At 38.7% G+C, this 144,179-nt stretch overlaps 1 protein-coding gene and 1 long non-coding RNA gene across 2 annotated transcripts; one reads left to right on the top strand and one right to left on the bottom strand.

Annotated features, from left to right (window-relative positions):
- Positions 1-48,251: 48,251 nt before the first annotated feature.
- On the bottom strand, positions 48,252-117,341 carry foxo3 (forkhead box O3). Its single transcript, NM_001102949.1, is given in 3 exon segments — positions 48,252-49,064; positions 55,141-56,567; positions 116,367-117,341. Coding segments are annotated over 2 exon segments (1,962 nt in total). The 5' UTR covers positions 116,931-117,341; the 3' UTR covers positions 48,252-49,064; positions 55,141-55,169.
- Positions 117,342-130,485: 13,144 nt separating this feature from the next.
- LOC101734212 lies at positions 130,486-134,043 on the top strand. Its single transcript, XR_001170830.3, has 2 exons — positions 130,486-130,604; positions 131,771-134,043. It is a non-coding gene; the product is annotated as an uncharacterized LOC101734212 (long non-coding RNA).
- The last annotated feature ends 10,136 nt before the right edge of the window (positions 134,044-144,179 follow it).

The following is a 144,179-nucleotide window of genomic DNA, read 5'->3' on the forward strand; positions in this document are numbered from 1 at the left end:
TTCCAGCGAGTCTGAGCGAAGTACAGATTCGGAGCAATCCAATAGAGAGGTCAGGTTCAGGCAAAGGTCACTTGAGGCAGGCAGCAAGGTTCAAGGTCAGGAACAGGCAATGGTACGGCAACAGGAAAGCAGAGCAGACAATTAGAGACCCAGGAACACAATAGGAATATTGAGCTATACTCGGGCATTGAACCTGGGTCTCCGGCGTCTTTTTATGTTTGAATTTGGCGCCATAGCACGTGACGTCATTGCGCCGGCGTCCTTGCGCCCACGTGGAGCCCTGGGCGCCGCCATTTTGGATTCATTTTGGACCACCAGGCCGAGGCTTCTGAGGAAATTGACCATGGAACGCCTTCACAAGACGAGGAGCATGTACATCAGAATCTTTCTCCCAGGAGCATTCCTCAGGGCCGAAGCCCTTCCATTGGTCGAGGTATTGGAGTGATCCCCTGGAGAGTCTAGAATCTAGAATTTTCTCAACTTCGTACTCTTGCTGACCATCCACGAGGACAGCAGAAGGAGGGGACTGAGCAGAGGAGAAGTGATTGATCACTACTGGCTTCAACAAAGAAACGTGGAAAATGTCAGGAATCCACATCTCAGGGGGAAGTTGTAGCCGGACAGCCACGGGATTGATCACCTCAGAGATGGAGAAGGGACCCATGAATTTGGGACCCAGTTTCGGAGATGGTACCTTCAAGCGGATGTTCTTGGAAGAAAGCCAGACTTATCACCAACCTTGTACGGAGGGGAAGGCTTTCTCCGACGATCAGCGATGGTCTTGTGCACCAGGGAACTCTTCTCTAAATTAGACTTGGTGGCAGCCCAGATAACAGACATGTGAGCTGCCAGGTCATCTGCAGCGGGAACTTCGGAGAGGAGAAAATCTTGAGGGAAGGCCAAAGGATGTTGACCATACACCGACAAGAAAGGAGATCTTCCAGTGGAGGAGTGACTGGCATTGTTGTGAGCGAATTCCGCCCACGGGAGTAAATCCGACCAGTCGTCTTGGCAGAGGGAAACATGGTTTCGCAGGAATTGTTCAAGAGCTTGGTTTACACGCTCTGCTGCCCCATTGGTCTGAGGGTGATAGGCAGAGGAAAACTGAAGAGATACTCCCAGAGACTTGCACAAGAAGCGCCAAAATCTGGAAACAAACTGGGACCCTCTATCGGAGACAATTTCCACAGGAAAACCATGTAAACGAAAGATATGCTGTACGAAGAGATGAGCCAGTTCTACAGCCGAGGGGAGTTTCCTCAAGGGTATGAAGTGTGCCATCTTGCTGAAGCGGTCTATCACTACCCAAATGACAGTGTTTCCACAGGAGGGCGGCAACTCCACAATAAAGTCCATACCCAAATGAGTCCATGGGCGAGAGGGTATTGGCAATGGATGTAGAAGACCGCAGGGTCGAGAGTGGCTGGCTTTAGTGGTGGCACATACTGTACAAGCTGCGACAAAGTCTCTGACATCCTTGCGGATGGTCGGCCACCAAACTAGGCGTCGAAGAAGCTCAAGAGTTTTCTCAGAACCCGGGTGGCCGGCTTGTTTGGAGCTATGAGTCTGCTGGAGAATGGGAAGACGTAACTCAGGAGGTACAAATGCCATTCCTATGGGAGTATCTGGAGGAGCGGCAGACTGGCAAAGCAAAATTTGTTCGGCGAATTGGGGCAATACAGTGGCAATGATCCTGGAAGGGTAAATGATAGGCTTTTGCTCTATAGGCAGACGATCCTCTGGGGAGAAACTTCGAGACAGGGCGTCTGCCTTCCGGTTCTTGGTCCCAGGACGATACGTCAGAACAAAATTGAAACGGGAGAAGAAAAGAGACCATCTCGCCTGACGGGGATTTTGTCTCTTGAGAGACTGTAGAAATTCTAAGTTCTTATGATCAGTGTAGATCGTGACCGGATGAGATGCTCCCTCTAAGAGGTGTCGCCATTCTTCGAGGGTGAGTTTGACAGCCAGGAGTTCACGATTCCCAATGTCGTAATTCTGCTCAGCGGAGGAAAACTTCTTGGAGAAGTATGCACATGGATGGAGCTTACCATCTGCAGAATGTCTCTGGGAAAGGATAGCACCTGCCCCTACATCAGAGGCGTCGACTTCAATAAAGGGTAGGTGAGGCTCTGGGTGCCGAAGAACAGAGGCAGAAATGAAGGCATCCTTCAGGGACTGGAAGGCTTCAAGGGCCACAGGAGGCCAACAATTGGGTCTCCCTCCTTTGCGGATGAGGGAAAGGATAGGAGAAATGTGGGAAGAAAAGCCTTTAATGAATTGGCGGTAATAGTTCGCAAATCCTATAAACCTCTGGATTGCCTTGTTACTCTGGGGAAGTGGCCACTTCTGGATAGCAGATACCTTGGCAGGATCCATTTCGAAGCCCCTAGATGAGATAATGTAGCCCAGAAAGGAGATCTTTGGTACTTCGAAGGTGCACTTCTCCAACTTGGCGAAAAGAGAATTTTCTCTAAGACGAGAAAGAGCCTCTTTGACTTGGGAGCGATGGGTTTCCAAATCTTGAGAGAAGATAAGGATGTCATCCAGATACACGACAACAGACTTCCCCAGGAGATCCCGAAAAACGTCATTAACGAACTCCTGAAAGACGGCTGGAGCGTTGCAGAGGCCGAAGGGCATCACGAGGTACTCGTAATGCCCATCACGGGTATTGAAAGCCGTCTTCCACTCATCGCCCTCTCGGATCCTGATGAGATTGTAAGCCCCGCGGAGATCCAACTTAGAGAAAATCTTGGCCCCTTTAAGTTGGTCGAAAAGTTCTGAAATAAGGGGTAAAGGGTATCTGTTTTTAACAGTTATTTTATTGAGACCCCGATAGTCAATACAGGGACGGAGTCCACCGTCCTTCTTTTCGACAAAGAAGAAGCCAGCTCCTGCTGGGGAGGTAGAAGGACGGATAAAGCCACGCTGGAGGTTCTCGGAGATATACTCCTTCATGGCGGCCGTCTCTGTAGGGGATAAGTGATAGGTCCGCCCACGGGGTGGCATGGTTCCAGGAAGGAGATCAATAGGGCAGTCATACCGCTGATGCGGGGGAAGAAATTCTGCTGACTTTTTGCAAAAAACATCAGAGAAGTCCCTGTAGATGGAGGGCAAGGCTGAAAGACTCGTAGAAGAGACTGTAACCCGCTGGAGTGGCTGAGGGATTAAACAATGTCTTTGGCAGTACTGACTCCAACGGGAGATTTGACCAGATGACCAGTCAATGGAGGGGTTATGGAGTCGTAACCATGGCAAACCCAGCACAACAGGAGAGGAAGGACATGGGATGATCAGGAATGACATCTTTTCCAGATGTAGTGCTCCAATCTGGACAGATAGTTCACCGGTGGTTAAAGTGATGGTGTCCGTGGAGAGGGGTCTGTCATCAATGGCAAAGACCCGAATAGGAGAAGTCACTGGAAAGAGAGGAATGCCAACCTTTTTAGCGAATGCCAAGTCCATAAAGTTTCCTGCAGCTCCGGAATCAAGGAAGGCTGAGACTGGAATTGCCTGGGAGGACAACCGGATCTGTACAGGAACATGAAATTGGTGAGATTGTTCCGCAGACTTAGGAACAATACTACCAGCAAAAGAAACAGCAGTCTTACTTGAAGTAGGAGTATTCCCCAGCTTGACAGGGCAGGAAACAGCTAAGTGGGATTGTCCGCCGCAGTATAGACATAGGCCAGAAAGGCGCCTTCGAAGCTTCTCTTGTGCAGTCAGTCGAGCCTTCCCAAGTTGCATGGGTTCCTCCGGAGGGGAAGTGGTAAACTGTGGAGAAGATGGGGGTATCATAGGGTTCTGGAAGCGCGGTGCCAGGACTGGATGATACTTTTTATTCCGCTCTTTATCAGCCTGATGTTCTTTAAGGCGGGTGTCCACCCTAATAGCGAGAGCAATCAAATCTTCAAGGGAGTCAGGTAGATCTCTGGATACCAGGTCATCCTTCAGACGGGATGATACGCCTTGGTAGAAGACTGCCTTATAAGCCTCCTCATTCCAGGATGTCTCCGCCATGAGGGTTCTAAAGTCTATGGCATACTCACTGGCGCCAAGATTGCCCTGACGGATTTGCAGCAGGCGTGAAGAGGCAGTAGCGACCCGACCAGGAGCATCAAAGATGGTTCTGAACATCTGTAGAAATTCCTTCACATCAAATGTCAGGGGTGACTGACTCTCCCAAAGAGAAGTTGCCCATTCCAGCGGTTTGCCCTCCAGACGAGACATAACGTAACCCACCTTCGCTCGCTCACAGGAGAATTGGGAAGGCTGGAACTCAAACTGAATCTGGCATTGAGTCACGAATCCCATGCAGGCCTGAGGATTGCCACTGAAGGGAGGAGGAGGAGGAATTCGCGGCTCACAAGCTGGCGACATCGCTGGCGGAGGAACCACCACTGCAGGAGGAATTTCCACGACAGCGGGAGTAGAGGGCAAACGAGACAAAATGGAATCAAGTACTTGCCCAATTCTGACTTGCTGGGATTCATACGCCTCCATACGGGACGCCAGCCCGTGAAGGGCTCTTCCGACGTCCGGTACAGCTTCCTCAGGATCCATGGCCCGAGTATAATGTCGAGGGGGGCCTTCGGCACCCCCAGGGAGGGTGTAGTCAGGATCAAGGAGGAAGGCCTCTTCCAGCGAGTCCGAGCGAAGTACAGATTCGGAGCAATCCAATAGAGAGGTCAGGTTCAGGCAAAGGTCACTTGAGGCAGGCAGCAAGGTTCAAGGTCAGGAACAGGCAATGGTACGGCAACAGGAAAGCAGAGCAGACAATTAGAGACCCAGGAACACAATAGGAATATTGAGCTATACTCGGGCATTGAACCTGGGTCTCTGGCGTCTTTTTATGTTTGAATTTGGCGCCATAGCGCGTGACGTCATCGCGCCGGCGTCCTTGCGCCCACGTGGAGCCCTGGGCGCCGCCATTTTGGATTTGCCGCTCCGGGAAGAAGGACGCCGCCGCACACTAGGAGCAGGTAGGGAGCGACGGTTCGTGACACCAATGAAGAGATGGCATTGCTGGTTCCCATATAAACTCAGCTCTAGCTGTCTGCTTCAATGTTTTCTCCCAACCTCCTCTCCTGAGCTCAGCTCAAACAAAGCAGAACTTTTATCAAAGACAGTTGTGCCTGTGTGAGCATGTATTCTTGATGAAATGTTTGCTGAATAAGGGTCTGTGTGTGTGTATACTTTTTGCAGATTATGTATCTAATTACCTGATTATGTATCAGAGGAAAAATGAGCTTAGCAAACTTCTAATTTGGAAACAATGGCTATATAATATCTGTATTTGAAATCATATACTTTTCTAATGATCTTTTAAGGCTGTTAATGGGGCTGATAAAACTGGTGGATACACTAGATGGCCATCCATTAACACAAACAGGCTGCTTGCGGAGCATTTTCATCAGGAAATGGTATGAAGAAAAATCAGTGAAATGGTAAATTAAATTTGCCTAATTTTATTTTCATCCTCTTTTTGATGACCTATGAATATCAGAGCAGTTCCCTGGTCTTTAAATTACACCATTTACACTTTAATTGGAATGTGCTACAGGCCATACCATTTGCACCGGTTCAGACGTATGTCATTCCATATTAATGAGGTTCAGTGACCTTTGTGTGACCTCACAACCCATGTCGCATATTGTATCTGTCTTTTTTGTGCCTTATCTGTGTATAATTGTCTTAGCTAGCCTGTAATTTCCGACTAATGAAACTCGTTATTTTTATTGGAATCTTTTTTTTCCCTCGTGAGAATAAGAACATCCCAAAGGATGTTCTCATTCTGACTAGGGAAAAAGAAAAGATTACAATGAAAATAACAAGTTTCCTTAGTTGGAAATTATAGGCTAGCTAAGCAGGGTAATGTAGTAAAAGGCGCAAGGTTTGCCCTGGTCAGGATATAGTATTCCACAGCAACCAATCACATAAATGATTTCAAACAACTGACCTGTAAAAGCTACCAGCAATTATGGGTATTATAACAATCCAAGCTGAAATAACCTATAGCAAGCAACAAGGGCATACGGTGCATATATCTGCTTCTCTCAGCCATGCGTTTTTCAGGCTGACCTCTGCTCCATGCACGGTGGTTACAGTTAGTGATGAGCGAATCTGTCCCGTTTCGCTTCGCCGAAAAATTCGCGAATCTTTCAAAAGATTCGCGAAACGGCGAAAAATTCGCGAAACAGCGGAAATGTCACGCGTCAAAAAAAAATTGTCGCCCATGGCTATTATTTCGTCGCACGCTATTATTTCGACGCCCCCCCGGCTATTGTTGCGTCTCACGGTTATTATTTTGTCGCCTGCGGCTAATGTTTCATCGCACGGCTATTATTTCGTCGCCCGCGGCTATTGTTTCGTCACATGGCTATTATTTAGATGCCCGTGGCTAATGTTTTGTCGCACAGGTATTATTTCGTCGCCCACGGCTATTGTTTCGTCGCACGGCTATTATTTCGTTGCCCGCGGCTATTGTTTTGTCGCACGGCTATTATTTCGTCGCCCGCAGCTATTATTTAGTCGCACGGCTATTATTTCGTCACCCGCGGCTATTGTTTCGTCGCCCACGGCTATTATTTCGTCGCGCGGCTATTATTGCGACAATTTTTGTACGCACGCCGAATTTTTCCGCAGGGAATTTTTTCATCCGTTTCGCGAAACTATCCGCCAATGCCGAAACACGGAGATTCGCCGAGAATCCATGCCTGGCGAAACATTTCGCCCATCACTAGTTACAGTAGCTTCCAATGCAGGCACGCATGGACAAGCGGATCCTCTTCTCTCAGCTTGAAGGGAAAATGCAGGGCTGAGAGAAGCAGATATACGCACCATGTGCCCTTGCCCTAAGAAATTAACTTTTAATTTGTTTATCAGTTTAAATAATCCAGAAAATACCTCATTGATTTTAAATTGTTTACCACATTGGTGGGTGATACATTGGCTCAGTGGTTACTAATGGTGCCCTGCAGATTGGGGCTAGTATTTGAATTGATACCTGGGTGCTATCTGGCAGGAGTTTGTATGCTCCCCTCCTGTATTTGCGATGATTTCCTCCAGGTGCTCCATACAGCTTCTTATAAAATTGTAAGAATGTGTAATTGTGATAAGGACTTATAGATTTTAAGCAGCACTGGTCTCATGTGAACCATGTTCAGTGCTAAGAATGTGTCTATTTTTTTTGCCTGTTACAGATTTACGGCAAAATATATGCTTTTCCCCCTATTTGTAATAAAAGGCACGTGTGCAACTGATAGCAACCAGTAAGATGTTTAATTTTAAACTGTTGACCAGTAAATGCTACCTGCTGATTGCTTACTATAGGTTACTGCACCTGGGCAAACTTAGTGCCTTTTATTACATCACCCCATTTGTGTTTTTGTGAATCTGTGCTAGAATTTTGCCATGCGTTTTGTTTCTCTTGTTTCTAAAATAAAGGCCTTTGCATCTCCATATGTAAACCATATTATTGTTTCTCTGTAATGGATTTTACCAGGCATAATACATGGCTGCTATTCACATCAAATCTATCAATATTATAATAATATCGTATTGCTCCTACCTGCTTTAACTAATAATATGCTGGGCATGAATAGACTGTGTGATACTGAATGTATTGTTATGTTAGTGAGTGATAATAGTTTTGTTCAAGCACATTCTGCAACATTTTGTTATTTAGTTGCATTTGAAAATTACTCTGTGGAAGTATTTCCCCTGTTTGGTCTGCCTGTTTTCCTTAAGTGGAAATTCTAAACTTAGTTTAATCAGGGAATTCAATCAATGACAAACTGTTTATTCTTATTGCAATTCACAACACAAAGAGGTTTTCCAATGATATTCCTCTCTGGGTGAGAGCACCATCTCGGCTTGCTTTCCACATGTAGGACCTCTGTGTTTTCTGATTGTATCCACTTCACATACTTGTATTTGTTCCATGGCAATGACATACTAGACATAAATTTACCCTTTGTGTCACTGTCCATTTAAAAAAAATAAAACAGCCACCAAAGAATCCTGTCCTGTTGGAATGTATTTTTTACTGTTATTTCTCATGAGTTCTTTTCTTTGCTTGGTCTTTGACAATCCAACTGATGAATTGGGAAATCACAAAGACCCCTGTACAAGGCTTACTCAAGTAGATTTGGGGGCAAAAAGAAATTGATGCAAATCCTCAGTGCACACACATTAAAGAGAAATTAAAATATAACAGATGGTGCACCAGAACAAGGAGGAACCTCTGGACTCCTCAGAAATTCCATTACTGCATCTCCGCCTAGAGAACAGCTCTTATATCAGTGCTACCATTTAAAAAGACCATACCAAATTATTGAGCAATATCAAAACAGCAAAGGAACAAGAGATGGGTAAGATAAAGCAAGACCTTTTGGCAGTTTCAACCATTCTTTTCACCTTGGTGCAACTCAGGCAGGTCTTTCCGCTGTATGGAGCAAAACGCAGATAGGATTTACAAACAAGCACATCAACACTGTAAACATTATAAACACTATGGAGACTCCTAGGAGATGCCCAAAATAACCTTCATAGAATGTGACACAAACTGAACTCACACAAACAAATCAGCTCCTGGAACAAATGATGAATACCCCAATATCAATAGATTAGTTCCATAGAGTGCCAGGCAGTAGATCCAATTGAAAGTGTGATGTGCACTGCAGCTTCCAGTTTTACCACAATATAACCAGTTCTCACTACTCAAAGATTGCAATATAACCTGCAAGTGGCATTTTCATATGCCCTCCCATCCCACAAAAATAAGAAAAATATTGCTGTTAGAGGGCAGCCATCCCAGTGCATTGTGTCTGAGTCTGAGCTTTCAGAAGAAGCCAGCACTACACAATAGAACTGCTTTCCGATAAGCTATTGTTTCTCCTTCCCAATATACTTTCAAAAAGATCCAAGTTGTATTGGGTCCTATTGAAGCCCAAGGTAAACAATTTTTGATTTATTTGATCTTTCTAATGCTGAAATCTTCTCTAGTCTTCTTCAAACCTGCTTTTTGGAAGTTAAAGGGGGCCTGGGGTGTCAAAAATCATGGTCTCTTATTGTATTTAATGTAATTGGGGCTGAAGTTACCTGTATTTACTGTATTTTGGGTGCCACTGCCCTCTGTGTCTCAAAGTATTCAATGTATTTTGGGTGTCACTACTTCTGCCCCTCACTGTATAATGTATTTAGGAACTGAAGTTATCTTTTATAGAAGTCAATGTACCATTATTTACAAGTGCATACTGTGTGTGTATATCTTTTTACTGTACAAGGTAATTGAAGCACACCGTGCATTTAGCTGGCAGAGAAAAAATTCAGGACAGTACCAGCAGTGCTATTAGCCCAGGGAGGCACATCAGTTCGTGCAGCTGAATCCTTCAGCAGAGGTGTCAGGGAGCTGCTATCTGGTTACCTGTCCATTGTTCTGCTAATCGGCTGCTGAGGGGGAAAGGGAAGGGGGATGATAACACTCCAACTGCGGCACTGTGGCAAATGAAGAGCATGGCTTATATAAAATTTCAAAATTAAATATACAAAAAAAAAATGTATTTGCGCTTTTAAAAAATGGATTTTGATGCAGGATTCTGCTGAAGCTCTATTAACTGATGTAATTAAAAAAACATCTTTTCTCACAACAGTATTCCTTTGAGAAATCTATGGATGCTCCTTCATTTTCTGAAAACCAGGAGTTGTCACAACTAGATTTACACAAATGGAGCAGATTTGTCTACACAGAGGAAGCTCTCCAACCTGTAAGTCCTGGGATACTGGAGGCATCCAAACCTTCCAGACATTTCCCCAGCAGAGTAGTTTATCCAAACTCTGAGGACCCAGACTTGATGTTGAGCCTTTGGGTTTCCTGTTTTACTTTTCTTAGTTTGCATCACCGTTATGGCTTCTACTTTTTGTGGTGTGTTTTGATACCTAATGAGTTTGATAGAGCAAGAGAGGAAAATGTTCAAACTTATGTCATTCTTAATGAATGAGGTCCTCCTGTAACACAAATAATCAATAATCCAGCCTTACCCGTGGATAAAAAGACCAGCTACTTTAACTGGTTTAATGAAGGTAAATCAAAATATATAATTTCCTTGACAATGGTACTATTATTCCCAAACTCAAGTTCCAACAGGCTAAACACAATTAAAGCATTTGAAAAATATGCAAATAGTGCATTATTACCACTTGGAAGCTCCTGCACTGTAGGGCATTTGCTTACCTATTTTGAGCCTTTGTGTTCTGCCCACACACCCCAGACATATCATATCCCAGCTATACAAACTATTACAATTACCCACTGTACAGTCTTCCATTTTTTATATAAGAGCATATTATATAAAAGTTGGCTTGGAGAAGGAACAGGTTAGCAACCTGATGGCATGGCTTCTCAGAAATTGTTTGTATAGCCAAATACAGAAATGAACTACAGGGGTATGACAAGATGGTATTACAAACATTCTTAACTCAAACTTTCATTAAAAAATACTACTGACAGATTCAGGAGGTGTGAGACAAAGACAGGAACAATGTTACACATCATCTGGAATTGCATTTTGATTAGCCCTTTTTGGGAAATAAATTCAATCACTTTTTTTTCTTATTAAATGGAGAAACCCACTTGCTTACCACAGCAAAACTTCTGATTTCTCTAAAATGGAAATCACAGCACCCTCCCACACTTAATGAATGGTTTTGTAAACTGAATGAAATATGCAGATTTAAAGAATTATCTACCAGAACACCTGAGCTGCATGCTAAATACTAGAATCGGAGAATTGTAAATCTATGGCATAGGATCCTAAGGACTAGATGGTCAAATGCACTACATATTTCTTTCCCCCTTCTCTTCTTAAGCGCTTTTCTTGGTAAATGGTTTTTAGGTTAAATCCTGAATGATACCTATTTATTGCACACTTACAGATGCTGATCTTGACCCTCTATACTTTGTGCCTTATTTATTAAAATTTGAGTTCGCAGGGAAAAAGCGAGCAGGAAAAACGCAAGTGACTTTTCTTTTTTCCTCAAGTAGTTCCTTATTTAAGAAAAAAATGTGACAAAATATACTCGTGCGCAAGTAAGACACAACACAAAACAACCACAATTAAGAATCACATTGTTCCATTGATTTTCAATGACGCTGAAAAACTTGAATGTTTTAATAACTAGGACACTAATTAAATAAATATAGTTAATAGAGAATATTCCCACTGACTTCTGTACAACCTTGCCAACTTTTACTTTCTTTTAGTTTACTTCTAGTTTTCTGGTGACTTATTGCAGTTTTATTCTTTAATAAATCCCAACCATTTGAGAGTTAAAAAAAAAAATTGCAGGTTTTTTTTTTTTTTGCATCCCTGTTTTTCTCTAATCAATATAAACGCCAGCTTGATTTTTAATAAATCAGCCCCTTTATGTTATTGATATATTGCTAATAAAAATAAAATTAGAAATTTAGAGCTTTATCACTTGCCAGAGTAAAATAAAGTTTTAGTCAGTCAGTCCTGTCTCCGATTAAGCAGCATTGAGCTTAAAGTGCAACATAACTACAACATTTGCTGTATTTAATGGCATAGATGTATAGTATCTCTCTGTACTGAAACTTTTCTCCCTGCTATAGAGAATGTAATGTATATTCCCATACGTATGGCTTTCCCTAGTCATACATTGCATTAGCTTGGATTGTAACATAGGCCAAAACTGCATGCTGAGCTAAATTTGGAAGACAAAAGTTAAATAGACATATATTATTTCTATCACTTCTATAGGATAAATAAATTGATATATGCACCATTTAAACGTTACACTTTCAACCATCCAAGTAATTTGTCTTGTGGGTTATGGGGGGAAACATTTCTTAAACGGTGGTAAAATATAATATTCAGGCTTGTGCTAAACAAAACCATGAAACTTACATGAGCATACATTCCTTGCCTAGCATGAGACCTTCACAAACACTTTCATCATCCTACCTGCCACACAAAACAATGACCAATCCAAAATAAACTCCTAAAAAAATAAACTTATCCATGTGTAAAGACCAAGGAATAAGCAGGAAAATAAGGTCACAAAGTCTAGTGTTGACAAATACTATGATTATAGAGCTGTTGCTTCTCCATCTAAGGTCAAATTGCTCATTAATTCTATTGTACTTCATTGCAGTTCAGCTACACATAGGGGACATCATGGCACCCAGAAAATGGTAAGAGATTTGTTAGAAATAGTGCCATTGGTAAGTGACATACATGCCCCAGATACACATATTTCCAAACCAGCTCATTCTGAATAAAACACATAAATCTTCATCTTGCACATTTGGCAGGCATTATCCGAGATTATCAGAGGCAGAATTGTCTCATTTATTTTATGGATTAGATTTTATTAGATTAAGAGATGAAAGCCAGGCTCTTACCATTTGTTGCTAAGTGGCAAGCCTCCAGAATTACAAAAAAGAGAGACCTTCAATATTCCAATTTAATTTATTCTGCAAGAGGATTGCTGCCTAGCAACAGTGGCCCATCCCTTGTTCTAGATTACTGGCTGGTCAGATTAGATTAATACAGAAACATATTTTTAAATGTTCCTTAAGATTTAAAACTAGCCATGGAGATGATACAATTAATGTTTGATCTGGACAGAACAAAAACACAAAGATATATGCATATATACTAATAATATAATATATATAATTAATGTATGTGACAGTTTATTCAGCAAAAGAATCAAATACTGTATGAGGCACAGTTTTTTCTATATAGAAACATAATGTTGTTGAGTATATCTTCTATATATTTTATGTTTTTGTCCCTAGTCTGCTAGATTTTTTTTAAAGGGGAACTCCAGCTTCCAAACTGCAATTTGCCCAACACAGCAGAGAAACCCCTAAAATACCTATCAATATAATCTGTTCCTTCAAAAAGTATAAATAAATATCATTTTTATATGCCGAAATTCAGCTGCAAAAAAAAAATACACTGCATCAATTGAAATTGTGGTAGGGTAGTTGGGACTAAAACATTGATGTTACAAGTTGTAACAACTTCTCCACAGTTTACACAGACATCCAGCTGCAAAACAGTTCTTTACTTTCTGCATCATTTGAAATCCTGGCAGTGGAAGAGCCCAGAAAACATTAATGTAACAAGATGTAACAACTTCTCCACAGCTTACAGACAGCATGCAGGAACTACATAACCCACAGTGCATTGCACTGCAATGTTCCTTTCTTTCTTGACATCTCATGTGCAGGGAATTGTGGGATTTGGAGGATGCAGGCTTCAAAGTAGTCAGCCAGATCAGCAGGAAAACAGGTGGCTATGTGTAGGTAAATGTTCCAAACCATATTATTACATTAAAAATCATGAAAAGGTTGCATATTTTTATGCATATTTTATGGATGCATATTGTTTGTTGTATACGTTGTTGAAATTATGTTTACTTTTCAAAAAGCTTAAGTTGTGTTTGGGTGGAATTCCCCTTTAATGGGGCAATTTATTTTTCAATGTGCAGCTTGCCATTCTATAGTATGAATAGTGAGCTGTTGAGTAATTATAATGTGAGTAAGTAGAATGGCTTCACACAACTTAATATCCAAAATGACAAACATGTCCAAAGTACACAACATTGGTGCTATTCACATTTTTACTCACATTCTACTCAAAATTCCAGAATAATTGTTGCCTACCTAAATGTGTTATATACCAAAAAAAAAAATAATATTAGCAATATTTAGTAAATTGTGAGCAAATTGGTACAAGTTACTTCTACAAGCTGAATGAGCAAGCTGAATTGTTGCTGCAAAAAGGTGTTTTAATTAATTGTGTCTCCTTTTTTTTTTTGTTGAAAAAAGCGAGGGACCACAACATTTAAATGAACCATTTATCACAGTTTGAGGGACACTCTTCACTATAACATAACAATTCTAAGGGCGATGGGGAAGTCAGGGGTTGATTTGGACAGGTACAGAAAGTGGAGAGTGACTTATGTAGCTTTCTTTCTAATCAACGGTTTATATCATGTAATTTTGAGGTGAACTACCCCTTTAAGTATATTCTGCTTTTTTAGCAATATGCCTGGTTTTTTGAAGCAGATTAAATTCTGACTCTGGTGTATGTTATACATCTGAGCAATCTCAATATACTTCTTTTTGATGCCTGCAAATAGGTGGTGCCAGGCCTTTATTTAAAGTCTTAAAACAAATACCTTAATCCTACAGGTAATAAAGATTTTGGCAGCACCTGTTGTAGAAATCCAATCTATGTTGGATCAGTTATGGAGGACAGCTAATATTTGCTTATATCAGCAGGATGCTTATAGTCCTTTTGTTGTGTTAAGACTGGCCTTAAAGTCACCACCTGTTCTAACACCTGCACTGCTTTTTTTTTGTTGTTTTCCCCTTTAATTTAAAAATTAGTGGGATGCAGTTCCTGTGTACTGAACTTATCTACAACATTTACTCAAATTTACTTAAATTCTGTTTATACCCGTTTGATCCCACAAAGAGCCATTTCTGAATAAATCAGTTAGTTATTTTGAGAATTTACTTAGCCTTTAAAATTGTATTTGGTTGTACTTGAAGCACTGTACACCTTTGGAGATTGCAGACTGTAGCAGCACCTGCTTACACTTTGACCAAAAATATAGCAAAACAATTATCTCTGGTAGTCATTTAAAAAAACCTAGATACTATATTAACTTTTAATTTTTTTATTAATAATTATTAATTCAATTATTACTTTTAAATGCTATGGGCTACTACTTTTTACCCATCAGGAATAGTGTGCACATGTTTTATCTTAAAAGTCCTAAAGATTGGAATACAGTTCCCTTTAAAGCTGTAGTGCACCTTTAAAGAAGAACTACAGCTTAAAGGACATGTGAACCCTACATTTTTTTTTCATGTATATAAGTTGGGCACATCTTCCCCACTCAAACCATATCATTTGTACTGTATATATCCTTTCCATTCACCAGCACTGTCACATTTTTTTTTTAAAAAACAGGTCAGGTTAACAGGTACATAACAGTTGGCAGTGCACATGAAGATATTACATGACTTTGCATTTTTACAGTAAAAAACTTTTGACTCCAAAGATGATGTACCTTATGATGGGGGTTATTGTATGGGTAGTTATTGTGTTGGTAAAGGGGTAAATCAAAAATGAAGCAGGCAGGCACTCCGAATTTTTTCAAAAAGTAGAAAGAAGCAGCCAAAAAATAAATAATTCACATTAAAAAAGGAACAGGAAGCCTTACGCGTTACGTCGAGCCTATGATTAAATACCCCTTGGTACGAAACGCGTAAGGCTTCCTGTTTTTACATATGGATCAAATAAAATTTATACTTTTTTAATGTAAATTATTTATTTTTTGGCTGCTTCTTTCTAATTTTTGAAAAAATCCGGAGTGCCTGCCTGCTTCAATTTTGATTTTCCCATGATGGCTCCCTATGCTGAAAGGTCTGGGGCATGAGCACCCGGACCCACCTTTACTATGGGTAAGAGTTATCTGTATACATAACAACTAGTGATCATCCCCTTATTATTGTGTTTGGTAAAGGGGTAGAAAAGCTTAGGCATTAGGATGGGCACTGTATGGCACGATCTAGCCATCTACCCCAGATATTGGTAAACACAATGAGTTTGCTTTTCCTTCACAGGGAATGCTTTTCTTGGTGGCAAATGCCATTTACAGCCTTGAGCCATGCTTCAAAGGTAGGCGCTGTTTGCACTTTCCAATTAAGAGTGATAAGCCTGCGGGCCTGAAAGAGTACCTTGGCTGAAAATAACTTGGTGTCTGAGTTTAGCTCTAGGCCAGAGGTGATACCTAATAGGCATGGTTTATGGGCGGTATGATGCATATGTCAGTTACTGAACCAATTTTGTCCAGGAATTTTAGCCCAGTAGTTTTTCAGCAAGGGGCATGACCAGAGGACATACAGTAAAGTGCCCATGTCTGATTGGCATCTACTGCATAGGGGGGAAATATTTGGGTATATTTTATGTAGTTTCTCCGGGGTAACAAATACCATCTTTCACCCGGCGGCCATTCTCCCCCTGACATATCACATTATAATTTGATATTTCATACCAGACCAAGGCAAACATAGCCCTTTAACAGTGAAGATTTAAATATGCCCCAGTAACTCCCTATCTTCTTTCCGCTAATTCCCACCACATGCCATGTGCTGCTGTCAGTTACCTAAGCTTAGGAACCAATATACTGTATATATAGAATCTAAATGTCATAAAATAAGGTTAATTGGTAATTAATTCAGATTCTCATTACATGATAGTTCAGAAACCAGTACTATTTGCATCAGAATGTAATAATCAGCCCTGTAGCATCAGCCTTTATAATATGTAAAATTAATTTTCTGCTTGATATTTTGCGACAATCCCTCAGTCTTAGCTTCTCAACAGCTGCTCAGAGCACACTGACACTGCTAACAAAAATCTAGATGGTGACTCCCTGTGCACAACTTTGAAGGCCTGAATCATTACTGTTATAGAGATTCTGAAATTTTAAGATGGTGCAGTAAGTTCAATATATAATATATTAAGCATGATTTAGACAGTGATATTCTTGGACAATTTGCCATTGGTCTTCAATACTTGTGTCTTTTAAAATGATTTAGCTTTTTGTTCAGCAGAACAATAATAATTCAGAAATTATACAAAAATGAAGACCAATTTCAAATTTGCTTAGAAAGGGCATTCTATAATATAATATAAAAAAACCACCCCTTTAAAAAAGTGGACCAATACTTATGTTCACTAAAAAATGTGCAGAGAGATATTATTGACCCTATAAATAAACATAAATAAACAAATTAAAAGCAAAGGACCAAGGACAGACCCATGCGGTACTCCACTAACAACACTGGTTCAATTAGAAAATTATGAATTTACCACTACTCTTTGTAATCTATCCTTCAGTCAGTTCTCTATCCAATTACAAATATTATGTTTCAGGTCATTATTCCTCTATTCTATCATTAACATTCTGTGTGGTACTGTATTAAATGCATTAGCAAAGTTCAAGTTGATGACATCCACTGCCATCCCAGCGTCAAGGTTCCTGCTCACCTTCTCAAAAAAGGCAATTAAATTAGTCTGGCAAGATCTGTTAATCATAAAACCATGCTGGCACAAACCAATAGTATTGTGACTTGCAATGTATTCAAGTATCCCCTCCCGTATTACCCCTTCCAAAAGCTTTCCTACTACTGATGTCAGACTAACATGCCTATAGTTTTCAGGCTGAAACCGGGATCCCTTTTTCAATAACTTGTAGTTTGTAAGCTCTTTCTTGTAGATTGTAAGCTCTTTTGGGCAGGGCCCTCTTCACCTCTTGTATCGGTTACTGATTGCTTTATATGTTACTCTGTATGTCCAATGTATGTAACCCACTTATTGTACAGCGCTGCGGAATATGTTGGCGCTTTATAAATAAATGTTAATGTAATGTAAATAACAGAACCACATTAGCAATTCGCCAGTTTCTTAGCATCATGCCAGACCTCAATGAATCCTAAACAATTAAGTGAAGAAGTTTGGCAATCATAGATTTAATACTATCCGGTCCTGGACCGTTGTTTAGCTTTACATGTTCAAGTCTCTTTTGAATTTCCTTCTGAGTGACCCATGCATCAGTAGTTATATTACTAGAATTGGGTCTATTAAAAGGGAAGCCTTGATTAGCTGTCTCCTCAGTTGTATAGACAGATGAAAAATAAGAGTTCTAAATTTCTGCTGTTTCCCTCTTTTCATCTACCAACTGACCCCCCCTGTGATAATAAGGTTCCCACCCTTTCTTACTTCATTTTTGAATAATTAGTCTTTAAATTCTTGTTTTTCACATTATGCAGCTCATAATACTGTCTGGTTCTCAGGGTGGCTGACCCATGTCACGTAACCAGAATACAGTTTGACTGTGAGGCTTCAGTTTTATTGCTGTTCTTATTTCCTGTTGCTTATTTTACTCTTTAATTACTCTACTATTCATGCTCCATTTTCAATTAAAAACTGTGATAATTAACCCCTAGCAATCAGATAACAGTTGTAATTCCAAGTCTGAGAGATGTAGAAAATTGTAAATAATACTAAGAAAATTAAAACATGAGCCCAGTTTGTCTTTGAAGTCTGATATCTATTCAATACTAATACTACTTGCACAAAACCAATTTAATATGTGATAAAGAAAAAGCTCCACTGTATATAGCCTGATTTATTAAAACAAAAGGAGTAGTTGGTGTTTGATGCCAGGCAGCTCCCTTCAGTGCAGGCTTGCTCTATACAAATGTTGCCAATCCAATTTTAGTTTTAAACAGTTGATCACTACTCTGACCTTTTTTATATTGGATTACAATCTCTGTAATACAAGATGGCATGGCTTACTGGCATGTAACACATAATTCTCATTGGTATAATTACCAAAAAATGTCAAACTAATACACCACTTGCAAATTAATTTCACAGCCATTGATCACCCCACAAAACTAAGCTCCATGTAGGATGCTGCCACTTTGGTTCAATATTGAAAAGTTATGCACTTTGGTAAAAAATATACCAAATATAAATGTTCAATTAATGAGCTATAAAGAGTTCAATGATACAAAAATAAACTAGTAAAAGAAATGTTAGAATTAAATTATGAGGAAAGACTATTAGGGGCTGATTTACTAACCCACGAATCCGACCCGAATTGGAAAAGTTCCGACTTGAAAACGAACATTTTGCGATTACTGTGCGATTTTTTCGTATGTTTTGCGATTTTTTCGGATTCTGTACGAATTTTTCGTTACCAATACGATTTTTGCGTAAAAACGCGAGTTTTTCGTATCCATTACGAAAGTTGCGTAAAAAGTTGCGCATTTTTCGTAGCGTTAAAACTTATGCGAAAAGTTGCGCATTTTTCGCGTAAGTTTTAACGCTACGCAAAATGCGCAACTTTTTACGCAACTTTCGTAATGGATAGGAAAACTCGCGTTTTTACGCAAAAATCGTATTGGTAACGAAAAATTCGTAAAGAATCCGAAAAAACATACGAAAAAATCGCAAAGTACCGATCATTACGAAAAAAACGCAATCGGACTCCATTCGACCCGTTCGTGGGTAAGTAAATCAGCCCCTAAGTTTCTTATAGTTATGTGTGTGTATATATATATATATATTGTATTTATATTATATAATAATATATATGTATAATATACACAGTTATATATATATTTTATATATATGTTTGTGCATCTGAAAGGATGTATGCACCAGAGTGACTAATGTTTTGACAATGCTATCAGGATACAAAACATTGTGGTGATGAGGATTTCAACAGGTATTTAACATTAATTTTCATGTACAATTTATGTGTCATCAGGAAACAGGAAATGCTACCTTAATACCAAATACTTAAAAATCGGTGGACCAATATAGAAATCACTGTACGGTAGGGATTGGATAGGTGATCCTGACAAATGCACCTCTGTACTGAATAACCTCTGCTTCCTTGTAAGTATCCAAAAATATGCCATTGTACTAAGTCCAAAGTGTGAAGTGTGAAGTAGATTTCACACCAAACAATGTAGGTCTCTATAAAAAATATATTGCATAAAGCAGCTCATATGTAAAGCCCTGCTTCAGCTAAATTAACAATTTTAATAAAATATACTTTTTTAGTAATACCTGTATGTGCTATTGGGTAATAAATACAAAATTGCCATTTTAAGGGCTAAGCATCCTCCCCCGGGATTCAGGGTGCACAAATATAAACCAAGGGCACACATACATCACACACACATCAGCCAATTATTGGACAAAGTTCTGCCTTTTACTTCCACACTTCTGGCATTGGGAGGAAATGTAGAGGATTGTGGGAACAATTTCATAAGATGTGGATAGACAGCATAGACAAAAATGTGCCTTTATAAAAGCAATTAGAAGCCTGATAATGCTGGAACACCAATATCATTAAAAATTATTAGATTCAATATTCCATTCGAAATACAAAAGAAAACTCAACAGAGCTTTACAGGCTCATTTGGTTCATTTGGTTTTGTGGTTTTCATGTTACTGGAGATTTTTAGCTATCATCGTATTACAACCCATCATTCGATAACATAAAAAAATCTTCAGAAACATTTCAAGTTCCAATGTTTTTCTTAAGATAGGACATTCAGATCAGTTCATCACATAGAGGAGATGCTATGACTCCTTAGTTGAAGTATATTTCCCTCTGCTGCCTTTTTTATATTGAAGGGACTTTGTTACCCAAGCAACCAAGTACAGAGTCCATGGTGTTCTGAACTTTTAACTTTGTTTTCTGTACAATTTTGTAAAATTAGCATTATTCTCTGTAGATGAAGTGTACAGGTGTCAAGGCTTTTTCCAAAGATTTATTCCAGATGGACCAATTTTAATGATATATTTGTAATCACAGAATAAAGCAATGTATTTTGAATAAAGCAGTGTATTTTGAAGGGGAACTCCGGCTTCTGAACCAAAATTTGTTAAAGAGCCCCACACAACACAGAAATCCCCTCACTGTAATCTGTTCCTTCAAAAAGTATGATTATTTTTTTACAGTATATGCCGAAATCCAGCTGCAAAGCAGTTCTTCTCTTTCTGCATCATCTGAAATCCTGGCAAGGGAGGAGGGACTTAAACACTGATGCTACGAACTGTAACAACTTCTTCACATTTTACAGGCAGCATGCAGGAACTCACAATGCATTGCACTTGACATCACGTGTGCTGGGAATTGTGGGATTGGGGGGTAGTCAGCCAGATCAGTAGGGGAACAAGGGACGAGGCTAAGGTAACTGTTCCAAACCATTTTATTACATTACCAATCATGAAAAGGCTGCATATTTTTTAATTGATTTATATAGCAAAGTTGCTTGAAATTATGTTTACTTTTCAAAAATTTAATTTGTGTTTGGGTGGAGTTTCCCTTTAAACTTTGATTAAGTGAGTGAGAGATACAGGATCTGTTATTAGGAATAACTGTGACTTGGGGGTTTTCAGATCATTATACTAATGGAAAAAAAATATTAAACACAGTTCAACGTGAAATACAAATAGAATTGTTGTTATTAATGTGGAGTTATGCTGGGAAGTCACTTGGGGGTGCCAAAATGTTAGAAACCCCCAAGTGACTTTAATCATTTACCTTTTACCCTGCCCGGGGTAGCTGCAAGCGCTTCCGTCTTCCTGTTTTGTGCGCTTGCGCGCGCATGTGCAGTAGAGTGAAAAGCCGAACTTTAACAACAAAGTCGGCTTCTCACTGCAATGCGCATGCGTCGGCACAGGAAGCGCTCACTACAGGTACCCCGGGCTGGTGCTGTTTTCTCCTAACAGGGGCACCAGCCCGGGGTACGAGGTAAGCGATTTAAGTCACTTGGGGGTGCCTAACATTTTAGCACCCCCATGTGACTTAGCCTTTCCTTCTCATTTAATAAAAATATTCAGTATTGGACTAGCCCACCAGGACCAGGAAAACCAGGTGTCAGTGGCCACACATAGCAGATTTCAGCTGCCGATTCTGGTCCTTAGCTTATCTGCCCATATCTGGCCTAAAATTGGTCAGCTCTCAATCAGGCAGGTTTGATTTTCCATTGGATCGGGGATTGGCTCATGGATGAGGTCCCCAATCTGACAGCACCTATGCCCGCCATTCTAATCCAGACGTTTAGCCCTAGGGCCAAAGGATTGAATTAGCCCCATATTGCGCACATTTAGGTGGGTACATCGGGAGAAGATCCGCTGACTTGGCCTGTTTCTGTATGGGAAGAAAGAGGCTTAATAGATGGAGGATAGAGTATAGTATGTAGAGAAAAGAGACTGGGATAATGAAGGGGTGGAGAGTGGTGTGTAGGAATAATAGGTTAGAGCGTGGGATCATGGTCCAAGGTTTTCTGGTGGTCCCTAATAACAGCATTTCTCATTTTATTTGCAGATTCAGAACTGTTGTAAAGCAATGTTGTTCTGTCTTTGTCTTATTATTCAAGTACTGCAAAATGATTGGTATCTTGGTCCAGATGATTAGTAACTCAGCATAAAGAATACTTTGGTTAAAAAAAATCTGAGCTTCAATCACTCAAACAGTCAACCAGTGTCTTGCCTTAACAAAGAATGTCTAAAGTTTCTTGTGGCATGCCAGCTGTTCCCGATCTATAGCTACTGGCATTTCTCTGCTAGTTAAGCACAAATGGCACAAGGGGTGTTGTAGTTACACAAAAGTTGGCACCTGTTGCCTCTCCCTATCCTAAATATCCCATAATCAAGCACCTGTTTTTCTATGGGTGATTTGAAAATATGTACAGTGACGTATTTATGGTTTATCACAATCATGTATATGAGGGGAAGTGAAATAAACATTTGCTGTTGCAAATTAGACTCCAAGGAAACATATCCCCTGAATCTGTGTCTCAGCAGGTTTGCTGTGTTTATAAATATCCAGATGTTCTTACAGATGGGAGGCATCCAGAAGATGATGTCAGGGCATGATATTGTTGTATGCCTGACTTTCCCTTTAGAATAGTGCTTAGAATTTACTGGGATGGATCTCAAGTGCCATTTCACATGTATTTCTTAAATGTTATGTTAAAAATGCTTGGTGACATTTATTGGCTGTAGGTATTGGTTTATATGTGAGTGTGGTTGTTGCAGGAAACATTAGTATAGGGAACATGGCTGCATATACCTATTTCAGTTGTGGGCAACATGTAAGCAAGATTTTAGGGGCTTTTATGTGGCTCCTAGCTTCTCAGAAGGGCCATTTACTGCAGAAAACTAGTCTTTAAGCTGATACACTTATTCCAGTATCCACATGAAGTTTAAAACAAATACTCCATTTATTTCTAGCTAATCATGTGCTCCTTTGTTGAGACCTTCAAAGGTCTAACCTGAAGGACCCCCAACCAAAATTAACCTGCATCCTCAACCAATGTTTTTAATTGCTTGGACTTAATACCCCAACAGCTTTATCCCCTAACCGACTGCCCGACCTGCTTCCTGTCATAGAATCTGCAGTGATGTTTGACCCTTCAAATCAAATTCCTATACACATGCATGGTATTACATATCAGTTGCATGTGGTATTGTATATTATTTTATGTTATGTGCAAACATTTCTGAACACTCTAAAATTTGTGGAGGCAGTCATGGTTCCCTGGAGGGTCCCCCAGCATGGGGGGCTGCAGCTGAGCCAAGAGAGGTTGAATGGGGCCTAATGCCCATCACTAATCTATCCCTCGTTATAATTCATCAATTTAATTGGAAACATAGGGGTTCTGTTTACGAATGTGTGACAATTACCATGACAATTTCTCTCAACACATCGACACAAATGACTAAAGTGCAATGAGAAAAAAACATATGGAGATGTATGGTGAAAGCTACAAAGTTCCAAATAACTATTCTTCCGTAGATGCAGACTTTTCTGGCAACCTTTTTAACAAATTTTAGCATTTGTCAAATTTCTTGCAGCTGTGATCTTTCTCGACTCTATTTTGCAGCAGGAAAATTCTCAGGCATTTTCCAAAAGAAACATGTTTCACTAGGAGACATTTCTTAGATTTGTCTCAAGACTGGTTTAGTTACGAGGCACATGAATACAGTTGCTTCAACACAAAACTGGTGAATTTTCCTTAATGTTTTATTCCTTAATGTGGAATTTTTGCATAATATTCTTCTCTGCTACTAGGTGGAACATTGGGAAACAGGCAGATAATAGATGTAGCAAACTGTGGGGTCTGTGTCCTCTATTGTTACGCCAGTGGTCATATATGTTTGAATTTCAGGAATTTTAGTTTAGAATTGAGGAAAAAAGATTTGTGTAAACCTGTCATTCCATTAGGATACTCTCCTAATGGAATGGAAGATTCCTTGCTTCTCAGACAGGTAGGACCTAGCTGTGGGTATCCCTTTTGTAAGTAAAAGGTGAACTTCCGTGCTGACAAACAGGTAGGGAAACACAGAAGTAGCAATCCTGTCTGAGAACTTTACTGACTTAGGTGCAAAAAGTCTCTTTTGTTTGGTTAGTAGGGCAAGAAGTGCTAGGTGAAGCTGTATTTTCTTTTTAGCAACTCAAAGGCCAATGCCTTGGCCATCAGTATACAGTAAACTTTACCCCAGCCCTCTGACAGACATTTGTGACTTAAAGGGGTTGTTCACCTTTGGGTTAACATTTAGTATAATGCATAGAGTGATATTCTGAAACAATTTGAAATTGGTCTTCATTTTTTATTATTTGTAGCTTAATTATTTCAATTTTTGTTCAGCAACTTTCCAGCTATCTGGTTGTTAGGATCCAAATTACCTTAGCAACCAGCGAATGGTTTGAATGAGTAACTGATATATTCTTAGGAGATATATAATAGGAGAGGAGCTGAACAGAAAAATAAAAAGTAGCAATAACAGTAAAACTCTAGCCTCACAGAGCAATAGTTTTTGGCTGTTGTGACCCCCATTGAAAGCTACAAAGAGTTTGAAGAAGGACGCAAATCATTCAAAAACCATAAGAAATAAATAAAGAAAACATTGCTAAGAATTGGTCATTCTGTAAAATACTAAAAGTTAAATTAAAGGTGAACCACCCCTTTAAACTAGCAGTGGAGCTGAGGTGGAGTCGGGGGACCTCTTTCTTCCAGACTGTACTGCACGTGTGCCAGTTGGCAATGGTGGGGGCCTAGACCCAAATACAGCTCTGGCACTTAGGCCCTTAATGCATGGTGGAGAGGGACAAGACCTTTAAATGATGTACTGCTCGACAGTTTTAAATTTTAAAAAAGTTTTAGATTTCTTAAAAATGAAACTTGCTACCAGCCAACAATTTTTTAGAAACATTTTTGTTGAATTTTTTGGCTCACTTTAGTAAACAGGCCCCATAGACTTAGGCAAGAGAATGCTTTATTGCGGGATAGTAAGCACGTGTATGAAATAGACTGTGTCTATTTCCTAAGTAGTTAATTACACTGTGTAGAATAATTGTAAATAGCTTGTTAATAAATAAAAGGGAAACCAATCATTGCTAGTGTCAGCTCAAACAGTTTTGCATATGTTCCACTGTGTTGATATTTTAAATATAATAAAAACTCTTCAGCTGTTTTTTGCTCACAATTTCTTCTTCTCTACCAAGATGTTTTACATGTGAGTTCATGGTTTTTCAGTGAGGTCTTACTTGTAAGTGTTGTAATAGTAATCGCTCTTCTGAATGGCATAGTTATTGTGGGTATAGAAAGGTGGGTAGGGAATAACTAAAGTTCCCTTACAGGTGAAGAAATTACAGTGTGCAGAAAATACAAATCCCTCTTGGATTAATTCTTACACATACAAATTATAAGAGAACACTGTAAAATAAAAGCTGGTAGATACATTGAATGTTGTGGCTTGTTAAATAAAGCTTTCACACCATTTTATTGCCATTTATTTCTGACAACTGCCATTACAATTTTGTGATGTGCATAAGAGAAGACTCTACAATAGCAATAAAACAAGTTAAAACGAAATAATACCCAAGAGAACCAACATAATTTTAGGTCTCTCTCTCTCTCTTTGCTATCAGGCCTGCAGCGCAGAAAGAGAAATAAATGCCTACCAACAATGGACAGTGATATTCTTTGTGTTGTTCTCTTCCAGAAACACACAAATGAATATTTAAAAATCCAATCTGTGGCTGACACAATAATAAGGGATAGGGTACTTGAATACATTGCAGTTCACAATACTATTAGTTTGTGCCAGCATGGTTTTATGTGTAACAGATCTTGCCAGACTAATTTAGTCACATTTTATGAGGAGGTGAGCAGGAACCTCGATGCTGGAATGGCAGTTGATGTCATCTACTTGGACTTTGCTAAAGCGTTTGATACAGTACCTCACAGAAGGTTAATGATCAAATTGAGGAATATTGGCCTAGAACATAATATTTGTAATTGGATAGAGAACTGGCTGAAGGATAGAGTACAAAGAGTGGTGGTAAATGGAACATTTTCTAATTGGACCAGTGTGGTTAGTGGAGTACCGCAGGGGTCAGTCCTTGGTCCTTTGCTTTTTAACTTGTTTAATAATGACCTGGAGGGGGGCATAGAGAGTACTGTTTCTATTTTTGCTGATGACACTAAATTGTGCAATATTAAGAGCCCCTCCCTTCCCTTCCCTACGTTGTTGCCAAGAAGCATGTTATACAGTGCCTATATTTACACTTACCCATGCAGTATCATCAATAATATCTTAGTGTTCCAGTAACCACATTACTGGGCTATTTCTTACTGTGATTTTGACATAGTGCAAACAGTAACACACAAATAAATTTGTATTTTAAGAAAATGAAAAACAAGTATATGATAGAGGAGAATCTGACTCATATGATCTTCACATGTAAAGCAGATTGCTTGAGACATATTCAAATGCTGATAATTACAATTGGCACAATCGTTCATGCATGCATAACATTATTGGAGGCAATATTGTTTTCATATAATGGTAGAGATGGAGGCAGGGCAGACTTTCTAACATTAAAGGTACAAATCTCTGTCACATTACAATAACTTGCTTTTTATATAATTGTTTATAATATATATTAAATAGTATCCTATTTTAATGTGTTTAGAAGTCATTGATGAGTTTCACAGCCATGGAAAATTAAGAAGCTGAAGCAACCTCATGAAATGGAGCATTGTGCAGAACAGGCGCAGAATACACTTTCATGCACTTTAAATGATCCAAGGGACCGATATTGGCAGCTATAGTCGGCCCGTGTATGGGGACCTTTACATATATGTATCCAACTTGTACCATTGGTAACATTACTAGTGTCCTGCAAAAGTCCAGCCAGGATACTGCCTGCATGGAATTAGTGGGGGTCATTTATAAAGATTGGGCATATTTGCACCTGGGTAACCTATAGCAACCAATGATTGATTAGCCCATTTCATCCAGCTGCAGGGTGAACAATGAAATCAAATATCTGATTGATTGCCATGGGTTACTGCCCAGTTGCAAATTTGTCCAGTCTGTTCTCCCAGTATGTTCTCCCTGTGTCTCCCATGCAGACACTGGGATAACCTACAAATCACTTGCAGAGAGTGCCCTTGCTGGACCCAAATACCCTTGCAGCAGTCATATACACAGCTCCACTGTATTGCCCATGTTTACTAAACATCCACTACAGTTTAGCCGCCAGTTCCATTTTGTGTTTTATCAAAACATACCTGAGATATGTTACATACCATTTTATAGATGTATATGTATTCTCTGAAGTCTTTTTTAGATCAATTTCCCCAACGCTCAATTAAGCAAGAAGTCAGTTTGTGGCTTTTTAAGAAATATAAGCAAAAATTTGATAAACACGGCTACAAAAGCCACAGTGGCATTTTATTCATAAATTTCTGCTTGACCTTATCAATGGTAAAACACAAAGCTAAACAAGCTGACTGTATATATTACTCCAAAATTAAAAGGATGAGTTAAATTCTACATATATGTGTGTACAGATATACATCATAGTCATACACCACATAATAGAACAGTATAGTTACATAGTTGTGTTGAAAAAAACCAAGTCCATCAAGTTTAGCGACCCCCAGTGATATTACCTTTCCTTCTACTTTAATCTCTTCAAGATAGCAGAAAATCTTTATTTACACTGTTTTTTCTCCCATATTCAGTCATTTTAATAAGATGCCTTTATGTAACAGGAATTTAAAATGCATTGATCAAATTTACAAACGAGAAAGGGTTTAAACTGCAAGCTAAACACATTTATGGCATTTAATGAATAAAATGCCAGATAGCCGACTTCAGAATAAAGAAAGTAACCTTTATAAAGGTTACTTAGTTTTACATAAATTGTAAACATTTACAAACCTGATATCTGTCAAATGGCTTAGTACATGCCCGGCAAGCACAATGGTCAGTTTTAGTAGCTGGAATATGGTGAAGACCAATACGGCTTATGCAATGTATCTCTAAAACAGATGTAAATTAGCAGCTAAAAGCACTAAAGGGACAAGTTAATGATTAATTCAAGGATTGGTTAAAATGAAATGGTCATATCTGGCTGTTAACAGAAAAACATGAAGAATTTGCTGTATTCCCATGCTTATATCTAACACTGCTAACCACCTAATTTTTGTCTCCTTCTACTAAACAGATGGCAAAATACACTCTATATGAGGCCTCCATATAACCAAAATATCAAAATGAAATTACTGGGAAGCAATTATAGTTTATCCAGGCTGCCTGTGATTACTGGGCTACAATTTAATACCAAAAATAAAATCTGCAGAACAAACATTCAGTCGTACTGACAGCAGAATACCACGTCTAGGGATGTAGAGTCACACTTATCTGTCACATATCTTTTCTATTGCTCTTAGGACATATCTTGCAAATGAGACCAAACTGGTTTTCAGAAAGTCTAAAAATAAATAAAAAATGTCTGCCAGGGCAAATATGGGGCTGTAATTGCTAAAATATATTCCTTTTCATGGCCTGTCTGTTCCAGAGTTGTTTCATCTAAAAGAGAGAGAGAGAGAGAGAGAGAGAGAGAGAGAGGAGAGAGAGAGGAGAGAGAGAGGAGAGAGAGAGAGAGAGAGGAGAGAGAGAGAGAGAGACCCTGTATATCCACCGTTTTCTGGGTGCAGAGGTAGAGAACTGTTTTTATAGAGCCTTTTTTAAATATTTGAATTTGTAGAAATTGTTATGTGACCTTACAGCAACAATGGGATGGATAATATGAAAAGAGGAATGCTAAATCAAGAAACACTGCTGTCCTGTATGTCTTTTGAGAAGTCAGGCATATAAGTTACACTCAAAATGTGTGCATAACAACATGGTGGCAGGATGTGGAATATGCTTCAAAAGCATAGAAAACTTGTTTAAAATGTAATGTGCATTGGATATGGGGTTGAAAGCACTCAGCCTTTTGCAAAGCTAGCTGTCTCTTTCATCGCGCCAAGATGCTTCCACACTACATTGTTAGCCTTCAACCACTCAGCATTTGCATGTATTACATTTGGAACACAATAAATATCATTTTTCCTATGGAGCAGGAGCAGGAGCAGTCAGAACAGGCAACACAAAAGAAAAAAAAATATCACCTTATAGAAAAGATTCTCTCATTTTAAAAACAGCAGAAACAGAACGGTGCTTAGGAAAAGGGTCACATGGATAATGTTTTTGTTGCTGTTTTCTTCCCAACTGGAAACACAAATTTAAAAAATTCTTAACACAATGAAAATGTTAAATATATTATATAAATTCTTATGCCAAACAGTGGTACAATAAGTAACTGAAAATAATAATGTATAGTTAGAAAACTAGATGATTATTTTGTTCAGTTTTTGCTGGCTCTATACTTTTCAAATCCTTACAAAAAAGAGATTTGCAAAATGGCATCCATTTTGAAACTGCTCCCAGAGGTATTTTTGGCAATCACAGCTTTTGTAAATACTAAGACTGGTCACATCTATTTATTTATTTTGGCGTATCTCTCCCCCAATGAAAGTGTCCCACCAGGCACTCCAAATCCTTTAAAATGTCTTAGACGTTTTCCTAGCTATGTATGTGAGATGTGAACTAAGGCAAGGCACCCATTTAGTGAGGGGTGAATGGCCTGTTGCACAACTAACTGTTTCTTGGCATAAGTTACAACTCCTTATTGTGCCGAGTATATTGCCACTAATTCATCTACTAGTGTCCAAAGCCCCATAGTGTGCAGATGTGGCAGAGCTAGTTTTTCTGCTGGGAGAGACAATAGGGCTCATTTACTACCATAAACTCAGCATGCACAGTGTAATTTAAGAAGCAATTTGCCATGTTTTTTATAGACAGAAAAACAATGTTTCTGCCCCTAACAATTTTACATTCCAGTATGATTGCATCCACAAACTTTATGAAATGCATTAAAGTCAGTTGGCTTTTTGTGCCTGAAAAACTCAGCTAAAAAGCATTAATGTCAATGCATGTTGTTTTGGCTGCATTTTTCCCACACGAAATGCATTGTAATCATCTGTTCTTTTTTTGCGAAAAATTCGCCAATGGCAAAACATGAAATTTTTCATGCCTGCCAAGTCCAAGCCTGCCGAAAAATGTCGCTCATCAGTACTTCTAGGCTATATCTTTTCTCATAGAACAGGAGAGGGTGGGATGATCCAACTGGAGCACTGTGGTCTGGATGTGGTCCTCAAAGAAATCTTTATAGCTCTGTTTGTATGACACAATAATTATATAATAATCTGGTCCCCAAACGTGAAATATCAGATCACTGACTCACAGCCTAGGGAATATTGAACAGTCACAGGGGGACAAGTTAGTTTATCACATTCCTCTAGAAACATATGCTCTTAGAATACATATGTGATTAAACATAGTTTGAATACCTTTCTTTGTGTGCTTTTCCATATGAGGCAAATTAACCATGGAATGCATTTCAACTGTGAATATTCAATTGGTCACAAATATGCATCAAGAAGGGCAGGTTTACCCCTTCTGAGGCCCCAGTTGACATTTCTCCTTAATATTGGCCATCACAGAATGAGAATAGGCTTCAGCAGTTAACAGATGTGAGTCAGACCTTGCTGTAGTTAATAATAAAGGCATGTGTCTGCAGCATCTGTGCAGGGATTCCTCCTCTATCAGTCAGTGTATGTATGTAATCTGTATATTTTATATGTATACTGTATACTTTATAGAATATATTGGAACTTTATAAATCATGTAATCATGTTGTAAAATGGTGATGAGAAAAACTGAATAATATGCTTTGTTTAAAATATAAAAACTTATATTATTACGTATGAAGATTTTATTCTATGGACACCTGTATAACCAGTCGACAATCAATGCTTTTGTTGAAAAATATGCTTATGTATAACCTACAGTAATCATATCCTTGTGCACTTCTCTTCGTCCAAAACCAAAAGTTTAAAGTTTGTGAATTCTGTAATAACTGCTATGTTTCCTATGTTTTTTCCCTTACATATAATGCTGTCTGCAAAATGGGTAGGGTAATACATTTTGCCAGTATTCTCCCAGTATTTAATGTTGGCTTGGAAACCTTTTAACCTTGTGTCAGCTTAGCTGGAGCTGGTGGGAATGTATTAAATAAAAGATGCATGAAGGTATGCAGCATATTTGGAGCGCATCTCTTTTTGAGTCTATATTTTTGTTGTTACACATTACAGTTAATATAGAGATTATACAAACAACTTGTGTTTTGGCCAGTCTGAAGAGGGGATGAGAAAATGCACATAAAAATGTACTTCAAGTGCGCAGGCAAAGTCATCATTCAGCCTAACAGGCTAAATGACCAAAATACCAGGAAGTGAAGAGGAACTGTGGCTATTCATCACTTCTTTATCTGCTGATGCACATCACACATAGTTCAGAACTGTACCATTATATCACTATCATTGTATCAGCTTGTGTATGGCTGGCTTAATACAGTGTGCATGGTCATAGAAACGGATTATAAACCAACACAGACAGGGTTTTGCTTGTCCCTACCACCAAGCAAGATAACCTTCCAGTTTAGGCTCTGAAATGTAGTCCTCATATAGTCTGATTTTGGATGTGGAATATGTAGTGTATGTGTGTGGCTTCCCAGGTGTTTTTGGATAAGCACTCCACAAAAAAAAGTAGAGAAACATTAAAAATAAATGACATGTAAAGTTAAAAAACCTATATTCATGTCAATATACACTATATTAATATGCTTGGTCTGTGTTGCCTTTAAATGATATAGATGTTTTAATGTAATTTATTTTTTTTTAAAGAAAATTGTTGAGGAGAAGTGAATGGGGGTTCTCTGGGGGCCAAATCCTTACAAGTATCCCTTGGCATCATCTAAGTGCCGTAAAAGTTAGCGTGTGGCTTTTATACAGACATATAAAATTTAGGACAGATGGAGGGTACTCTCCATAATTAAAGTAGTCCATATAAAGAAAAAGATATTAGATCATAGCTGCTAAAATCAAACTGAGTCCCCCACTAGGGACCAATCAAACTGCAATATAACAATCTTGCACACTTTAAATTAATGAAAACCAAAGGTGGCAATGCAAAAACATGTCTTTATATGATTCTTCAAAATTGTACATTATATATATATATATATATATATATATATATATATATATATATATATAAAGAGAACATACACAAAAAAAAAATATATATGCACGAGTAATACACAGATACATATGACCTCACATAAGGTTACCACATCACTTGAAAATTCAGGGGCACTTCTAATAAATGCATGTGGCAGGGATGCCCTGATTGCATTTAAATTCAATAGCAATCCGTTCAGCCCCTCTAGCTGTATATGTTAAATGTGTCCCTGAATATCCAACTAATTTGCTAACCTTAACCTAGCATACAGGGCCAGAACTAGGGGTAGGCAGAAGCAGAACCTGCTTAGGCAACAGTGGGGCCTCTAAGCATGTACCTCTCCTGGTACCTCACCCGCCACCATTATGTGTCTCTGCACTCTCCTTCCCGTCCCCCGCAGTGTCACTGCGCATTTGCATGGGTTGAGGGGGAAACAGGTGATCAACCCTGGCTGGCATACAATATCAGAAAAGCAGACTGTGGCCAGAGAATTCCCCTTGAAAAAGGCTATGTGCCAAAATGTTGGGGTACTTCTTTGGCCAGATTATCTTCTTTCTGAAATGTTGGGTTTTACGCTGGGCAGTATGTCTGTGTACAACTTATGCATTTTTTTGTTATGTATGCTATATTTATGTAATGTACATTTTATGAAAAATCATATAAATATATATTTGATATTCCTTAATTTTAAAGGAGTACTAAAAGTAGGCCAGAAATGTACATTGAATTTTGGGGTTCTGTACCAGCCCAAAACAACCAAGACCCTTTAGCAGGGAAGATCTGTAACTTTGAGGATGCCCCAGTATCTCCCCATACTCCTTTCTGCTGATTTGCTGCAAATGCTCTGTGCTGCTGTCAGTTACTGAGCTCAGGGACCATGAATAAACAACTCATTCCAACGAATGTCATTTATCAAAAAACAACGTGCAGAAAAATAGTAAAAAGTGCAACTTTTTTGACTTGTCGCATGATAACCGTGACATTTTAGAACTGCTAAACAAAAAACAGCATCAAAATTCTGGGTTAGTAAATGCCCCCTAAATGTCACAATATAATATTAATTATTTCAGATTCAGGTATCATGGCAGCTCTGAAACCAGTGCAATAAGTATCAGAATGCAATCAGCCCTGTAGCATCAGCTTATGTTAAAGGCCAACCTCATTATCTGCTTGATAGTTTGTGACAATCCTTAAGATAAGATTCTCAACAGCTGCCCAGAGTCCACTGAGCATGTGAGTGTCACTGACACTAACAAAATTTAGTTTAGTTTGTAGGCCTGGAATGTTGCTACTATGTATGTATGTACTATGTATGTATGTATGCTGAAACATCTGAGGCTACAGTATATATGGCATTTCTACCCATGTTTATTTTTAGGGATTAGTTCTCTTTTAAAGTGTGCACGCTCATTATACTTCAGTTTTAGAGACATATGCACATATTCATATCCACTAAACCACAAAGTATGATCAAGCAGAAAAAGGAGAAAGACTGTAGGGACTAATTCCTGTTACTCAGATGAAGGTACTGCTCTCAGATCACTGTGAAAACAGTTTGCATTAACCACTATAATCCCCCCATGTGAAATGACACCAAAACATTCTAATAACTTAACAGCACTTCATTTGTATCTTTGTGGAAAACCTGAGTTCAATTTAGTGAAATAGTGAAGCTTTGGAATTTGAGTCCAATTTTTTTGCTAAAGTTCTTGTACTCTTCGCCCTACCCGCAGGCCTCCAGCTTGTCAGACACAGCTAATATGATGTAAGGATTTTCAGTTCCACATCTGCGGCTCTTTACGCTAAGCTGTTCCTGGAAAAGGAAACAAAAAGAAGTTAATAGGGATGCAGTGCTGCACACATTTGTTGCTGGCTTTTTTTAAACATAGGGTCACAAAATGACCCTATATATAATCTCAATTAACTTATTTAAAGATGCTGTAATTGTGTTTCTTAACTGAGTGCCAGCAAATTCCATACTGCTCTGTCAGGTGCAATAACATTAGTAATAAGCACTGGGAAAATCATATCCAGAAGAATGTATAATTAGGTAGCGGCATAAAAAGTATTACTGTCTGAATGAAAGCAGTTTCAGTTTAATACATGTGAAGTAAAGCATTAAACTGGCCATACACCTAAAGATGCATTTGTCTGGTGACCCTTTCCTTGTTATGCTTACCTTGAGGTGGTCAAAATTGGAAATAAAACCCACAGCCAAGTGCAGGAAGAAAAAAATAAATACGCCCAAGCTTTTGTATATGCAATAACCTGCTATTTCCACTTATGGAATGGAGAATGTGCTTTGTTTTACTTATGCCTGATGTTACAGATAGTGGCTTTTTTGTTATCCATGATCTGCTGATACATAGTTTAGTAAGGGCAGTGACACATGGAGAGAGTAGTCGCGCCGCAACAAATCTCTGTTGTCACTGGCGACTAATCTCCCCGCAATGCCATCTCACCGGCTAGAATATAAATCGCCGGTGGGATGGCATACGCGGCACCATGATTTGCCAAAGTTGCCTTGAGAGGAAACTTCGGCGACTTTGGCAAATCGTGGCGCCGCGTATGCCATCCCACCGGCGATTTATATTCAAGCCGGCGGGATGGCATTGCGGGGAGATTAGTCGCCCGCGACAACAGAGATTTGTCGTGTTGCGACTAGTTTCGCCGTGTGTCACGGTCCTAAAGCTGCTTGTTAATGATGGACTCATTAACTCTTGTGCCAATTTCCAAACCTGAAAAGCTCATCTCATGATCAAGAGATAATTAAAACAAGCCTAGCATAGTTTTCCTCCATAATGAAAATGTTTCTTTAAAGAGCAGTACTGCCAAAGGAACATGGCAGCCATAGTCTATAATGGGCAGTCAGAAAGTTACCTTGACCATGTGAATAATAAAGTGGTTTGGGACAGAGACTGGCAGATTGATGATACAGCACTGTGAAATATATTGGTGCTTTATACATATGTGTTAACAATAATAATATTAATGATGTTTAGATCATGTTGTTCTTGACTATAACTAGTCACTCAGGCTTCCAAAATATAAGGTCTGTTTTCTTCATTCCAGAAATCAAGCACATACAGTATGTGTGGAACATCTCCTTTGGGACAATGAATTTAATCAGAGGCAGCCAATATGAGATGTATATTGACTTTAAAGTGTTAGGCATGGGGACCAGGTATAAAGTTTGCCATGAGCGAAGATATGTATCGGATAGATAACAAAAGCTAAGTATATACAGTAACTGTATAGATGCGGGAAAGAAAAAGATGGGAATAGCAATACTGGAGTATTGGTTTGATCTTTTAACATAGACATCAAAAAGAGCACAATATAAAGTTTCAGCTGCAGGTGTATCTGAACAACAAGAGCATGTGAACCTACTATGTCCCCATCCTTGGATGAACGTTGGAAATACTTTGAAAACACACAGAAATGTATGATTTCTGCAGATAATCTAGCACTTTAGAAGGTAGTCTCCCCTTTTACAAAAGGCACACAGGCTGTGCTATTTGCTCTGTGCCCAACTCTGTCCTAGTTATAGCCACATCTTGTTAACAGTATGAGTATGTAATGTACTCTATGCTTTCACACATATACAGTATTAGGCTCTGTTATGGTACAGGTATATTGCTCTTGAAAACAACATGGATGATATTTTCTGAATAATGGTATAATTACAATTGGATAAGGAATTCATTACATGCTTGACAAATAACCTTTATGTATTATCCATAGGTTTAACCCCACACCCCCCAAAAAAATGTTTATCGATCAACAGGGTTCTTGGCCTGTAGATTTGTGGCAGAGTCCACCCTATGCTTGAATCAGCACCCTTCTATGTCTGCACGAGGTGAGTATGTGTAAAACTCAATGAGTATGAATTCCCGCTGAAATCCACTCTGTGTGCCTGCAGGCGGACTGACCCCCATGAAGCTTTTCTATGCTTGAGTTGCTCCCCAACTCTTTTTACATTAAATGTGGTTCAAGGGTAAAAAAAAAATGTTGGGGATCCCCTGTACCCGTGTCTAGTTGCATGGGAAATAAATTTCATACAATAAATGAATTAAGAGATCTATTATGCTTTATTTACATGCATCACCATCTGTTTTACAAACTAGATTACAATTTAAAAAGGAATAACACAGGGCAATACCTACTAACACCACATGGAGTAAAGCACTGCTTTTCTATTGCCATTAAAATGGAACAGGATTCCAAATGAGGGGTGATTGGTAATGTGTTTGTGGGGGGGGCAGATGCTTTTGTGGTAAGTAGAATCAAATCCTTCAGACTAAATGTACCCTGCAACAGTTCATAAGACTAAATGTAATCTGCATATACACAAGTGACTTTACAATTCCTTTTTATCAACCATATGTACATGAAATAGCTCTGACAATATGCCAGTTACTGTACACAAGATCTGTACCATTTATTTTCTGACATTGTTCATACATGAGAAAACAAGGCAGTGGGTACAAAGTACATTATTATGGATAGAAAAATGCCCTTGCTCTGCAATACCTGGATAAACTCTTTCTTGCCTTCAGCTAGTAAATACACTGTACCTCCATTCTGCACCAATGGGGTTTGCAGATAATTTAGCCCTTCAGGTTTGCTTTCCATGTGTAATACATTTACTGCGGCAGTGACCAATAGAAATTGTTTATCGGCATCGCCTTCATTGGAGAAAAACACGAAGACTAACATGTAAAGCACACAAAATGCTTTGCTGGAAGTGCATGTAATGGAGCTGACACTGAACACCTGCCACTTTATTCTTCTGGTAAGATAACACTATTTGGTCTGTGACTTTATAGACAAAACAGAATATACAAGAAAAACAATATTGCATTGCTGAAATGCCCTCTGCTGAAAACATACTTATTTTACACCAACGCACTGTGCTTCTTGAGTGCACATTCAGTTCAGAACATGTCATTGGCATGACAATGTGTTTTTTTTTTTTTTGGAAATATATGCTATTTATAAGAGGAATTTAACATGATTGGAACATGTAACATCAGTTAAAGAGAGACGGGTTACATCATTAAATGACGTGCATTAAGCCACTAATGGCCAACTTGTATAATTGCAATAAGTAAAACATAGTAGAAGCCAGAACATATTATAATGGATCCAGCACAAATACAATGGTTTACATTGCATTGTAATTGGATTTCAAGACAATCTTTGATGTTCGGAGACAGATTGGGAGTTTGACAGATTTTGTCTCATCATATTTCATAGTGGATTTGCAGGCAACACTTTCCAACATAGCTGTTGTTGAACTAAAACCACTAGAAGAAGAAGCCTTAGGCTGCTAGTCCTTCAGGTTTCAAATTTCAATATATAATATTTGGTTCTGTGTAATTAGTTTGACTCTGCATAATATATCATTAAAAATACAGAGACGAGCTTCACAATAATCATTTGATTATATATGTATAAAGTCCTTTTAATATATAATCAAACACTTGGAAATTTGTTAGGGGTTAATATTAATCGACTAACTAAACCTTCATAGATTTATCATTCAAAACAATAAACACTTTTTTTTCAGATGCAATGGAATTTTGCCACATGGGCAGTTAGAGAACCTCCTAATTTCCCAAAATGACAGCAGATATAGAAATAAAGCAGAGACATTTAAACAGTAATTTCTCCCCTTTAAAGTCATGTTCTGGTCTTGTGGCCTTTAGCACATAATAAAGGTAACTGGCCCAAACCAATGCAAATAGGATAAAACAAGATTGTAGGATACAATCAAGCTGCCACTAGGCTTGAGTTATTCTTCATGCAGGTCTTTCTGGCTGTAATTTCCCTGGGGACTGGGACAACAATATGCAATGCATCATCTCACTAAAGATGCCATTTTAATATTTAAATTAACCTCTGGCCCACAGACAAAGTTGGAAAACCACACATCCCATAAGGCAGTAGTGTCCTGTGCTCCCCTGTAGTGCCATTCTCCTGTCTTCCTTATGGGGCTGCACTAACACAGGTGCATGTAAGCGCCATAAGCAAGTGCAACGCAACATGCCACCTCAGTGGAGTGCAGGAAGAAATGCACATCAGTACAAGCCCACAAAAGAAAAAATTAAATGGCAAAAATACTCTAAGGTTGAGTAGCAGCTACTTTGTTAAGGCTACTAAACTCCGTAGACAATACTAAGAATTGCCCCTGCTAAAACACAGAGAGACAATTATCAGTAAATGATCAGCATTGTCTATTTTAGTAACCATGACAAGTAGCTGTTACTAGTAGCTATTTGTGTCTTCACCCAAAGAGCAGATTAGATTTCATTTTCTTTTGACATTCCCTTTAAATCCACATGTGGCCTTGCTAATTCATTTAAAAGCAGTCTGCGGACTATCCTGTTTCAGTGAAGCCACACTTTTGCATTCAAATAATTTCCCAATTAGCAAGGGCGAATGAGGCTTTAATCAGAGGGTGAAGTAAAACACTTAGGGGCTGATTTACTTACCCACGAACGGGTCGAATGGAGTCCGATTGCGTTTTTTTCGTAATGATCGGTACTTTGCGATTTTTTCGTATGTTTTTTCGGATTCTTTACGAATTTTTCGTTACCAATACGATTTTTGCGTAAAAACGCGAGTTTTTCGTATCCATTACGAAAGTTGCGTAAAAAGTTGCGCATTTTTCGTAGCGTTAAAACTTACGCGAAAAGTTGCGCATTTTTCGCGTAAGTTTTAACGCTACGAAAAATGCGCAACTTTTTACGCAACTTTCGTAATGGATACGAAAAACTCGCGTTTTTACGCAAAAATCGTATTGGTAACGAAAAATTCGTACAGAATCCGAAAAAATCGCAAAACATACGAAAAAATCGCAAAGTAATCGCAAAATGTTCGTTTTCAAGTCGGAACTTTTCCAATTCGGGTCGGATTCGTGGGTTAGTAAATCAGCCCCTTAGAGGCCCATTCATCAACATTCTCATTTTCGTGGTTTTAGAGTTTTTTTTGAAACCACAACTATATTCCAAAATGAAAGAGCCCAAACGGAAAAAAACGCAAAAACCACAAATTCTTTATGTTTTTCAACTAACGGTGCATCCAAAAAATCAAAAAAACCTCAAATACCACAAAGCAAAGAAAGTTTTTTCAGTTGTAATCAAGGACAGCTGCTACTTCTACATGACCGAGACAGCTTTTGGACCTCGTACTTTTACTTTTTTTGATGCATAATAAATAGCGCACAAAATGTTTGATATTTAGCGCAGGTATGGTAACTTATCTAGAATGCTTGGGACCTGGAGTTTTCTGGATAATTTGGTCTTTCCATAATTTGGATCGCCACACCTTAACTCTTCTAAAAATAATTTACATTAGGTAAATCCAATACGATTGCTTTGCCTCCAATAAGGATTAATTATATCTTAGTTGGGATCAAGTACAATGTACTGTTCTATTATTACAGAGAAAAAAAAAACATTTTTAAAAATGTAAATTGATTATAATGAAGTCTTTGGGACATGGCCTTCCTGTAATGCAGAACTTTCTGGTTAACAGGTTTCCGAATAACAGATCCAATACCTGTACAAACATTTAAAGGGTTCTTTCACAAATATTATTTCATTTATTAAGTTTTTTGTTTTTTTTTTAGTGCTGGGACAGATTTTTTGGGGGTTAATAAATAGCCCACTGAGCACCATTCAAATGGATCCCGTTCTCCCCAAAAATGAACAAGCAGCCATAACTACAAGAATTTTTCTAATGCAAACTGGAACAGAGCTGTTTCAGCTTTAAAAGGGAGGCCTGCAACCCAATATGCTGGAATCCTGCTTCTATCTGATCACTGTTCAGCATTGTTTACTAGGATAGTGTTCTCCTACATGGCACTGATGTAAATAATCAAAGCTTGTGTGACTGCAATTACATAGAAACACTGACCTTCACTGCTGTTTTCTCACTCCTCTGAAAAGTATCCCAAGGGAGGAAAAATGATGTCAAATTGAAAGGCTGGATTTCTGGGAGGATAAAGAAAATGTCTGCTCTAATACAGTTAATGGGAAAGCCAAAAGCTGCTTTTAGTTTGCATTCAACCCATCCTTTCAAGGGGAAGAAAAATGTTAAATATTATACATCGGCTGCACTTTCTGGAAAGTGGTATTAAAAGCACACCTGACATATTTGTTTTCTCAGATTAAAAACATCAACACAGCACTGGAATAATCTAATAGCAGTTAACTACGGTTTCCATTCTAATACATACAGTATATACACACATATAAGAAAGTGCTGAAAGAAAATATGTATTTTCATGTGCTCTGCATGCCTTCCTAAATGCATAAGAAAACGCCCATGGCAGCCTAACAGGGATGTTAGATTGCCACTGCTAGTGGTAAAAGCGTTTGCAAGCGCAATTAGGGGTCGTACTCACAATTTTTTAATGTGTTTACAAAGCACACTGACTGAAAAATAAACAGATATATTGAATTTGTGTTTTTTTTAAACGCAGCTATGTGCGTTTTTGTCAGTTTCAAAGGTAACCGTAGAATCTAAGTGGGAGATTTACTAATCCACGAACGCTCCGAATGCGTCCGAACACGTTTTTTCATAATGAGTGTATTTTCCGCAACTTTTTCGACACTTGCACGAGATCAGTTTTGCCGCTGTTTACAATCGTTCAGTACGAAAATTTCGGGACTTTCAGATTGCCAATATGTTATTATCGTGACTAATACGATTTTTTTGGAAACATTTTCGTGATATTTGCGATCTTCAGAGATTTTCGTTTCCAATCTGAATTTTTCCCATTTGGGATTCGAACTCATGTTTTGATAAATCTGCCCCTAAGTGTAAGATGCAACTTTATACTCTTGTGAGTACATCCAGGCAGAATGTAATGGAGTCAATTAGCGAATGCATTTAGGTGCACTCAAACGTGCATCAAACACATTAAAAAACTCATACACACGTACACGTACAAGCCCTTATATAGAAGGAGCAGATGTAGGGGAGTGGATGTCATACTAAAACCAATGAACGGAACTTTATATAAATACCTCTACGGCCTCCTTACAATGACAGGAATCTGTGAACTTGGAATGCCTTCCCTACTGCCGCATTAAACTCTTTCCATGCCACTCACTCTTGATATTATAGTGGGTTCCCGGTAAGCAGTGAGGCACAGATCAAAATGAAACCCAGAAACACAGAATCAGGGGAATTGGCACATTCATGTCAACCACATAGATTCTTGTAGGCCCATAAAGAATTAAAACAAACAATAAAGGTCCATGCTTTAATACTTCCAGGACACGTATGTGTATTTATACTTGGAACTGATATGCTGGTAACTCATGCAAGCATTACATAGGTCTGGGATCTATTAGCAGAAATCTGCTATCCAACAAGATATATGACAACGCTGTTTCCCATAGTTCCTTACTTAAACAAACAGTTCTTACTTTTTGAATGATTTGCTTTTCTTTTTTAGTACAGAACCACACACTTGATTAAATCAGTATAAATCCATCGGATGTCAAAACAATCCTGCTGATTTGAGCAAGTGTCTTAAGGGAACAGTAACAGCAAAAAATAAAAGTGTATAAAAGTAACTAAAATATAATGTGCTGCTGCCCTGCACTGGTAAAAGTTGTGCGTTTACTTCAGAAAGTCTACTATAATTTATATAAATAAGCTGCTATGTAGCCATGGAGGCAGCCATTCAAAGGAGAAAAGGCACATAGCAGATAACAGATAAAACACCATTGTATTCTACAGAACTTATCTGCAACCTGTGCCTGAACCAGCTTGAATGGCTGCCCCCATGGCTACACAGCAGCTTATTATATAAATTATAGTAGTGTTACTGTAGCAAACACACCAGTTTTACCAGTGCAGGGCAACAGTGCATTACATTTTTATAACTTTAAAGCTCTTTCATTTTTTGGTGTTACTGTTCCTTTAAAGCGGCCATACACGGGCCGATTCGGCAGCTTATCGTCCCATGTAGGGGCAGGAACAAGGGGCATGCCCGACCGATATCTGGCCTGAAATTGGCCAGATATCAATCGGACAGGTTTAAAGGTTACGTTGGATTGGGGGCCGCATTGGCTCGTTGATGCGGTCCCCGAACCGATTGCCCCAGGGCCAAACGATCGAATTAGCCTACATTTTTCCCCGATATCGCCCAACCGTAGGTGGGGATATCGAGAGCGGATCTTTACGTGTATGGGCACCTTTAGTAACATAATCCAGAAAACCCCAGATCCCAAGCATTAGGGACAATGTATCCTTTACCAGTTATATATGCAGTGTGAAATTGCTTCACATGTCAGGTAAGACATGTATGATACATGTATGTAGCTGTGGGTATGGCCAGACAAACATGCACACACACACACTGGGCAGGATTCCAAAACAAATAAACTTAGTAAGTAGTTTTACACCTAGCGGTAGGTGTTTTACTTCGGGTATATAAATGGCAGGCCAAAGAACTATATCATATAGTTGCATTTTTAATACATTGTATAATTAAATGCATGTTGACAAAGCAGAAAAGGGTTTCTCTAATGGGTAACTTAAATTTCACTTAAGGCAATTTAATCTGTATATCACTGCAGTTTTAATGTTTCAAACACAAATGAGCAGGTCATTTTGTTTTATGCTCTAATAGCTCATTACTTCCTCAGCAGCAAATGAAGAGTCTTAGTTTGATGATTTTTCTCACACTGGTTTCTCTGAAAGAATGGAAAGGTGTGTTCATATGCTCCAACACTCTCCTTTAAATAGGTATGGCTGAAAGCCATGGGACTCATAGGTTGGCCGCCCCCCGCCCAGGTCAGGTCGCAGACCAAACTTAAAGCAGGAGGCCACTCCATCATGTATGAACCCCTCAAGTGAAGTCACTACATCAACACCACCTATTTGTACCATCATAGAAGGGGGCCAACGGACAACTAAAAAGTTTTTTTTCTTTAATTCTTTTTGAGTCACAATATTTTGCCAACTCTTTATCTCCAATCTCCCACAGTAACAGGTCTCTGTAATTTGCGCCTGCCACTGAAAACTCACCCAAATATTCATTATCGAACACAGTCTGTGAGATAAAATAGCCCTGAAGTTTTCCCTACAGACTGACACCACAAACATAAGTGTGGGAAGACTGGAGCTGGCATTAAGACTATGGAGTGCAGTATCAAGTATATTTTGGTATGTGTGCAGAATGGGAACTCTATAAAGCATGTGTGATCTAGTGATGTGCAGGTTGACCCACAACCCGCGGGCTTACTCTTAGCTAAAAACTTGTCCAACCATGGCGGATTGGAATTGGGACAGACTAGGGAAGTACATTTTTTTTCCTCTGCATGGAAGTTACTGGTCTTTGGACCTAAGAAGCGTACAGAGCAGAAAGACGTGAGTATGGGTTGGGAGCAGGTTGTGCATTGGCAACACTGTGCAGGTTAGGGTAGGGCATGGGCTAAGGTTTTGCAGGTTGACATTTCCCTGACCCACACATCACTTGTGTGATCCATTTACTAACCCAAAGTGTGCAGTTTGTTTAAAATTCTCATGGTTATGCAAGGACCTCAACATATGCAGAGTGATGGTTAGCAAGTTCAGTAGTTAATTACTGTATCGGCCAACCCTCTAAATGTGAGTGACCAACAACCTGCAGATATTCAGTGAGAATTTGGTTCCTATGAAAGCAGGCTCCAAGCATTACCCAACAACCTTGGGAACGGTCCCTTGATGACATCTGGAGAGCTGCATGTTGGTGACTCACAGTTTGTGTATCTTACAATGTCAGCAATGGGTAACTAAATATAGAGGTTTTCCTTGGCTAATAAGCACAGCGCCTTTCACAAATGCTTTTCCAAATTAAAATATCTAACCAATATGTGCACATAAATGTACATTTTATATAGCAGGAATTCTAGCACCACTTGTCCCCTAAAGATATGCTTGTGAGAGTATGCAGTATTTGCAAGCGGCATACTGATCCTCTCCATCATTTTGTTTTTTACCCATGAGCTGTTTCTTTAACATGAATGATGTTTGTGGCAAGCCTGCTGTCACCTATCTGTGTTGTAGACATGCAGTCTTTAGCATCACTTAACTAGATCAGTGATCATGAGCACTCGCCTCAAGGGCAACCAAAGGGCAGCGTTTGCAAAATCTCTGTAATTAACATATTAAATAACTAGCTTGATCTACCAGAACAGATACTTCCATAGGTAGGGTTTGTTTCAAAATGAAGGCAGTTCCTCATAAAGACATTACAGCTGTCAATTAAAACAAACAAGAAAAAGATCTAGGTATTACGTAATCTTTCGATGGCCCCAAACAGTTGTGATTGCTGTCTTTCCTGTGTAACACTGAGACCTGGACGATTACGTTATCCACGGAAAAGCAGGTCTCGAAGGACCATACAATTATATGTACATATGACTAATACTAAGAAATGGAAGGAAACCTTGCTTCAATAAAGTAGGACAGCTATGTTTTTAAAGGTAATGATGGAAGACTAATGGAGGAATGAAGTAAAAGGGCGTTCATGGAAAAATATGTACAAAGCAAACAATTTTTTTCCTATGCAACTGCTGACTTAAAAAAATTATGGCGTTTTCAATGGATGTAAAAATGTGTAATTATAACTCGCAATTTCTGAGTAATAGGACTAATACACATTATTACATTGCAATTTAAAAATCTGATATTTGTTTATTTCTATCTTTTTTTCCCATTTACATTTTTTTTTGTGAAAACTGACCTAAGATTTTTCACCCTGTGGTCCAGTGTTTATTCACTTCCCTCATAGTCCGTGGTGCTTTTACATAGATTATAAATCATTCATATCAGTCCCTGCCCCACTGCAGTTAAGGGTGAAGATGCACAGAGCTACTAGTAGCAGCTACTTGTCACGTGTACCAAAATAGACAATGCTGATTATTTACTGATAACTGTCTCTACGTGTATTTTAGCAGAGGCAATTCTCAGTATTGTCTATGGCAGGGTGTTTTCTGGAGTTTAGTAGCCTTGAAAAAGTAGCTGCTACTAGTAGCCCGGTGTGTCTTCACCCTTACAGTCTGAGGTCACTTTGACATTCCACATACTAGGGCTTGTACGTTTCTGGGGTGTAGGAGGAAACCCATGCAGGCACAGGGAGAACTCCTTGCAGATATTGCCCTGGCTAAACTCAAATCTAGGACCTCAGTACTGTGCTGCCATATTCTCAGTACTTCCCAAGGTTCCCCTAGGTTTTACTGTTGTGTTCATGTGAGAATGAGAATGAGAATCTTGGGAAATATAACTAAGATGGTGGATCGAACTGATGCTAAAGTTAGCAATTAATTACAAATGAATGAAAACCGCAGTGATTTCAGTTTAACTGGTGAATGCCCCATAACCACAAATAAAAATAGCTGGCACGAAGGGATAAAGCATGTACAGCTTACTTAAACAAGCCTGTGAGTGTACATATTTTCTTGGCTGCTTTATCAATTGCAGGAAGGAATAAGGCTATCTCCTATTAACTCCCTGACCTCACAGAGACAATCGGCTGGTAACAATATTGACCGGGCACCACCTTCAAGTTTTACAGCCCAGAGCTAAGTCAAAACATCTGTCCTTGTTAAATTACAGAGTAAAAAGAACCATGCGGCTTCGGAAAAGCATAAACATGGGGGAAAAAAATTTTATTCAGTAAACACAAGGCTGACATTATTCTGAGACTCCCAGTGGATTAACAGTAAATTGTGAGTCAAACTTACTGTAACACTCATGAATATGAAGATGAAATAGCAGATATTTGCTTTGGCACCAGACAAAGAGATACTGGTTATGTCATGTGGCTGTTTCTTATGTGAAGGGAGTTATATACATGCCTGCTTTAACCAAACTTACCTGTGCCATGTTTTTCCTGCTCCATTAGCCCACACTGAAATATAAAACTGTTACTTAGAGCAAATAAATCAACACACTCTTTTAAATAAGTGCATGTTAAATTTTAATTAAAAGGGCAGTAAATTCCATTATAGAAAGATTGCTGGTCTGCTGTAAATAGAGTTAGACAGATTTTTTTTGGGTAGCACTTTTTACCCCTTTGATGCCTTATCATTTGCATTAGGGGTCACAAAGTGAACACTAAAATGACAATTAAGCACAACATTCTCCCTGCGATGGATGGGGTTCCAAGCCACTGTTTAACACCAAATATTCATAGTAGATTGTAGAGGTCAGCACAGAAATCACATTCAGCAAAGACTCTCAAACCCTCTCTAAGGCCTTTCCTAGCACATGTTGTGCAGATGTAAACCCTAGAGAATGGATGGCAGATCCCAATAAATTCACCTAATGCTACTTATTGACCCACCAGCACAACTGTGTAGATTTACACAAAATATGTAACACTAATTAGACCAGAAAAGAGGGTTGAGAACCTTGGACTTTGAAGGCTCTTACAAAGTTCTAGGTTTTCTCTTACTTAAATCAGAGTAGCATCACTTCTGCTGTTACTTTCCTCTTAGAATGTTACTGTACCAACTGCTGAACACTCGTGGCCAGTAACATACCGAAAACCAGCAAGGCCTAGGAATTTCTTAATAAACATATAATCTAAATTTAGGGACCTTAAAGTGGTAAATGGGATAAAGTGTTGATAATTAGTCTTCTACAACAGCGCAAATGACTTGCTTGTTATCACTCTGAAGGGTTAAATTAGATCACACATCTAATAAAATCACTGGTGCATGGTTATACATGTCCAGCATGCTCTTTACAGAAACAAATCACTCACGTGTTGTGGTTTAAGCTCAACAATTTATGTTCCATGGTAAAGAAACAAAATGGGGTATGTGGGTGATGACAGATATCTAAGCAGTCCCTGCAGATGCTCATGGTATGAACATGGCTATTCCTACTTATACACACCCCAAGGAAACACAGAACAAGAGATGGAGGAAGGAATAAGTATTAGTAAAAGCACAATCTATGGTGTAAACGTTTCCATAGGAACGCATGCGCTTAGACTTTATGATGAAATGCGTGTTTGCTTTTTGTTTTCCTAACACCCATGCATAATGATTCATTTCTGTACATAACAAAATATATTTATATATTTATATTTAAATGCCATATGTTATGGGGGAAAATCTTCATATATTCTTTACAGAGATAGGCAACATTGGGGTCTCCATCTGTTGCATAAACTGCAAGTGGGAGAATTAGTCTTGCCAGGTAAGCTGGTAGGGGCTGCTGGCAGTTGTAGTCCTGTAACAGCTGGAGCACCAAACTTTCCTTGTCCCTGATTTCTGAGAAGCACTGTATGAATGCATTAGTAAATTAAAAGCTTTTGTACTTCATATTAATAATAATAATCATGTACCATTGGTTTTGTTCACAACCCCCCTGTTAACCCTCAAAAACAAAAAAGAAAAAAACAAAAGAACATGCAGATGGGTACATAAGTAGGGCCATTTTTAGCACCAATGAACCTTCTAAAATGAAAAAAAGCAACACAAGATTCACCTTCATGTTAAAGTCTGCAAGTATAGGGTGTCTATGAGTTGAAATGAAAGGAATTACTTGCACATGGGTAGTTAAGCCACTAACATACTCAATAGAGTACAGGGCAGCAATTACTCTGGGTCTGAGCTGGCATACCTGTGAATTCCTATGCTTTGCAATAGACTACAGAATTTAACAACCTATTTTGAGCCTTTGGGCAAAGATCTCTCTTCCGGGTACCCTGATATTCCACCCAATTCCCACCTTGCCCTGCCAATAACTGAACCATGTATATTAACCTCTGGCCACCCATAATGGTGTAAGTTCATCATCAGGCTCTACCTATCCTCCTAACCAAAACAATATCCCCAGGTGGCATTAGGCAGGCTTTTCCCTTGTAAGGCAGATAGATCCATACTGAATGTTCTATGGAAGACCCATGTAAAACCAAACTGAAAACAACTCAGTACAGTACTTTTCTTTTATGTCAGTAAATCATATAAAATAGCTAATAGATTGCACTGCAGATTTGTGTTCCTAAATCCTTACCAGACATATCTGGTATTGAATTTGGTGATGAAAATCATGGAAAAAATAACTTGAACAAGAGCTGCATGAGAATTAGAATATGGATTGTTTTTTTTTTTAGACTACTCTCAGGAAATATTAGTAAAATACAGCAGTGTACACAGATTTGGGTGACCAGAAGTAGTACCATGTCAGCAAAATATTTATCCCTGAAGTGTCTTTTTTTTTTCCAAAGCAATACAAACTGGTTTCAAACGGAAATTATAGTGTAACAGAAAGTCTTTTGTGGCCAGTTGTGTCTTCCAGCATGATGAAAAGATGGATGTGGCAGAAATCGGTCAGGTAAATTTGTTAGCTTATGTGAATGGTTGAGGCCTAGGAGAATATTTCTGTTACAGAAAGCTAGAAATAAGAGAAATATGTATTACATAAAATGAAATAGCATTCCCCAAGGGGATTACAAAAACATAAGCCCCCTCAACCTCTTAAAGAATAAAACCTAACACAATGTTTATTATTAACCACTCTAGAGCAGGTGGGTTATGCAATGCAAGGCAGGCCCTAGAAGCTGCAAACAGGTCGACAAACACCACTGCATTACAGGCTACAGAGTGTTCACAAAAGGAGAATACAGTACACAGTCTCCACAGCGGGTACTTTATCATCCCATGTAGACAATTTTGCATACGTGAAAATGAAGAAAACTGAGGAGGGGAGAAAAAAAAAAAAAAGAAAAGAAAAATCCTGGAAGGACCTTTGTGGAGGGTGTTAGAGGATTCTGCTAACAGTCTTTGTTTCAGGTAAGGAAAATGATGCAGGTTTCACAAAAAAGCTCATAAGCTGTAAACAGTATCACTGTCCTCTTGCTCTGCAGTTTTGGCAAAGGGTTTTGTTTGTAGGGGTTCTTGTCAGTTCCCAAGCCTAGAAAAAAACATAGAAAGCTTATGTTAATAGGGATTGGGTATTTGTTTATCAAAAACCTGTGCAACAAACCAATGAATGAAATCCACATAAAAAGAAATGGTCCTTGTATGGCAGTCAGACGCATCCCTAGCCAACATGAAATAGAAACACCATAATGATCTTGCCAAGTACGGTAGGTATTCCCTAGAATTCTACATCTAACAAGAAGTCCTTCTGAAAAGCTTGTATGGTTTTCCTTGTACTCCGCTAATAAAATGTATAGCTTTATCTGACCCAGATATGTGCCTCTTCCAATCTTTCCTGGGTACCCCAAGTATTTCTTGTCCTGTGTGTGTTAAATAGGAGATTTGATGTTGTTATGCAGCATTGTTCCTCATAGTATAATAATACAAAATGAACAGTGCGCCCATATCAAACTGTTTGGATATGAGTTTGCACTGAGTTTTATCACGGCATTTATGAAATATAATACACACCTATGGATGCTGCTCTACACCTGGTGTGTTAAGAAATATTCAGCTAATCCAGAGTGACATTGTGGTTTCTTTGTAATATAAAAGAGTAATTCCTCTGTAATCTCACAAGATTCCAGTATTAATCAATACCACACATTCTATACCAAGTACAACGACTTCCTATTACAGAGACATAGCATGTTTACTGTTAAATGATTTTTTACTTTGGATAAATATTAACTACTGACTGCAGCAATTAATATTATCTGAATAAATTGCTATAACATTAAAATCTTAGAATACATTGTTCTAGTTGCTGGGCCCCTTACTATTTTCTCTCTATACCTCCTCACTTGGCAAACGAATCAATTCTTTTGGCTTTCAGTACCACCTCTATGCTGACGATACTCAGATCTATCTTTCCTCTCCTGATCTCAACCCAGAGCTTCTAACTCACGTCTCTTCCTGCCTGTCCGCTATCTCTACTTGGATGTCCCAACGTTACCTTAAATTAAACCTCTCTAAGACTGAACTGGTTCTCTTTCCCCCATCCAACGCCCACATTGTTCCCGAGGTATCTATAACGGTTAACAATTCTACCATCACCCCATCTTCCCAGGCCCAGTGCCTTGGGGTTATCCTTGATTCTGCCCTGTCCTTCACTCCTCATATCCAATCCCTTATCAAATCATGTCACTTACACCTAAGAAATATCTCCAAAATATGATCATTTATCACCTTACAGATTTTGTAAGCTCTTTTGGGCAGGGCCCTCCTCACCTTTTGTATCGGTTATTGATTGCTTTATATGTCACTCTCTATGTCCAATGTATGAAACCCACTTATTGTACAGCGCTGCGGGATATGTGGGCGCTTTATAAATAAATGTTAATAATAATAATTACATAACAGGTTCAGAAGAGCAACACATTTTTTTTTTCAATACAAAGGCTATACTATCATTAGAGCATATGGAAACCTTGTTTAGATATATGTTGCAGTATGCCAAGAATGTCTTCTTCTTAGGTTCCCTAACTGTTGTTCCAAATAAAACCTGTATGGTGCTTGTGCCTATGAGCACTGCAGCTTCACACAATAGGAAAATACTTCTCTGGACAATAAAGGACACTGGATCTGTATTTCCTTTATCAGGGTACAGGGGGGAGCTTGCTGATAGCGAGATAGATAGTGAGAGCAGTGCTGGAATGACAAATTGCATAATATCCGCAAAACGAAATTTTGTATTTATCTGACACATAAAATTTATTTTTACCACCATTACTCTCACCACATGCATGTTCTACAATTAACACACCTGCTTAAAAAAACATAAATACAGAACTGTGCAAGGTATTGTGCAAACTGAGTCTTAGCTGATCTCTGATGTGAGAATACACCATATTTTCCTGTGTTTTACACTTAAAAGTGTTTTCCTAAAATAGAATATAAATGTTAATGCCAGTTGCAATGTTTGATTACAGAGTTTCTTTGGGAAAAACGCCAATAATCAAATATTGGTAAACACTCCCGCCCCTTTCTAAATGATTATTGATCGCATGCACCATAAGCCTAGCTTAGGTTAGGAATAACAAAGGTATTAATAATGTTTGATTCCATCCTCAGCCATTTAGGTAGTTTTAAGTGTAAGTACAGGTATAGAAACATGATCAAGTACAAGGTACTGTTTTCTTATTACAGAAAATAATTTAAAAAATAATTTGCTTAAAGGACAAGGAAAGCCTGTACCCCAAGTATGCTGTATGCTATAGTTACCCCCATGCTGGAAAATGCCAATTAGTATTTCAAAACTGTCCGTATTACTCCTGCAGTGCCCTCTGATTTTATTGCATATTAAAGCCATTTTACTTTGTGTGCCATCATCAACATGGCCGTGCCAAACGATGTGCGCAGAATCTTGTTGTGTTGTTAGTAAGGAGAAGTAAGGAGAATTAAAAGTGCACAAAGCAAGGCAGATAACATATATATCTGCTTGCTGAGACTGCACGTCACTATAGCAACAGTCTAAATCGGTTGCTATTGGTGCACGCTTAGTGGAGGGAGGGCTTTTCCAGTCAGTGTTGGAGCAGTGTTGTGGCTTACAAAGTATGCTCAAGAGCTGGGCGGTATGACCAAAAATTTATATCACGGTATTTTTCAAAATTATATCGGTGTCACGGTATTTGACGGTATTTTTTTTTCCATGCATGATTAGGTGTTAACCCCATTTCCTAATAAATTAGAGAATAATTACTGCAGTATTGAAAATCAGAGTCAGGCAAGCAAGGATCGGCAACAGAAAGTCGTAAGGTAAATCAGGCAGGCTTAGTTTCCCAGGCAAGGCCGCAGGCAACATAGCACAGGAGGCGTTTGATAGCTTTAAATACCCCCCACGCATGCGCAGAACCGGCGCCGTCAGCGCGTCGCGGACATGCACGCTTTGACATGTACATACGCTTTGACACACGCGCACCTGGATGCGCGTGCACAACGCCCCGCGGACAACGGGACGCGTGCGCAAGGAGGCGCGCGAGAACGGGTCGCGCGGGTGAGTACCCCGACACCCCGGTATCTGAAAAATGAATATAGTTTTAAAAAAAAAAAAACACTGGTATTCCGTATTAAACGGTATATCGCCCAGCCCTATGCTCCCGATTATTTCTTAAAGGAACAGTAACATCAAAAAATTAAAGTGTTTTAAAGTAATTCAAATATAATGTGCTGTTGCTCTGCAAAAAACTGGTGTTTTTGCTACAGAAAAGCTACTATATAAATAAGCTGCTGTGTAGCCATGGGGGCAGCCATTCAAGCTGAAAAAAGGCACAGATTACATAGCAAATAACAGATAAGACACCATTGTATTCTACAGGGTTTATCTGTTAGCTGCTATATAACCTGTGCCTTTTCTCCTTTGAATGGCTGCCCCCATGGCTACACAGCAGCTTATTTATATAAACTATAGTAGTCTTTCTGAGGCAAACACACCAGCTGTAGCAATGCAGGGCAACAGTACATTATATTGTAATTACTTTTATACACTTTCATTTTTTGGTGTTACTGTTCCTTTAATGTGCATGTGCTGCCTACTAATTCTACCATCTGTACATGGTCCTGGGTCTTGGCCTTTGTTAAGGAATGTTGGATGATGGTATTTTTAAGTCAGTGTTTTTTTTCTACAATGCAGGGTTTAATCTGAGAAAGAGCTTAAAACATGGGGAACTTAATACTACGAATGACACCGATTGAGGTATACCTATGAATGGAGATGAACTCTTTCTTAGACTCTCTCCTTAAATCTTTACTTGTCCTTTAAAATGGAGTCCATGGGAGATGGCCTTTTATTCAACCAAACCTTGCCACCAAGTGAGGAATTAAAAAATAACTACCTGGTTTGGGGGCACTGAGTGCAACATCCAAGGGGTTGGTGAGCTACATGTTGCCCATGAGCCACTGGTTGGGGATCACTGCCGTAGTAAGGTGACCAGATTTTTGGAGCAAAATCCGGGGACAGAGATAAAAATGGCGGCGCGCGAAGCCGCAAATCTTTAGGCCATGCCCGTTTTGACAGACACACCCCCAAAAAACCACTTCAGTTTTACAGATACACCCTCAGTAAATATATAAGCCAACTCAGAGGCAATGCCATGTATAATCCCACCAGAACTAACAGCAGGGTGACACCGTGGCAATACCATGTATAATACCCCCTAGAACTCAACCTCTTGCCATCACACTTAAAAATATGAGAACTGCCATTTCTGCTTGCCTGCTCCGAGAGAGCTTCTGTCCTGCGCATTCCTTCCATGCGCAGGACAGATCTTTTAGTGAAAAAAGTATCTCAGTCCTTCGGGACAGAGGACTTCAGCTTACAAATTGGCCAATGAGGGAGGCACCTCAGGTTTACAGCGAATGGTGGAATGTGGTGCTGCTCGTGGCTCCCTGATTGGCAATTTGCGCAGTGACGTCTTCTGCACCAAAGGACCTCCTAAGCTGGCTGCTTGAATGCCTGCTGATCCAGAAGAATTCACGGGGATTTTTTTGCCCCACGGGGATGGTAAACAGGGACAATTGCCATAGGGCATGTAAATGCTATAAATGCTTAGGGAGGCTTGTGACAGAGAAGGTCAAGTGACTGCCTGCAGCATAGGGCTCTTAAGGATGAGGGATAATGTAGGTCTAGACAGTGCTTTTGGCAGGTAGCCCAAGCAAAGAGTAATTTCTAGACCAGTGGGCCTCAACCAGTGGCTTGGGAGCAACATGTTGCTCACCAACCCCCCCTTGATGTTGCTCCCAGTGGTCTCAAAAAAGGGGCAAGCTTTAGTTGCATAAAAACCAGGTGTACTGCCAAACAGAGCTCTCCTTATGCTGTCAGTATACATAAGAGCTAAAAAATAACTTATCATGGCCCTTAACAGTACCCCAGGTACACTCTTTCTGCTTGTATTTCTCCCCAACTCTAATTTGCATTTGATTGTGGGTAACTGGTAAAAAAAAGTTGAGACCTCCTGTTCTAGAACATATGTTTTCATGACTTGGGTGAGAAATCCCTATACAATGAAAACTAAATGTATGTTTAAAGAAAAACATAACTTTCTAAAAGTTAGAGAATTTTTATAATGGGCAGACTAATTAAAATAAAAATACTTATCTGACAAATTTTGCAACACTATCATAAAGATAGTAATTTACCTGTGGCCTGATAGTGATGCAACTGGAGCGTTGGAACAGCCAAGTGTGGATCACATTTTAGAAGAAAGGTCAGTGATGGCTCAAAAATTGCACAATTTCAACACATATTAACCTTTGCTAAACTTGTGCCATGTGACAAGTTATGTAACAAAATGCTTAAGATAAAACTGAAGAAGTATTTGTGTGCATGTCCAATTTTACCAATCTGCACAAGCTCTGAAAATGATTCATTTCTGTCATGTATGGGTACACATTATTGAGGTGACAAATAAGAAAAAATTGACACGCAGGTCAAAAATAAGTAATTTGTATGAGGCTCATTTATTTGATCTTAGGTTATATATAGGCAGGCCTCAAGGACAAAAAAACAAGAGCGGTATTCTCTTTCTTTCTCTCTAAAACAACAGTATCTAAATACACAAACAACAGTATCTAAATACAAAAACTGTAGCTGTGAAACATTGTGACAGATATGTTTATGTATGACGACACACAAAGCTACAAGTAGCTACTTGTCAAGGCTACAAAAGTAGAGAATTCTTATCATTTATTAATAATTGTCTCTATGTGTGTTTAGCAGAGACAATTCTCAATATTGTCTATGGCAGGGTATTTTCTGGAATTTAGTAGCCTTGTAAAAGTAGCTGCTACTGTGTAGCTCTGCATGTCTTCAGCTGCAGTAACTAATCGTGGCGATTTAGCTGCCATAGGGCATAGACACATGGGGCAACTCTTATATTAACCTAAGAGAAACATCTGTAAAAAATTCAGATGTTATACAGCAAACAAAGCTTAACAAATTCTCTGAAGAAAATGTATACATATCTATTATTAATGCATGAACCAATATACACAAATGGTAACATCATCTGTGGTAGAGTATACAAATCCTAAATATATTACACTTTTCTGTTCTACAACTGGATACTGACCTGGTGCATGTTATCTTCCCAGGCTTTATTCAGCCTGGCACCCAGCTCTGTGACGATGTCTGCTTAGCACCAGTGAAACTGCCCACCGATAGACTGACATTCTGAGCTGAGATGAGGGTGTCAAAATTAAAATCCAACCCATCTGCATCCATTAAATCGTTGCGAATTATTGTCTCCATGTCACATTCCAAACTCCCATTGAAAATATCCAGGTCCAAATCAGTGGGAAACTTTTCATGCCCCAGTGTTGGAAGGTTCACGGCTGAGGAGTACAAGGATCCTGAGAGCGTGTCTGAGATGGTTTGCATAGAATGACTAACTGAGGACTGCTGCTGGTGTTTGGTTGAGTCCAAGTTGCTGCTATCATTTAAACCAGTGTTGCTTAAATTGTTTGACAAGGCACGGCTGCCACCTTGAAAAGAGTTAAGAGACTGCTGTTGGTGCAGCGAGTTCTGATTAACCAAATTTCCTCCTTGGTTAGATGGGGCTGCAAAAGACATCATAGGGTCATTTCTCAGAATTATATTTCTTCTGGTATTCTGAGCAGTCACAGCAGTACTGGCTTGTGACATGAGTGGATCAGACTGGGTCATTAACACATCACTGTGGCTGAGGGTGTCTGTATTCAACAGGTCTTGCAAAGACTGGTTACTGTAATGATTAATGGAAGAAAAAGTAGCTTGCTTGTTCTCTTGGATAGTTTGCATGGGAGACTGGCGCAGCGATGTCAAGGGAAAGTTGAAGCTACTAGTGTTGTTAAAAGTATTAGATGGAGAGCCAATGCCTGAGCCCTTAGTGCCATATGTAAAGCTGGAACTTCTCTGCATGAGGATACCGGGAGATGACTGCTGTGAAGAAGTGAGAGAAATGTCATCCAGCAAGTCATCCATGAGGTTCTCTGGCAATCCATCATTTAAGTTCATGGTTCCAGCCATATCTGTTATTCTTGGCATCTCCACTGTGCATGGTTTACTTAAAGATGGGGACAAACTACCTGGGCTGCTATACAACATAGGGGACAAGGGAGAGTCATCATCTTGAACATCATCAAGTTCAGTTGTAGCTGGAATTGGAGACAAACGACCACTTATGGTACTGGCATTAGAGTTTGTACGAGATCGAAAATCTGTCCAGGCATCAAGTTCATCACTACTACGTGAGGTGGGACTACCTGGCCACTTTGACAGCTGCGAAGGGCTATCATCTGTAGCATCAGTAGATGCCTGCAAAGACGCTTTTTTCTTTGCTGCTCTCCCACGGCTCTTGGTGTATTTGTTGCTATTGTCCATTGAAACAGCCCGTCTTCTTGGTGCCTTCCCCCCTTTTCCTCCTTCAGGGTTGATCATCCACCAAGAGCTTTTGCCAGAGCCCTCATTCTGAACTCTAATAAACCTGCTGTGTAGTGACAGATTATGCCGGATTGAATTCTGCAAAGACAAAAATAAGGAATAATGTTAGAAAGGCAGTAATGGTAGGGTTATGGTTAACAAGGCATTTTGATCTCTATCTGCGATTAAAAGATCATGAATCGCTTTTCCCAAATAGTCACTAGCCCTTAATTGTCACATAAAAAATGCAAGCCATTGCCTGCTCAGAGCATTTGACACTACAGCTACTAGGAAGCAACACGTTTTGTGTCTTTCTGTGTAGGTTAGCAATGCCTTTTCAGACCACTTGTAAATTTCCATTTGCAGGACCCAACCAAGTGCTGAATTGCAAAGTGGTTCCTTAGGCCAAAATCTCTGACCTGTTATGAGCAAAAATGACCTTTTATCTTAAAAATCCCACTGTCCTGTATAAATGATACTTTTGTACATACACTGTGAAACTTGCTACGAGTGTTAATCTGAACACCAGATGTGAGCACTTCTTAAGGTCCCCATACACGGGCTGATACGGTCGCTTGGCGATGTCGCCAAGCAAGCAGATCTTTTCCCGATATCGCCCACCCGTAGGTTGAGCGGCTAATTATAACGACGGGTATAGGAAGTCGGTCTGGGGACCGCATCAACGAGGTGATGCAGAGACAAAACATGTGCTATGAATTTATTCAAAACAACTTTTTTGAACTTTCAAAATAAAGTAATTGTGCATTTCGACTCCTTTAATCTACTGACAAAAGAAATAGGCAAAACAGTGGTGTGGCAGTGAAACAGACATGCTACAGAAAAAAGAAACTAATACAAACGTAACTTAATGGAGGTTGCTGGCTCTAATACAAATGCCTATGACCACAAGGTTCTATAATCCTGGTTTTCCACATGAGTGACACCATTAGCAGATATGATTTTTTGGAAAAAGTAAGCAACACCGGCAAACTGTAAAGAAAGAACACTGGCAAACACTGAGCGACACTACCTCACAACAAAGAAGAAACCAAAGGGCAGCAATATATACAACCTTCAATGGGATGTAATCTTAACGTTAACTAAACTAAGATTAAAAAAAAAAAAAAAAATAAGACGATCAAGTGTTCTGGCTTGCCATATGCCAATAGGTGTTGCATTTGTAGATCAACTAAAATATGCCATCAACCCAGGACCTTCCATCAGGCTAATTAACCCTCAAATGGAGGTCCTTTCCTATTTAAGTAAAATACTTACTGCATTTGGGATCTCTTCACCTAACACCATAACACTTATAAGGACAAGCTTAGATCTGGCACCCCAAGAAACAAAACAAAAAAAACCTAAATTAAAATAAGAAATATGCCCTGTGAAAAAAAGGATGCCTGCCACATGTTTCCTCCTGAAACAATGACAGAATTAAAATGTGTAATTAGAAGGAGAAAAAACAGTCTAGCAAAATCACAGAATATCCTGTAGCTGCTTTCTAGGAGCTCAGAGTGTGTAAGCAAATGCAGATTCTGGTAAAGAGCTTTCAGGACGTTCCCAGCTGTTTGGTGTCTGTGCCCGCTGGAGAGCTACTGAGAACATTCCATTCCACACAGACGCACATTTACTTCTAGCATATAGTGAAAGCCATTTATAGTTTATACTTGGGACAGGCACATAAAAACCCACATGTGCTAACGTCAGCTAGATGGAATGTAAATATCAGCTGCTGCAGCAAACCAATAGCCGTTTTATTTACATACTACCAAGAGTTGTGTGAAACAACTTTACAAATATACAAGAACAGTGTTGCACATTTGCAAAAAAAAAAAAAAAAACACTAAAAAAATGTATGAAAAAGAAAAAACTCTAAACATCCTCGTGTGGGGCTTTATCTGCCTGCAGAAAATTGTTAATTTGCAGATTTTGGCAAAAAAATTAAAATGTGCTGGATTGGCTCTCTCTCCACTGGTGTTTTTATACATTTGTTTAAAAATGTAATCCCCTTTGTTTTTCACACCTTTTAATCTCTGCATTGTTCACCCCCTGCAGTGTCCACACCTCAGGCTCAGGCTGTAATCACCCCCATTGTTCACCTGTTCACACCTCAGACATTGTAGGTAGTGCCTGAACTAGCTGCCTGTGTGGATGGCACACACAGGGAGCATAGGTAGGCAGAGTATGGCACACACAGGCAGCATAGGTCAGGCAGAGTATGGCACAAACAGGTAGGGCAGGCAGAGTATGGCACACACAGGCAGCATAGGGCAGGCAGACTATGGCACACACAGGCAGGGTAGGGCAGGCAGAGTATGGCACACACAGGCAGGGTAGGGCAGGCAGAGTGCTGCCTGTGTGTGCCATACTCTGCCTGCATATGTTGCTTGTGGGAGGTGAACCTAGCAGGGGTTTGTTGTGAGAGTTTGTTTGCAGTTGGAAAGGAGGCATATGGATTTTAAGGGTATATCTTAATATGACATAATATAATTCTTTCACATATGAATGACGATTGATATCCCCGCAGTAAGGACCAAGCATTTGGGATTTTGCTGTGCTACCACCATTGTGATAAAATAGGTATGGTTTGAAGTGGGTGTGGTTTTAAAAAGGGGAGTGGTCAAAACTGGCTTCCATTTGCGGCCCTCCTCCATGTATGCTAGAGCAATTCCGGCCCTCAGCACCGCAGAAGTTGGACAGCACTGGTCTACAGGATAATATTTCCCCCGATATTATTGGGCATGCTCTGGTTTAGCACTTTCAGAAATATGTAAGGAGGTGAGCAGTTAAACTAATGCCCTTGCTGATAAGACACAAGTAGCAGTTTGCAAACACAAAGGCGTTTAAAAATAAAACACTTTATGAAGGTGAACTGTCACTTTTAAGTCATAAAAATGTCTGTTTTGTTAAAGGAAAACTATATCTCTATAAAAATATATTGCATAAAACAAGCTCATATGTAAAACTCTATTTCATCTAAATATACATTTTCATAAAAATATACTTTTTAGTCGTATGTGCCATTGGGTACTTCTAAATAGAGAATTGCAGTTTTAAGAATTAAGGGCCGCCTCCTGGGATCATAGGATTCACAGTGCACACAAACTGTTATTGGTGTTTATAAAACAAAACATTTCAATTAATGAATATTACACACCACCACTTTAATGGGGGAAATGCAATGATTTTATTGTATATTTCTCTTTAAAATAATAATAAAAAGAATGAAACCCAAAAATAGAGACCATAATATAAAGCAAAAACTGGGTGACTGGGATGTTAAATTTGAAAACACAGCTTTAATGAAAGAACAGAGGATCAATGAAATACATTCATTAAACTCACAGGCACTGTCAGCCCTGCTAATTGGAAGTCTAGTGCAAGGTCCTGGGGTGGATTGGCACATCTATTTAGCACAGAAAATTACAATTACTGGCACACAGCATCAGGTGATCACTGGGAAACCTCATGTTTATTTTAGCAGTTACCAACACAATGCTTGCGGGACACACAATGCTTGCGGGAATGTCCCTTTGTCAGGTGTAGAAGTCTGTGTAATATGTCCTGTCCCATATCCTATTAACAGTCACCTTTAAACATAAACACATTTATAAGAGCTACATTTATTCTTTTAATAAAGGGAATCTTCCAAGAGTATAAAACATATATTCACTGGCTGGCTGCAAGAATACACACATAAGCAGTCCTGTGGATATATTTATATATTAAAACTTACATTTTAATGTATGGATGTGTTTATGAGTAACTGGACCAAGTAAAATCAAACTTTTTAGATAAGCCTAGTCAATACCATGACAGAATGACCAGCTGACTGGGGAATGAGAATTACCAACAAAGTGCTATGGCACAAACTTGAAGATCACTCTTTCCCAGCGAGATTCTGCTTTATAAAGTACACCGAGTGCTTAAAAGAGGTACTGATTCCTAAGGCTAATGACATCTGGGGCTGGGGACAGACACGACGCAAGCCTGTGTGCAGACGCATGAAGCAGATTTTGCTGTGAAAATGCATACTTTTGCTTTTTTGCAACAAAATTTGTTTCATGTGCCTTCAACAACATGACAGAATGTCTGTCACTGCAGATAGACAAAGGAGCACAGAAAACACTGGCAGAGAAAATTGTATCCCCAATCCTGTGTGCCATTGCAGACATGCCTGCTTAAAACCACTACATTTTTTTTTTTATCTTTGAACAGCCTCTTTGAAATCTTTAAATACCTGCAACTCCAGTTGTACAAAGGTTAAGAGCAGGGGTACACGGGGAGATTAGTCGCCTGCGAATGGAGATTTGTCACGGGCGACTAATCTCCCCGCAATGCCATACCACCGGCTAGAATGTAAATCGCCGGTGGGATGGCATACACAGCGCCGTGATTTGCCAAAGTTGCCCGAAATTTCCACTCAAGGCAACTTCGCCAAATCGCATTACAAATAATGCCATTTGGTGGGGGAGATTGCAATTTGTGTATTCCTCCTATCGTCCATAAAGGGCTGTAATATTTAGATTTAAATTTTAAAATGCCATCCAGCATCACAGTAGCTTGTTTTGAATTAATTGATTAATTCCCATGTGCCCTTGATGTTTTCAGTTAAGCATGTTCTACACGCCACATCTGCCAGCTTAACACACCATATAAAGATGGTTCATTTGTGTGAGCTAAGGAACTTCATATCTTGATATTTATATATGTAAATCATAGCTATTTCAAAAAACTGTAAATAGGGTATCAATCTAACATACAAATACAATATATATTTTAGGTCAAACAAAATTCATCCACTTTAAAAAATTGTGGAAACCATTGTCTAGGTATAAGCAATGATTGATTACAGATGTTGGGAGAATTCAGAAACTGCATTAGGATATGTGCACAATGACCATATCCCTGCCCTTATGCCCTCAGTACAACAATATTAGTGGGCAAGATTGTGCAAGGGAACTGCATATTCTGCCTGATTTAAGGTGCATCTCTACAAAGGAAAAAACAAGCAAACATTAGGACATTGACAAGTTTGTCAGCAAATACAGTGGCTTGCAAAAGTATTCGGCCCCCTTGAACTTTTCCACATTTTGTCACATTACAGCCACAAACATGAATCAATTTTATTGGAATTCCACGTGAAAGACCAATACAAAGTGGTGTACACGTGAGAAGTGGAACAAAAATCATACATGATTCCAAACATTTTTTACAAATAAATAACTGCAAAGTGGGGTGTGCGTAATTATTCAGCCCCCTGAGTCAATACTTTGTAGAACCACCTTTTGCTGCAATTACAGCTGCCAGTCTTTTAGGGTATGTCTCTCCCAGCTTTGCACATCTAGAGACTGAAATCCTTGCCCATTCTTCTTTGCAAAACAGCTCCAGCTCAGTCAGATTAGATGGACAGCGTTTGTGAACAGCAGTTTTCAGATCTTGCCACAGATTCTCGATTGGATTTAGATCTGGACTTTAACTGGGCCATTCTAACACATGGATATGTTTTGTTTTAAACCATTCCATTGTTGCCCTGGCTTTATGTTTAGGGTCGTTGTCCTGCTGGAAGGTGAACCTCCGCCCCAGGCTCAAGTCTTTTGCAGACTCCAAGAGGTTTTCTTCCAAGATTGCCCTGTATTTGGCTCCATCCATCTTCCCATCAACTCTGACCAGCTTCCCTGTCCCTGCTGAAGAGAAGCACCCCCAGAGCATGATGCTGCCACCACCATATTTGACAGTGGGGATTGTGTGTTCAGAGTGATGTGCAGTGTTAGTTTTCCGCCACACATAGTGTTTTGCATTTTGGCCAAAAAGTTCTATTTTGGTCTCATCTGACCAGAGCACCTTCTTCCACATGTTTGCTGTGTCCCCCACATGGCTTGTGGCAAACTGCAAACGGGATTTCTTATGGTTTTCTGTTAACAATGGCTTTCTTCTTGCCACTCTTCCATAAAGGCCAACTTTGTGCAGTGCACGACTAATAGTTGTCCTATGGACAGATTCCCCCACCTGAGCTGTAGATCTCTGCAGCTCATCCAGAGTCACCATGGGCCTCTTGGCTGCATTTCTGATCAGCGCTCTCCTTGTTCAGCCTGTGAGTTTAGGTGGACGGCCTTGTCTTGGTAGGTTTACAGTAGTGCCATACTCCTTCCATTTCTGAATGATCGCTTGAACAGTGCTCCATGGGATGTTCAAGGCTTTGGAAATCTTTTTGTAGCCTAAGCCTGCTTTAAATTTCTCAATACCTTTATCCCTGACCTGTCTGGTGTGTTCTTTGGACTTCATGGTGTTGTTGCTCCCAATATTCTTTTAGACAACCTCTGAGGCCGTCACAGAGCAGCTGTATTTGTACTGACATTAGATTACACACAGGTGCACTCTATTTAGTCATTAGCACTCATCAGGCAATGTCTATGGGCAACTGACTGCACTAAGACCAAAGGGGGCTGAATAATTACGCACACCCCACTTTGCAGTTATTTATTTGTAAAAAATGTTTGGAATCATGTATGATTTCCGTTCCACTTCTCACGTGTACACCACTTTGTATTGGTCTTTCACATGGAATTCCAATACAACTGATTCATGTTTGTGGCTGTAATGTGACAAAATGTGGAAAAGTTCAAGGGGGCCGAATTCTTTTGCAAGCCACTGTACATCAGACCTTCTAGACAAAAAGCTATAACCTAAAAGAGGTCTTGTTATGACTTCTGATTATATTCTAATGAGCCATATTCTAGATGCAGTGGTAGGCAAATATGGCACATTTTACAATGCACCATGTCTAACAGTGCATATATTGAATAAAGAACAAAGCCTGGCAACATTGTAAACACAGTTAGTATATTGTATCTGCGTCAAAAGCATTTAGGCACATCATGAAATACCCAAAAGCAAGTGACACAGGAGTAGTTTGTAAATGATGTTTGCAATGTGCCATCCATGCCCATTATTAATATCTTCACCCATTGGCTGCACTTGAATAACGTGCTATGTGAAAACATATTACAAGTGCAAAAGCTCGCCAATATGTTCTCAACAGCTCTACTTAAGTAAAACATATACAATTATGAAAAGGTGCACCTCCAGTTCAAGAGAATTTACATTAAAGGAGAAAGAAAGGTAAAAACTAAGTAATCTTTTATGAGAAAGGTCTATGTAAATACAGCCATAAGCACTCACAGAAAGAGTCCTCTATCAAAAGAAACACATGATTTCTTGGCTCCTTTTTGTAAACATGTTCTTAGGTATCTGACTTCCTCTCTCAGAAAAATCCTTCATTCCCAGGGCCAGAGTCTGCGCAGTTCTCTCCTTTCTCCTGCTCCCCCCTCCCATAAGAATTCATACAACTCACTTGCCCCACCCCTAGGAATGTGTAATCTGAGATTTAACGGCTAGAGTTGTAGCAGGAAGCTATACAGACCAAGCTAAAATGGCAGCTGCAATCTTAAACCAACAGAGAGCTTCTAGTGCTCTTTACTCAGGTATGGTAATGCTTTCTGCAGAATAAATATAGTGTTCTAGGTGTCACTAATGCGGCGAATCTATTAGCAGAAAAATGCCAAAATGACTTTACTCCTCCTTTTACATGATATTCAGTTACTGAAATAAAAGACTGTGTTGGTGATAAACTAAAATTCATATGGACATTTGTATCTTAATTTTAAAACAACAATTTACACTACAATGCCACACAAATGCTCTTTCCACGTTCATTTTTTCATGTCAAATTATTTTTTATCAGTGCTTTACTACAGAGTGATTTAACACATTTTACCTACCCACAGAAAACCTTTAACCATTGTCAAAAAATGGCATGCCTTTATATGGGAATCAGAATATGTAATTAACAACAAGCCATAAACAGACTATTCCATTCTTTTAGATGTCAAACCTACAAACTGCTAGCTACCCTCTTAACAGCTTTGCACCTGGATATGGCTCACTTTGGGGATATTTTATGTTTATTTTTGGAAAGCTTTGCAACAAATGGATCACATCACAAAATACACACTCAAAATAACAAATGGCCTTTCCATAGGCCTTCCAGGCTGATAAGGAATCAGTTGTGTTTATATGATCAGTCAGAGCTGTCATGTTCCAAAAATACACTGATGACATAGATAGGGGATACCATTAAGAGAACATATAATATAGGGAATAATGTGCCCACTATTATTATATACCTATCTGTTTTATATCTAATGCATTTTGCCAGTTGTGTAGTGGTGTGTACAAATGAAGCAGGAAAAGGTGTTAATTTAGAAAAAAAAATGCACCAAGATGCTTTTAGCACAACACTTTTCTCATATGAAATTCTTCTCCATTTGAATCTGTCCCATCTATGTCAATGGTTTACACAAACTTTAGAATGGTGTAAAATAATGGGGTAATTTTACAATTTATAAACATATGAATTCATCTTTATACTACACTTTGAAGTCCTCAAACTCAAATTTCTGTCATTTGAGTAATTTGACGTTGGCAGTCTTATTGAAAATTAGAGGTAGAATTTTTTTTTTTTTTTTAATTCAAAATTTTTTTGAAATTCAAAGGTTTTTGATCAATTCGATTTTTGATAAACCGGCTTCAATTTTTAGCTTAATATGCTCTTTAGAGCTGTGTTTATACATGCTACCTTCTCTTTCCAATTGGAAAACTCAGTAGCACATATCAGTCAGACCACCTTTCACAAGAAAACATGTAGAGGCCACGAAAAGCAATGAACCTGAAAATAGTTCTGCACATTGATTCACATAAACATAAGCTAAAGGCCTTGAAGACAAAATCTGCTAGCTCTTCTGGGCAAACAGGCAAGTCTGGAACACACTGTTTCGGTGCTGTGTGGCCAATAAATCAGTTAATTTTAGCAGAACTGTATAACCAATAATTTATAAATGCAACTGCCACAAAAAAATTTAAAGCTAAATCATTTTCAAAATACAGTACTGTTTGGTCAGTAATATAGACAGATTGAATTATAGAATGTCCAGGAGCAACTGCCTGTATTAAAGTAAATAATATTGCAAAACCAAAACAGAAAATCTCAACAACAGAAAACAAAGGCTGTTAATGATATAAAAGTGACAAGGAAGCTTAATAACACTATGGCTGTCCAGTGCAGGAACCCAATGACCTGCACATTACTTCAAGAATGATAAATATATAGAGCTGGAAATTATTTCCCATCTGCTCTATTCATGCTTTAGCTTCAGCCTATCAAGTTTCATATGTAAGCATTCCATACTGGGCAACAATGCTGCCTCACAAACTCTCCTTCAGGCATAACTTTGTAAGGGCATTCTTGTTGGTGGATTGCTATCAATATATCAGCCAGAACCTCAATGCAAGGGCTGGTTTTAATGCAAAGTAAATGCAGCATTTTAAGAAAGAAGAAAGCACCACTGGTGCATAATGATTAACATGCATAAGAATTATTAGATACTGGCAAGTACTGGCAAGTACTGGCCATTGGGCAATCATGAATTTTGTATGCTACTGCTCTGACGTGGCCCCGTCGTTCTGATGATTGCAGATCAGAAGCTTTCATAGAGGATAACTAGCACCCGTGCCACCTTTTGCAGTGTTTAATAAAAATACTATCCTACTGAAAGAAAGAACCTATATATGTTATAAATGTTTAGTAGCCCTTTAAAGACATCATGATTCGAAAGTTCAGAAAGGTGGGTTTTGGTAATACACCGAACATCTGCAATATGCAAATTAGGATAAGGAAGGGTTAAAGAGAAACATTTTTAACTTCTGCATTTACGTGACAAAAAGTCACGTGATTTTAAGGATTCAGCCAGAGTAATGAATCTTGGCCGAATCCTGAACCGAATTCTGGATTCAGTGCATCCCTAGAAAATAAAAAATAATAATAATAAACCACGTGCATTTCTGGACTGCAATGAATGTCTTAAAGGTGCAGCATGAAGTTTGGCAGACAATTTATTTTGACTTGCGGTTCTTTATGAATGGCCCCTGGCACGAAATCAATTTGTGAAACCTTATGAACATGTCAGACTAACACAGCAAGAAAAAAAAAAAGAGAAAACTTAAAAGGGGACCTTCAAGTGCTGCATAAGTCAACAAAAAGAATGGTGATCTATTAGTTTGTCTTGACAAAATCAACAAAAACATTTATTAGACATATTAATACATCTGTGACAAATATAGTGCTTACTTGCCATTACATCCCCAGTTATAACACCTATTTAATATCAAAATAAAATAAAACAATGTGCATTTATACAGCACACTGTAACAATGTCCTCAATCTAATGTCACCTTTGCTATAACTTCACTTTTGACCCTGTCTCCAATACAAATGGCTTTAATTAATACAGTTTTGAATTGCTGAAGATGTATTTAAGTGAGAGGGGGTGGGGACCCAGATTGTGGGATTTGTGGGGACCCAGATTGTGGGATTTGTGGGGACTTCTCTGCTCCACCCTAGTTACACCACGGGTTGGCTACACACAGCTTAGCAAACACTAAGATACTGTAGAGATGACCACAATAGGTGCTGAACTGTAATCAGTAGACTGATTTAAAACTAATGGTTGACTGGTTGCTACTGACTCCTGATACAATGGAGCACCTTAGGGCGAAGACACAGAGATCTACTTTTTAGCAGCTACTAAATGCCAGAAAATACCCTGCTATAGACGATACAGAGAATTGCCTCTGCTAAAACACACACAGAGACAATTATCAGTAGATGATCAGCACTCTAGCCTGAACAGAAGGCATTACTGCTGACATTTGCTACACCGATATGGAACAAGCATTGGCACATAAAAGCATCTGATCTTTAGAAAGGGGAGAAAAGTTATTGTGTTCTGCTGATCAATTAAAAAAAAATTGTAAATCACAGCAAAATTAAGAAAAAAAAAGAAAAACAGCTGTGTATATGTTTTTTGCTGTCATATCATCCACTTCAAACTGAAATTCTATAGAGCTATATACTGTAAGTCAGTGAACAACACAACACATTTAGCAAGTGAATGCAAAGTCCCTTGTAGTTGGGTGACTTTTTGGGTGTAATTTTCAGTGACTGTTTCCTTGATGGGTGGGTTGTAAAAGCACTGAATAGCAAACACATCCTGGGAAGCTCACTTTCTACCCACTAAGGGCTCTGGTACACGGGGAGATTAGTCGTGCCGCGACAAATCTCCGTTGACAAATCTACCTGTCTGACAGACTAAAATCTGTTGAAAAGCAAGCTTCTTTTTAGATCTCACTTCTTTCCCTATATACACTGTTATTAAAAAATATACGCATGTCTTGTGATACTCCACTGGTTGTGTCTCTATCAGCTTGTCCCTGTGTCGTGCTATCTGTATAATGCTTATAGCTGGGAGGAATCCCATCTGCTTATCTTATCCAAACACACAGTCAATGCCAAGTTTATTAAAGAAACAGACCCGATACCTAACCACCACCTCTTACAAAGTGCAATGACTCACCAGGCATTTTGATTGGTGCACTGTACTTCGGTAACTGCCTGGAACCAGTAGATTATGTGTAAGGGAATTTTGCTGCTATAAAATTTAAAGCATACAAAAGATTTGCTTTCTTGTAAAAAGATACAATTTTAGATATCTTAATGGCACAAGTGACTTTTAGTTACCCATGCAAAATCGCCTATCTTTTGAAAAGATAGCCATTTGAAACATGTAAATGTAGGAGGACGCATTTACTCAATAGTTTGATTTGACTGGCTAGGATAAGTCTTTTCTAAACAAATCTATTTTTAGGCGATGTCACATACGCAGGTGTCAATTACGTGAGGGTAAAACAGCACCTTTGCATTTTGTCTATAGTGATAAGTTATTTTTTTATATATTTTAAAGATTACTAAAGCTCCTATTATGAAATACATAATTAGTATTAACACACACACACTTTGCCTGCCCATTTGCCTATGCAAAGCAGCTCCAAGGGCTGCAGTTTGTAAGTGCACATGTACAAGCAATGTCTTTTGAATGTCTTCTTTTGAACGTCTTCACCAGGGAGAAGAGGGTTGAGTAATGTTCTCTTAAGTTAAAGACATTACAACTGGTGGGCATTAATTAAGTTACATAGGGTATCGAGTTAGGGAGAAAGTTCACTACAGCGCACGGTGCACACCCTCTATTCACACCCTCATTTATAGTGCCACACTCCCTTACTAGAAAGTACATTTACAAGACAAATGTTCAAAAGCCTAGATCAATTCAATTAAATGTCGGCCTCTTTCAAGCGCCACCCTCTTAACAATGATAGCTTTGGCATGACTGTATATTGAGGGAGTACTGTAATTTATATACATTGATTGTTACAGAGCATAAATGTGCATTAACATATACAGATTTTATTTATAGGCTTTAATTAAAGGAGTGGTTCCAGCATAAAGTAGACATTGGATATTAACCATTTAGCATTTGTAATGTAGTTATTACCAACAAGAATTGTGAATTGCACCAATGCCTATGCTTCCAACCCTGACTACGGCATTCTTTCTTCCTGGTTTTTGAAGTCTATTTAACTTCAAAAAAATGCAGTTATAAACTATAACAACCACCTAAAACATGGCAGACATTTAAATTTCTTCAGCAGAATTTAATTTTATTTAAAAAAAACAAAACTTAATTTTAAGCAGATACATTTCAAATATATAAAAGTAGATAACACTGAATAAGTAAAGCCTAATTCAAGCCAGTTGCTTGCAGTTATGAACTAGTCATCAAACTGACACCCTGTTGGTCTTGAAAATTTATATATTTCACCAACAATAGAAACAAAATATTGTACAGGTATAGGACCCATTATCCAGAATGCTCGGGACCAAGGGTATTCCGGATAAGGGGTCTTCCCATAATTTGGATCTCAATACCTTAAGTCTACTAAAAAATCAATAAAACATTAATTAAACCCAATAGGATTGTTTTGCATCCAATAAGGATTAATTATATCTTAATTGGAATCAATTACAAGGTTCTGTTTTATTTCTACATAGAAAAAGGAAATCAGTTTTAAAATTCTGAATTATTTGATTAAAATGGAGTCAATGGGAGACGGGCATTCCGTAATTCGGAGCTTTCTGGATAACGGGTTTCCGGATAAGGGGTCCGATACCTGTACTATGCTTACTGCTCCAAACCAGTTCTTCAAAGAATAATGGCAAATCTTTTGGTATTATTAAAATCAAAATGGAAATCAAAATGAAAAATTGATTCCTACATGTACAAATTCGTCCATAATCTTTTGGTTCAAATGCTTCACTCATGTATGCAAAAGTTACAGTAAGATCACTTATCCAGGTCCCAAACACCCTGTATAATAGATCCTATATCTGCCCATTTATTTTTGAATAATTATGGCCATTTATTCTCTAACCATTTATGAAATGGGATATTTATCATATGTTAAACTAAAAGCAGATTATGAAGAATAACAAAAAATTAAAACAGCTTAGACAAAGTAATAAAGAAGGTCAGCACACCTGTGTTTATATATGCAAACAATCAGCTGGAATGTTCTCAGCAGACAATACATTATGCAATGTGACTTTACTGTATATGGCAATATATCAAGCCTTAATAATGTACACTGTGAAAGGCTAAATGACACCCAAACAACCCAAATCTAGATTCTGAAACTACTACATGTTCCCAACCAGTGGCCTTCTCAGGCATTTTTGCTGGATTCAAAGCCTGGCATTTTTCCTTGGTTGCCCAACCCACATCTAGCAGTGTATTTGCTGATGCACATAAGCCTATCAGCTTCCATGAAAGCAGTTCTTTTGTCCAGAGAAGTAGGGGGAAGCTCCTTTTTTCCTTTGCCCAGTCAATTTGTTTTGGCAGGGAGACTACTGCCAACATTGTTGATCACTGATTACTATTAATAAAAATAACATATATGCCCATCTCAAAAGCTCATTTCAGAGAACCTAGCAACTTTACTAGAAAATGAATGAAAAATGTTTGTAATCAATAATGTTGGTTAGTGGGCTGTGGTACCTGCTACCATGACCACTGATGAGCTTTTAGGTGGTGAGACCATTTCTATGCCACCAGCAGCATTCGTGTGTCACAGATGATAGCTTGTTTGCGATGCTTCGCTGGAGCAATTGGCTCCTGTTCACCTGTTTTATTTTCATCAATTTAAAGTCACTCAGTGTGAAAAGAAATTGGAGAAACATGATTATATAAAACAAAATTCTTCAAATCTGGAATGAAGGGTTAGCTACTGCTGCACTATCAGCAAAAACTAAAGGGAAAACAAATGAGTTCAAATAGGGACACACCAATATCTGAGGCTGAGGCATAACCTAAAGCATTCATTTAAGTGTGACAAAAACAATAGAGTAAACAAAACTCTGATTTCAGTTAACGTATACCATCGTATATCATCTTGTCAGAGTATTTTTTCAATCTGGTTATTTTATTACATAGTTGGACCTTGTTTCTCTGTAAGTAGAAAATCGTTCAAACTAATTGATGTGGTAACGTTCTCTACTTAATGAACTCTGATGTAGGACCTGTTTGAACTTGTATGTTTTTATCTACAGTCTTAAAAGCTAATATTTTAAACAAAAGGGTCTCAATTACAAGTTACAGGGACAAGCTGTGAATGCAAAATCATGACTAAATTTGTTCACCAGTCACTAAAGGTGGCCTTTTACAGATTTGTAGCTTATCTGCCCATGTATGGGGACCTCCAATGGCCCCACCTGACCGAAAATCGGCAAGGTGTCTATCGCGCAGGTTTGAATTTTTTTTCAGTCGGATTGGGGACCACATCAGCCCACTGATATGGTCCTCATTCCAACCACTTCTATCTCGGTTGTTGTAATTTGATAATTTGGCCCTAGGGCCACTTGCAGATATTGCGCAAAAAGGTGTTTTGATAGTAAACTTTAACTTATTTTTATGACACTAAGATGAAACAATATTATAAAAGGTAAGCTTTAAAGCGAATGCTTTATAAATGACTCACTTACCAGCAGCTTTTATACGCCAATAGCAACTCAAATATATAAAATTCCTATTAACTTTCACTGTGCAGACTGGAAGAAGCACTAATCCTACACACCCTCTGCTTCTTTTCCAGAGTAATCTCCATGCTTCTGCTTTCCATAACTAGCTGTGATAAGCCTGCTGGGTTGCTACTGTATGTTCCTCCACATTAAACAAAAATATACATAAGTAGCAATTACGTGAAAATATAAAGTGTCCTTGTATAAAAGTGTCACTGGTACCTTGTGTATTTTAGAGATGATATTATTCCATAGTTTTTAGTTTTTTTTGGAATACAGATTCCTTAAAGGAGAATGCAAGTCAAAATTTAAAAAGCATACTGCCCAATAGTCCTCCTATTGTTTAGTAAAAACGCCACACTTTTGGCTCACCTAATCAAATATTTACTCAGTCACACTTACTTCACATTTTCTAGAACAGGCAGCCATCTCTAAAAAGGTATTCTCCCTTCCTTTCCCTCCTTGCTTCATACTGCACATGTGTTTCATTCCCTCCCCCCCCTCCCCTCTGGCAGATCCACTTCTGATTGGCTGGTGGGCATATGTAGCTCAGAACAGGAGACAGGATCAAGTTACACACATAGGAAGGCTGCCGCTGGCAGCCTACAGGAAGGACAGAGAGATTTCAGTGATGTCACTGTAGGCTTCACACTGCTGTAGGCTGCCAGTCCCATATCTCAGAGAACCAAGCAGGGATCTGGGAATTTAGATATGCAGTAAGTACATAAAAAGAATGCCTTTAGACTTACTTTTAATTTATATTAACCTTTCATTAATGTCCTTTAAAGTGCCCCTATCATCCCTATATTGTTTACCCCACCAAAGGTGTGGCCCCCTGGCAGCACTAGGCTTACTGCACCAGGCAGAAGGCATATTGTATGGAGCAGTGAAATGCGACTCACCCTCCTACATCACAGGCATGGGCAGAATGAAAGCGTTGTGACATCCTGTGGGAGTAGACAAGTGCTGGCAGGGGCTTTTTTTTTTTTTTTAATAAGGAAAACTATTGTTTCCTCCCTTACCGAGTCCAGACTCTATTAGCCTGCACTTGGTGGAGGAACCAATATTAGGGTATTGCCCCTAAGTGATCATTTACCCAACACTTGCATCTGGGGACAATGCTGCGCTCTGCATCTAATGCCAACTCTTAAATCTGGTGCAAAGTACAGTCCTGGTGCATAGTCATAGGGCAAGAAGCACTCTGCACCCAGTCAAAGCAGTCCTGAACTTGCTTATCTGAATCAATGTAGCAATTCACACACAAAATACCACAGTTAGCAAATATGTAGATGGATCATATATTATAAGGCAAAGAAAGCAGAAATATAGTTCAGCAACAGTATCATAAAACAAAGTACAACCCTAGTTTATGTTTCTGCACCACTACAGAACACAGCCATTCTTTTTAATTTCAGTAGCCTTAATTAGTTTCTCTTGCTGTGTCAGAAAAAGAAAGCAGCACTTGTTTTATTAATAAAAGAAAAATAATCACACAGACAGGTAGCGAATGCCACACCTATGGTGCTTCAGCTAAAACTGACATGAGATGATGTTCAGCAAGTTTCAGGCTTTTCAAAGCTAAATGCAGGTTAAAGCATTTCCCAAACCATGGCATGGTTTGCATAGCATCCAGGTTTTTGGAGATACTTTGCTAAATTTCTTTTCAAGCATAATTTTTAACAGGATCCTTAATAAGGCCAACTGAGTATGATTACCAGTTAATATATCACTAAGAATGTGTAATTCTTTGGAAATGAAGACCCTGACATGCTCTCATTACAACCAAAGTCTTGCACTATGACATTTTTAGCATCAGTAATTACAAGCAATCCTTGCACTTTGTTCTGATGGTAACATTCCAATTAGACCAGCTTTGCCTTCTCACTGTACATTACATCTTATTACTGAGTGAGAGGGAGGCAAACTAATTGCCAGTTAGTTCATCAAATAGTGTTGTTGTGCTGCAAACAATTTTTTTGACCTATAGCCCTAAGTTAAGATTATACTTCTCAGAATTCATATGAATAGGAATGCTGGGAGCTTTAATTTAATGACTACTGAAGGGCTTGAAGTTGGAAATCCCATATGCACAATGAACGAAAGCACTGCATCTTCTCTGGCAGGGATTGTGGGTGTTGTCACTCAAAAAGTCATCTTAGGTGACTAAGTCTAAGAGCACATGGACAATTTTGAACTGTAGCTCTTGAAAACATCTATAAAATACATAGCCCTACCATGGCAGACTTAAAGGGTGTGTTAGGTAAGCACATGGAAGGAAAAAAAGGGGAGTTTGCAGTAACTTTGAAATTTAGAAGGGATGGAAAGTTTCGCAGAGATTTCAGTTTAAATAAAATTCAACACCATTGCAGAATCCTTTTCACAACTAGTTTAGTTTGAAAGTCTTATATTGCCATTTAGCCAAGATACTACACTAAACACATTAATGGTTTTTTTTTTTTTTTTTTTTAATGACTAAGCCACATTTTTCCTCCCTCCTTCCTGTAACCCCACTTTAGGTTTGCCCCGACTCATTGAAAGCACAGAAAATAAGCCTGTGGATTCTTACAATGCTGCATTTTAACTGTAATCTGCAGCAGTGTTGCAGATTAGTGCTACTATCTAAGCAAGAGAACATGACAGAGCTACATTGGAAATTATGACAGTCTACATGACAATTTTACACTGGCAATAAAAAGTTACTAAGTATGAACTGCTTAATTAGGCTGTCTAGTTCTGTCACATGATTTCTTGGTTTTAGAAGGACTTTAGCACTGGTTAGGCATATCCACCCAAGTATAGCCATTTCAAGGCCTTGTTAAATGAATGATTACATTGTTCTCCAGAGGTCATGTAAGGATGGTTATATTACAAAGTCTTAAAGGAACAATGTAACACAAATTTTTTTTTTATAATTTAATATTTGGTACAGGTATTTGATCTGTTATCCAGAAACACATTATCCAGAAAGCTAAGAATTACAGGAAGACCATCTCCATTTTAATCAAATAATTTTTTTTAAATGATTTCCTTTTCTCTGTAATAAGACCTTGTGCCCCAGCAAATATATAATTAATCCTTATTAAAGGCAAAGTCATCCTATTGGGTTTATGTAATGTTTAAGTGATTTTTTTGCAGGCTTAAGGGATGCAAAATCCAAATTACCTTTAGACTCCTTATCCGAGGTCCCAAGCATTCTCGATAACAGGTCCCATACCTGTGTAATATTAAATATATTCTAGTAGGGATGCACCAAATTCAGGATTTTTTTTTCTTACATGGGCTAATTTGCATATGAATAATTTGCATATGCAAATTAGGATTCAATTTGGTATTTGGCTGGATGTTTTATGAAGGATTTGACGTTCAGCCGGATCCCAAAATAGTGAATTTGGCGCATCCCTATATTCTAGTCACTCTATCTAATGTTTTTGTAGAGCAACTTCAATTCCACATTTAAATATGTGAATAAAATAAATATTGATAAAAGCATAACAAAAAGTACCTAACCTGGAGATAAAAAACTTCTTTCTAGAGCTGGCTAAACCAAGGCAGATTTTCCCAAGATCCATCTGTAATATAGAGACACAAATGGATGGCTAAATGACACTCATCCTGCTGACTAATCCATGAGTCAATCAGATTTCTCTCTGGAAATGAAGCTCTACACTCTTCTCGGTTAGGTAAATGCTCATGCAGATGATTCAGTATAGCTTTTGATTTGTTTGGCCAAAATAGATTCAATCACAACAGAATTCTAGCAGCAAAATGCTGCATTATTCCTGATAGTCATACAAATTGGTCTAAATATAACAAAACACAAGTGAAAAGCCACAACATGTTAGGAAGAGCAGGTACATCAAACTATATGGTCAAACTGTCTAAGTTAAAATGGCATGTGTGTTATTTTGGAAGCCCATATGTAAACTATTTCAGAATAGTACTCTCACTAGAATATACAGTCATCCCAATTACAGTACTGTGAAAAAGTGGCTGAAAAACCATTAAAAGTGACTATAAGCTTCCCATGTGCAAAATGTGTTAACAGTGACATAAAGTATGTAATATCCATGGGCAAACCTTCTCAGTGACACATACATGCCACATAAACTTATTTGAAATGGTAAGTCAACCTTCAGCACACAACTAATTCCATGTTGAAGCAGGGTAACAGCCACACATGATACAAGAATTATTGGTATGCTTCAGTTAAAGGGCTTGCTTCACCTTTATTATGAATAATATACTGCTTTTTTCAAAATGCATAAATCAAGTAAAATATAGCACATTCCCCTGGAATAAACAACTGCAGTCATAAAAAAAAGACAATATTCAGTTATGACTCCTTCCTCATTTCAAACCAACAGGGAATTCCTATATGCAGCAAAAGAATCGATGCAGCATTCGATCAGTTCTGCGTATGGGAATTTATGTTTACAGATGAATAATACATATGCCTAAAATAACAGGGCCCTTGTTTAATCAGGTGTATTTTATTTGTAAAAGGTGATATAACGCAATTAAAAAAATAGGAAGGGTAAAAGAGAATTCTCTTTATCTCCAAGTCATGCTGAAGAGAGATAAATGATTCAAAATCTCAGTATGGACCAGTATTTATAAATATTTCACTGGTTTCTCAAGATCAGTTGACTGTTAAGCTCTTATAAATATTTGATTGGCTGCAACAATGCAGTGCTCCTCACTGCTTTAACAACAAGTTTTTATGAGGCAGACGAAACAGGAGAAAGCACTTTAGCTCTGTTAGGTAACCTGGAAACACACTGCACACAGGGTTCCGAATTATGTCACAGACAAATCTCTGTATACCTCATGCTGTCTATGTTCTCTCTTCTGTAATTTACTATAGGAAGAAATGTGGCCTTCAATTTTATACCTCCCAACATTTGAAAGGACATGTAACCCCTACACACAAAAATTTAATCAGTGAACAGCCTCTTTGAAATCTTTCAATACCTGCCACACTGGTTGTCCAGAGTTTAATAGTAAGGCTGCAGCATCCCCTTAATCACTTAAATTTGCTTTGCTGTTGGCTTGTGGGCATGCTCAGTTGTTCTAAACTGAAATTACTAAACACGCCCCCCAGTCTAGCAGCCAGTGAAGAGATGGCATTGCTGGTTCCCATAGAAACTTAGCTCTAGCTTTCTCCTGAGCTCAGCTTTACCATTACAATGCTCAAACAAAGCAGAACTATTATCAAAGACAGTTGTGCCTGTGTGAGGCTGCATTCATGATGAAATGTATGCTGAATAAGGGTCTGTGTGTGTGTATGCTGTTTGTAGATTTAAATGTAACTGATTATGTATCAGAGGAAAAATGGCCTCCGGGTGAAAGATGCCATTTGCTTTAGGAAAATGTGATGGTGCTGGCAAGCGGAGGGGATATATGCAGTACAAATTATGCCATTTGGGTGGGGGAGACGTGCCCAACTGATATACATTGTAGGCAAATGTAGGCTTTAAATGTCCTTTAAGCTGCAAGTCTCAGTTCCCCCAAGAGACCTGTTTAGCTTATTAGTTACAATTGTATCTCAATGCAGGTGTAGCTTGTTATGTTTCTGGGCTCTCTGCCAAAAGCGACCTATTTAATTAAGTTTGAGAAACATTGTATCTAAGTGCAGGCATAGCTTGTTAAGATTTCTGGGCTCTCTGCCAAAAGCTACATTTTAATAAAGGACAGTTGAAAGTTATGCTACAATATATAAAAATAATGCCAGAGAGATTTGGAAAGCCAATAATAAAGTACCATAATGGGTTAGTGTGTGTTTAAGTTTAAGGGTGGGCCATCTCATGTGGTTCTGGGACAACCACAAGGGTAGACATATCTAATTTGTCACTCAGAAGACACAGAATGTGGTCCCAGGTTACTGGATATCCTGCCCTTATTTCCAGCTCAAAAATCTCATTCTCCCTTGATTAGAAGTCTGAGAGCCAGCACTGAAGAAGCTTAAAGGGAAAGGCAAGCAAAAAATGAAAAATAATATAGAACAGTGATTTAGGTCACAATATTCTCCTTGCACCTATAAATATAATAAGAACTGCTTAGTCACCAGCTCGTGCACCTCTTCTTTACATCAAATACAGGTTCACCATGTGGAATAATAGTGGGTTTTTACAAATCCTTTAACCTGGACTTAGATAAATTCAGAATTTAAAAACCCTACCTTTTTGTATTGCATGGCACCACTACTCTACCTCTAGCCCTTACTGGTAATAATACTAGCCTTTTTGACCTCCATGGTGCTCTCAGGGAAATCACTGAAGTGACAATGCTCTTTGCCACCTGCAGACACTTCCAACTCAAGAAAGAAATGCTCAATCTGACAAAAACGGCAAATTGGCAAAGAACAGAATATACAGCTTTTGACATGCATGGCCTAAACACAACTGAGACACAAGCCAATATATATTACACTTTAGTATCGTATTTTCAGACAGAGGAGGCTAAATATAAAAGGAGTAGGGCAGGTTGGTGATTTTTTTTATGCATGACTTATAACCAAACATGCGTTAGGAATCACATTGCAGTTTGCACAGTAAAATAATGTCCTTAACAGAAAAACAAATAACTCGTAAAACTGTGCGGAATAACACATAGTAAAACTAATATTTATAGGCATTTTTCATAGCTATTACAGAAAAACAGCCTATTGTCCCTTTGTTGTGAGGAATCTATTATGCAGGGAATTATCTGTGCACTGGTATCAAGGATGAAACACGAAGTAGATTTAATTCCATGTTTGCCCCTTTTTAACATAAAATACAAAAAAAAAAAATTTCAATTATTTTTTTAAATTATTTTCTTTTTCTCTGTAATAATAAAACAGTACCTTGTACTTGATCCAAACTAAGATATAATTAATTCTTATTGGAGGCAAAACAATCCTATTGGCATTATTTAATGTTTCCACTATTTTTAGTAGACTTAAGGTGGCCATACATGCACCGTTATTATTGCACGAAACCTAGTTTTGTGCGATATTCGGTGCGTGTATGGTGGATTGACGAGACAACGCATATCACAGGAGTGTCGGATATCGGGCGGGCCGAAAAATTTTACTTGAGTGCCATAGAAGGCACCCGAGCTAAATCTGTTTTTAGGGCTGAATTGTCATCAGGTGGAGTTAGAATCCCTATTGTTTCTACCTCCAGAAATTATTTTGATTGTAAGCTGTATGGCCACCTTTAATTTAGCTATAAATGAACAGATGTAAGCTGCTGATTTGGGCGCCCTTTAGGCCCTTTTTGGGCCAAAAATTGCCCACGTCTGCAAGGCAGGTTTGATTTTTGCCCATCAGATCAAAGACTGCGTTGGCTCGTTGATGAGGTTCTCACTCTGATGGCTTGTATCCCTGTCATTATAATCCAATAGTTTAGCCCAATATCGCCCACCTTGGGAGAAAGATCTGTTGTTTGCTGACCTTGTCAAACGAGCGGATCTTATATAGCCAGCTTCATGGTACAGAGATCTAAATCACAGTAACACCACAGGTCCTGAACACTGCAGGATCTATTTTATTACTGTGGTCCACTAGTTAGTTAGCTACAAAGGGATGCTTCATTTCCAAGCAGCCAGACAATGTTTGTTTCGGTGTCTGCATATTCGCCCCCTCCCCCAGCGCAAGATCCTATGTTTTTATATCACTGAACAATTTTGTTTAATGACACATGACAGTTTAAATAAAACATTTATATCAACCAGATAAATTAATTTCTTCATCTGACACATTTACCTGACTACCAAGAAATCTACTGCCCCCTGCTCAAAGATGTGCACCCACTTATGAAACAATTGTTACAGAGATATATTTGAGTCTCCTAGCTCTGTAAGATGGTCACATGCCAAGGAAGCCGGAGTATTAAAGGAGACATATAGGAGAAATAAAAATTCTTCCAATTTTGTAGGCAGTAATGAATAATATATGGTGCCAACATCACTTTGGACATAAAACTAATAACTTTAAAAAACATCACTTTATTGAAGCTCTCTATAGATCCTCCCTGTCCCATCTGTTTTTCAAATAAGGGGTTGGGGTGTCCTAATGTCCCCGCCAGAAGTACAGCAGGAGAGGGGTAGCCTATCACACCCCTGCAGTCACACAAGCAAAGACAGCCTTCAGTTCCCTATCAGGTCAGCCTAGCTGCTGATTGGTTCCTATCTTACAGCGCAGTGTGCCGCCGGCTCCCCTGCATAGCCTGGGAAAGGAGACAGCAGGAAGTGCAACAGATGGATGGGAAAAGTAGGGATTTTGCAGGAATTTTCAATAAATCATCTGGAAACAAAACTTTTTTGAGCGCACTCCGTCGATATTTAGAGGAGTATAATGCACTGGCACAATCTTTCCACACAGTATGTCCCATTTAAAATTTGGGTTTAATTAGCAACATCAGTTGACAGTGCTCAGAATCAAACACAGCTATGAAGCTATATTACTGATCTCACAATCGATCAGCTGTTTAGTCAGCCACTGAACTGCAAGGTCATTTTGAAACTAAACTGGTGTCACTAATAGTACACTTTGTTTTGCCCTAAACTTAGGTCAATGTTCCTTGGCAAACCCTGGAAAGCCATCATAATGTCTCTGTAACTGTCCTTCAGACTAGATTTCCAGGAGTATGTATGAGAAACAGTATTTTACCCTCAGTTTTTACCCTACCTTGGGAACCAGTGCTATGCAATTTGGCCATAAATAGGTGTACATCCATGTTCAGATGGTGAAGCACCATCAGACCAGATTACATGTTTGGACAGTCAGAGTTAAGGTGGCCATACACGGGCCAATTCTAGCTGCCAATATTGGTCCTTTAGACCGATTCGGCAGCTTATCTGCCCGTGTATGGGTAGGCACAAACAACAGGCCTGCTCAACCGACATCTGGACTGAAATCGGCCTTACCTTAATTGATTTGGTTTTTCGTTTGGATTGGGGACCAAATCGGCTAGTTGATACGGTCCAGGACCAGGCGGCACCTATACCCTACCCCATACACCTATTTGATAGTTTGGCCTTAGGGCCTAAGCCCCATATCGCCCACCCATATGTGGGGATATCGGGAGAAGATCTGTTCGCTTGGCGACCTCGCCAATGTATGGCCACCCTTAAGCTCATACAGCAACACTGGGCAAACTTGCACCTGAGCAATAACAAACAGGGAAAAATGATTTATTTGCTTTCATTGTTCTCCATGCAGCTGGTTGAACAAAGCTAATTGTTAACTGGTTTTGTCTTGTGTTGGTAAGGTCAAAACAAGCCTTAAGGCCCAACCATATCGATACATGTGCATTATCCTTTAGGAGAATTACTGGTTTGTGGCTTCATGACCTAACAATGGTTGCCAAGATTCCAAATGTACTTTTGGTAAACAACTACTAACTAGTACTGCCTAGTTTTAGGTTACAGGCACTAGGTGGGAGTAGATTTTAGTTGTGGGGACACCACAACTGTACAAACTATAAAAAGCTTAAAAAAAAATTAGAACCATATTAACAGAAACACATTTTTTAAATTAAACTTATAAATAACCCAGTGATACTTTGTATCTCCTATCTGCACAATAAAATAAGCTATATATTGCACAAGGGGTTTGTACTGTTATTATTTCCATTAATCAGATAAGGAGCAATATGAAGGGGGGAAAAATAACTTCATGTCAACTTGTACCTTTACTTAATTGCTTGTTATTTTCGAGAGCACAATAAATTATTTAGGATACTAAATCAGACTGTCAAATGAATATAAACAATAAAAAGAAGTATTTTTTGGCCCTTTGCATAACAAGCTTTTAGACCAGAGTATCAGATAACAATGGTTTTGTAGTGTATCGTGCAAGTTCTGCTGGAGAGAGTCCAACTTTTACACAAGTGCTGCCATTCCAACAACAAAGAAGCTTATTGAAACAAGCAGACTTCATCTTAATTCTGGCAAGGCTCAATAGAGAATACATACTGGCTAGGGGACAATGAACCAAGAAAAAAAGTTACAAATCTCCACTGACAACTGCACTGAAAGAAAGCGAGGGACGCATTAGTGTTTGCTGCGCTCTCCCCCTGTACATCACAACAGCACAAAAGCCCTTTTTTATTACAGCCAACCCCAAATTGCCTTTTCTCGTATCTGGACATGCAGAATATCATGCTCCAGTTAACCTTCCTCTGCTTATTGCTAGTCCCTTGTACAACACAAAGCAGCAAACAGTCTATCGACCTAGGATTGGGTATAAGAGACCATTGCCATATCTAGCTAAAACCCTTAAATTTCATGGGAATTCTTGCAGTAAGCTGCTGTAAAACTAATATACAGCACCAGTCAGCAATTTCAGAAAAATCTTCTCCCTTCCCCCCTTTCTGTCACCTTTGCTCTACTTTTGAGTCAAGAAAGAGAGAGAAAGGGCCATTCAGAAAGCTTTTAATGCGTAACAGATATAAAACATTCAAAAGATCCTAAATGTGGACAGCAGCCCCAGGCTGTAAATTCAGAATATAAGTGCCCCTTGATGTGTAAATGTCAAATTGCACTATGTTTGTTTAACTGAAATCCTAAGTCCATAATGTGCAACACCACAGGGCAATGCTGTTCCTTGCAGTACTTCTCCAGTATGTCCCCATGCAATGTGACAATTATTTACTACACTATAGGTTTATGGTAAGATTATAACAAAATGATGAGATTATACAAAGAGGTGAGTGGAGGCTGTGAGCGGGCTAGGGGCAATCATTTCTTGAAGGGCCACATCCAACCGGTGAGCCTAGTTGGGCATACCTGCAATAGGGAAATACAAGAAAGAAAAGTTATAGATGGGAATTTCATCTCCAAAGGTCCAAAGTCACTTCAGGATCTGCATACATTCTTTTCATCTGGTTGATTACACATCACACCAGTTTGACTGGCGAGCCCTATCCCTGTGAATCGTATCTATTTCATGTTTATATTGTCAACATAGCATTGCTTGCTTATAGTGACCATACATGGGCAGATTTCAGCTGCCGATTTTGGTCCTTTAGACCGATTTGACAGTTTATCTGCCCGTGTATCTTGATCTCGATCAGGCAGATTTGATTTTTTGGACAGATTAGGGACCACAGCGATTAGTTGATGCAGCCTCAGTCCGACAGCACCTATGCCTGCCATTTTAATTTGATTGCTTGGCCCATACCTGCCAAACGAGCAGATTGCTGCACTTTTTATTGAATTGAAGTATAAACCTTGCAATAACATAGGTCAATAGGTATCTATTAGGGCTATGACAGATAGGATGTGTTTTTGTTGCCTGTGCCAAGGGCTCGTACTCACAAGTGTTTTTTTAATGCATTTTACAAATCCATGCTGAACACATAAAAATAAAAATACATCATTTATTTATATGTGGTTTTTCAAACACAGTTAAGTGTGTTTTTGTCAATTACAAATGCAACCCTCTATTCTACTGAATTATGAACACGCTTCAAGCGCAATAAAATGCGTTGCATCAAAACACTTGTTTAGGTTCGTTCAAACCTATGACTCAAATGCATAAAATATATATCCTCCACCTTCATCAGCAAAGCATTGGAAAACACCTTTCCACTGACGTCTTCACCAGTATACGTTTGAATCAAGCAACTGCACCAAATTGCTTTCTCCTACATTTCTGTGCAACCCATATGTTTTACCAGCAGAGATTTAAAATGAATTCAATTTAGTTTCTTTCTGATATTTTGTTATACATGTTGTGGTGTCAGGGGGTAAATGAAGGTGGCATTGGTGATTTTGGGCATTTAAATGGTGTTGCGTAACATTATTCTTAGTGCACATCACCCCACTCTCCCGTAACCTAAGGCTCATGGGTGCAACTGTCCGAGGCAAAAGGTTGTTATTGCTTGCAAGCTTTGTTTTGCATTTTTTACAAAGGAATGATGGAATGACTTCTCCTACTTTCTATTATCACCCAGTATATGGTTAACAACCACAGCAGTCTGAAGTTTGCAGCTGGCAGAGATCATGGGTGAGCAGGGCCAGAGCACATATACATTTAAAAAAAGGCAATGCATTGGCAATTTGGTATACTGCCAACCAGGAAGTTAAACTTTAGAACTGGGAGGATTAATTAGATTGGAGCTTTTGTGACTTATCAACCCTTTTATATTGTGCCTTTGTACTTGCCTAATGAAAACATGAAGCAACTTATGTTAAAGTGATACTAACAAATTCTCAGAAAAATCAGGCCTTTGAGATGACATATTTTTTTCTTTGATTAACTCAAACTAACTAAGGAGCACTAGGTATTGTGTTACTGCCCATTTTCTCCACATATGGCAGCTTCTAGGAATGGCATCTTGATGACTAAAAGGGTGGCCAGTTGCCTTTGGAAAAGAATGGAGATTGCCGATACCTAGAACATGAAAGCGCTTGTACACAGGCCTTAGTCCAGACCATTCTGTAGAAATTTTAGAATTATAAGTGTGAAGACCCTTGTGTTTGGCCACACCAAATGAGGAATATATTTCAGATTATGTGGTAGGTGTGGTTTGTCTTGTTTTTTTCCTTGCTTATAGTAGACTTTTTACTATTGGGTAAAAATCACCACTTTCAGGTGAAAATCCTGTGTGTCTCGATCTGGAAAGCAAGCTCACCAGGGCCAGAATGGTCCAATCACGGTAGCAGTGGTGCTGTGAGATTTTAGCTTCCTTAATATCCTGTGAACCATAGGAAGAGGGATGAAGTGGATCTGATGGTTAAAGGCTCAGCCATGTTGTCTAAGAATCTGGATGTGACTGTTGGTGTAAAGAAGGGAGAGATCTTTTGAAAACGATCGGACAAGCAGAGTAGGGTCTAGGTAGGGGATAATTATTAGGCACCTCTTAAGGCCACCAGGCTGGCCATGTTCTGTTATGAAAGACTCCAGAGGCTGTGGAGAGTCCAAAAAAAAAAAAAAATTTAAATTGATCATGTTCCACAGAACACGCAAAGCTGAGGAAGCTCTGATGTGAGTGAATTGGGATGTGCAGGTAGACATGCTTGATGTCGATGGAGGTGAAACAGAATAAAATGTTTGCCTTTAAACAACTGACCATTAAGTAGTTCCAGCTGACTGGATTCTATTCGAGACTAGTTTGTAGCAAACTTTGCATTTTTATTATTTAACCCCAATACTAATCTAAACAAAAAAGGCTCAGTCAGTCAATAAATAAAGACACCAGAACACTGCTCAAAGGTCAGCAAGTAATGATCATAACAACAAGACCTTGGAATGCAGTTCCAAAGAACTGATTAACTGGTATGAATATCTGCCCATCTTAAAGGTTGGTAAGAGTCTCAAGAAGCCTTCCCCTCAGCAAAATATGCAGCTACGAGGATCAGATCTAATTCAACCTGCCATGACAATTGCACTGCTGTAGGAAATTCAACTGCGTGACACGTTAACCTATTTGGCTATATTACCTGGAGTATAGCAGAATCAAATCAGGGAGAACTTGACTATAGTAAGAACCAAAAGAATCAGCAATGGGCATTTTTATATTTAAGTGCTTAACAAAGCAATACAATTTTGTGCATCACTTTTTAGAGACCAAACAGTCTAGCAGCTGTAAAGAAACAAAAGCTGAACTCAAACTATGCTTTGGAGAAAGAAGCCCAAGAGACAAATAGTTTCTTCAACATGCATACTTATCAATATGAAATACATTCACCTTCTTTATTTTCATTCCACCATATCGACCAAATACCTAATTATTAAGCTGTGAAATACAAATAAGTAGTCAAAACCATGTTTAACAGTTTGTGCCCAGCGCTTAACTAGGTATATGTAAAACAAAATGTTACCTCCTTTTATTTTGGGGTGCAGTGAGCAGAAAGTGGCAGAACATTAAAAAATGTAAAAATGGTTATTAAATTATATGAAAAAAGTAGTAGTTGTAATGGTCACAACTCAAACCCATATTAAAAGCATATATTTTTAACTAGGTAAAAAGTAATTTGCCTTCATGACAGTATCTTAACAGGTGTGTGTGCTAACCTCAAAGATGGGCAAACATTTCACTTCAGTTATAGTAAGCATAAATAAAAATATGAAAAGTAATAAAAATCATGAGTAAAAAGAATGTTGGCCTCACTGTGTTCCCAAGAGATAACTTATAACAGAAAAAATGCCCATATTTAGGCCTTCTTTCATATATAAATGGCACTGAAGTTGGTTTTAGGAATTTTAATAGCACAAGAAAGATCTCATTGGCTGCCAGGTCTTTACCATGCCCCTAGGATCATATAAGTAAACAGAGGAAATGCTACATTCCAAAAGTAGAAAAACAATTCTTGGTCTGATCAAGAACTGCAGAAGATAAATAGGCGCATTCTCAGAGACTGGAAAAGTTAGTGAAGAAAAAAAAAACATTTCCTCAGTTTCATAAATATCTGAATAAATTCATCACTCAGCAAGTTATCCCTTAAAGAGTTAAATGTGTAATAATTTCTATTATTACTAAAATCTCATTCCCAAGTGTCCCCACAACTTGAGCATGCACAGTAGAGTAATATTTTGCTATTTTGCTGTGCTGTGCATGAGACAAGAGTGCCCAGATCACTTGAACTATCCAGGACATTTTAAATAAAATGCCTGGGGTAAAATTGCCATGTGGCACTTCATTCCTTATTTTTTTATTATATAGGTTAGTAAGGTTTTTCTCCTATTCACTTGGAGTGGGTAACATACTGGCACACCCAGTAAATCTACCTTTTATATAATACGTACACAAAACCATGACCTTCAAATGCACTTAGTTGGTTTTACGCACCAGGGTGTTCCTGTGGATGCCATTCATTCTGTTAAGGGGAACCTGCAGGTTCTGATGCCAGAAGTATCTTTAGGTTTACTGTCACATATTGCGTTTCCTCTGTACCTGATCAATTTTGTCTGTGCCAAAAAACAATTCAGATGGCTAATTTCATCATGCATCATCCTATGGCTAATTTCATACATGCTGTTTTTCACCAGTTTTCACCAGTGGGGGAAACTGCACATCTGATATTACCCTTGAAGCTATGGGCAAGCTCATATGGGGCAGAATTTAGGCTGTGTATAATTTTTTATACAAAAAAAATGAGTATTTTTTCTAAAGTTTACAACTTTTGCGTATTTTCTGCAATATTTTTCGTTAATTTGCGTGACGTTTTCGTACTTTGCGACAATTTGCGCAACAAAATCGTATTTGTCGCAACGAGTACGAAAGTTTCGGATTCATTCAAGCTTTGGTATCGTGACTTTTCTTGGGCCAGGTTGGAGTTGCAGAGTGCCATTGAGTCCTACGGGAGGCTTCCAAAATCATGCATTGAAGTGTCAAAGTCAGAAAGGTCCCCCCCCCCCCCCAGTTTACAATCACTTGGATACGAAAATTTAGTGACTATCGGATCGCCATTCATAAACGCTCGTTTCAATACAAAAATTTCGGAACTTCAGATTGTAAGTACAAATTCTTCACGTTCAAACAAATGGAATTTGTGACTTTTGCAATCAACAGAAATTATCGGATTTTGTGATTCGGATTAGTACTTTAATGAATGTGCCCCTAATGGACAGATTCATCAAAATATGAGTTAAGAGCTTAATACATAAAAACTCACTAATTTTCTATTTATTACTAGGGGATTTTTAGAAGAGTATTTATCAAATGGTGAACTCTAACGTTCCCTTATTGATAAATACACTTCTAAAAATCCCAAAGGAATTAAAAGAACATGAGTGAGTTTTTATGTATTAAGGTCTAAACTCACATTTTCATAAACCTGTGCCTTAGCCTCACGTTTGTTGGCAGATATCGGCTACATGTGCTTGCACTCAGACAGATTCAGTGATTTTGAGGTGCAGGCACAACTAGAAGAATTTTGCATATGAGCAAACTGTCAGGCTGTACTTATCCAAAGGCTGAAAATCTGCCCAGTGTGACCATGCCCTATTAACTAAGCAGTCTAAATGTTTTACCCATCAGTTTAAATGTTTTTACAGACACACAAGTCGCTGTGACTAATCGCCCTGTGTGTTTAAAACAGCAGGGTATACCCTACCACTTAACAGAATCAAATAAGCCACCTGATGAGTGGTAAAATGTTTTGGTAAATGGTAAAATTACTCAGCAAGTCCAGTTGCTTCAGTCTAAGCACTACAGGTATGGGACCCTCTTATGCAGAATGCTCAGGACCTGGTGTTTTCAAAATAAGGGGTCCTTCTGTAATTTGGATCTTCTGGAGTTCTGGATAACAGGTTTCTGGATAATAGATCCCACATCTGTACTAGATATATACACACACACACAGAGCCAGAAGGAGCACTCAAATTACAAAAAAGTTAACCACCTGGGTGCTGATAATTTATAGTAAATATAAAGAAACACCATCACATTTGCAGAAATTGTGAAAAAAAATCAAAAAAGGTTTATTTAAATAAACATACTGTTTCTTATGTTTTCTGGCGTTTGTACATCTTTTTAGGATTCATCAAACCATAATGCCTAATTTGTAAATATTAAAAAGAAGCAGCCAGGGTAAACAGTACAGGAAGTTATACTTCTTTAATTAAATGTTGGTGGCAACAAAGAAAGTCTAAAATGTGGGAATATTTTAATGGGCACCTAAAAATGATTCCCCCTACTGGAGGTGTGAGCTAACAGAGTGCCCCAGCTTGATCATGACACCTGAACCAGAAGCTCCCTCACAATTTGGGGGCCAGAGCACTCAACAGGGACTTACTCTCATATCCCTGAACCAAAATGCAGACTCAGTTAGCCAGTATCCCCAGAGGGAGAACATTTTTAGGTGTTACTCTTTAAGATCCATATATCCATAAAACAATGTAGTTTTGTGTTATACCTATGGGTAGGCACAATATCTCATGAACCTGAAAGATATCTTATAGTTGCAAGAAAAAGTATGTGAACCCTCTGGAATTATATGGATTTCTGCACAAATTGGTCATAAAATGTGATCTGATCTTCATCTAAGTCACAACAATAGACAATCACAGTCTGCTTAAAGGAACAGTAACAACGAAAAATGAAAGTGTATAAAAGTAATTACAATATAATGTACTGTTGCCCTGCATTGCTACAGCTGGGGTGTTTGCCTCAGAAAGACTACTATAGTTTATATAAATAAGCTGCTGTGTAGCCATGGGGGCAGCCATTCAAAGGAGAAAAGGCACAGGTTACTTAGCAGATAACAGATAAATCCCCATTATATGGGGCTTATCTACTAGTTATCTTCTATGTAACTTGTGCCTTTTCTCCTTTTTTCCCAGCTTGAATGGCTGCCCCCGTGGCTACACAGCAGCTTATTTATATAGTAGCTTTTCTGTAGCAAAAACAACAGTTTTTTGCAGAGCAACAGCACATTATATTTTAATTACTTTAAAACACTTTAATTTTTTGATGTTACTGTTCCTTTAAACTTATACCACACAAATAATTAACCCTTTTAGTGCCACAGGACGTAGAATCTACATCCTGTGTATCAAAGTACCTAAGTGCCACAGAACGTAGATTCTACATCCTGCTGCACTTCCGGTTTTGGGAGCGGAGGAACGGCTTTTCAAGCCGTTCCTTCGCTCCCCACTCGTTCCCCAGCCTCTAGACAACAGTCAGAGGGGGGAACGAGTGGCCCCTGGGTCGCGATCGCCCAGGGGCCACATACAACATACCCCCTCTGGCCCCCCTGCTTTCTGCCCCGCCTCCTCACATGATCTACTGCTGCTGTGCCAGATCGTGTGTGTTCTGCAGATCTTGATCTTCTAGACCCCAAGTAAGTGGCAAATACACACACAAACACACAATCACACACTTATTACACGAATACACACTTATACTCACACATGCATTTTTGGGAGGTTTTCACATTCATCACTTACAGCACTTAGAGAAAACTCACACTTGCTTGCACACTCACACACATGCACAAAAAACACATTTTACCTAATGTACACACACACACTTACACACTTATGTAATTTTGTAATTTTTTTTTTTTCTAATCGCATTGTTTTTATTCTTGCCTGAAAAAAATGTTTTATTGCCATTGCGGATAGTGTATTCGCTAACCGCACTGCGCAATACCTTATTATTTTGGTGTTTCTACTACATTTTCTGTGATTTTGGTGCATTTTGGGGTATTTTACTGCATGTTTAGCCATTTTATAGCATTTCCAGTAATGCATAGTTGTTGTTCGCTTGACTTTGTCTGTAAAACTTATTTGCCCAAGCCAAAATACTCAAACTGTTATTCTGACCACAGATATTATTAGGCAAAAAAAAAAAAAATTATTTGTGATTTTTTTTTTTTATCAGTTTTATTGCTTTTTACATTGTTCTTTGTTACTTGTCTTTGCACATGGACATTTTGTCTGCTGTATTTCAATTTGGCATCCTCTGTACCCCACATAGTTTAGTAAATCTATTCATATTGGGCATCAAACTGTTCAGTAGACCCCTGGCGTTCATAGTTAGAATGTTTTATGTTGGTACGTTACTAAATGTGGGGTACATAATGGGGCAACATGCAAGCTTTGTGACGATTTTCAGAAATGTCACAAAAACCGTTCTGCTTAGTATAGCTTTGTAATTTGGTAGTTTGCAGTAGAAAGTTTTATTTACCCATTTTTGTTTTGTCAGACTGTGTACTTTCGGAAAATATATGGTTTTCTAGGGTCTCTTTACTGTTAGGGGGTCGTATGGCACATAATACACTTACCAGGTGCAAAAACTGGATGAGCCGAAGCATCTTATGTGAAAATTCATATGCACTATTTTTACTTGGGTGCCCCTGTACCCCACATAGTTTGGTAAATCTATGTATATAGGGCATCAAACTGTTCAGTAGACCCCTGGTGTTCATATTTAGAATGTTTTATGTTGATACGGTACAAAATGTGGGGGTACATAATGGGGTAAAATGCAAGCTTTGTGACGATTTTCAGAAATGTCACAAAAACAGTTCTGTTTAGCATAGCTTTGTAGTTTGGTAGTTTGCAGTAGAAAGATGTATTTACCCATTTTTGTTTTGTCAGATTGTGTACTTTTGGAAAATGTATAGTTTTCTAGGGTCTCCTTACTGTTAGGGGGTCTTATGCCGCATAATGCACATGCTGGTAGCTTATATTGCAGTGTATACACTTTGTATGCACTAACTTCCTTTTGGGGTCTCTAAATGCCAGATACATCGGTGATCCTATGCACAATGGGCATCAAACTGTTCAGTGGACCCTTGGCTTTCATATTTAGGGTGTGTTTTCTTGGTACCTAATGTTATGTGGGAGATAAGGTGCTTGAAAGTGGAAGATTTGATGTGATTTTCAGGTATTTCACCAAAACCAGCAATTTTGGGAAAGCACTGCGACTCTGTAGTTTGGAGTAGAAAGACATGGGTACCAATTTTGAATTCGCCCGAATGTGTACTTTCCAAAAATATATGGTTTTGGGGGGTCAATGTATTTTTTTGTGTTTTTACCCCACAGAAAATGCAGTAAACGTGTTGAATTTCCAGTAGCTAAAGAGACATCTGGAGCAATTTCTATGCACTAACTTCCTTATGGGGTCTCTAAATGCCAGATACATTAGTGATCCTATGCACAATGGGCATCAAACTATTCAGCTGACCCTTGGCTTTCATATTTAAGGTGTGCTTTCTTGGTACCTAATGTTATGTGGCAGATAAGGTGCTTGAAAGTGGAAGTTTTGATGTGATTTTAGGATATTTCATCAAAACTGGCAATTTTGGGAAAGCACTGCGACTCTGTAGTTTGGAGTAGAAAGACATGGGTACCAATTTTGAATTCGCCCGAATGTGTACTTTCCAAAAATATATGGTTTTGGGGGGTCAATGTATTTTTTTGTGTTTTTACCCCACAGAAAATGCAGTAAATGTGTTGAATTTTCAGTAGCTAAAATAGATCTCCGGGGCAATTTGTATGTACTAACTTCCTTTTCAGGTTTCTAAATTCCAGATACATCAGTGATCCTATGCACAATGGGCATCAAACCGTTCAGTGGACCCTTGGCTTTCATATTTAGGATGTGTTTTCTTGGTACCTAATATTATGTGGGAGATATGATGCTTGAAAGTGGAAGATTTGAGGCGATTTTTTTGAATTTTCATAATTTTTTTTATAGAAAATGCTAAATTCAGTAAAGCATTGCCGTTTGGTACTTAGGAGTTGGAAGACATAGTTACCCATATCGGATTCGTCAGAATGTGTAGTTTTCAAAAATGTATGGTTTCCTGGGGTAAACTTAATGTTTCAGGATTTTTGGCTTTGGAATGTAAAGTATGCCATATTCTGCTGTAATGCTTTGAAAATTTAGTAATTTACTGCTGGGAGCTTTTGATCTATAGAAGTCAGAAATCTCAATAAAACTATACATATCAGGTATTGGCACGTTCGGGAGACATGAGGCTTTCCAAATCAGTTGAATTTTTGTCCATAAAATAAGTTTCTGGTATAAATCCCCATATCATGAAAAATAGCATTTTTTCTTTTTTTTTTGTATTTCAAGCTCTAAATCTTGTTCCAGAAGTGGAAATACACAAAAACTCATATTTGGAAAGTTCAGGTTCTCCTGAAACAAACAATCTATAGTTTGCCTACCTAAACTTAACCCTGCCCCCAGCAAAAGCCTCTAAACTGAGAGAGCAGAGAATGTTTACAAAACGTCTGGCACTGAGGGGAACTGAAATGTCAAATTCTGCTGGCACTTAAAGGGTTAAATGTTTCCATGTTTTTATTGAACACACCATGTAAACACACCATGTAAACATTCACAGTGCAGGTGGAAAAAGTATGTGAACCCTTGCATTTAATAACTGGTTGAACCAAACGTTTTCTGTAGTTGCAGATTAGATGTGCACAACGGTCAGGAGTAATTCTTGACCATTCCTCTTTACAGAACTGTTTCAGTTCAGCAATATTCTTGGGATGTCTGGTGTAAATCGCTTTCTTGAGGTCATGCCACAGGATCTCAATCAGGTTGAGGTCAGGACTCTGACTAGGCCACTCCAGAAGGCGTATTTTCTTCTGTTTAAGCCATTCTGTTGTTGATTTACTTCTATGCTTTGGGTCATTGTCCTGTTGCAACACCCATCTTCTGCTGAGCCTCAGCTGGTGGACAGATGGCCTTAAGTTCTCCTGCAAAATGTCTTGATAAACTTGGGAATTAATTTTTCCTTAAATTGATAGCAATCCGTCCAGGCCCTGACGCAGCAAAGCAGCCGCAAACCATGATGCGCCCACCACCATACTTAACAGTTGGGATGAGGTTTTGACGTTGGTGTGCTGTGCCTCTTTTTCTCCACACATAGGGGCTGATTTACTAACCCACGAATCCGACCCGAATTGGAAAAGTTCCGACTTGAAAACGAACATTTTGCGACTTTTTCGTATGTTTTGCGATTTTTTCGGCGTCTTTACGAATTTTTCGTTACCAATACGATTTTTGCGTAAAAACGCGAGTTTTTCGTAGCCTTTACGAAAGTTGCGTAAAATTTCGATTTTTCCGTAGCGTTAAAACTTACGCGAAAAGTTGCGCCTTTTTCGTAGCGTTAAAACTTAAAAGGTGCGAAGTTTTGCGTAAGTTTTAACGCTACGAAAAAAGCGCAACTTTTTGCGCAAGTTTTAACGCTACGAAAAATCGCAAGATTTTACGCAACTTTCGTAATGGCTACGAAAAACTCGCGTTTTTACGCAAAAATCGTATTGGTAACGAAAAATTCGTAAAGACGCCGAAAAAATCGCAAAACATACGAAAAAACCGCAATCGGACTCATTTCGACCCGTTCGTGGGTTAGTAAATCAGCCCCATAGTGTTGTGTATTTCTTCCAATCAACTCAAGTTTGGCTTCATCTGTCCACAGAATATTTTGCCAGTACTGCTGTGGAACATCCAGGTGCTCTTTTGCAAACTTTAAACGTGCAGCAATGGTTTTTTTTTTTTGGACAGTGGCTTCCTCTGTGTTATCCTCCCATGAAATTCATTCGTGTTTAGTGTTTTACGTATTGTAGATTCGCTAACAGGGATGTTAGCAGATGCCAGACACTTTTGTAAGTCTTTAGCTGAAACTCTAGGATTCTTCTTCACCTCACTGAGCATTCTGCGCTGTGCTCTTGCAGTCATCTTTACAGGACAGCCATTCCTAGGGAGAGTAGCAGCAGTGCTAAACTTTCTCCCTTCATAGACAATTTGTCTTACCGTGGACTGATGAACAGCAAGGCTTTTGGAGATACTTTTATAACCCTTTCCAGCTTCATGCAAGTCAACAATTCTTAATTGTAGGTCTTCTGAGAGCTCTTTTGTATGAGGCATCATTCACATTAGGCAATGCTTCTTGGGAAAAGCAAACCCAAAACTGGTGTGTGTTTTTTATAGGGCAGGGCAGCTGTAACCAACACCTTAAATCTCATCTCATTGATTGGACTCCAGTTGTCCGACACGTCACTCCAATTAGCTCTTGGAGATGTCATTAGTCTAGGGGTTCACATACTTTTTCCACCTGCACTGTGAATATTTACATGGTGCGTTCAATAAAAACATGGAAACATTTAATTATTTGTGTGGTATTAGTTTAAGCAGACTGTGATTGTCTATTGTTGAGACTTAGATGAAGATCAGATCACATTGTATGACCAATTTATGCAGAAATCCATATAATTCCAAATACTTTTTCTTGCAACTGTAATTTAATTCAAGCAGATGGAGAAAACTAAAATATGTAATTTTGTGGAAAAAACACAAAGACATTTACTTCAGAAACTCCAATACCAGTTATATAAACACTCAAATTTAACAGTGCATTTAAAAATAATTTACATAAATCCTTTCTTCTATTGCTAACGGTTCATTTAACAGCTGGACAGTTGCAGGATAAACATCCCAGATGTACATGTTTTTGGGTTAATCTATTACTGGCTGCTGCATGGCATTCATAAAGCTATACAAAATGGTCACTGTCAGTCCAATTTAGGTACAAAATGCTATGATGAAAGTTTCTAAAAGAAAAAAAAAAAATTGTAAGCTCAATTTGCTAAAAATATTATAAACCTGGCGATGAATCAATAGAGTTACACTTCCTCTAAGCATTGAAACAGCTTAGTGGTATAAAAATAGTACACTGACCACTTACACAAAAGGAACTGTGTTATTGCTGTCATGATCTATTTCCCATCTTACTTTCTACCTACACAGTTAAAAAACCTTAAAGGAGACCTATTGGATAAATGGAAAGAACCCTAATTTTGTAGGCATTATGAATACTATATTATATTATATTATATATATATATATATATATATATATATATGGTGCTGGTTGCACTTTGGGCTAAAATAGAATACTGTCTGCAAAAATTGCCCCTTTATTGGAGCTTCCTATAGATCAGGGGTTCTCAACCTTTCTTAATCGTGAGCCACACTCAAAAGTAAAAAGAGTTGGGGAGCAACACAAAAATTAAAAATGTTCCCGGGGGCCAAATAAGGGCTGTGATTGGCTATTTGGTAGCTCCTATGTGGACTGGCAGCCTACCGGAGGCTTTGTTTAACAGTTAGACCTGTTTTTGTGCAACCAAAACTTGCCACCAAGTCAGGAATTCAAAAATAAGCACCTTGTTTGAGGCTACTGGGAGCAACATCCAAGGGGTTGGTGAGCAACATGTCGCTCACAAGCCACTGGTAGGGAATCACTGGAATAGATCCTCTCGGGTCTCTGTCAGTGTTTCAAATGAAGGCATGTCCGAAGGTCTCTGCCAGAAGCACAGGAGGGGGATAGCCAATCACACCATTGCACTCACACAAGCATAGACAGGTCAGCCTAGCTGCTGATTGGTTCCTATCCTACAGTGCTGTGTACTGTACTGAGTGCTACCAGCCCCCCTGCATAGCCTGGGAACAGGTGGGCGGGGCTAGAGGGGTTTTGGGGAAATTTCTCAATAAATCAGTTCGAAACACAACTTTTTTAAGCACAATCCTTCTATATTTAGAGAAGTATAATTCACTGGTACATTCTTAAATTTTTATATGATATGATATGTCTCCATTTTTTTTAATCAGTCTAAATACCAGTCAAGGCCAGGGCAATAATTACAAATTTACAGACAATGTGCTTGCCAGTAATTTTGTAATAACTCTTTCATCGGCTCCTGGCCCGCTTTCTATCCACACTTAACTCCCCTCCCAGCTCCCAAAGGGACCAACCCTACTCGGCCCTCAATGCAATCACTAAGCCTCTTTGCATCACAACTCCTGCGGTTTATGCCACATATCTGCCACTTCATGTTACAACCCCATCCCTGCTGGTAAAATATTTCTTTAAAGGTGACAAACTGCATGCTTTACAAAAGCAAAATGAACATGCAGTTACAGTGAAACCTCAATTTTACATACCCTCATTTTACACCATTTTTTGTGGTCCCATGAATATTAATGAATAATATATTTTTACAGATTTTACACCATTTTTTCTAGTCCCCTAAAAAAACATAAAAACGGGCGTTCTACTATATATTTATAGCAATACGTATGTACATAGTATGAAAAAAAAAAAAAATCTGGTTTGGGTTCCTTATAGCTATAACTAGATGTAAAAAAAACCCACACACATACATATATATATATATATATATATATATATATATACACATACAACAGTTGGCTCTTTGATCTGATTTGATTTGTAAAAATGTAATGTAAAAATGTGTAATTGCCAGTGCTTGTGATGTAGAGGATAATCCACATAGACATACACCAAACACAAGCTATTATTGTAGGAAAAAATATTTTCTTTATTTTCTTTACATTATACTTAATGTTTCTTTTAACATTCAATTCAAGTACACAGAGTATACTCCCTTCTTTTAACAAGTAGCATTCCCTGCCACAGACAGCTGTTCACTGCTGGGCTCTCTGCATACTGTGCATTGTTTTTAGCAACAGAACATCTAAAAGCAATACATAAACTGCAGACATTTGCTAAAGATATTGTAAGCATAATTGCAGCCATGAATCCTTGTGTTAATTATGATTTTACAAGACATGAATAACTTATCTTAACGTTTATGAAACTTCAGAGCAAATCAAAAATAGACTGGTTTTGGGTTGCTTCAGGTTTGAGAACTTTTTATGACAAAATAATTTATCAAAGCAAGTTATAAATGTGCAATCAACCATTGTGATTCAGAAGCGCATGTCAGCGCACAGCTATAGATACAGATATTTGGGTCAACCCTGGATGCAGGTCTAGGAGCCTAATGCAAAGCTGAAGATTAAAGTTTTTGTTGCGCCTACACCCAAGGTGTCTCGTTTCTTACGCTACTTCTGCATGCACCTCTAGTTTCAACCACCAGCATCCACCAGTGATTGGTCCAACTAGACAGGCAATTTGTGGCACTTACAGTGATTGATGGTGCGAACTATTGTATTAGCATTGACATCATGTAGCCTTAAGGCTGCCATACACGGGCCAATTCTAGCTTCTGATATCGATCCCTTACACCGTTTCAGCAGCTTATCGGCCCTAACAACGGGCCTGCCCAGCCGACATCTGGCCTGAAATCACGCAGATATCTATCAGGCAGGTTTAAAAATTCGGCTCGTTGATGCGGTCCCCAAACGGACGGATGCCTATACCTGATGTTCTAATTTCAATTAGCCCGATATAGCCCACACGTAGGTGCACAATTTTCAACCAGATATAAGCTGGACAGGCCTGTTGGAGGGCCCCCTGCACAAGCATATAATCAGCCAACTCATTCTGAAAAAGCTGAACTAGTACCACTGGTAGCCCAGGAGACATGTCACCCGAGAATGTACATTGGGGAGAAGTGCAATTAAATACACTAAGTTCTAGGAATATAAAGTAACCCAGTGCCAACAAATGTCAATGTGAAACTATATGATATGCACATTAACTTCAACAGGGTGATGCAATGAAATTGCCATAATCAACTTCAGACATGGACATGGACAGTATGGACAGTTTGGGATATTGAAATTTTCTAACAATGTTTCTCAGTCACTTGTCCCTGGATCAGTGTCAGTTCCTTATTGAGAACATGCTGGTCCTTAAGATGCTTTGAGAGCTTTAGACAGATGATACTGATCTCCCTCAGAAAATATTTCCAATAGACATAAATGTCTGTGACCTGGAATAACGCCGGCAGTAGTTTAAAATAAGTAGACAGACTGTACGGATATAAGCAATTCTAGGAATTTCGGCAACAGAACATAGAACTTTTGCTGTATTTACTATGCTTCTTTAATTCAAAGGCACATTACATAATGTTGCCAACATTTGTTCAGAGACAGTGTAACAGTTGTATTTAGTACAAAGCCTGTTGATGTGCTATGCTTTTACAACAAACACACTGTGTTAGGCTTTCTAATGTTTTCTAGATTATCTTCACTGCTATTTGGGTCACATCACCCATCATAATTTAAATAGCCTCAGTAAGATACCTAGCACAAAATATTAAGTACACTAGTTTGATAGTAAATGACCAAACAAAGGTTACAGAAACATTAGAATTAAAGCTTAAATCCACTCTATGGAACACCTACCAAATGAAACATTACATTATATATTCAAATTACTCCACAGAAGCATCTTAAAACTTTGAAATTACTGCATCAAGTCTCTCAATAGCATGTTATATTGCCTTAATATATCAATAAATCTCAAACACAGAGAGAAGAAGGGAAGAGAATCAAACCAAGCAAAGAGAAAGTGAACAACTGAGCGAGAAAGCAATTAATAGTCAGAGTTTAAGGGAAGAGTGGGGGCAGGGAGAGAGCTCGAAACATAGATAAGGGGGAGGGTAATAGGGCTGACTCAGAACTAAATATATCTAGCTCCTCTTTCAGAAAAAAAAAAAGAACTGAAGTACAGCTAAGCTGATATATTTTGGCCCCATTACTAACTAAATTTGGCAGCAACTGGCAATCTGAGTCGTTATAGATATTGCTGTACTACAACTCCCATCATTCCCTTTTATCCTGGTATACAATAACAAGACAGTTTGTCAGTTGATTAAGAACATGCCACAGGGCTGTAAAACACAAAAGGTTGCAAGCTGAAGATGAAAATTCCAAGTAACCATTTGACAGTAAAGCAAATGTGATACTGGCTTAATTAGTTGGAATGATGGGCAGTGGGCACTCTGCTGAGTGCTTCTTTACAGCTTATATAGTTAGAAAGTACTAACTAAACATACAAGTTTAAGTCTACAAAAAATGTAAGCCCCTGGCAAAAACTCAACTTCCGTTGCTAATGTGCAGTATTTGGAGGTTCAGCACTAAGTAACTGTGGTAAACTTTGCCCTGATGTGGCCTATTTCTGTCACGTTGCATGTCCTGTATGCGTAGGGTAGTATTTAGAAAGTGCTGGAATTGTTCCAGATTAAACAATGCTTGATTCGGGCAGAAGGACAGCCAGTCAATTCCACATTGCTGTGCTGACCTATATTAACTTCTAGTCAGCTGAGAGCTCTAAGCCAATCAGCACAGGGGGAGGGAAGGCAGGATAGCCTATGGAACATAAGCCACAGAAGCAAAAAATAAGCTTTGGTTAACTCCTGCAGAACCAAAGGCAATTGCATAACAGAGTACAGCCAAGCGTGCCAGGGTTTTTCGGTTCATAGCAAATGTAAAAGGAAAAGCAGCCTGGGAGGGAGAAATTTGTTTTGGTCTAAAACAAGATGCAGAAAGAAGTGTGTAGGCAGTGTGTTCTATATGCAGAATATAGAACACAACAATATATATATATATATATATATATATATATATATATATTTTTTTTTTTTTTTTTTTTAATTACCATTTATATCTATTTATATATTAAACCAAAAATTCATAAATTAACAGGTAGCTGAAAATGTTCACTTTACAATGTCCAATGCATGGACAAGTTCTTTTTTGGAAGAAATGAGCCATAGAATAATCACAAAAACCATATAGCATCATGTGCATTGGCTTTTGTGCTCCTTAATGCAACTGTCCCACTAAAAGCGGCAAGCAAATCAATTTTGACAAAACAGCTTGCTGGGCCATGCTACTTTATGTGACTTTTAAATAATTCAACTGGAACCAATTATTAAAGTAAAGCAATGTTGCCAGTGTAATATTGGATGCGATTAATCAGACAAAACATTGATTTTTAGTGATCAATGTACATACAGATTCTTATGTCGGTGGGGCTGCAAATGATTGTGATAAACAGCTTAAATTGTTACTAAAAAAAAAAAAAACAGTGTATGACTAATGTTGGATATACATAGGCATGCTCTTTAGATAAAAATCTAATCACAATCATGGATCGACAACATTTGTCCAGACAATCATGATCAACCCAGGGTGGCTTGACTGGTCAGACCGCAACACAGTTGGTGATCTGTCATGTGATTCACATAAGGTTACTTAATTCATGGGCCAAATGAGAATTTGCATCAGCCATTGCTACCTAGTAGTGCTGTAGTTATTGAATGCCAGCTATGGGCACCATAATTCTGCAGGCAAACTAGGTTATTTAAAGCTAAGCTGCTACGGGCAACATGGTCTATTAACCTACAGCTTTTTTGCTGGTCGTAAAGTATAACATCCTTTGTTATTTTCCCTACTAAGAATAGCAAGGTGAAGTATATAATTAACTTGAAAGCTAAAATATATGAATGCACAGAAGACTTACTACATAAATTTTACATTATTTTTGTCATAAAGTTTTTTGCAATCCATCCATATACACTAATCTGTATGCATTGCCTACTTTTCCATATTCGTGAGAAATTAGATGAGAAATACTACATTCCCTTAGGACTCACTCACTGCATTTTTTTATGCATTTAAGACACAGGTTTGGGTGCACCTAAACACATTTACTAACCAATTCCATTATATTGTAGCTGGTTCTACTTGCGAGTGCACAGAGTTGCATTTTACTGCATTCGTGTTTTTAGACACAACACGCTGCATTTTCTTGCCACTTTACCCACTGCACTGAACCAGCTGAGCTGATTAATGCTTTGCCTTGCCTGCATCCAGTGGTTCAAATCGGTGCTGCAGATACAGGTAAAATAAAAAACAATAATGGCTCTTTAAAGGAACAGTAACACCAAAAAAAATGAAAGTGTATAAAGTAACTAAAATATAATGTGCTGCTGCCCTGCACTGGTAAAAGTTGTGTGTTTACTTCAAAAAGTCTACAATAATTTATATAAATAAGCTGCTACGTAAGCCATGGAGGCAGCCATTCAAAGGAGAAAAGGCACAGGCACATAGCAGATAACAGATAAAACACTATTGTATTCTACAGAACTTCTCTGTTATCTGCTATGTAACCTGTGCCTTTTCTCCAGCTTGAATGGCTGCCCCCATGGCTACACAGCAGCTTATTATATAAATTATAGTAGTGTTACTGTAGCAAACACACCAGTTTTACCAGTGCAGGGCAACAGTGCATTATATTTTTATTACTTTAAAGCTCTTTCATTTTTTGGTGTTACTGTTCTTTTAATAAAACTAGACTTTTTCCCTTACTATTACCTTTACTATAGGATATTTCTTTTTGCTATAATCACTGTTAATGGAACTCAGATGTGTCCAGTCTAGCCAATCACACCTACAAAATGCTTTACAAAACCCCAAGTTTCACTTTAAATACAGGTATGGGATCTATTATGCAGAAAGCTTGGGACCAGGGGTATTCCGGATAAGGGATCTTTCCATAATTTGGACCTCCATACCTTAAGTCTACAAAAATTCATTACTTGAACTCAATCAAGTCATATATATCTAGGAGAATTTCAAATACAAAGACAAAAATTTCTTAATCTTCATAGTGAAAAGCTGAGTCACTTCAGGAAATATAAAGCAAAAGAAACACAGACAAGCAAATAAATTGCCCCATATGCAGCACTACTTTTTTAGCCTTTAGCTCCTTCTTTGGTCAAAAGGATTTTTATAAAAATAAAAATACCTAAAAAAAAAAAAAAAATTATTATATATATATATATATATATATAAAAAAATATATATAAAAAAATAATGATATAATAATAATTCTGTTTATAAAGAAACCTTTGAATCTGCATATCAAAACTAAATGAATGCTTTTTTTTAAACACCTGATATTTTTATACTAAATCTACATAAAGGTATAGTACACTTTGAAATTCTGAGACAATTTCAAAGAAGGCAATGCAGGGCACTCGTGCCGTGCCCTGGAGAATTTTTCTGAGAGCAGAAAGTCTGACACAGAAGATCATGTATATAGAATAAAAGAAATGTGATGTTTATTTACACTGAGGACTCAGAGCAGCATTACTGTAAGTGTGTATGGCTGTATTACCTTCTCCTTTAAAATTGGTCTTCATTTTCAGCAGATCTCCAGTTTGGAATTTCAGCATCTGGTTACCAGGTTTCAGTTTAATATAGCAACCAGTCAATACTTTGAATAACAGACTGGCGGATAAAAAAAGCCTAAATATATACAATAATTTTTTTTATAAAAAGTAGCCCTACAGCAATGTTTTGGTTGCAGGGCTGATGACCCCCAACCACAAAATGGCATTTTAAACTGTAAGCTGGAAAGAGGTAGAAGAATTAAAATTAAAAGACCTATTAAAAATAAAAGTTGCTAAGAATAAGTCACTTTCCCCTATATGAAATAAAAGGCACTAAGTTTGCCCAGGTGCAGTAACCAATAGCAACCAATAAGATGTTTACTTTTAAACAGGTGACTAGTAAATGCTACCTACTGTTTGGTTGCTATAGGTTACTGCACCTGGGCAAACTTAGTGCTTTTCATTTAATTACCCCCTATATAACATACTTAAAGGTAAACTGTCCCTTTAATAACTATTTTAATATTTAGTGTACTTAAGTGGTCTAGGATTATAAAAGACTCAAATTCAGATAATTTAAAAATAATTTAGTCACGTTCATTGTGGCCTTGTACGCTTGTAGCTATTGCATCAGCCGCTGGCTGCTTGTCCATGCAAAGCCAATAACTTGTACTCATTTTTCACAAGCAGAGAACATTCTGTAACCCTACACCATGTCTTTTACCAACCACTCCTCATTATTCCATATACGTCAGGCCAGACAGTAACACACACAAACATAAAACATTCTTCCCCTTCTCCCCCCACTCACTGTAAATCACACACATTTCACTACTGCCATGGTTTCAAAAATGTTTGCATCCCATTATTTAATAATGCTACCTAGTTTAACACAGGCAGAGTAACACTGTGCAGTTTTTTTTTTATTTCAGAACTGTGTTACACTGCATCAAATTATACAACATTTACAAATATTTTGTCATGTCATAAAGCGTTATGCCAGAAAAAAAAGTGCCCGAGGCAGGCCAAAGACACAAAATCCTATGCACCACAAGCAAATAAGTTTGGGATTGTTGAATAAACTGATGTTGGTAGAGATGTCAGCTAAGTCTAGGGATGCACTGAACACATAAATGTAGGATTTGACCAAATACTGTATCAAGATTGGGCTGAACCCTGAACTGAATCCAAACCCTAACTTGAACATGCAAAAAAATTGTAGCATACAAACAAAATATTGCCACCTCCAGTTGTCCAAAGTCTAGTTCTAGTTATAAAGGGTTCAGAATCAGTTCAGTCAGGCACTAGAAATCTGCTATATCCTGCAAAAAAAAATAAAAAAAATAAAAAGCTGGGATTCAGCTGGATCCTGAACGGAATCTGGGACTCCCTAAATCCCTGTCTTTAGCAAAGGAAAAATATCAAACCAAAAGGAATAGTTCTTTAGTAAATGGATCTGCTATGACTGGAACAGACATGGCATTTCTTAGTGCAAAAAAGCGATTTACCATGGCGAAACGCTGACTTGAAATCCTCAAAGTGTTGAGGTGGTTCATTTTCTTATAAATCACAAATAATGCCGCTTACTTCAAATCAAGTACAATGTACTGTTTTATTATTACAGAAAAAAGGTAGATCTCATTTTTAAAAAATCTGAAATATTTGATTAAAATGGAGTCTAAGGGACATGGCCTTCCTGTAATTCACAGCTTTCTGGATAACTGGTTTCCAGATAAGGGATCCCATACCTATTACATTCTAACGGTTTAGAGAGTCACTAACCTTGCATATTGAACTGTAACTGCAAAAGGAGAAATGCAAGAAAATTAAAATACATTATTTGTAAAATGCAGATCTTCAAAAAAAAAAAAAAAAAAAAAGCTGAAGTAATATATGCTGTATGTGTGGTATGGTGTACTCACATAGTATATTCAAAAATCTGTACGGACATGTATGCCCAGTTTTATGCTTACAGGGAATGTGACCAATGCCTTTGACTACTCTGTACCTGCCTTACTAAACACTGCAACCCCAATTTTCCTTTTCTCTAGCAGTCCAAAGGCCTTAATTTGATCCTTGAAGTCAGAAAATAACATTCCCACATGGAAAAAAACAAAGAAAAATAAAATTCTCTCCAAGAACAAAAGTGTGTTGCACATTAACAGTTCTTTATTTATAGAATGGATTAGACTGCAGCTCTGGTATTAATGTTTATGCTAACGACTTGGATTTCTTAGTACTGAATGTACCAGGACTTGAATAGGAAGTAAACAATGATCTGCACATGTAAGCATGGTTGTATGTGCAGTTTCAATTTTGCTAGGTTGCACTTTTTTTTTTCTTCTTCACTTGAGTTATGAGAGGCATACGTCAAAAGGTCTCCAGTTGCTAGCTGCAGAGGACTCTTAGCCAAAGAAAACTGTAACAAAGGCTTAGTTCAGCAAGCGTCTGCACTTTACTTTGGCAGCTCTAGTTATTCCTTAAATCACAGCAAAAGTGAAAAGGTACAGCAGATTAGCAATAGATTTTATTTCTAGCTTTAAAAAAAACACTACAATCAAAATGTAATCCTCGTAAAGAACCTGGGTCATCCCAAAAACAATGAAATAATTTAAAGTGCTTAAAAGAGTAAAAGTAAATTTAAAGGAACAGTAACACCAAAAAAAGAAAAAAGAAATATAATTATATATATATATATATATATATACACACACACACACACACACACACAGGTATGGGACCCCTTATCCAGAAACCCATTATCCAGAAAGTTCCGAATTACAGAAAGGCCATCTCCCATTGACTCCACTGTAATCAAATAATTCACATTTTTTAAAATGATTTCCTTTTCCTCCATAATAATAAAACAGAACCTTGTTCTTGATCCCAGCTAAGATATAATTAATCCTTATTGGAGGCAAAACAATCCTATGGGGTATAATTACTGTTTAAATAATTTTTTTAGTAGACTTAAGGTAGGAGATCCAAATTACGGAAAGACCCCGTATCCGGAAACCCCAGGTCCCGAACATTCTGGATAATGGGTCCCATACCTGTGTATATATATATATATATATATATATATATATATATATATATATATATATATATATATATATATATATATATATATATATATATATATATATATATGCCACTGTGTAGCCATGGGGAAAGTCAAAGAAGAAAAGTTTAGGTTTTTATAGCAGATAAGCTATGTAGAATATAATGGTGTTCTACAGAGCTTATCTGTTATTTGTTATTAAACCTCTGCCATTTAGCTCTATTGCTACAAAGCAGCTTATTTATATAAAGTATAGTTTATAGTGTTTTTTGAAGCAAACATATCAGGTTTACTAGTGCAGGGCAACAGTACATTATATTTTAATTACATATTTTAAAACACCTTTATTCTTTGTTATGAATGTTCCTCTGATATGTTTTTACATTTTCTGCATGAGGGAATGACAGAGAATTCTAAGCAATCTAGAAAATAATCTGATCTATTTACAGCACTGCCACCATAAAGCACCCTGGCTTCAGACAGAGAGACAACTTTCTCCCCAACTTACAATGTTTGCTGCAGGGTGAACACTGAGCAATGGGCAGAAGTGAAGGTTAGCCAGATTAAGCTGTCCAGTTGACAGGTGATACAACAAAAGTAGGGTCACAATAAGTGTAACTGGAACATCAGCCAGGATGACCCCCAGGTCCTTTAATGCTTATATGCTCCAGGGCCAGCTCCACTTGCCATCAAATACTGCCACTTCGCAGGCTTAGCAAAATATGTGGCACCAGCCATAACAGTTGGGTTGTAGAGATAAGCAAGCTGGGTAATGTAATTGTAAAACAAGCTATGGCAATATTAAATACATGATTTTATGAAAAATGTACATCACACTTCATATCAACAACAGCAAAGAACAAAAAGCATGCCCTTTGTTTTAATGAACAGGAACATACCTGAGATTTATGCACTGCATGAATCGCATATTAATGTGGTATATGCCAGTTCTTTGTAAATTAACAGTAATCAGACTAATTTATTGGATTGTTCAACAAAATTTATACAAGTTATATACCTTTTAGGAGCCCAAAGCACTGCAAGGATTAGAAACAGATGTTCACCATCTGAGCCCCACTCCCTCCTCCAGTGTTGCAAGAGCTGGAGAATTCTATAAAGGTTCTGCACTGACATACTAACAGGAAATTTTCTAAGACAGGAATATTACACCAACGAGAAACAGTTGTTTCTGGATCATCTGTCCGTGAAGGTAACAAAAACTGGAAAAACAGCAACTCTTTAAAAAGAAAGTCTCCTAATTGCCTGAAATTGAAAAATTTACAGCAAAATATCTGTCCAACTAAAACAAAGAATTGTATCAAAGCCTAGCACCAAAAAGGTCTAATTTGTACTAAAATGTATGCACACAAAATGCATTGCTTCCACATCTTCCTTATTAGAAACATATACTAATTTGAGCTATAATACTTTACTAATTTGAGTTTAACTGTATATGTATTATTTGTAACTTTATTTATAATCCTACACCATGATATGCAGCACTGTACACTTTTACAATAATATAAAAGTATACACAGGGAAGGCAAACATTATAAGAAATAAAAATAAGTATAAATAAGCAGCATTTAAGTGCCATGTGGAAAGAGACACAGTATAAAGGAAGTCTCTGCCCTGTAGAGTTTAGGGTTGTCAGTTTGGTGCCACAATATGCTTCTTCTGAGGAAGTGGTAAGAGGCCACAAAACGACTTGGGGGTAAAGACGCAGCTACTTTTTCACGGCTACTAAACTCCAGAAAATACCTTTCCATACACAATACTGAGAATTGCCTCTGCTAAAACACATGTAGAGACAGTTATCAGTAAATGATCAGCATTGTCTATTTTAGTAGCCACAACAAGTAGCTGCTACTAGTAGCTCTGTGCGTCTTCACACTAAAGCGTAAGTCCACTGGTTTACATGCACTATCTTTTAAAAAGGATTGTTTTTATTACAGCTCCTCTTGAGTGCACCACATTTTTCCAGATCTCACAATACTGTGCTTTCTGCCTCAACACATTAAAATAAAAATTGAGCCATTATCAAGAAAATGTTTAGGGGTACATTGAGGTATACTTCCTGACCCGGCTTCCGCCCTCTATTTATAGACCTGCGCCCGCCCCACAATGACATCACAAAAGGCATGCACCTATAAATTAGAGAGCCGGAAAAGGAAGCCGGCAGTGTAAGGCTGTGGGCCGCAGTTGATGTGGCGAGGTCGGCCCAAACCCACCCGACCCGAGGGTGTCGGGCCCACACATCACTAATATCTGAATACTAATCTTTTGATTCCCAAAACTACCTAATAAGTAACATTCCCTTTATGGCTGTATTATAATATACAGTCTTAGGGGCAGATTTATCTAAGTAGGAAATAACTACAGAAAAATCTCACCCCTTTTCTGTTCATTCCTAAGGGTTTTTATTTAGAAGCATATTTATAAAATGAAGAACTCTAACTTTCATCCATTGATAAATACACTTCTAAAAATGTCAAAGTAATGAATTGAGAGTAGTGAGCTCTAACTTCACACTAAATAAATCTGCCCCTTAGTCTCCATGCAACAGAACTTAGAAACAACAAAGTAAGGCTGAACCCGAAAAGACTGAAAAATGCAAACAAAGTTTTCCCAACCTACCCCACAAAAGATAACTTAGGGGGGTTTTACAACTAAAACCATCCACAGATTGGAAACTCATTAAAAAAATAATCTTTCCTTAAGACCTTTATGTCATTTTTTTCTATGTGTATTTCTTCTATATACAGGGTTTATTGATAGATAAAGGCACCAAGCAAGCAATGCTGAAAGCTTAATGAAGATACATTATTACAGTTTTCAAGCATAACGAACACAATAACAGGTCAATGTGTATAAAAAAGGCAAATGCATTCATCATTTAAAAAAAAAAAAAAAAAAAAAAAAAAGTCTACTTAATTGAATGGTTAACAATCCTTACTTTTAATGTGCTCTTCATACCTTTAATGACAAGGCTCTTCATCACACCTATTTGTTCTTTTGACGCTGTTACTATATTCAGGGTATTATTTCTGTAATAGACAAAGCTAAAGAGAAGAACAGGGGCAGAAAACAGCTGCCATATTTTACATCTATATAGCAGGCATTATATTTTACAATATTCCCAATCTATTCTCCTACTCTTACCCTAATGTAGCCTGACAGAGACCATTGTAATGAAATGAAACAGAAATGGATCACTGCACAGGGTGAATGGGCCTTGCTTCCTTACTGCCTGACAGTGCATGTTTATATCAGAAATCTCACCTGGAGCGGACTATCAGCAATAGCTAGATCTAGGAGTTAACCAGACTGCCAAGAATACAGTTGGCCATAATGGAGATCAGCTCATTTTGTAACCTTGGCAAATGGTGGCCAAAGTGGGCAAACTGGGCTGGCTGATTGTTTTGGCCCCAACCGATGACAATTTTTAACTCAAATCCATAATCAACACCAGTCCATTTCACTTTTTTGGCCACCTACACATGTTGCAAATAGTGGCATCATGTAGCCTTTTTTTCTTATTTTAAGAATAGGAAAAATTTGGTATCTGAAAAATCTTACCATGAGCTCATCTGCACATGAACCATACAAATTAGAAACCACCAGCAGCACAAATAAAATGATTGTACTAGTAAACTGTGGAAAAGTACCCTAACATTGAAGAATAAAAGGTGTGATTTACTATGACCCCTGACAGAAAGACAAGGGTGCTCCTTAGCACTCAAACAGCACTTCTGTCTGTGGCCTGACTGCTCTCTGCACCTCATACCAGATAAAAAAAAGAAGAAAACTGCACCCAGATGAGTAGGGGGAAGCCTATCTGCCTCCCCATGTCTGACCAGCATGTGGAAAAATGTGTGAATGTGTGTGGAAAAGCGTGCCTGTATGTGTATATAAACTTCAAACACATTCTATTCAAACTCTATTTAGGGTTACCTTTAGAGTTGACAAAGAATGTTTTAAGTATTGGAATAAGAAAGGAATATGAAGCTCTGAAATGTTGCCAATATGTTCTCAGTAAGGTTTATAATATGTAGCTAATAAAAGTTTTTTCATGATGATTTTTTAATAAGTATACACAGCATCTTTGGTGTATTTTTGTTATATTTTGTATATATATTATATAAATGAGCCTTATGCATATCTTACAACAGCACATATTCCTTCTACTACGAATGCTTGACAACATTTTACAATTATAAAAGTGTATTCTTTAAAGCATACATACTATAAACATCAAGCTATATCTCCTAACTACACAGCATTTATAACAGGTAGGTATGTCCTTTAATAATAGTCTATGTTCCAGAAACGTAACTTAACAAAACAAAACACAACACTGCACAAAACAAGTCTTTCCTCATTCCAGCTTCTCTTCATCTAAATATTAGAAGGACAGGTGACAGACAATAATATTCTGTCAATTTTAACTAGTGCCAGGCAGAATAGTTTTTATTAACTCACCAAATGTCACAAAGAGTTCTTACTGTGCTAAGGCCCTCTATCATATATTAAGATAAAAAAGGAAAAGCACTGATTATTCATCTTAAATTATAAAGGTCTGTAGAGAATAAAATGGGAAACTCAATACAGCAGCTAAATCAGACACAATTTAAGCCAGAAAACCTCAAAATAATGGGAGGTGGCCGAAGTCAGTGATGAGCGAATCTGTCCCGGTTTGCTTCGCTGAAAAATTCACAGAACTGTTAAAAATGTTTTCTTACTCAAAATGCATTCAAGTCAATGAGCGTTTATTCGCGGGGACTTTTTCGTCTTGGCCACATTTTTTTTGGCGACTTTTCTCTCTGCGAGTTCTTTCTCTCTGGGAAAAAAATTTGGCAACGGCCAAATGTGGAATTTTGCTGCAAATCCATGCCTGGCAAAAATATTTATTCATCACTAATTACAGAATTATCTGAAGAACACTTACAGAGAATAGATTTGTGTGCCATCAGACTCAGACAGTGGTTGCTGGTCATTGTCAACCAGCACCTTGAAATACTGTGTGTATGTTTCACACATACTGTGACTTTTTATAAACTGAAGTCAAATACCTTCAATGCTCTCTTCCGAAATACTGAATGAAAACCAATATTATAAATAATTTGCTACCATGATTTATTTGTAGGCACTTGATGGAGAGATAACAATTCACTTAAATGGCATCCGCCAGTCTGTGCACAAAGAGTGGATTTTTGTCAGAAAAAGCTCAACTGCGCATGGAATGGCAGAAATCTGCAAAATCAGTATTCTATTCAAGTCAGTCACTGCTCACATGGGGCTGTAGCAGCAATTTTCTGCCGGAGGAGAAAACGATTTGTGTGGCATAACCCTAAAGCAAGGCAGGTATACTGCTTTGTGAGATAAAGAAAGAAAACCACTCTCCTTTTTCAGCCCAAATACAAACATTTTTTGATGAGTGTACCTTTAATAGAGATGTTGTCAATGTTGACACAGAAGGTGTATTTGTACCATTTGCTACTATATTTAGTGTCAAAATAAATACGTCACCATTTCTCACACCCAAAATCACTCTACCCTATTTCCTTCATCTCTCAAGCAGCGTGCCAGAGATGTAAAGCATAAAGTTTGTTACTGTCTGTACAGTTGTGCAATATGTAGGAAACTCTCCCTGTAAAGTGCCCATGGCAGTCTCCATACATTTCTGATCTAACCTATGCGAGGCAATGTGTCCTAAATTACATTACAGTATTAGAAACTTGACTCACCATACCCAACTATGGAAATAGAAAAATATACGGGTATGAGATCCCTTATCTGGAAACTCATCATCGATAAAGCTCTGAATTACAAAAAGGTCATCTCCCATAGATTCCGTTTTAAGCAAATAATTCTAATTTTTTAAAAAGATTTTTTTTTTCTGTAATATTAAACCAGTACCTTGTATTTTATCTTAACTTAGATATAATTAATCCCTATTGGAGGAAAAAACAATTCTATTGTTTGTTTTTTTTAATGTTAAAATGTTTTTTTTAGTAGACTTGATGAACTAAATTACTGAAAAACCTCTTATCTGGAAAACTCCAGGTCCCAACATTCTGGATAACTGATCATATACCTGTATTCTGTTTATGAAGATCGATATGCAAATATATTTGTGTGGTGTCTGTACCTTTAGCAACTTGTTCCAAAATGAGATAGGTGAGCCTCCTGGAAATCACTGTTGACATCATAGATCAAAATTACAGGTAGCAAGCAAACTAACTGGTTAAGCGCTATTCATTAAACTTAAGTGCAGTGAGTAGGGTTTGTGCTGAACATACATTTTTAGTGATAAAACAATAGGCAAAAAGTATAATTTTCTTATTTTTTAAACTAAAAGGGCAAACAGGGAAACTGAAGCAACTCTATGTTTGGTCTTTCGCAGATTAAATTTTTCTTCTATTTATCAATTATTCTCATGTGAGTGACTAAAATATTTGTCAGCCTACATTTGAAGACATCCATTCAAAGTATTGGGCACATCATGTCTAAATGGAAATCTTTAGACAAGAATTCAAGAGTTGTCAATAATTTACAAGTTACTTTAATTAAACTGTCTCAGGTGTTTTTATCTTCAAGGCAATCCAAGCCATAAATTATACATAACTGAGAACACAAAAATGTGAGAAATGCTCTTCAACATTTCTCAATGGGAAATTTAATAAAATCCCAATATTGATAAATCTGCCCTTACGCAATAAAATTCTTCCATTGTGTCTTTCTGCCCATGGAAAGGTGTCAAAGTACAGGTATTGGACCCCTTATCCGGAAACCCATTATGCAGAAAGCTCCGAATTACGGAAAGCCCATCTCCCATAGACTCCATTATAATCAAATAATTCAGAATTGTAAAACTGATTTCCTTTTTCTATGTAGAAATAAAACAGTACCTTGGAATTGATCCCAACTAAGATATAAATAATCCTTATTGGAGGCAAAACAATCCTATTGGGTTTAATTAATGTTTTATTGATTTTTTAGTAGACTTAAGGTATGGAGATCCAAATTACGGAAAGACCCCTTATCCAGAATACCCTTGGTCCCGAGCATTCTGGATAATGGGTCCTATACCTGTACTACTGAGTTTTGTGAACGGTCATGTGTGGATGATATAATTCACAAAGTTGCCATTCCAGATACAGAACAAATTAATGGGATCTAATAAAACTAAGGGCAACCATATAACTAGTTTGGCAACTGAACTGAAAACTGAATTGCCCAACATTTTAGAAAGTCCACAAAGTTACAAAAAAACTGGAAATGTAATGTTTATCCAAGTTGCTGCACCATGGTTCATCTTTTATGTGAATGCAAACACCCATCTTTCAGGGAGTAAAATGTTTCAGGCACCTTTTACACAAAATGCACAATGAAACCTAGTGCATTCGGTGCGGTTTTACAATAGCAGCCTATTCAAATTTTGGATTAGTGACATGTGATCAGTCATTATGGTTGACTAGAACTGGCCAAACCTTGCACCTTTTTATTACATTCCCCCCATATGAATGTAGTGCAGTTCTTTGATCCACCAGTCAAAGGCCCAACGACAGAGTTCCCAAACTGCAAAGAAAACAGGCAGGTAGCTGCCATTTACAGCTTTCAGGACATTCAAGGTACCTCACACATGATAATGGTGCTGAGCAGTCTGGAATGCAAGGTCAAAGCAATAAACTCTGCTCAGGCCGATCTGTTAATCACTACTCACATAATTTGAGCAATGGTCAACTGATGTGGTCGGAAATGACTGAACTAGCTAGCCATACATCATTGTTTATAGAGCATTCTATAGCACAGACATTTGCATTCTATCAACATACATGAGAGGTCCTGCAACTAGTAAGAAACAGGGGTGGCATCAACAATGGTCATCAAAAATGCACTTCTCTGCTGATTCTCCCTATTCACATACATGGGAAACGGCATTTCTAATCGCCCCCACCTGCCAGACAAAGTGCTTTCCACTGCAATAAATGGGAGCCAGCTGCAGACATGAGTTAGCATTTTACAACAACATTTCTCTATTAGAGGACCACAGTGAATGACCAGCCATACTAGTATCTGGAAAATACTGTTTATATACTTACACAGAAAATTTACAGGGCAAGGTTTAACACATGCACAGGAGATCTGTTATTTATATATCTGCAGCATGTCACTGTCTTCACCTGCCACAAGCAAAGTGTTTCCTATTCCTAAATGGGATGCAATGACAGGAAGTCATATCTGGTGTATCTATATTAAGATGGTATTTTCTGTTAAGAGGGTATATCTGGTGTACCTATATTAAGAGGGTATTTTATCTATGGTGATTTATAAAAACAACTTTACATACAATGCTATATGTTTCCACTGTTTCAGTTCCATAAATCAGTTTTATGATTGTACTTTCCTTACTTGCCATAAACTGGATAAAAATGGACTAGAATTTGTAGGATAATACTCAACTGCGAGTATCACAGAGTTCTATGTAGAAGACATTAATATGTTTGCAATAAAGTACACAAACAGGAACACAAACCATGGCTTGGCAGGAAAGCTGTGGAAACGGACATTAAAAGAGATGATCTCTAAAGCTGGCCATAAACGTACCAGTAGTGTTGTAAAAGGGTAATGGTGCCCCGTCAAGCCCAACTGATAGTCATGTAATAAAGATCTTGGTTGGTTCAGGAATGAAGCAGGTTTCATCTGCCGATGCACTATGTTCATGGTGCAATATCAGATGAGGAAGTGGACCCACAGCTCCTCTTCACTTGCTGCTGTTCCTATCATTCATGTGGTCCAAGTATGGCCCCCTCGTACTTCTCTTTGTCCAATTGCCCCAGACCAGAAAAGAACAAGAGGAATAAAAATGGACAACACAGATACAATGCCACTTACAAAAGATTCTCTAGCTTATGTATGCTAGTGTACCTTTTACTCTTGTGTACACCTGATCCAGAGAATCAATTTCTTTTAACTAACAACTCCACATCTAACGGCTATGCAATTTGGGCTGCCAGAAAACAACACAGACATAATATACATAGCCTCTTGCACAGCCCACACAAAGCCCCCATTTTCATCAAGTGTCCCTTGTCACTTTCTCACTTTACTAGATACACACAGAAGATCCAGCAAACAGTAACCAAAGTAAAGGCAGGCAAAAATTACATTACACATATACAACTAGCTGCTGCAATGTCTCATGGGTAATTCACTTCTGTAGGGAAGCCTGTACAGCCACATAATGACAATTTCCAGGGTAAAATCTGATGTTTACGCTTCACACATTTTAGCATATTTCATGCTTATAAGTGAAAGAGTACTTAATACAGGTGAAAGCATTGTATGAAAACTATATTTAGTGATATCATAAATGTAGAATAATTTGTTGCCCAACAACCAAATACTATGAAAGAGGCTTTTTAATGAAACAAAGAAGTTATTACCAGCTTAGAATACTGAGCATTTTTTAGTTGTTAAATGGTAATAGGGTGTTTAGCTTGAAAGCTGCTCAGAATATAACTGTTCTTAAAACAAAATAAAAAATGGGGTGGCAATTTTTGCCATACATTAACAAATATAGTGCCTGAGCTTTAACAAGTCCTTGTATTCCTCCCTAGTGCCACAATAGATTGGACCCAGCAGTGCAATACAAACTACTCACTTGTGTAATTCAAAAATGCAGGTTCCCTGCTTCTTTAGGGCTTGTTCAGACTTGTACCTGTAGTCTGACTTCAACCATGCCTATTGTCCTTACTGTCAGCCTGATCTGGCTGCATGTTTAGAGCAGCAAAACATGTAACCACAGACCTTGTGAGATGCAAGTTTGTAATACAAGATTAAACTCTAAAAATCTGCACCACAATGCAACTTTGGTGTTTCTTCATGTGAAAATACACCCCAAATTGGGTTAAATATAAAACAAAAACACACATACTTGTGTACCAATATCACTGGACCTAAGCAGCATTTGGCTGACAGTAATCACAGCCTGTCCTGCAAGCTGCAATTTGACACCAAACATTAGTCTAAACTAGCCCAGAGTCTGCCTATATATAAACAGTTCTTGTTGATCGTACGACATTTACCTTGTAATGTCACCCTTTCAGATCATAGATGGTGGACAGCAGGAAAGATGCTGCAATTTTTGTATTTCTGAACATACATAAAATCCATACTAGCCAAATACTGAAAACTGGGGAAAAGACTTTACTTTTTATTCATTAAACTGTTAAGCAGGTGTTCTATTCCCTCAGCTACAGACCCATAAATGAATGATTTAATTTGCCATCCCCAAGTCTGAGGGAAAACAAAAGTTAAGCTGTAAAGTTGCACACAGAAAATTGCCTTTTTTCACATTTTCCTACGATTAAACAAGAAATGGTACACTTGCAGCAATCATAATGTTATGCAAAGGCAAGGCATTTTCAGGATATTTTTCTCCACAGTAGTGCTGACTTACCTCTGGTGACAAATCTTACCGGGCACCATTGCCTTTACACTTTCAACATTGTGCGAAACTGTCACTGTGCAGTCTGCTTTTTGTTGAGCATATAATATGGGAATGAAGCAACCGACAACCTGGCACCACACAAACGAAAAACTGCCAGATATATAAAGTGAATGATGAACCATTTCCGTAAGACATTAGATTGTAAGCTCTTTGGGGAATGCCCTCTTTACCTCTTGCATAAATAATTGGTTGTTTTTGTATGTAATATTTCATGATCAATTCATTTATTGTACAGCTCTGTGGAATATGTTGGTACTTTATAAATAATAAATATAATGTCAGCACAATATAAAAGGAAAACCACTACTTGGCTCAAAGCATTGGAGTCCAGTTGGATCACCATAATCTTACTGAAACACACAGTTGGGTTTAACAAAAGATAAGGATTAGTTGTAGAGAAATTATCAGAAAGAGTTGTGAATCTCAGTGCATAATGTAATATAATTGTGCAGTGGGCTTCAGTTGCGTCTCTGCAACAAAGGAATTTTCAGCAGGTCTCCACCTGCTCAACCATCAGCATCCCTGTTCAGTCCGTACATACTTAAGGTGTACTTTAACAACAGCCAAGGAGGCACAGGTCCCAGATCTAAAGCCAAATGTTACTATAGATGGAGATCACAGACTAAACTGCTAATAGATAACACTGGTGCTAATGAGACAGTACACACTACTCTATAAACTAGTCATTCTCATCATTACTCCCAGAATCATCCCTATGCTGTTGCATGCAAATCTTTATAAATGTTTAAGTTCATATGGCACCTGTTTAACAACCAAGAACATGCCACTCAAATACAGTAAGGAGAACAAATGTATTTGTATCAATCAGTAAGTTTTCTATTAAAAAAATATCAGACCCTACTAAAAGACATCGATGTTGCCCAATGTGCTGAGGATAAATGCAATGCTACAAACCATGCAGAAACTACTGTGCAGCCTGCTCACCTTCCATCCTGCAGAGCTGTTGCTGTCTCCCTTATCCTTGAAGTAGGGCACTGAGCGGACCATCCAATCATATATCTGGGACAGGGTGAGCCGTTTATCCTGGGAGCTCTCGATGGCCCTAGTGATAAGGTCAGCGTAGGACATGTTGCCCCAGGCATTTCTGCGGGATGAACATTTCCTCTGTTGCTGTCCGGTTGCGCCACTCTGGGCGCCCCCTGCTCCCCCACCCCCAAGCGAAGCCTGCAGTGTTTCCACCCCACCAACAGGTGACGCCAGCACGGTCAGGTCTCCTCCGCTCAGTAGCACCACAGTCCCCTTCTCCCCCGCTGTCCCTACCATAGTGGCTGTAGTACCAGATCCCTCATCGTCATCATCCTCCTCCTCCGGGATCATAGAGGACGCGTCTCCGGCTTCCCCAGCGCCACTATTCGGCTTGCCCGGGCTGCCTTGGGAGTCCGGTCTCTGCAGGGGCCACGTGCAGGACCGGGGTCGGCTCTGCGGCTCGAAGTCCGGGTCTATGTCCACGTCCCCAGGCGGGGAGAGGGAAGGCACGGCTTCTGCCATGGTGCGCGAACTCTCTCGCCAAACGGCTGCCCCTAGCTCGGCTACGAGTTTGCCTGCCTTACACAATGACCAGGGATGATTGCGCCGCTGTCACTAAAGCGTCCTGCCCCGCAAGCACTGGCTCCCGCTACAGGGAGCATACGCTCTGCCTTTAGATCCTTCCCATAGCTGTCCCAGCGGCACCCACAGATTCGCCCCTTGGTGCCGCTCTCTCCGGGGGGATAGTGCTCCTGGCTCACCGCATTCCCCCAACTCTCCCGGCAGCAGCACTTTGGCACAGGCGGCTTCGCGTGTCCCGCATCAGATCCCCGTTTTCATTCGCGATATCCCAGTGGTCTCTCCGCCTAGGTGCGATTTCACTCTAAGCACATAACCTTCTTGCTCCTGTAGCCATCTTGCCAATCCCCCCGCACCTCTCCCAGGTCCCTTTTCCTTGGTGCAATGAGGAAGCAGCCTCACTGACACACACGCACACACACTGTGCAGCGAATGAATCCCAGGCTCACCGCGCCAGAGGGAGCCAGGCTGCCTGAGCATGCATTATAGCTTCCATAGCTTGTCCGGACACAACCAGGGAGCTTAAAGGTTGCAGCTGAAATGAAAGCGGACTGTCTTTATCTCGCTTCTTGATTATCTGCTTACAGAAGGGAGGAAAGTGACAGCGCACGGCGAGGGGGAGGTTGCATTTACTAAGAGCCCTGTCACCCTACACGCCACCGCTCACTTCCACATTCCTCCGACAGTAACACTGAGGTACACGCAGGGAAACACAACCTAACCTATCAGGCCACTGCCCAATGGGAGGAGAGAGCAAGGACGGGGAGGAGCACCAGTACTGCCGTCTCTGCCCCACTCTACTGTTAAAGTGGCAGGATGGCTTTCTCAGGGGGATTTTCCTAGGGTCAGGTCTGTTTTATTCTTGTTTTCGTCTTGGAAGGCAAACATTGAAAAAAACAAACCAGCAACGCACTAATAAAATATTATATAAAACAAGATAATATAGTGAGGGCTAAGTATTAATATAGTATATTAAAACATTTCTGCAGTTAGTTCATATAGTATCACAATTAAAGCTTCACTTTAAATGAAAAGAATAAGCTCAATTTTAAAAACACTATGGGACCCATTTGTTAAACTACGATTTTTTGGTGGTTAAAATCACAATTGGAAAAAATTCGGAGTAACCATGATAATTTCTGGTGTTCAAAAATGTCACAAATATTATTTTATCGGTCGTACAAAAATATTGTGGTTGCGTTTCAAAAGTCACAAATTTTTCGGATCCGAACGTTTGTAAACGGCACGAAAGCCTTCCATAGAACTCAATGGCACTTTACAGATCCAACCTGGCCAAAAGATAGTCATGATACCAAAGCTTGAATAAATTCCGAAATTATCGTAGTCTTTGCAAAAAATACAACTTTTTTGTGGAATTTTGACGAAATTATCATGGACATTACGAAAAGTTCTATAAATTAGAAAAAATACGATTTTTTCTCAAACAAAAAAATTGTGGTTTAATGAATGGGCCCCTATAACTTTCCCTGCGGAGTGAAGCAGTGACACTAACATGCACCTTACATTCTCTCTTTACATGATCACAAAGCTCTCTGTTGATTTGCCATATCTTTTTATTCCAGGCTGGGACAGGGACCTACTTCTCCAAAGTACAAAGTAACCGTACTTTGTATTTATATGTATTTATTATTGTATTCTTCCCTGTTTGTTCTAGGACTTTATTGTTTGGCTGTACAGTGCTGCATTTATAAATATAAAATAAATACATTGTAAAATGAAAATCACAGTAAGTGTTACATTATCAGTTCACTGTATAAATTTATATTTTTTACGGCAAGACAGTACTCCAGCATCAATATAGAGATGAGTAATAATAATATAAATAATAACCTTGATAATACATGGAGTGAAATATTCTGATATTTTGGTTTTAAATAAAGGACTAGTAAAAAGACTTCTTGCTGAAAGAGAGAGAGCACTATGATAGAAAATTATTTTTAGATACAAGTATATTTTAAAAACCTTCAGTAAATTCTTTGCCTTATAGGAAAACACAAAGAACAATGCTTTCTGTAGAAGAAAGGGACTTTTTAATCTGAGAAAAAACTATGTCGAAAAATGTTTTGATTTCTTTTTAGATAACCATTATTTTCAGGATTACATTTATTAATTAAAACATAAATTCCAAATGTTGTCTAAAGCAATGCCTTCACCTTGCTTCAATAAGTACTATTTTTCTTTTTCTTCCTTTGCCTTAAGGAAAATGAACAACAACAAAGGAGGTTTTGTGAAGAGTTTCATTAATGTGTTTTTATATACAAGATAATCATGTAGCTATACAATTTATACTGTTACACATACCCTAAACATAAATGGGCTTCTCTAAGAAAGGGATTGCCTAAAGGCTATTTTAAATATGTCAGCAGAGTAACATATAATACAATGTGCAACTATGCACACTTAAGCCTCCATATTATCAGAAGTAGCAATTAATTGCTTACAATCTTTAGAAAGTACAAATAGGATTGCAGAAGTATCTGTAATTATTAACAAAATAGTCTTTATACCTTAAAATTTATCAATTGGTGAATTTAAAGGTATATTAATCAAATTTATTATAAATCAAATTTATTTATTGGGTAATTTTACTACTATTGTACTATTATCAGTATACCGCCTGGTAGTTCTTTTAATCCTAAGGGTCTAAACCTCTGTATTTATGACCTACCTTCACTTTCTGCCTGCCTATGGTTGTCACTTCACCTTTCATAGACTATTTTTAAACCTTTGATGGGACAACATTTTCAACACTAATTGCTTTAAAAGGCACTGAATAAAATAATGGCAAGAAACTTTTTTTTTATCACACTATGACATATGGATTAGGACAACAATGATAAGTCTTAACTATTTAGAACAGTGCTGTCCAACTTCTGTGGTACCAAGGGCCGGAATTCTTCTGGCCTACATGATGGAGGGCTGATATTGGAAGCCAGTGTTGACCACTCCCCTTTTTAAACCACACCCACTTCAAACCAATGCTAACAAAATCCCAGAACAAATCCCTGCCAGGTTCACCTGCCAAAGGCAGCATAGGGCAGGCAGAGTATGACACACACAGGCAGCATAGAACAGGCAGTACATACAGTGACACAATGCTGGCATTGCTCCTACAGTCTGAGGTGTGAACAGGGGAACAATGTGAGGGTGTACAGGCTGAGCCTAAGGTGTGAACAGTACAGGGGATTGTTTAAAACAATACAGGAATTTATAGCCTGAATCTGAGATGTAAACCATGCAGGGGCCCAGTTAATCTCAGTACTGATACCATTTAAACTTACACAAAGGTAAGCAGTCACAGCAGCCAGGCAAGTGGGGGGCCACACTGAGGGGGACTGCGGGCCGCCAGTTGGACAGCACTGATATAGAGTATTTGGTACAGTGAGATACTTAAACACTTATGCCTAAATATTTTCACTACTCAATCAAATAATAATAAACAAAAAAGTGCTTTTACATGAGGCTCACTATCAGACCTTTTATCTGAAGCATCCTACAGAAATGGCAGACCCTTCATTCTAGATCAAATTAATGTGTGATGTTAATTTCAGCTTTTAAAACATAGAAGTTTAGAGGGCCCATTCTTTCCTATGGGGCCTGGGATTCATTCAGCTTAATCGCATCATGAGTAATGTAATTTACTTGCAGCAATACTCATGTTAGCAGAGGGGATGGCATTTTCAGGAGTTCTGTCACCCGCGCTCAGTGTCGGACTGGCCCACCAGGATACCAGGAAAACTCCCGGTGGGCCCAGGTGTCAGTGGGCACTCCTGCTTCTGACCACTTTGCCTGCTTTATGGTCCCTATTTCTAAATGGGAACAAAGAGGAGAAATAGATGGAAGAATAGATGCTAGGATATAAATAAAAGAGACCAGGAGAATAAAGAGGTTGGGTGAGGAAAGGAGGAAAAATAGTTTGAAGAATGGGACTATTCTGGTGGGCCCCTGAGGTCCCAGTCCGACACTGCCCGCACTAGCACAGATTTAATCAAGGGCAACATATCTTACCATGTGCTATTACCTTACCTAATTTATTGTCATTAGTGATGAGCAATTTTTTTCGCCAGGCATAGATTCGCAACGAATTTTCGTATTTCGTCATTGGCGAATTGTTTTGCCAAACTTCCAAGAAAATTGCCACTAAAAGATTTGTTGCGCATCAAAAAATGTTGTGGTCGCGTCAAAATAACCATGGTCGCTTCAAAAAAGGACGTGGTTGCGTAAAAAAGGGCACGGTCACATCAAAATAGGAACGGGCGAGAAAAAAGATGCTGGCGACAAAAAATCTGCGCAACAAACATGTTTTGAGAATTCTTTGCTGTTTCGCAAATTTTGCTGTTGTTTCGCATATTTTTTGCCAAAGGTACATGGGCAGGGTCGGACTGGGGCGCCGGGACACCGGGAAAAATTCCAGTGGGCCCCAGCGGCCCAGTCCGACCTTTGCAGGCGCTCCCCCTACTGACTGTTCCTCCTGTGACAATTTAATTTATACACGCTCGGGGAGGACGTCAGGTGGGGGCCCTGCGGGGGGGGTTAGGGGGGCCCCTGGGGGGGGGTTAGGGGATGCGGCTGGCTGGGGCACCTGCAGGGCCCCTGGGGCAGGAGCCCCGGTGGGCCCTGCACCCCCAGTCTGACCCTGTACATGGGACGGATTCGCTTATCACTCATTGTCATCCTATCTGTGATTGCAGCAAGAGGGTGCATTGTTTTGTCGACCTGAAAATTGCTTGAGCAGCTAGGTACTTACGTTTGCACTGTTTATCATTTGCACTGTTTACCCTTAAGTTCTTTGTAAATGTAAGTGAACCTGGTAAAAGAATCAGAATTCAAAAGGGCATTTTCAGGGCCACCATCAGGAATCATTCTGCTAATTTAGCAGGGCCCTTCCTCCCAAGGGGGGCCCGATTATTAAACCATTGGTCACCAGGGTAAAGGGGCCCTGCTAGGAAGTAGAATGGGACCCTAATGAAGAAAGGGCTTATCCCTTTACTACCCACAAATCACATTTTTATTTCTCTTGAGCCCCCTCTGTCATAGTGTCAGGAACTATAGGGATTCAAACCCTGGACTTTGTGCGGAACTCCGGGTGCACATGCTTACTGAGCCACAGGGGGCTCTTTGAGCTGCATGGAATCGGTTGCTCTAATGTCCTTTCTGCCTTTCCACTAGTTTCACTGTCTATATTGGTCATCACATGTGTGGCTGCTTTGGTAATCACCAGACTATTTAAACCCTCTCCGGGCTAGACAGAGTGCTCGATCATCGTTCCCGCTGAGCCTGGTCTTGCCACCTTTGATTCCTGATTCCTGTGTTCCCTGCCTTGTTCCTGTTTGGTTTTTGCGATATTGACTTCTGCCCGACTTTCTGGATTGCTTGAACTCTGCCTGGACTGACCCCTGCCTGACTAACGGATCTTGCTAGAACTCTGCCTGAATCGACCCTTGCCTGATTAATGGACTTGCTAGAACACTGCCTGGACTGACCCCTGCCTGCCTTTGGATTCACCTGTTACCGGACTCTGTATTTATCACAGGCCTGTACTTTACTTTTATTTCCATTCTGTTTGTATTCATTACAACTCCTTTGTTCTTCTAACTTGGCTGTCTGGCCTTTTAAGGGAGTTCTGGGTTATCAGCACATTGGCTGGCAGGTAGGAGCCTCTCACCTGTGGTTGCACCTGACACATAGGGCCCCTAACAAATGCTCATCTTGATTGTAACTTGACTTTGAAACAAGAGAAAAATTAAGAATTTGATATCACTTTTACTCAATATTATATAGTCTGGACTCAAATATGAACATTTTGTTTTGGTTTCTGCATTAACGCCAATGTCCAAAAACAATTTTTGCATAATGAAAAAAAAAATTTAAGCAACTTTTCAATGCATTAATTAAAAATCTTTAGTGGTTTAATTGTAATTTTATAGACAGTACTACTGAAATCATTATTTGTTTATCCCTTTCTGCTCTATGCAAATAAGTTGGTTCTTCTCAGTTTGTTAATAGCTTGTTTCTGCTACATTGTTTTAGGAGTCAGACCCAGCAGAGCAGAGACTATACAGGGGAAGACAGAGTTTGGCTTCCAGTTGCAATCACATTTACAAATACATTTAAAACTATTGGAAATGTTTAATCATTCAATACAGGTATAGGATCCATTATCCAAAAATCCATCCAAAAAGCTCTAAATTACAGAAGGCTATCTCCCTTCTGTTTTATCAAATAATTCACATTTTTTAAACATATTCTCTTTTTCTCTATAGTAATAAAACAGTTAAGTGCACTTGATCCAAACTAAGATAAAATTAATCCTCATTAGAGGCAAAACAATCCTTTTGGGTTTAAAGGATACGGAAAGGTACGATCACTGGGTGGTGCTAAAATGTTAGTGCTCCTGTTAAGAGAAAACCCCACCAGCCTCTTCCTCCTTGTTAAACAATGTTGCAAATGCCAGGCTCCTCCAGCAAGAGAGGTTAGTCAATTTGCTGGTTTGTGTTACATTGTTTCAACCAGGGCAGAGAATAGAAAGGACAGGCAGATACTGCTTTTAATAGCAGTTATATATACAAATAACTAAAAAATCATTACAAATATGTAATGAATGTATATTGCAAAGTTGCTCAGAATTAACTTTTCTTCTATTAGGCAAAAAATTATTTTGGGGGTTGTACTCTACTGCACATGCACAGGCTCCAGGATTCTGAAGATAGGCAAGAGAAGGAAAAGGATAGCTTGTTCGCAGGTACCCTGGGCCGGTGCTGTTTTCTACTAATAGAAGCACCAATCCAGGGTATAAGGTAAGCAATTACTGGGGGTTCCTAACCTTCACTGGGGGTTCCTAACATTTTGGCACTCCCAGTGATTTTACCTTACCTTCTCCTTTAATTAAAATTTAAGCTATTTTGTTTTGTAGACTTAAGGAATAGAAATCCAAATTACAGAAAGACCCCTTATACGAAAAACCCTGGGTCCTGAGCATTCTGGATAATAGGTCCCATACCTGTACTGAAAACTTGCTTAAAACCACAATTTTTTTTGTGTAAAACTCTTTTTGGGGAACATCCTTTAAGCATACATAAATATTCCCATTTAGAAAGATACTCAGAACTGTGTGTGCTGAAGCAGAAACTAGGCATGGTTATTTGAATGCGTTGCTTAATTTAGAAAACTCTTTTCATTTCACTGGCCAACAACCAAGTCTGAAGTCACAGCATGTCACTTACTGTATGTCTGGGTAAACAAGCCATGGCATGCCCAGAGTTCACAAACACATGTAAGAACGTCTTCCATTTGTATAGTTTGAAGGGTTGCCCTGGAGGATAAGTAGTTATCATTGTTCAAAAATAAAAAATGATTGGTGAACTTTGTATAAAATACTTACAAAAAAATTAATAATTAATAGTTATCATTGTTGCCTTATAGCCCTGGGCTTCTTAGTGCAGTTTCGAGAGGGATCTGCTGTATATTCTCCCTGTGTGTGCATGGGTTTTCTCTTACTCTCCAAAACACTAGTGTGTGTACATGGTAGGGAATTTAGACTGTAAGTTTTGCTGAAAATGTGACATCTAATACATCTATATGGCCAATGAAACCTTACTAAACAGCAGTGGCCTTCCCCCAGATGTTGCTACCCTGCCCCTGACAAAAAGTTTACCCATACTCGACCCTAACCTGCCAACTTGTTATGGGCACTTTACCCTAACCTGTCGAGTCTCGGTATTTATAGACCCGTACCTGGCCTGCCCAGTAGAAACAGGGCATTGTAAGGTCACAGGTAGGGTGAGCGCATGGAAAAGTTCAGCCCAAAACTGCCTGTGGCCTACGGGTAAACTTGCAGATCCCGTGGGTTTCGGGCCAGTCCACAAATCACTAGCCCCTGAATATCATTGTCCTGTCCCTTTGTCTAGGTTTTGCCACTGGCAAAGGTAACAAGTCTATACCCCATTTTTCAGGGTCAGCAATAGTAATCACTGGGAGCCCAATTTAGCAACCAAATCGCTAATTTAGAAATGTCAAAAATTGAACTACACAATACACAATGGGGTCATTTGTAAACACTGGCCAAATCTGCATCTGGGTAGTAACCAATGGCAACCAATGTGATTTGATCTAACCCTCAAGGTGGGTATGTCGCACAAAGATCCGCACATTTGGTGACCTTGCCAAGTAAGTGGATCTTTCAAATGTCCATGGCCAGCTTAACTTGTAGAATGATGACAAAATGGTTGTTACTTTAAACTGCATCTGGGTCCCTGAGTGTTTCTTTAGGTCACATTAGAATGCAATGCACCCTATTTCATAATGGTGTTATGAAAGAGTCACCAAAAATGCATTAAAAACTCATAATTTACTCAGTTTAGCCCACAGTTTATACTCATTTGGTATATAGTATAATGTTAAATAAATGATAAATAAAATCCTAAATACCGCATTTGTCCTGCATGTATATGGACTGAGCACCATTGGTGTTTACATCTGGCAATGTAGGCACCAAAAAAGTACATACAGTTAGTGATAAGCAAAACAAAAATCTGGTCATGGCAAAAAAGTCGCAATTGCTCCAAAAATGTCTATAGCCACATTTCATGAGCGAAGATTCGTTCATCAATACAGACAGGTAAACACCCCCTCGTAACCCAAGCAGCAAATACCCCATAAATAGTAAATGAGCTATTATGTATTATACAATTGTCTTGTAACAAAAAATGTAGTTCTCTGCAAAAACGACAGGAACTTTTGGTGATTTAAACATTAATTTTAGTATTTTTCATCATACCTCCCAAATTTCCTGATTTATGTGGAACACTCCCAGTTTTTGTTACAAAAACTGCAGTCACAGATCATAGCTTGCTGTTAAATTTAAAAGAAGGAGAAAACCATATTTTTTATTGCTTTTATTTTTTTTTTGCTGGAGGTTCAGCTAGGCAGAGAGAGACAAGCAGCATGGAAACACTTGGAAAGTAAAACCAGTTTATGATTTTCTGCTTGTGGTAAGATAATGCTTTCAATATATCCATTTATACAGTGAACTTACTGGCATGCTTGGGGTTAATGGAGTGCTGGGCATGGTCAAAATGGCCCCACGCAGCAGTTATCTATGTACCTGTTTCTGGTTTTCAAATGTTGGGAGGTATGTTTGACCATTATATATTTAACCACAGAATTCTACATATTAATTATAAGATAGCTTGGGTTTGTTCACATGAAAAAATATAGTATTTTTACAGCTATAGCTCGAATAAATCAAACTAACATACTAATTTTGAGTTTCTGTCATAAGATTTTTATATTACAGCTTTGAGTTGTTACTTAAAATATAACCCCCCCCCCCCCCCCAATCCTTTTAAGGCATTTATTATGCTGCATTACAGCCTGCACAAGATAAATAAAATTTGATACCATATAGGCATATAATATTTATGCCTATTATCCCCATCTAGGCAAATGTATATGGTAAGTCTTGCTGTGTCACATGAAGTTATGCAGCACCCTGTTTCTGAAGCTTTAAATCCTGCATTTTTCTCTTTATACAAGTATTAATATTGATATTAATTTTATTTTGTTTATGTAATTCATGAAAAAGTCTAGATTGGTGGCAGATGCATTTAAAAAACTTTATTTTAATAATTCTATGTATTATCTTACCAAAAAAATTGGCTTGACTGCAAATAAGTTAATTGTGTAGATGATAGAGTAATATACAGATTATGACCATTTCCTTTATGTTGCAATTTTTAGTGGGGAATGAGATGCATAAGGGGAGCCCTTGAGTTAATACTCTAATATGTAGGTCATAAAGGAGTAAAGCTGCTTTCTAGGGAATTAGAGAAATGTAATTTAAAGCTGGTTTGATTTTCAGCTCTTATCCCTAGAGAAGGGGTGGCAAATGGAGAGTGAGAGCTGGTATTAGAAACCCAACTTCAGTGTTAAAATTATCACTTGTCTGCTGCATTGAAAAACTAACAGGGCAGATAAATTGTGTTTGTGACAGCGCTATAAATCACCACTCTGCTTCCCTTCCTAACTTTACGTCCAAAGTGCCAGCACACTAGACATAGAATAGAATGAGGTAATTGCATTGATTTGTAAATGTATCGTTTCCCATAAACCCCAAGCAACATTTCCTGACAGTTGTTCACATATTAAACCTCTGCACAGTCAGGCCTTAAAATGCTTAAATCTAGATACACTATGCATTTCACAATCTGTCACAAGTAGAACAAAAAGGATATTAGGTGGGATTGATTTCAGGTTTGCATAATATCATGTCGTCATATAGTAACATAGTAAGTTAGGTTGAAAAAAGACACACATCCATCAAGTTCAACCATAATGCCTATATATAACCTGCCTTACTGCCAGTTGATCCAGAGGAAGGCAAAAACCCCATCTGAAGCCTCAGAGTGGAATAAATTCCTTCAGATCCCATAAACAGACTGCCCTCTGCCCCGTGTGATATAAGATGTGTAAGATATTACAGAAATTGTTCTTAAAATGCTCAGTGTTTCCTGAGGCTTCTCTGAATAGAGGAACCTCCTTTTACACAGAATCTAGTAGAATTAAGTCTAAAACAACTGGTCTTTTCTGAGTTTTCTTGAAAAGTTTCACCACCCATCCAAGTGGCTTCTTCAGTTCAAATGGTAGGGAATTCCCCAGCATTTAAACCCTCGAGGGCAGTACAGTCGTAGACATCCAATCACAATGGTTCCATTGAACTAGTTCAGTTAGGTGTTGGCTATAACTCACAGGTGTAAAAAAGTATGATACAGTCACAATTTCACATGCATTATGGGTCAAATGCAACCTCCCTATAGTTATACTGCTGACTGCTGCTTAGCCAGTAAACCTTATTTCTAGTCAAGTAAGTGATAGGGTTTCTGCTTTCCCCCATTTTATGTTCAATTTATTGTCTGCAGAAATCATTAACAATCAATTGATTCACTTCTAAGAATTGATACAGTTGAAATACCAGATAGCACAAGCACGGTATTTAATGATCCCAAGAGAATTCCTTCTCAAGCAGAGGTCTGCAGTGGGGGGTTGGGGAGTGATAATGGTATATGACGCAATTCCTATTTAAAGTCTGCATTTAGGATTATGCATTTTTGTTTTGCAAAAATATATTTTCCACCATGTTTTGTGCATTGAAATATTTGTGAACAGTCTTACATCTATACAATTGCTGTGAATTCAGTGTAATATATATAACCCTTAGGTAAATGGAACATAATATCCCAGTGCTGAAAGAGATATTGACACCTAAAAATGAAACTGTCTTTTATATATATCATAACACTGTACTTGAGTAAGCTTTATATATTTGCCATAAAAGTGCTTTGTGATGCTTTTACATTACCTATCTAATTCTTATTAAAAGCTATAACTGACAGGTTGAGAAGACAGTCAGGTTGGCAAAACAGGTATAGGAACTTCAAGTAACAATTACTTATAAAAGCAGCCCTATTGGCAAAAAATGATCATGACCTATAGGTAACTTTGTATGTACATTAAATGGGTAGTTTACATTTAAGGTAACTTTTAATATTACTAAATGGAAAGGTATTTTCAGGAGATCTGATGCTCACGGGTACAGCAGATTCCCCGTGAGCAACAAATCTCTCAATTTGTCATTGCCCTACCATACACACGCCGATAAAAGCGGTTGGCGTCAGAGTCCGTCCCTCAGACGGGCCTGCCCGACCAGTACCTGGCTGAAAATTGGGCAGATGTCAGTTGGACAGTTTTTCAAAAATCCTCACCCTGATGGCTGCATCCTGTAAATTTGATCTTATCATTCGGCCCAAGGGCCCACTGAACAGATTAATTTGATATTGCCCACCTCAAGGTGGGCATATCGGGTAAAGATCTGCTCACTGCAAAGCCACAGTCATCTGCCATATTCCACACACTTCAGCCAATCTTTCCCATCACCTGAGGCACCACTGGACTGATGGCAGGTGGGAAGAAGAATGAGTTAGAGGGGATGGGGCCCAATTGGGCCAGGGCCCACTCCAGTGGCTTAACTACCCTGCTCCATGCCCCACACAAAAGAATCTTCAGAGAGGCCCCACACAGAGAATCAAATCATACTTGGCCTCTTTTCCCCTGCACAAATCCCCCCCACTTGCTTGCATATAAATCCCTGCACTCCTACCTGAGAACCGGTGGGGAGCAGGGATTTAGATTTAACAACAGAACAAGGCCTGCATGTTGACAGCCACTAGCTGTTATCACTTAGGGGCACATTTACTAACCCACGAATCAGAATTTGAAAAATTCTGATTGGAAAACGAACATTTTGCGACTTTTTCGTATTTTTTGTGATTTTTTTCGGCGCCTTTACGACTTTTCGTAAATTGTCGCGACTTTTTCGTTACCAATACGATTTGCGCGAAAAAACGCGAGTTTCTCGTAGCCATTACGATTCGCTCGTATCTTGTCGCGACTTTTTCGTATTGAGCGCTCGTAAGCGGCGGGCGAAACTTTCAGACAGCATGATTTTGGAAGCCTCCCATAGGACTCAATGGCACCCTGCAGCTTCAACCTGGCCCAAGAAAAGTCACCATACTGAAGCTTGAATGAATCCGAATCTTTCGTACTCGGCGCGAAGGCTACGAAAAAGTCGTGACTTTTCGCGCAAGTAGTAACGCTACGAAAAAATCGCAACACTTTGCGCAACATTCGGAATGACTACGAAAAAGTCGCGACAATTATCCGAAAAATCGCCAAATACCGATCATTACGAAAAAAACGCAATTGGACGTATTCGGCCCGTTCGTGAGTAAGTAAATGTGCCCCTTAGTCTCTAAGCCCTTTAGCCTCCTTGTGTATCTTAACATGTCACTGACTCTTTATTACTGTATATATTGTTATTTATTGCAACTATCATCCCTGTTTAGACCATTAATATAATGGAAAAATGCACAGCACATTCATGTGATATTTATAGGCTATGGGATAAAAGGTCTACAATGTTAGTGAAGGTGATTAACCTTAGTACTGGGAAATATTTGATATTTATATTAGGACAGGTGTCTGGAAAAAAAAAACATTCTGAGTGGTTGCTGGTGGCTACTGCCCAACTGCAAACGTGCCTAGTGTTAGTAAACAGCAGGAGAGAAACACTACATCACCATTAATGCTGACTGCAAGCGTAATATAGTATCATACATTGCACCTTTAACTCACACCTCTTGTTCTCATTCACGCCTGTCACTCTATAGACGTCAACGGATTATCTCTGTACTCCTCCATCCCTCTCCACCCACCCCCCTCTTACCAAAGTTAGGCTGACGGATTCAAACAGATGATGTCATTCTTTTAAAGGAACAGTAAACAATTTTATCAGAAAAATAAAACTACACCCTCCAAATACTGCCCATTTCCTACTGCACTTGCGTTTAGCTAAAAAAAAAAATCCAATAAAATGCCTCTCCAAGCACTTTAATCATTTTTTTAAAAAAAGCGATACGGCGACAAGCCCCTCTGTTATGGAACTACAGCGCGCTCCCCAATGTCCCTCCTGCTGACGGGACATCCGCCTCTAACCCGGAAGTCAGTTCGTTGCAGTGCAGGGGGAGAAGCAGAACGCGGAGCGTAAGTTCTCCCTATTCGAGTCGCATGTTCTTTAAGGGGTATACTGGCGGGGCACGCTAATGGAAGGGTCGGGGGAGAGACGTTGAAGGAAGGCCGTGTTACAGGAACGCTGAGAGATTGTGTGAGAGAAACGATGAGAAAAGGCTGCTTGGGGGAAAGGCTGCTTGAGGGAAAGGCTGTGTGCAGGGAAACTGGGGAAGCCTGAATTAGCGGAACGCTTCATGTGAAAGGCTCTGTGGAGGGAAACTGTGGGGATGGTGCTCGGGGAAAGCTGTTTGTGAGGATAGTTGTATGGAGGTACACTGAGGGAAGCCTGACTAAGGGGAACACTGCATGGAAAAGGCTGTGTGGAGTGGAATGCAGTGTGTGTGTGTGTGTGCAATAATACACCCCCCTGCAATAGTAGAGACGGCAGACCTGTGGCTCCCTGCTAAATGTGTTGATAGTAGAAGCAGACCCCGGACAGGTGGCCCATCAATGAATGCAATAATAGTAATTGCAGACTCCAGACCTGTGTCCCCCCCGCTCTATGTACTGATAGGATTAGCAGACCCCAGACCTGTGGTCACTGCTCCATGCACTGGTCAAATAAAGCAAATCAAATAAATGCCCATCACAGTCCCACACAAGTGGTACCCCAATTAAAGGAGACATATCCTATAAAAATGATGAATGTACCAGTGAATTATACTCCTCTAGATATAGAAGGATTGTGCTTAAAAAGTTGTGTTTCTGACTGATTTATTGAGAAATTACACAAAAACTCCACTAGCCCCGCCCATCTGTTCCACTTCCTGCTGGCTGAATTCTCTGGATGAGCTGGGGAGCCGCCGGCCCTCCATACACTGCACTGTAGGATAGGAACCAATCAGCAGCTAGGCTGACCTGATAGGGAACTGTTTGTGTGAGTGCAGGGCTGTGATTGGCTCTCCCCTCCTACTGTGCTTCTGGCAGGGACCGTTAGGACGCGCCCACTCTCCATTTCAAACTCAGACAGAGAAGTGATAGGATCTATAGGGAGCTCCAATAAAGGGGCCATTGTTACAGATAGGGTTAATGTTTAGCACAAAGTGAAACCAGCACCGTATATTATTCATAATTGCCTACAAAATAAGGGTTTTCCCATTTATCCTATATGTCCCCTTTAACAGACCTTATATTAACAGGGGACCACAAAGTAAAGGAGATGCGATAAGCAAAGGAATGCTGCAGCACATAATCAAGCTTCTAACCAGGAGGTGAAGGAGATGAAGAAAAAATGCTGCAGAATTGAAAAAAAGCTTCTGATTCCTTTGAGCACCTGGAAGAAAATGAGGAAGAAGCTGCTCGCAATTAATTAGCAGTTGTTATGTGACGTCGCGTCCGGTAGTTTGAACAGGAAATCTAGGAAGTGGCTGACCGTAGCACGCACATAAGGAAGGAGAAACTTTCAGGTGTTGCAAGAGAGCAGGGACCCCGTATACTCCACAGAAAAGTGGCAACTGCCTTTTTTTTTTCTTTCCTTACTAGAAAGCAGGATGCAGCAGGGTCTTTGAAGTTACTACTGTAAGTTGACTGATTGGGATTGGGTTCTCTAAAAGGAGTTACTGGTCCTTTAATAAACCCGTGACCTCCTGGACCCCCATGGGGTTCTCACAGATTGAATGACTTTGCCCTGCCCACAGATAGGATAAAAAGCTGCCGTTGGTGGGGAAGAAAGAGGGGGCTAAGCTGCCCCCAAAGCATCCTGCCATTCCCAAATAATAAACAATCTAGTAACAGGCAAAGAATGGTGTGTAGTAATGGTCCTGTCCGTTCGTAGCAAGCAGCAAAGCCTTAGAGATGAAGTGCAGAGGGCAGGGTAAAGACATACAAAGATGCTGTAATGCATGTGTGTATGGTATGGACTAGCAGGCAAGTCACGGTGTCAAGAGTTGGCAGCATAGCGCTCTGTGTTTTTTAGTCTTACAACGCTTATACAGAGCATGTTGGAGCAACAGTGCACCCTTTTATGCGGAAAATTTTATTTAAGTGCCCTGGTTTTCTATTTTGAATCCTTTTGGTGACTACAGTCTTGCGTTACACGTGTGTTTATGTTGCTCTTGCATGACGCAGTGTGGAAACTGATCCGAACTGAATCATGACCCGATTTGCCATGGATTTGCTGCATGGCTGATGAGCATCAAATTTGAATGGAGACTGGAGTTATTATGGAGCCAAGCTGTTGACAGCTAGTCTGTTTTATAGTAGGACCATGTGACACCTTAGAGTAGTTTTTCTTTTGTGCTGCAGTCTTTTAACATTGATTTAAAGACGTTGTTGTATTACAACATGTAGTGCTGTGGTTTATCCTGAGTGTATAGATAGTAAAACTACATTCTGTATTCCTACTTCACGCTGGCTGCATCGCACCATGATGTCACACAGGCGTGATGCTATGTGAACACTCTTCTGTTTGAGTGCTGTACCTTGTACCAGTGGCATACCTACCTATCAGAAGACCCTCTGTGCACAAAAGTTTTGAAAAAGAGCAAGCACTGGCACTCCAAAGCAATTATAAGCAAGTTTACTGTGAACGTGCAACGTTTCGGAGTCAAAAGCCCCTTTGTCAAGAGTTTTTCTTTCTTGCCACATAAGTTTTGAAGCCAGTGCACACAAAGAATTTTGTGTGAAAACCCAAAATTTTGCATTTATTCTGAGCACAAATTTTGAAAATGTGCATGCAATTAGAGGGAAGATTGGTTATCAGAATATTCCTTTAAAAAACACACAAAAAGACCAATTCTTAATGTGGCCAATCGGCCAGATATCAACCGGACGAGGACAACATTGTTACATTGACACTCTGCTTGTCCAAAGGGTCTCTGTAGGCCCCAATAAATGATGTGATTGTTGGCCCTAGGATGTGAGAGACTGGTAAAGGCTTTTCGATCCTGGGGGTTTGCGTTCAAACATTTGTTTGTCTAGTAAATTACTGTCAAGTAGTCACATGGTGATAATGTGGAGAACTTCTTATTGCTTCTTGTGTAATTAGTGGAAATCATCTAAAATAGCAGTTCCTTTTGTTTTGTGGCGGAGAATGTATTGAATGATAGAATTTCTTTTAAATTGTTGTTCTTATTTTTTTATTATTTGTATTAGGGACACCTATTCTTTATTTAACATTTTGATTTCAGGGAAATTAAGCCTTAGTACAAGTATGACCGCTGCACAACAAAAATATGTAAATAATTAAAAAAAACATGAATAACAATGACCAGTTTCATTTCATATTTGACCCACCAACAAATGAAGAACCACAATCAACCTCAGATGTTGGTATGTATGATATATGCGTAAGCAATAGCTCTCATCTCCTTTTTATTTTACCATAATCAAATTTGTGTTATGTCTTTCCATCTTTATTGCACAGCACTGCAGAATTTGTTGACCCTTTGTAAATAAATGTTGATGACTGAGAGTTCCGTGTACTGTATTTCATTACTAGTACATTTTGTACCTGTGCATGCATCAAAGCTGTTCCTTTGCTTTAAACCTAACCTCAGAAGGCCTGATTAATTCAGAAAGCAAGTTCCCATTAATTAGAAGTGCAGCTGAAGATGTGATAGTTCATACTGTAAATATGAAGTAATTATATGTTTAAGTGTGTGTATATAAAACTGTATTTTAAAATGGTAATTTAAACAAAACCAAATCCCTGAGTATTAGGCTAGGAATAATGAACTGTGTGTAGTGCACATGGATGCTGTTTTAGCTTACAGCAGGGATCCCCAACCTTTTATACATGTGAGCCACATTCAAATGGAAAAAATGTTGGGGAGCAATGCAAGCATGAAAAAACTTTCTGGGGTACCAAATAATAGCTATGATTGCCTATTTGGTAGCCCCTATGTGGACTGGCAGCCTACAGAAGGCTCTGTTTGGCATAACACTGGGATTTTATGCAACCAAAACTGATTTCAAAAACTGCTTTGAGGCCACTGGGAGCAACATCCAAAGGGTTGGCGAGTGACATGTTGCTCACGAGCCACTGGTTGGGGATCACTGGCTTAAAGACACAGAAGCCCTCAACACAGTAAAGATCAGGGACTCCAAAGTAGTTACACGACCTCTGTTTCTGCATAGATTTTGCAGGAGGCAGCTTCAGTGGCATGAATTACTATCACAGAGTTGCTGTATATTGGGCTGATCTTATTGTTTGGCCCCTGAGCTCTGCAGATCTGTCAGGAGGGTCCTAATTCTCTCTAGATAGTATGTCATCCAATCCCCAGACATTTATTTGTAGGGTAGACCATAGCTTTTGCCCATCCATATATTGAAGATTTGCATCTTCCAATGTCGCCTTTAGGATTGTCATCAGTAGGGTTTTTTTTTTTAAAAATGGAATATAGTACATTTAAAGGGAAAGTAAACTGTTTAAAAGTAGGTTTACATTTTGTTTATCTTCCAATCAATGTTTACTAAAATAGTTTGGTAATCTCAGTAAATACTATTTATCACCATATTTGTATTTATTTAAGGGGAGCTACCACTGTTGCTCTGAAGATTCAACTTAAGCTGGCCATACATGTAACAATTTTTTTTAATGACCAATTTTAATGCGTCCCACAAAACTGTCAAATTATCCTAAGGTTAGTGTGCACCAAAAGAATGTACATTTAGTGATCTTTCATCCGACATCAGCCAGAAAATTAGTTGGGCAGGTTTAAAATAATTTTGTCTTTTACAATAATATTTTCCCATTGTCCAATTGTATGCAGGATTAAGCAGGCATTTTCCCTAGCTTCAACTAGTCAATATCGCTTGAAATAATCATTTTCATTGATGGACAAATTGTACCTTTAAACAGTCATTTCATAATAAGCTTGGTCCTATGATAACGAAAAGGTCTTCTAAAAATCTAAATCTAAAAATGGCCAGCTTTATTTTTAAACTGTTATAAAACTGTGTCCTCTAAATTTGCCACAAGTTAAATAGAAGGATGCTTGCTTGCATTTACTGAGGAATATTTTTTGAAAAAAGAGAGAAACCTCTTGAAGAAAGTACCGAAATTAAGGAAAGCCATACACAATATTAATGGGGCATTTTACATATTACACTGGCATCAAAACATGTTGCAAATTCTGTTTAGCTGTTAAGAGCCATTATTTGTGATGTAAAATAATATCTTAAATTTTTGCTCAAAACTGTTTGACAATAAAAAGGAAAAACCCTTAGCTGAAAATATTCCTGATGGTGACTAAAAAGAATTACAAATAGTGGATAATCATATAGCTTTTAGTAATGTTTGTTATGGTAAATACCACATGGCAAAATGCTGTTTATTATTTTTCTTTTATGAAATCTGCATAAAGAACGGAAAGTCTGCCCCAAGCAAAACATGTTTTGTATATGTTGGTTGGTGTGTTAGAGCTGTTATAGGGTTAACTGCTTTGCTAGCTATAATACTTTGCTGTCAACCCCTAAATGTAATCTTTCTTGATTAAACACTGTTGTCCATACAGAAAGGAATCCTTTGAAAGGTTCTTGATCCATCCACATATGGAAAGCTTGCCACTCGGTAGTGAACAAACAGGAAAGAGTGGGGGTGGGAATGTATTTAAAAGCAAAAAAATAAAACTCATAAGCCAAATCATCTAGTTTATATGGTGTAGATGTATGTTTTGTTGAACGCTACCTAACACCATGGGATCATAAGCACTACAGATCTCTTTTGGTGCTGTGTTGTGACACTTTATTTTAAAAAAAAATGTTGGTGTACTTTGATATCTTGGCATCTGTTCCCTCATTCAGGTTTAAGTGTAACATTTTCATTTTCCCATGAAAACATTTTAATTTGTTAAATGGTGGGAACTTATTTGGACTGTGCCAGCATATTTACCAGGAGTGTAAACTGCACCCTAGTTTCTTGCTCTAATATATATGTTTATTTTCTTTAAATCAGTTTATATATGTTATTACACAAAACAGAATAACCCCTATGTTACTTCTATAGATTAGAACAGAGAATATTTTTGGACAGACAGCTATACTGGGAACAGACATTTGGGAAGGAGATGGCCAAGGAGGCTGTATACAGACTGTGATTTTGTTTTTACACCTTTATTGAACATATTTGTAGTGGTGAGCCCAGCTTTCCTTTTTGGTGGATGAAAGATGATACAGCCCACTGAAATCCTATTCTAAGCCACAGCAGGGGCAACAACCACTCTAGGTGTGAAAATATAATGGCACTGAATTTGTCTCGCTTACTTGGCCACACTGTTCAAATTTAGCTTCAGAGGCGACAGGTTACTGAATTTTTTATGAAGCCCTCCTAACCAAACACCCCTTTAAACTTTTGCTATATTTTCATTCTGTAATGTTGGGAGATATGTTATTAGACAAATTGGTGTGTCTACTCCACATCTGTCGTATCTGCTGTTGCAAGGCAAGGGCAGGCTGGTGCCAGTGTATGGCTGATTCTTGGCCTGCAAGCTAAAAATCAGCCCTTTGTGGCACTAGCTTTAAGGTTGGCTGTGTTTATTTGACACTGATTAGTGATAAAGTAAATACTATTGTAAAATATATCTTTAGTAAAAACTGCAGTAATAAATGAAAGTGGAGCCACAGACAACCCAGCTGTGAGTGCACGTTATCATGATTCTAGTACCGAGGGCTTGTGCCAATAGAGCAATGAAAATCATTGACGATCTTCGTGTCACAGTTAAAGGGAAATAATTTGAAGTTGTTTTGCCTGTTTGTGCATATTCCCTGGTTTAAGAGTTAGCACTTCCCATATTATCTCACATTATTTCTATCTTGTGAGGATGGGGTCTTTTCTCCTTTCTGCCTTTGGTTCCTTTTTCAGGAGCACAAAGAACAGTCTCAAATTAGCAGCAGTTATGGAGCTTGTTTCCCTTCCCCCACACAGCTCACATAGATTTCTAACAGAAATGGCCACTGTCCTTTTATCTCATGCTGACATATTACATGTTGTGGGAGGGGAGCCATACAGCAACACAGCAGATTCTCAGCTGCTCTGGCAACCTCTTTTTTTATTTTATCTTCGCAGAACTGGATACAAATGCACACAATGCCCTTTGCGTCATGTTCAAGAATTCTATTTCACATTCCCAAAACACACTTAATACATTTGAAAATGCTTAAGTACGTTTGCAAAGACCTCTGCCTTTCCACCCCCCTCATTCCTTTACGCCTCCTAAAACCCCACACATTTTAGTGGGAGTGTACCAACACTGAAAGGAGCGAGCAGGCTATTGATGGCAACTCCTGATTATTTACAACAACACGTGGAGCATATTTATAGCTGGCATCTGGGCACAACAGATGAAATAATGTTTTGTGAATTCATAAACTAGAGAGGGAAGGCAGGCAGAAAAAAGCAGTTATTTTAATTCTTATTACATTTGCTCTCTCTGTGTGAGGGAATGGTTAGATTATGTAAAACTGGTTCTGACAGGTGAAAAATACATTTAGTATTACCCTGTCGACTTCCATGAGATTTATTATAGGATCCTTTATTCTTTATAGTACCAACATATTAATACAGAGCAGTGCAGAAAATGTGTAATCATTCACATTCAGTCATTGTCCTAGTGGAGTTTACAGTCTAATCCCTATCGAAGGAACACATACGTCAGTGTCATAAGAAACCAATTAACCTACCAGTATGTTCTTGAACTCTGGTAAAATGATTATACAGAGCTTTAAATGCTGCCAGTATCACCTCTGGTGAAACCATTGCTTTGGTTTAGAAGTGTAAAAGTAACTTGCAGTTGTAATAAAACATATACTCCAATGTCTGCTAAGTACGGCTTGTGTGCCAGAAAATAATATGTACAGTTAGCAGAGGAGCATTGAAAAAAAGTGAATAAAGTACTCTAAAAATACAGTCAATTTTTTTTCAACAGCAAAAGCAGCAACCCTAGTGGAGAGATGTTCATTTTGCACATGCGTGTAAACAGGGGATGCGTCAACCAATGCTACATCTCTAGCATGCGCATAATGTGTCAGCCAGGGCACTCGCTCATTAGATTTCAAATTACATTTTCATTGCTTACTGTTAGGAATTGTACTAGAACTATAACGAATTGTACAAAAAGATATAGTGCAATATGTCTGCAAAACCATTTAACCCTCTCAGCGAGACTTCCCACCCAACCATTTATCTCTCGTCAAAAAGTGCCAAGGCAGGAATGTACATTTCAACAGTCAATTTCAATGCAATATGATTCATACAGGGGATAAAAAGGAATATAGTGTTCAGTTTATTAAAGGAGTTTCTACTTAATAAAGTCGAACAAATATCCAATAAAATCTGCATATTCACATTAATCAGTAGCTCAACATGTTCTGCGTGGTGCCTGCCATGCTTTTTTAGGAGAGGAACACCCAACTAGTCCCAGCCTTCAACTATGCCCTTTTGGGCCCTGGAACTTTCTGCTACGGTTCTAGCTGGGAAGCTACTTACTCCTGAGAACAGGCTTGAGAAAAAGGTACATGTGAGTATTGGACAGTGGTGTGGTCAGACAGACAAAAGGTCAAGGCTGGCATCAAGGAACATTGTTTGCACAGGTTAGGGTAACAATCAAGGCTGGAACTAGGGGTAGGCAGAAGAGGCAACTGCCTAGGTTGACGCCACCACCCTCGCGCTTATCTTTTTTCGCATCAGAGGGGGTGCTCTAGAAGAGCCGAAATGTAAAAATCATTTATGTTACCAGGAGCAGCTTTGTGCCGCCCCTGGTAACTTGCTGGCCGCTGCCTCCTGAGGAGAAACTCTCAACCGGCTCAAGGTAAAAAGATCTAAATGGGAAATATTTACTCATACAGATATATAAATATATTTCAGTGTGTCGGCACTCAAAGCCAGTCTTTAATTATTGTGGGTTCTGGGTTAATTATGAGTATACAACAGTTTAGAAGTACCCACACTCCTTTGCCTTACAGAATCCTAATCCCTATATTATTGTTTTTGTTTGTAAGATAGAGGTATCGTCCTTTAGTAACTGAGTTCTATTTTAGGCTTAGGAATTCTATATTTGTTCGTGGACAAGATATTTGATAGATTTGAAGATATTTTACTGCTCCAGGGCACTCGGTTAGGAGCCTAACCCCAAGAAAACTTTTTAAAGTCCAAAGTAATTTTTTATACATCGCCCAGGAAGTACCAAGCAAATTGGTCTTCCACCATAGTGTAGCTGTAAAAGAAAAACAAATTCCGGTACAAGCACAATACACATACTGCCCATCTTAACTGATACCTATTTTCTACTTGGGTGTCTTACCACATGCTGACGAAGTCTTACTAGGGCAGTTCATTTATATCTGTAAAAGAACAGAGGTTACCATTAGAGGTGTATAGTTTACAGAAAACATTATACACTCCATGCATCACTTAAACCGTTAGGCGCTAAACTGTTCAGTTATTTTTATCCATACTGCCTCCTTTTTGCAAGAGTAGTTTTGTTATATCCCCCCCCCCCCTTGAGGGGTACTTAACTACCTCTAGCACCATCCAGCACAATTGCGATTGGTTATGTTTTAACTGGTGGAAATGTCTGGACACAGCTGTATCGCTGGTGGAACCTTCTTTAAAATTTCTAATGTCCCCTTATGTACCTTTATCCTGGTCTTAACATGTCTATGAGTTTGGCCAATATACACCTTGCCGCAGGGGCATTTGATCATATAGATCATACGCTTTGTTTCACATGTTGAAAAATGTTTTAATTTTATAGGGTAACCTTTTGTTGGATGGTTAAACTTGTCACCCTTAATTACCCCAGAGCAGCATACGCAATTAAGACATGGTGCTGTGCCCCACTTTGGAGTACCCAGGAATAGTTGCTTTCCATCTCTCCTTTTATATTCACTTGGGCATAGGATGTCCTTTAGTGTACTGCCCAGTTTATAGCTAAACATGGGGGGTTCTCTATAGTAGTTGCCATACTTCTTATCCCCCTGCAATATTGGCCAGTACTGCTTAACCAAAGTTTCCAGTTTTTTACTAGCCTCACAGTATTTGCTCACAAAAATGGGTGTAGTTTCTCTACATATTTTTTTGCACCTTCTCTGCTACTTGTATCAGTTTATGCTTATTGTAACCTTTTTCTTTGAAACCACCTATCAGCTCCTTAGCTGCTGTCTTATATTTTTCATCTTCGGATGTTATTCGGCGTGCCCGCATAAATTGACCTTTGGGGATGGCATTGATAACCCTGGGGTTATGGAAGCTCTTTACAGTTAACAGGTTATTCCTGTCCGTTGGTTTTCTAAACAGGCCAGTGGAAATCTGACCATTCTCAATAGTCAGTAGCACATCAAGGAAGTTTGGGGGGGACTAAGCTAATCTCATAAGTAAACTTTATAGTGGGGTGCTTTAAATTTGCTTCCCTCACCATTTCTTGGAATTGCTCTTTTGTTCCATCCCAAATTACTACACATCATCTACATAGCGCAGATATGATTTTATAAAACCATTGATGCGCCATGAAATATTTCTGCTCAAGGGTATATACAAAGATGTTAGCAAATGAAGGCACTACCGAAGAACCCATTGACGTCCCTTGCTTTTGCCAGAAATACTTTCCATTAAACCTGAAATCGTTTTTACCCAACACAAGGCTAAGGCAGTCAATTAGAAAATAGACCATCTGGTGGGAAATATTTGTCCAATAGGGCTTCTTCTACATACCTAATCTCCTCCTCTTGTGGTATAGATGTGTAGAGGCTCTCTATATCAATACTACATAGGATACATTTTTCATTAATCCCATTCATTTGTTTAAGTCTATTGAGCAAAGAGGTAGTGTCCTTTAAACATATGGGGATATCTTTCACTATTGGCTACAGGTAGCTATCCCAAATTTAGACAGTGGTTCAAGCACAGAACCTATACCTGCCACAATAGGTCTGCCCGGCGGGTTAGTTAAAGATTTATGAATTTTGGGTAGGAAATAAAGTACTGGTATTAGGGGAAATTCAGTTGTAAGAAAATCCCTTTGCTTTAAGTTTATAATACCAGTCCTATAGGCTTCTATCACCAGGTTATCCACTTTCTTTTTTATTGTGAATGTGGGGTCACAATTAGTTTCTCTATAGTGTTCTGGGATATTCAACTGCCTATTAGCTTCATCAATGTACATACTTGTGTCCATTACCACAATTGCTCCTCCCTTGTCAGCCTTTTTAATAGTTCTATGTGTTCATTATTTTTCAATGCCACTATGGCTTCCTGCTCAGTTTTGGATAAATTGTGGTAAGGTACATGATTTTTCTGCTGGTAGTTTCCCCATACTTTATCTGCTTCAGTGAGAACCACCTGTTCAAACGTGTCCATATTAACACTGGTTACAGTGGGCATATATGTACTTTTTTTCTTTAATCCCCCCATAGTCTCTCCTTGCTTACAAAGTTTATCACCCTGTGGGAAACACATCTTTAGTCTCAGCTGCCGGGTACATTTCTGAAAGTCAATCTCCCAATCCACAAAGTTGTTGCGGTAGTAGGGAATAAACTGCATTGTCTGCCCCTGAACATAGGGTCCTAAATAAAGGATTAGGCCACCAACAGCCAATCAGATTTTACCTGTTGATTTGGTGAATGGTGAAAGTCAACCTGCTTCTCACAATATTTATACCAGGGTCCCCAAACTTTTCACAGTTGGTCACTAGTGGACTGCATTTTTAGGTTTGAAAGAATGGGTGAAGCCACTAACAGCCAGATTTCATCTATTGAATTTTTTTTGTTTAAATTTAAAATGCTGCCATTCTTACACTATTTATGCCAGGGTCCCCAAACTTTGCAGAGTTAGTCAATGGATGACAATAATTCAAGGATTGAAAAAAGTGGGTGGAGCCACAGACAGCCAATCAGATTTATTTAATTGATTTTAATGGGGAAATTTAAAGTGCTGCCATTCTCACATGTCCCCATGCCAGTGTCCCCAAATGTTTCGCAGTTGGCCACTGGAGGACTAAGGTTCAAGGTTAGAAAAAGTTGGTAGACCAACAGCCAATCAGATTTCACCATTGAATTCCATTGGTTTATATTTAAGCTGCAGCCTTTCTCACACTATTTATGTCAGGGTTCCTAAACTTTGCACAGTCAGTCACTGGGTGACTACGTATTCAGGGTTAGAAAAAGTGGGCAGAGCCACCAGCAGCCAATCACATTTCTTTAGGAACAATGGGTGGAGCCACGAACAGCCAATCCGTTTCCACCCATTAAGTTTAATTGATTTCTGTTTAAACTGATGCCATTATTTAAGTATTAATTCCAGGGTTGTTAAACTTTGCAAAGTTAGTCACTCGGTATTTGTGGTTCAAAGTAAGAAAAAGAAGGTGGAGCCACCAACAGTCAATCACTTTTCTTAGGGTACAGACACTTGGGGAGATTTGTCACCTGTGGTAAATCTGCACTACTGTGAGCGACATATCTGCTTAAAATGCCTTTCCCTTTATTTACCTTCAGATTGCTGCAAGTAAAACATATTACTCACACCAATCCGACTTAACTGTGTGAAATTGCCATCTTTTCTGTGATTAAGCTGGATCACTGTGAATAATGTGTTTTACTTGTAGCGATCCAAGTAAGTGAAGGGGGAGGCATTTTTGGGAGATTTATCAAATATGTTATATATTTGCTTCCAACAAGGCAAGTCTAATCTGATTTTCATTCTGTTGAATCTGTCTGACAAAGTAGCAAAGATAAAGAAAGACTTAAGCTGGCCATATCCTAAAAAGGTTCTCTTGTTTGTTGACCTCACAGTGATATCAGGCTGATCCCGGGGGCCAAATAATCAGATCACAGCTATGGGAACACAGGCCATTGGATAAAGACCACAGTCGGACAGGCCTGTTGGAGGTCTCCATACATGGGCAGATAAGCTGTTAACTCGGTCTAAAGGGGCTGAATTGACAACTTAAATCTGCCCGTGCATGGCCACCTTTAGGCAATTGTTCATGGGTCATTTCTCCAATTGCTTATATATGCCAGCAAAGAAACCGACCCATGTGCCATTACACTTACTCCCAGTGGAAACAAATAATAAACTCTCAGCTGGTTAAATAGCTATACTTCTTAGAAACCTTAATACAGTGTACATAGAATAGAGACAGCACTTGTTGTACATACAGATTCATGCAAATTGTAATGTTTAAAGCCAAATAATCATGCAGTAATGCCAAGATACGCTATATTTGCAATATGTAATGCATAAAACTGATGTATTTTATGTGATTATTCTTGCAATCCAAAAGGGCATTTAATTATAGACTTCAGATTCTCACACCCATCAGACAAATATAGCGCTCATGATTACTTAATTAATAGTACAGTGAGTCAGCCTCCTGGATGAGTAAAGAAATGGTACAATAAGCTGTGATAGAATTCATCCCTGTCCAAGAGAGCAGCAAGTTATCATACAGCAGATGTTAGATCTAGTGCATATACAATGCTCATTGTAATAAATGATCCAAGAGCTTTTTTTTAGATATACAGTTTAATGACTAGAACATCAAGAATGAAGAGAGAATAGTTTTTCCCCTGAAAAGCAACAATTAATGACATGGGTAAAATCTGTTTTTTTTCTTA

This window comes from Xenopus tropicalis, chromosome 5 (assembly GCF_000004195.4).
Source record: "Xenopus tropicalis strain Nigerian chromosome 5, UCB_Xtro_10.0, whole genome shotgun sequence".
NCBI lineage: Eukaryota > Metazoa > Chordata > Amphibia > Anura > Pipidae > Xenopus > Xenopus tropicalis.